We start from the raw sequence: 101,261 nt of genomic DNA, 5'->3' as shown, positions 1-101,261 counted from the left end.
TTCTTCTCCTGGGGGGGCAGCTGGTCAAAGAAGTGCGTGTGGGCGTGACGCTGGGGACCCGAGTATCTTCGCCTCCGCTGCCCCGGGGAGTCGGGGGGAACCCCAAGAGCCAGGCTCAGCTGCTCTCCCAAGTCCTAACCTGTAGACACACAGAGCGAAAGGTAGAAAGCCCGAGTACCCCGCAACGGACCCCCTTCCCACCCACCTTCCAACTCGCCCCCGCCTCTGGGTCCCTCACAAGTCTGCGTGCCACCTCCGAGGGGCAGTCCTCTGCAGATTCGTCCAGAAGAGCACAATCCCAATCCGCGCTCTCCGAGGGACGGCCAGCTTTCCCCGTCTCCCGGACCGTGCCCGTGGCCCCTAGGAAGCCTCCGGAGGAGGTTCCTCTAAAGCTTTCCTAGTCCTCTCCCTTGTCTCTGACTCCCCTGCCCTAGCCCTTCACCAGCAAGGTGCCCGCTGCTCTTACCCACTGCTAGGGGGAACTCGAGGGTGTCTCTAAGTTTTCTCCTCTATGAAGTTGCTCTTCCCCATCTTTCGAAGACCGAATCTCCCGGGCTTAGGTTCGGTTCTGTGGACGTCTCCTCCATCTGCAGCCTCTCCCTGCGTCCTTCTGCCAGCCTACCCAGCTTTGGGCTGAACTAGGAGGAAACGGGAACCCAAGGGAGGAGGCAGTGATTGCAAGAAAGAAGCATCGGGGGCTGCCCGGCCTGGAGCAGCTTCGTCCGCTAAGGGGCGCTACAGATTGGCAGATCCTCCCCGAATCCAGCTTTGACCCCAGAGTGCTAATAAACATTTATGTCTTAGGAGGATGGCAAAGGCAAGCAGGAGTGAGCATCGTAAATAACCCTGCAGCTTTCTTCGGTCCTTGATTTATTTGACTCATTTGTAAAAGGAAGCGTTTTTTGATAGAGAAGTTGTTCTTAGAGTAAATGGTGAAAATATGTTTTAATCAAAAACTCATCATCGTTGTCATCAAGGGAATTTACTCAGTAAGAGATTGTAATTTCAGTGTTGGTTTAAAAATTAAAGAGTACAGGGTGCAATGACTTTGGGAATTAATTCAATCAATGCCTTTTTTAGGGATGAATTGTCTGCTATTAGCCCCTCTGTAAAAGACTTAGCTTTCTGATCAGATATTCAGAAAATCAAAGTTCTTGCTTGATAATTTCAGCTCATATTTATTGGGGGGAGGGCTTGAAAGGCAATGGGGCTAAATGATTTGCCAAGGTCACACACAGCTAGGTCATTATTAAATGTCCGAGACATTCTCTATCCAATGTACCACCTAGTTGCCCCTCAGCTCGTATTTGTAAGGCATTTTTTTTTAGGTTTTTGCAAGGCAATGGGGTTAAGAGGCTTGCCCAAGGCCACACAACTAGGTAATTATTAAGTGTCTGAGATCAGATATGAACTCAGGTACTCCAGACTCCAGGGCTGGTGTTCTTATCCACTGTGCCACCTAGCCACCCCTATAAGGCATTTTTCAAACATTTTCTCCTCAGCACAACTTGAAAAGGTAGGATTTCTCAAGCATCATTACCCCCCATTTTACAGATGAGAAAAGTGAGGCTTAAAGAGGGTGGAGTGACTTGCCTAAAGTCACAGAACTAGCATTAATGGGATATCCCATTGAGCTTAAAGAGCATTGGGGGAGAGGTTTTAGAAAATCTTATCTTCCTTTATTAGGCAAAAGTAGTCAATTCCAACTACTTTTATGTTTGCTTTGCAAATTCTCTGTTGACAAAATTCCATATATTGTATATTGCTAAGAAAACCTTAAAAATGGCATCTGTTTCATCCTCCAACCTCCTTCCCCACCCACTTTAGGATTTTTCCCCTGTAGGTGTTAAATTGATATGAATCAAAAATAATTTTAAAAGTGGGAGAGAGGGGAATCAAACAGGAAAGGGGACTCTATAGAAAGTTTATTGAAATGACTCTAATCAATGCTTATTTTGCAGTGATATTTTGCTTTTCTCTCTTTTGATTAAGTCCAAGAGATTCTGGTTAGTCAAGGACAGTCCTCCCTGAGTCCAAAATAACAGTCTTATGCCATTACATCACTTTTTGACTGTGACTGGAGTTTGAATGGTACAGAATTTTCAATGACTAATATATTCCTTCTACAGCTTTCAATAAATAATTGCTGAATGAATGACTGGATGAATGGATGGATAGATGAATGGATGAATAAATCTTTCATGATCTCAGATACAAGATATTGTTTAAGAAGGCATGTTAAGATTAGAATACAGACTTTTAGTGTATTTTTGAACTTTTATTTCCCTTGGAGTTGTGATAGCACATTGAACATTTGACAGACAAATCAGCCTTACTTGTATGACACTTAAGTGACCTTGAGCAAGTCCCTTCACCCGCTCTGCACTAGTTTCCTCATTCAGAAAATGAGAGATTTGGAAGGACATTCAGAAATCTGGAAGCAAATACAAAGGAGTGACTAGAATCTTCAGGAAACTCAACCATGTCAAATGAGAAGCTCAGAAAGAGAGACTCTAGGATATAGTTGAACGATATTGCTGGCTTTTGAATCAGAGGGATTGGATTCAAATCTCACTTCTAGGCCTTTCTACCCATAAGGTTTCAGGTAAGTTAATTAGCTTCCTTGTCCTTCAGGAAGTGTATAATAGCAAGTGGGGATTATATGATAAAGTGATGGGGTTTTTTAAAACCATCCTTGGAAACTTCCTGTGTGGAAGATCACTCTTGGGGTCAACTCCACCTGAAGGATTAGTATTACAGCAAAGGGGGGAAATTATGACAACATTTGAGTTTATAGGTACCTGAAAGTGAATGAAAAAAAATCTGAGGGGTGATTAGGTGGCACAGTGGATAGAGCACCGGCCCTGGAGTCAGGAGTACCTGAGTTCAAATCCGACCTCAGACACTTAATAATTACCTAGCTGTGTGCCACTTAACCCCATTGCCTTGCAAAAACCTAAAAAAAAAATCTGAGTCATTCAATTTCACCATTAGGTCTAAAAGTTTCAAAAAAACTGTTTCATCAATAATAATACTAATCACCTAGCAGAACTGACCACCTTCCCTTCTCACACTTACCTTGATGACAAGGACAAGCTTAGAATCATAGGACTTGGAGGATTAAGTTGAAGTTACCTTTCTTCCTGGCTTACTGAAGATTGATTTGAGGCCTTGGGTATTCATTGCTGAAGTTAGAATCATAAGCATTTGTTTATAATCAAAATCCATATGTAAACAGCAATTTGCAGGTATTATTTCCTGCTTTCTCTCCCCTTTTACAAATGAAGAAGACCTGAGGCTCAAAGGCAAAATGATTTGCCCCAAATCATAGTAAATTAATGCTAAATAGAGCATTAAAGATTCAGATCTTCCCACCCCAAACCTAACTTCTCTTCAATATATATGCATTGTGTGTAGAAATGACCAATGATTTCACAAGTAGAGGAAATTTCCTTGGCCAATAGCAGGTTGGCATTTTCTTAGTGACTTGGAATTTTGCTAGACTTACCAGGAGGTTGACTTTCCCCAAGTCATAAAACCAAAATGTTCTAGAAGTGGTATTTGAAAATGCTAAGACAAGTTCTCCATCTACCAAGCAAGCCCACTTCTCATTATATAAATGCTACTTACACAAAGAATACCTGAGTATTTTTTCCTAACTAGATCTGTTATTTCATTGATATGGGGGAACATTAGGTGAGGAACTTTGACCAACTCAGATGAGCACCAAGAGTTTAAGTGACTTGACAAGGCCATAAAGTCAGTATGTTTCAGAAGTAAGATTTGAATTCATTTGGACCTCAATGGGTGCCTTGCTCAGTCTTTCTCTCCATCACAAATATTGCCCTCAAACTAATGGACTTCAGTATACATTTTGATGCTCCCTAAATCACCCTAATTTCCCAAATCTCAATCTTCCTGTCTCCATGGACTCAATATCTATGATTTATTCTATTCTTCATAGCTGTATGCAAAAATGCTCATATTATCCTTGATCTCTCCAGTATCCACAAATGTTCTACTTCCATGGTGAACTCTGAATTTCACTTATATGATTATAATTTTTTATCATTCTTTCTTCCCCTATACCTTATGACCTCCTATCCCTGATCTTTGTCTTCCCCTTGCCATTTGATCTTTCCACCCCTCAATCTTTCCCAAACCATCATACCTAAGTTACCTATATCCTCACCTTTAGTTTTCTTATCCCCTTGGTGAATGAATTCAACTCTACTGTATTCTATATGCTTGAGTCCTTTGTTCATTTATCCCACTGTAAAACTCCAACTTGAATTATTTCCCACTATCTTCTATTTTCCTCCCCTGTTCTCACACTACTGAATAGTCCTGGAAAAAAAAAATCCCAAATCTGCATAGATAGGGTCTACTGTATATTTATGTCACATAATTCTGCAATACCCTCATTTATAGCAAGAAAATATTTCTACATCTCTCTAATTAGTTCACTGGCCCACTAACTACAATGCCTATTTCAATTCTTTCTATCCTTTTTCAAGTCTTCTTTGGCCCCCTACCCCCTACATATTCAGCAGAGAACCTCAAACTTTACCCTCTACCTAAAAAGGAGGCACTTTTCCAAGAGCTTCTTTTTCATCAACATCATTCAGACATCGCCTCCTCCTAACTTTACTCTTACCTTCCATGGAGAAGACATCTTTCACCTTGCCAAGAGACTGAACCCCTTACAAACACCCTTGATATGAAGTCCTTCAGTCTTGTCAAACAGATTGCCACTATAATTTTTCTTCTATGTTACTTACAAATTTAGCCATAGCTCTCTAATCCTTTAAAAAAAATCACTTTATCATATAATCCCCACTTGTTATTATCCTGTTTTCTCTCTTTCATGACTAATATTCTTTTTTTTAAATTTTCTACACTGGAGCCTCCTCTTCTCTCCCATCACTTGCTTCTAAACTCCTTACTCTCTGGATTCTACCCTCATAATAAAGCTGTCACTGCTTCCTTCAAAATTTTCAGTGATCTCTTAAATGTCAAATCTAATTAATTTTTTTTAATTTTCATCTTTCTTTTTTTTAAGGATTTTTTTTGCAAGGCCAACGGGGTTAAGTGGCTTACCCAAGGCCACACAGCTAGGTAATTATTAAGTGTCTGAGACTGGATTTGAACCCAGGTACTCCTGACTCCAGGGCCAGTTCTTTATCCACTAAGCCACCTAGCAGCCCCAATTCTCATTTTTCTTGACCTCTCAGCACACTACTAATCACAGCATCTTCTTTTTTTTTTTAGATTTTTCAAGGCAATGGGGTTAAGTGACTTGCCCAAGGCCACACGGCTAGGTAATTATTAAGTGTCTAAGATCAGATTTGAACCCAGGTACTCCTGATTCCAAGGCCAGTGCTCTATTCACTGTGTCACCTAGCCACCCCACAGTATCTTCTTGTATAGTCTCTCCTCTCTAGGATTTCATGATTTTTAGGTCGTTCTCCTCCTAGATGTCTGGTCACCATTTCTCCATCTCCTTTGCTAGATTTTCATCCAAGTCAAGCCTACTAACTGTAGATGTCCCCCAAAACTTTGTCTTTGGTCAGCTTTTCTTCTTGCTCTGTACCTTCTCACTTGACAGTCTCATCAGCTCCTTTGGTTTCAATGATCATCTCTATGTAGCTCACTCACAAATCTATATATTCTATCTGAATCTCTCTCTGAGCACCAGTCCCACATCACCAGATGTCTTTTTTAACCCCACTAATCAGATCCTATAGGCATCTCAAACATAACATGTGCAAAATGGAACTTCTTAATTTTTCCCAAAAGCCTTCCCTTATCCCAACTTTCCTATTGCTTCTATGGAAACTATCATTCGTTCATTTAGGCTCTCAGATGAAGGGTCATCTTCAACTCCACACTCACATTCTCTCCACAAATACAAATTATTTTCAAATATTGCCAATTCTAACTTCACTTCTCTCTCCTTTCCACTTATAAAGACACTACCCAACTATAGCTTCATCAGCTGTTATCTGAGCTATTGCAATATCTTTTTAATTGGTTTCCCTTCTTCAAGCTTTAATTCACTCTAATATATTTTTCAATCAATAATTGTCCTAAAGTGCAGAAACAGTCATCCCCTGCTGAGTAAAGTCCAGTGGTTTTCTATACCTTTCAGGATCAAAAATTAAGTCCTCTATTTGCATTTAAAGCCCTTTCCAATCTGCCAACTTCCTATCATTCCAGTGTTCTTATACTTTACTTTCTTCTTCACACTCACTGGTCTTTTGGCTCTTCCTTGCCAACAATACGATATCTCATGGATTTTTGCATTTCCACCAGTTTTCTTCCATGTCTAGAATGCACTCCCTCCTCCACAATGCCTCTTAACTTCCCTGGCTTCCTCCAAGACTCACCAAATCCCACCTATGTTCTGTTGGAGGCCATTTCTGGTCCCTTTGACCCCCCCCAATATCTTTTACATGCACTGTATAACTCATGTGTAAACATAGTTATTGTCTCCCCCCTTAGACTATCAGTTCTCTGAAAGTAAGGACTAGAGACTAGTGTATAGCATTTAATAAATACTTGTTGAATAACTGGTTGAATGACTCCACATCAAGTCTCTACTGCTTCACTGTGCTGCCTGCTATATAGCAACATAAATTCGGGTGTTTATATATACAGGTATAAACCAATATAAATTCAAGTGTTCATTATAGAGTGTTCACGTATAACAATCTAAATTTTTCTTTGATCATGTTTTTCCAATATAAAATTATTCCTCTTTTTGAAGAGTTTAATTACAGTCAATATTCAAATATCTTAAATATTTCCTTCTCAAAACCAGATCTTGCCAGCACATCGTATCCCCTTCTCTTAACGCAGGTAGCACTAGTTTTTGGCGACACTTATCGGGCAACTAATCACATATGGCCAAGTCAAGGGACCTCTATCACTGCCCCCAAACTATTACTTGACTCTTAAATTACTATTGTTATTTATGATTGTACATGTATAATCTCTATTAGATTATTCACTGTCCTGGGGAAGGGAGTGGGAAGGGAGGGAGAGAGAAAAATGTGAAACTCAAAATCCTACAAAAAATGAATTTATCTTTATATGTAATTGGAGAAAATAAAATTTTAATTAAAAATTAATAAAAATAAATCATTCCTATTATTTCATTTTCCCCATGTTTATGTCTTGGCTTCTCTGCTTATTCCTGGTTTCTGGAATATAAAAACCATGCTTCCTCATGCCAGATATCTTTATCCACCTCTCCCCATTTTCAGTTACTTATAGCATAAAAAATATTAGCTCTTTGAGGCAAAGATTTCTATTTGCTTGTATTTCCAGTGATTAATCACTATTTGTTTGCTTCTTCAGGTAAGGCATAAGCATTATAGTATGGGCATTGATTATGTCTTGTATTTATTTGTGACCTCGAGATGCTTGCTATATGATAAATAGGCAGTAATTGTCTGTTGAGAAGTTAACTGATGAATTATAAACTATTAATAAATTCATTAATGAAATCCATTCTCTTGGAGAATTGTCCTGGGAAAAGAATGCCTAAGTGTATAATTCACACTTATTTCCCACTGGATGGGGGGAGGCAGTGAAGATAATAAAACTGGGAAACTCTTTTTTAAATAAACACATTTCCTATTGAGAACAGAAAAGTAAACAGGAAGGGGATTGAGTAATCATTTGGCTAATGTTCATTCATTTATAGACATGAGCCCATCACTGAATTTACAGGGAGGTTGGGGGGGATGAAAGAGGAAAGAATTAGACTATACTAGTGGTTAGGTTTGGGGTTTTTTTCATGGAATAACTGAGTTTAGAACTGACAGTGTGTCTTTTTTGTTGGAGAAAAGTCTTATTGAGAACTAAGTCATTCTCTTTGGGGACGACTACAATTTGGAATCCTTAGTAGCAAAGTCTGAAAGAGCAGTCTAATGAAAATACCAAGATCTAAAAGAAAGATATTGACTATCAAGAGATTTTGATTCATGTCTTTCCTCCCTGTCCCTTTCTGTAAGGCTGGGCAAGCTCTCCATACTTCACTGTTCCAACTTCCTTCTTTTTCTTTTCCTAGATCTATTTGTATCCTCAGAGTCTAGCCCAGAGCTTGTCAATTGATGTTTGATTATGCCCCCCCCTTTTTTGCAGGACCCTCCCATCCTACCATAGTCTAATTACTCATCCTTGAATACAACACTCCCATTTCCATGCTTCGCAACTAGGGAGTACAGAAGATAATATCTTAAAGAGAAGTCAGGAAGACTTGAGCTTGAACCCTGCCTCAAACACTAGCTGATCAACCTCTCTCAGATTCAGTTTGCTTATCTGCCAGGATCATAATAATGATAGAACTTCCTTCATAGGATTGTTATAAAGATCAAATGAGAAAGCTATATAAAACACTTTGAAAACATTAAGACCCTATATAAATGAGGACTAGCATTTTTCTCCTATTACTCCACATGGAATATTAGTCCTCCCAAGATTCAGCTCAACAGAAAAAGTTGTAAGTAAATTCATATGGATAAATAAAAAGTCAAGAATTTCCAGGGATTCAAAGGGGAAAAAGTACAAAAGAAAAAATTATATTATAAAGCATCAGTCATCAAAACTGTCTGGTATTGGCCAAGAAATAGAGTGGTGGTTCTGTGGAATAGACTAGGTGCAATCGCAGGAAATGATTATAGTAATCTGCTGTTTGATAAACCCAGCTAAGAGTCCAGCTATTGGTATAAAAACTCTCTCTTCGATAAAAACTGCTCAGAAATTGGAAGTTAGTATGGAAGAAATTTAGATTAGACCAACACCTCACACCCTATACCAAGATAAGATCCAAATGGATACAGGATTTAGACATAAAAAACAATTATAAGCAAACTAGAAGATCAAGGAGTATTAGTCAGAACTATGGAAAGGGAAGCAGTTTATGACCAAAGAAGAGATGGTAATAGATAACTAGATAATTTTAATTAATTAAATTAAAATTTTTTGCATGGACAAAACCACTGTAACCAATATCAAAAGAAATGTAGTAAATTGGGTAACAATTTTTACAACTTGTGTTTCTGACAAAGGACTCATCTCTAAAATATACGAGAACTGAGTCAAATTTACAAAAAAAGAAGACAAGGCATTCCCCAGTAGACAAATGGTCACAGGATATGCAAAGGCAATTTACAGATGAGGAAATCAAAGCAATCCATAATCATATGAAAAAATTTGTTCTAAATCACTAATTATTAGAGAAATGCAAATTAAAGCTTCTCTGAGGTACCACCTCACACCTCTCAGACTGGCCAATATGACCAGAAAGGACAATGATCACTGTTGGAAGGGTTGTGGGAAATCTGGGACACTAATACATTGTTGGTAGAGCTGTGAACTCATCTAACCTTTCTGGAGAACAATTTGGAATTATGCCCAAAGGGCAACAAAAATGTGCATACCCTTTGACCCAGCAATACCACTACTGGTCTATACCCTGAAGAGATGAAAAAGGGTAAAAACATCACTTGTACAGAAATATTCATAGCAGCCCTGTTTGGGGTGGCAAAGAATTGGAAATCAAGTAAATGTCCTTTAATTGGGAAATGGCTTAGCAAACTGTGATATATGTATGTCATGGAAGACTATTGTTCTATTAGAAACCAAGAGGGATGGGAATTCAGGGAAGCCTGGAGGGATTTGCATGAACTGATGCTGAGTGAGATGAGCAAAACCAGAAAAACATTGTACACCCTAACAGCAACATAGGGGTGATGATCTACCTTGATGAACTTGCTCATTCTATCAGTGCAACAATCAGGGACAATTTGGGGCTGTCTGTGATAGAGAATACCATCTGTATCCAGAGAAAGAACTGAGGAGTTTGAACAAAGACCAAGGACTATTACCTTTAATTTAGGGGGGAAAAACTGATATCTTATCATGTAATCTTGCTCTCTCTTATACTTTATGTTTCTTCCTTAAGGATATGATTTCTCTCTCATCACATTCAATTTGGATCAATGTTTACCATGGAAACAATATAAAGACTGGAAAATTGCCTCCTGTGGGAGGTGGGGGGGGGGGGAGAAGCAAGATTAGGGGAAAAATTGTAAAACTCAAAAATAAATAAAATCTTTAAAATGAAAAACAAAATTCAGCTCAAAACTCATCTTTATATTAATGTCTTCTTTTATTAGATTATGTCTCATCTACTCTTTATATGTCTTGTATGTACTTAGCTGTTTGCATGTTTTCTCCTTCAATATAATGTTCAATACTTGAAGGCAAGAAGGCAAGGATTGTTTTACCCTGACTTCATATCTTAGCATCCTATCTCATACATCGTAAGCCTTAACCAGTCCTTGTGGACCACTGAATGAATGCTGTTTAGTTCCTAGTCTCTCCAAAGAAGGAAGGAAGGGCCAACTTTGGTCACTACATTTATAAAGCACCTGATACCTATTTTTGATATTCACTGGACTTGGGGAAACTAAACTATAACACAATAGTCTTGTAGTTCCAGATGCCAAGACTTTCGCTTAAGTCCCCTTAGGCATTCCTGCCCTTTTTGCACACTTCCCAGAACCTAGAATCATAGGTATGGGAGAATCCCTGGAGGTTATCTAGTGTAACCCTTTCTGGAAACATTAGCTAATCAAGAGAGAAGTTAGGAAGACCTGAGTTCAAACTCCACCTCAAATACTAGTTATCTAACCCCTCTCAGACTCAGTTCCCTCATCTACAATAATAGAACCTCCTTCACTGGCTTTTAATAAAGATCAAATGAGATGAGATAAATACTCAAATGTCTTTTGATTAGTTGACTGATGAATTACAAGCTATTAGATAAAGTCATTTGAGTGCCCTTGACTCTTGGTGAACTGTCCTGGGAAAAGAATGCCTATGTAAGTAATATTTGCCATTGGAGAGGGGTGGTGACAGTGAAGGTAATAAAGCAGGGAAAATCATTGATATGTTCAAAGCAAATTTACTGTAATATTTTGTATATACACATATACACATATAGGCATGTATATACACTGATATACATATACATGTATATTCACTATATATTTGCATACATATGCATACATAAAAATATGTGTATAGAAATAATATATAGAAATATGGAGGTATATATATATGTATATATATATATAATATGTATATATCCCCTTATTGACAAGGGGGTGAATGAGAAGTGTAGTCTTTCCCACTCAGAAGGAATGACCTACCCACAAAGAATTTCTTTTCCTAGATCTACCTGTTGGGCATGCTGTGGGACATGAAAAAGTTATCCCCTCTCTACTCTCTCACTACCCGCAAAAATCTCCTACTCTATTTAAACTTTATTTACTATCTGAGTTTTTAATAAGGAGTTTTGTTTACAGGTAAATAGAAAGAGACGTGCCATATTCTGAGCAAGTGATTACTTGCTGGTTCATGCAAAGGAAGAAAAGTCAAAAGGGATCCTGGGACTAATTGCCTCAGACTGAACTATGACACAATACAAAAACAGAGATACAAATACAATACAAAAAAAGAGATATAACAATATAAATATTCAAGGTTTCAAAAGCTGTATTTCTCTGTTTTGCGGGTTCCGGGACAACACTCAAGCTATCCATCTGTTATTCATCACTCATAGTATGTGCAAGATCACCTTCTTTTCTTCTCATCCATGTCCTTGATTAAATGTCTTGGAGCTATTTTCCATAATGCAAATCATTACTGGCAACAAAATAATTGAACAAAAAAATATACAAAAATATGCCAAATACAAATGCCAAATCATATCTACCCTGTATATCTCATTTCTCTTTGATTGTCTTCTCACTGCCTTCAGCATGCTGCAGAGAGCCTCAGTTCTAACCCCATCTCTTGGGGCTGGGACATTTTGCATTTTGACTGAATCCAAAAATTTTCTCTGATAGGTGACCCTGAGTCCCAGTACATAGAAGAGAAATTCTATTGGCTTAAAAGTCATCAACCAATGAACATTTCCTGAGATCCTTTGAAGCTTATGCCAAGGGAGAAATATATAAAAAAAAATTCCAAAGGTCCTCAAGGATCTTTAGACCAGCTTTGTGACCTTATGGTTTATAACTTAGCTCCTCAGGGCTTCAGTTCATCATTTATATAAATTGAAGTAGTTAGTCTATATAATCACCATGATCTTTTCAAGGTCTCACATTCCAACTGATAGTCTATTTAGGGAGGCAAAATAGGCTCATGGGAAACATAGGCTCCCACAAAACAGAATAGACACTAGTGCTCATTCTGTAGTCAAAATTGAAAAAGGTTGTTGAGACAGATTCATTCCAAAAGGCATCCTCATAAGGCACAATTCACCTCATGCCAGGCCATCTCTGCATCTCAACTTTCCCATAGAAAAATGGTTCTTTCTTAGAGATACTACAAGATACATTTGGGCACCCTAAACATCAAGAAGGGCTGTGGAATTCTGCTCAAATGCTCATTAAGAGATGCTAAATTAAGAAGAGGTAAAGAATGAGGCCAGATGCTTTCTGACTGTAAGAGGGTTATAAAGTTCTACAGGGGACCTGGGAAAGCAGAATGCCAAACTCCAAAGAGCCAAAGAAACTACCTTCTTATGTAGCTTTATCTCTGTTCTATAAATATATTGGGTTGTCTCTCTTTACAATATAGTGCAGTATAGTGGAAAGGATGCAGGGAATAGAGTCAGAAGGCATTGTTCAGATTCCAAAGTTTTGTCTTTTATTTTCTGAATGAACTGAGCAAGTCATATCTTTCTCAGCCTTACCTCGCTCATAGCAAAATGAGAAGATTGAACTAGTTGAGTTCCCTTCCAGCTCTTTATCTATTCTTGTAGGGTATTCATGACCCCCAATCTAAGAAATCCTTAAGGATCATAATTTCAATCATACTGTTCTCACAAAATAGTACATGGCATTATTCCACATTTCTGTAGCCATTGTTAAGTCATTGGTTCTTCAAGTACCTATGACTTTGGGCAGATCACTTAAGACCATTCAGCTTCAGTTCCTACCTTATAAGATTGTTTTGAGGATCATGAGATTACATAAATCAGTTGCTCTGCAAACCTTAAAGTGATACATGAATGTTAGCTATTATTGTTGGGAAAATACGATATGCACACAGATGTGTTAATCCAAAATCATTTAGAAGGGGAAAGACTACTAACAGCTACAGGGATAAAAGAAGGGTGTAATTTCTGGTATAGTCAATGACATAGTCAAACTTATAATTTAGGAAAATTATTTGGCCAGTTGTGTGAAGGATGAATTTAGGAAGGAAGAGATGAGATGCAGGGTGACCAATTAGAAGGTTATGAAACTAGTCTAGCTGAAAATGAACCTGAATGAGTCTGATGTCTCTTTGATCAAATGGAAGAAGACCAATGAAAGAGATGTCCTCAAAGTAGGAAAGCCCATGACAGAGCTGAACTTTGAAATGAGTTCTTTCTGGCAGCTAGTCATGTGCTTTTTCTACAACATATAATGCTTCAATCTTAGCAATCACTTTTTTAGAACCCCTGCAGTAGTGTGTAAATGTTCCAATCGCTCTTTCTATAGAAAAAAATGAGGAATCCTAATCTCTGAAAACAAGCTGATACATAGGTCTTTCAGCCTCAATCCAAATGTCTTGGGTCTACTTTGACATCCATTGACTGTGTAGTAACTGGAGGGGAGCTCAGATAGACTGGACTAAGTCAGTACCCAATCCAAACATTCAAGCCATCTTCTTTTTCTCAGAACCCATTTCTCCCCCCCAAAAAAATCATAATGTAAGAGATTTGTTCCTAAACAAATCACAAACTAACTTAAATACAGTGTTATATGCCAAGCAAAGAAGTTAAAATGAGAACAGAAACCTCTAGAAACAGCAATGACCTTAGAAACATACAATTTTCCTGGAAAACAGATTTAATATACTTGATAAACATGTGCAGTACTCTTTCTCTGTTCTTAGTATGTGGAAAAGTTTATATTCATTAGTATTTACCAAACTCAGAATTACAATACTAAAAAAATGTATTTAAAAAAAGAAAGCAATTTCCCAAATTCTCTTGGCCAGCAAAAGTTCACCAATCCACAAGTGTCACTCAGCCTCTTCCAGTCGTAAATTGTGTATGAGATCCTCAATCAGATCATATTGTCTTTGGACACTGTCTCACTTCCTTTTTCAGGTACTCTCTTACCATAGAGTTCCATTACCACAGGGTCATTTTCTCAGGAAAGTGAAAAACAAACTTTCTGATGTTATTATCAAACAGATACAGCTTTATAGTATGGTGTAGAGGTTAGACAGCTGACCCTATACATAGGAAGATCCAGGCTTTTTTTTGTCTCTGACATGTCATTTGTGTGACTTTAGGAAAGAAGTTTCACCTTTCAGTGACCCAGACCACATTCTAAGAAAATGCATTATAGACCAGGTATCAAGCTTCATTAATAGATGAGTGTTCCAAACCAAGGGTTCCTTCATATCAGTGGCATGACATATCTGGATAAAAAAAGGACTCAACAAAACAAAATACCCAAACCCTGATCCTTCCTCAAATTTTACACACTATATATTAATAGGAGTTACATGTTACTTGTTACATATTAATAGAATTTTTGGACATTTTTAAGATGAAAGGAGGTGGCTTTTAAATGGTAGAATTCCAATACTAATGTGGAGGAAAGTGCAGATTTTGAGCCAAGGTGATCTTCCTGGATTTTTCCAAAACACCCCACTTAGGTGACTACCTACTTCATCTATTTATAATGACAAGAAGTAATCACTTGAATAATCCAGTTCAACCTCTTAAATTTTTCATCATTTAAAAAAAAATTTATATTCCTGAAGGAAAAATCAACATGTTGTAGTTGGCTGGAGAGTGAGGTAGACCTGAGTTTAATTCTTGCTATTAATATATACTGGTTATGTGACCCTGGCAAAGTCCCTTAACTCCCCACTATCCTAAGTAGCTCTCAGACTATTAATCACATACACCCCTCACTCTTATAGACAAGAGAACTAAGCTTTATAGTGATAAAGAGACGTGTTCATAGTCACACAGGTGAAAAGTATCAGAATCAAGATTTGAATCCAGGTGCTCTAATTCCAAGCTCAACAATCTTTCTACTGAGGTCATAGAGGCATTTGTTGTGAGAGGGAATAGAACTCAGTTGTCTTGCTCACAGCCCCAGTATTCTTTCTACCACTGCAATGGGTAACAATGTTTATCAATACAGTTGAACAATATAGATCAAGACACAAACTCAGAAATGGACAGTGAAGTCAAAACAGCTATAAACTAAAAGAAAAATGCAATTTGGACATCAAAATGAAATTATTAGTAGAGGAAAATTAAGAAAGAAAGCAAAGGAAGAAAATTATGAAAAGACAATTAACAACTTGGCAAAAGAACAAAAAAAGTTAAAGAAAATACATTTAAAAAAAGATAGAATTGGCCAAATAAAAAGAAGCACAAAAATTCACTGAAGAAAATAGAATTGGGTAAGTATAAGTTAATGACTACATAAGACATCAAGAAATAATAAAACAAAATCAAAGGAATGAAAAAATAGAAGAAAATGAAAAATATAGAAAAAAAGAACATCTGACCTGGAAAATATATCAAGGAGATATAATTTGAGAATTATTGGATTACCTGGAAAGATCTAAAACATCACTTTCCAGAAATAATTAGGTAAAACTTCCCTAATATACTAAAGTCAAAGGGTAAAATAATAAATGTAACAATCTACCAATGACCACCTGAAGGAAAATCCAAAATGAAAACTCCCAGTAAAATCACAGCCAAATTCCAGAGTTTCTAGATCAAAGAGAAAATACTTCAAGAAGTCTGAAAAACAATTCAAATACCTTGGAGTCACGGTCATGACCACACAAGATTCAGCAGCCACCACATTAAAGGAGTAGAGGACTTCTAATTTGCTATTCCAGAAGACAACAAAAAATTATCTGCCTAACAACACTAAATATAGTCCTTCAAAGGAATAAATGAATATTTAATGAAATAAAAGACTTTCAAGCATTCCTGTCGCAAAGCTCAGAGCTATATTGAAAATTTGACTTTCGACTATGAGACTCAAGAGAAGCAGAAAGAGTAAATAAGAAAGAGTAATCATAAGGGACTCAATCATAAGGATTCTACATAGAAGACATAGAAGTGAACCCATTATGTTAGAATGATGCAAAAATGTATAGAAGAGAAAGGGAGATGCTATGGGAGAAGGGGGAAGAGAAAGAAATAATGGAGGAAATTATCTTACATAAAAAAGTTCCCAAAGATGAGTTTTTAGAGTGTAAGGGAAAATTTTGAGTGAGTCATGAAACTCTTGAACCTAACTTACATCTAAATTGGTTCAAAGAGGGGAAATATATCTACATACTCAGTTGGGTATAGAAATCTGTCTTACCCAACAGGAAAGTAGGAGGGAACAGGGACAAACAGAAAAAGAGGGTAATAGAAGGGAGAGCAGATAAAGGAAGGCAGTGGTCAGAGCAAAACAGACTTTAGAAGAGGGAAAGAATAAATGAGGGGAGGAGAGAGAGACAGAGAAACAGAACAAAATAGAACATAGGGAAATGCTCAATTAGTAATCCTAACTGTGAAGATACTCTATGAATCCAACCCACCTCAAAATCTTAACTCCCAGGCTCCACTGATTCTCAGCAACTAGTCAGAAAGAGATTACAAGATCACTAGCACACATGAATGGGATACACACTTGTGAGCACCTCTTATGACCAGGATATAACTGTGGAGAACATGGGCATAGAGAAGCAGTTCATACATAATATCACCTTCTGGTGATGCCATTTTGCTGGCCCCACCAAGCCAACATGTTCCTAACTAGTTTCATATGGCAGGCTGTCTCTGCCACAAAATGCTCAAATGGTTTTTCAGTCACTCCTGGGTATGTTCCAATTTCAGTTCTTCATACTTTCAGAGTACTGACAGGCCATCTCAGCTCCCATTTGCCAAGATACAATAAGGAAAAAAAGTCTCCCTAATAAGGATAGAGTTAATAGTACTCAATAAAGTCAAGGCTATGAGCCACCCACCTTTCCATCATTTACCCAGCTAAAGGCCAGAATTGAGGCAGAGTATTCCTAGCCTGATGCTAACTCTGACTTTTTAATTTATTTCTTCTTGTTTGGACGATCCATTTTTTTTTTTTTTGCCTTTCATCCCTAAAATGCTGTAATTTTGATTAAATATGGTGAGTTCCAGGTGAAATCATTCAAAGTTAGGATGCACAGGTTAGGATGAGGTGAGGCTCTAAGTCTGGGGAACAAACAAAGGAACAAATGAAGATAATATCCAAGGATCTAACTAAAACTGGAATCTAGAAATCTGGCAGATTACGGAACCAAGAAGCCAGCAAGACCGGAAAGAAAAGGAGATCCAGCATTTCGGCTCAAATAAAACTGGATAACTGAAAGAGTTTGCAGCCTTAAGTCTTCCTGCTTTTAGCCTCCTCTATCCTGAATGGAACCAATCTCAGCTCAGAAAGATTTTTGTAAATTAAGGCAATTGAAAACAGCTGGCTAGATGTAGTGTTAGAGAAAGTGAATGGGGTTCTTACCCGAGGTAGTGCCCCTTTTAGACATTTTCCTCCATGTTGATTGAGCATTTAAAAATAATCATTGCCCCAACATCTGAAGGCTCTTTCTCTGTGGGTCAGCAAGTTATTTTCTATTTATCAATCATTTGTCCTTTTGAATTGCTGAGTCTTTGACCTTCATAAGCCACCTCAAAGATACTAATCCTTTTGCTTCAATATGATTTTCTTTTCATAAAATGGCTTGGAGTGTTTTCGATGAAGAGTTTAATCCTTCCCCAGACATATTGCTTTGGGACTGGGCAAAAGCCCCCATTATAATAGATCAAAAGAACTAATGGTCAGTTAAAAAAATGAAGGGATACTATGTGAACTTCTTTGTAGTCTATATTCTTATTGTCAGTATTCTTAATTTTCCCCATACTTTTAGCTTTATATGTTGAGAGAGAGCCAGTCATTGGTTTTCATATATATCTAAAACTTCTATTTCCCTTTTCCCTGCTTGTTCACTGTGCATTTCTTAGGTTGATCCAACTATAGTTTTTTCAGGCCCCTGCTATCTGGTATCAGAAGATTTGGAGCTAAAAAGAATTATAGAAACTACCTAGTCCAGTCACTTCATTTTAGAGATGAGGAGACCACCCTCTGGTTTCTCCCACCAGCAATTCCATGTGAAAAAATCAGAATCTCTTTGACCATTCTATCAATGAATATTTTTTTACCTACTCTGTACAAAGCACTTCTAAGTGTGATAAAAATATGAAGACAAAAATTAATCAGTCCCTGCCCTCAAAGTGGGAAAATTTAATTTAATTTAATCAGGGGAAATCAAGGGAAATCACATGTACACACATTCACAGATGCACATACAGAGAGACATATATATATACATATATATGCATTTACACACATATTTGTATATGAACATATGACAGAAATGCACATCATTCGTGCATGGGAAGTGGTAGGAAGTTGTACCTTAGTTTTGAAGGAAATGAGGGGTTCTAAGAACTGAAAAAGAAATACTATACCATGTACAGAGGACAGTCAGTGCAAAGTGACAATAGAGTACCCTATGGAAGAAATTGCAAAAAATGTCAGTTAAGTTGGGAGAATGTTTGAAGAGGAAAAATGCAAAATAAGGGTAATTCATAATAAAGAGAGTAAGGAACTAGGTTGGAACTAGGATGCAAAGAGTTTTAAATGTCAAACAACAAAATTTACATTTAAGTCTAGAGGTCACAGGGAATCACTGAAGTTCACTGAGCTGAGAAGTGATATGGGGGGGGCATGCTTTGCTTTTGCTTTTGTTTTTTTATTTCTTTTCATCCATTTGTACATGTATATTTCCAAGTTATAGAGTTTCCCTCCACTCTCCCTTCCCACCTCCTTCCCTCAGTTGGGAATAGTCAGGTTAGCATTTTACATACATATTTTGTTAAACATATTTACAAATTAGTAGTTTTGGGCATGAGGAATTAGGATCAAGGGAAAGAGATACATAAGAGACAATTTTTATAAAGTGTTCATCAGATTTGGTAGGGGTGTTTTTTTTTCTGTGTTTTATTTTTCTTTTTCTTCCACTGCTTGGAGATAATATAGTCTATAATCACTTGTTTAGCTATGGCCCAATTGATGGGCATCCCCTCAATTTCCAATTCTTTGCCACTACAAAAAAGGACTGCTATGAATATTTTGGAACATGTTGGACTTTTCCCATTTTTTACAATTTCTTCTGAATATAGTCCTAGAATTGGAATTGCTGGGTCAAAGGGTATGCACAGTTTTATTATTCTTTGGGCATATTTCCATATTACTCTCCTTAAAGGTTGGATCCATTCATAACTCCATCAGCAACGCATGGGACGGCCAGGTGGTGCAGTGGATACAGCACTGGCCTTGGAGTCAGGAGTACCTGGGTTCAAATCTGACCTCAGACACTTAATAATTACCTAGCTGTGTGGCCTTGGGCAAGCCACTTAACCCCATTGCCTTGAAAAATATAAAAAAAAAACCAAACATCAGCAACGCATCAATGTCCCAATACTCCCACAACCTCTCCAGCATTAATCATCTTACTTTTTCCTCATCTGTGCTAATCTAATAGATGTGAGATGATATCTCATTGTTGTTTTAATTTGCATTTCTCTAGTCAATAGTGATTTGGAGCATTTTTTCATATGATTATGTATAGCTTTAATTTCTTCAATTGAAAACTGTCTGTTCATATCCTTTGACCAATTATCATTTGAGGAATGACTTGTGACCTTATAAATTTGATGCAATTCTCTATATATTTTAGAAATGAGACCTTCATCAGAACTCCTGGTTATGAAGATTGTTTCCCAGATTTCTGCTTTTCTTCTAATTTTGGCAGCATTGATTTTATTAGTCAATGCTGCCAAAATTAGTGCAAAACCTTTTTGATTTAATATAGTCAAAGTCATTCATTTTGCAGTTTATGATGTGCTCTAATTCTTGTTTGGTCATCAATTTATCCCTTTTTCATAGATAGCTGGATAGAATATTTTTTGGTCCATTAATATATCTTTGGTATCACTCTTTATGTCTAAATCCTGTACCCATTTTGACCTAATTTTAGTATGGGGTGTGAGTTGTGGATCTATGCCTAGTTTTTGCCATACTCTTCTCCAGTTTTTCCAACAATTTTTATCAGATAGTGAGTTCTTATCCCAGAAGCTGATGTCTTTGCATTTGTCAAACAGTAGATTGCTGTAGTCACCTACTGTGTTTTCTTTTGACCCTGTCCTAATCCACTGATCCACTACTCTATTTCTTAACCAGTACCAGGCAGTTTGGATGACTGCTGCTTTGTAGTATAGTTTGAGATCTGGTAGGGCTAGGCCAACTTTTTTTGCATTTTTTTTCATCAGTTCCCTTGCTATTCTTGCCTTTTGTTACTCCAGATGGATTTTGTTACTATTTTTTCTAATTTGGTAAAGTATTTATTTGGTAGTTTGATTGGCATGGCACTAAACAAGTAATTTAATTAGGGTAGAATTGTCATTTTCATTATATGGGCTCGACCTAACCATGAGCATTTGACATTTTTCCAATTATTTAAAACTGACTTTATTTGGGTGAAGAGAGCTTTATAATTGTGCTCATACAATTTCTGGGTTTGTCTTGGGAGGTAGAAACATGGCTTTGGCAGTTGAACAGAAGCTCCTTCCACCTCTAACACCAAGGATAATTCTAATCCTTATTGTTAGAAGAATTTGGGTAAAATGTCGTTCAAATAATACCACATGAATGACTGAATTACTGTTTCTCCCACTGGCAATAATGTGCAGAGACATCATCTTTTCTGACTTCTGAGAAATTCAGAATCATGGAAAAGAAGAAATCAATTATAGTCACATAAATGTGTTTTGTTTACTTAGGAAAGCAAAGTCATAGAACCAATGCCTTTCTCTCTATGTATAAATATGTTTAGAAGAATTAATTTATTTCTTTTCTGAGTGAGAACAATAGATCATGCAAGAAGATCAAATCCTCTTGTCTCAATTAGATCTTAAAAAAGGCCTGGGTTTTTCCTAAACCTATCTCCTACCCACAAAAGTCTTTTTTGACAAAAGTATTCTTCTCAGAGATAGTTTTGTTAGCCCTATAGCTTTTAGAGGACAAGCAAACAGAAATAATAAAAAGTACTCATAGATTCATTTTAAAGTTACAGTTGGAAGAGATCCCATTCATCCTTATTAGACTGCAAAAGGCTTGAGGATAGAAACTGTCTTTTGTAACTTTTTATCCCTAGCAAATGGCACAATCTTCCTTCACACGTAGGAGGCAATAGATAAAGGTTTGTTTCATCAAATGGGATCATCTGGGCTGGAGCTGTTGATCAGCATCAATCAATAAGTTTTGATCAGCACCTATTAGGTACCAAGCACTCTGTAAGATACTATTGATATAAAATGTTTTAAGTTCCCACCCTCATGGAGATGACATTCACTCATGGGAAACAACATTTAATAGTCACATATATCTGGACTCTAGGAGTAGAGGAGCAGCTTTAATTGTAGTTCCTTTGATGCTTGGATTATTATTCCACAAGAAGTGTGTTTTTGACCCTCCTCAATTTAAAGGCACATGGCATGACACATACTTTATATGTGATCCTGGCTAAATCATTTAAATTCTCAGTTAACAGCTAAGAAAATAAGTTGTAAAAACTGGTGCAGATCTGCATTGATAGAAGGCACTTTACTCATAATAATCAAACTGTAGAACCTAATGATAGATTAAATAGATAGATAAACAGAGATAGATAGCTAGATGGATAGACAGACAGAGACAGATAGATGGATGGATAGATTCAGTCTCCTATTCTGCCTATACTTGCCCCCCCCAAAAAAATGACTGAACCTTGAGGATTTGGGAATGGTCAAGCAAGAAATATCCATTAGGAAGATATTTAGCAATAGTGTGAAGAATGAATTAGAGCTGGAAAAAAGAGTAAAGACAAGGACATCAGTTAAAATGCTATTATAAGTGAGAGTTATTGAGGGTCTTAACCAGGATTGTGACTTTGGGAAAAGAGAGAAAGGATACAAGAGATATTATGATGGCTGTTTCCTGAAAAGTGATTTGATGTGGGGAGTTAGGGAAGTTGTCAAAGCAGATTTTAAAGTTTCAAATTTGAGTGACTGGGAGGATGGTGGTAACTTAAAAAAAAGAGGAAAATTGGAAGTAGGGTAGGGTTTAGAGTTTGGAATTTGTTGAATTTAATATAAGGAACAAGTAAATCTGTCCAGCTGACAGAAAGTAATTTGTATTAGAGTTTTGAAGTAATCTTAGGATTATAGAACATAGATTTAGAACTTTAGATATCATCAAAACCAAATCCTCCATTTTACAAATGAAAAATGTGAGATGTAAGGATTGTTAAGTGAATTGCCCAGGGAATAGCGTTGGTAAACTATCCAGATGGCCTTCAATTGCAGAACCTTTGACTCCAAATCCAGTACTCCTTCCATAACATGGCAAAAGACTGGGAGTGGATGAATAATATTTGAGCATCCTCTCCAAGACAACAATTAAAGCTACATTAGTGGGTGAGATCCCCAGAGGAAAAAGTGAAGCACATCACAAATATAATGAATACCCCACAAGTTGGAGGAATTTTTTTGATTACACTATTAACAAGACAACCACAACAACTTTCTAAACAAACAGAACAACAATGCAATTACATTTCTATTTGCTATATTTTAAAACCATAAGACACATTTGCAGAAAAATTTTGACATTTACAAAGGATCTTTCTCACAACAATCCTGTGAAGCAGATCACTTTACTAGCTTTACTTCCACTTTATGGATGAAGAGAGGCACCAAAAGTTTAACTTTCTTATCCAAGATCACACAGTTAGGAAGTGTCTGAATCCATCATTCTTTGCATTGAAACAAACCAGTCATCATCTTTTTCATGACATTTGGGTTGAGTTTATGGGCAGATAGGGTGAAAAAGAACAGGGGAAAAAAATGTCAAAATGCATGGTTATCCTTGGATTTTGGAGGAGTGACTACTCAAAAGGAACAGAAAACAGATGACAAGCAGTTAAAAGTTACTGTGAACAGAAGTTTCTTCCTCTATAAAATGAGGACCTTGGACTGGCTGGTTTCCAAAGTCAAAATTCAAAAAAAAATTATGGGTAATGATTCTAAATCTAAGTTCTTCTAGTCAGAATAATGGATAAGTGATTTTATTTTATAAAAATGATAAGAATTCTTTACTATAAATGCTTAGACTTTATAGTTTTGCCCTTATTTTACAAAGGAAGAAACCAAGACCCAATCTGGAGAACTGATTTGCTCAGGGTAATCTAAGAAGCAAGGACCAAAGTGGGGATTGAAACTCATCTTTGGATTCCAAATACAATCCTCTTTTCTCTGAAGCATATCCCACTCTCTTCTTCCTCTAAAGCAAGTAAACATAAATGTAAACTTTCTTGCTAGGAAGAATCAAAAGACCTCAAGACCCAAAGAAATAAATCTTTACAAGTAGAATTCCAAACTGGGTATCAAGTGATGAGAGATACTTGGAAGAGAGGAAGTGAAAAATCTCAGTCAGAAGAGTCAAATCCAGGGAGTTTAAAGATCCAGGTTCATTCCTAGGGTTTTTTTTTTGCAATCGAAATCTTGCTGTGTTCATCAGTAACTCACTTTCTCATTCTATCTATATCCCACTCAATATGTGGGTGAAACTGCTGTAAATAAGCATGAGTAACCTAGAAAAATGAGAAATCATAAAGGGACAGCCTAAGAGATATGTGCTGAAAGGGGGAGATAGTATCCTAATCATTTTACATTATTGAAAGAGAGATTTAAGGGATTACTGTTCATTGAATCCACACAAATTTCTTGATCTTTCCCTGTTGATTGATGCCTTGAACTACTTCCTAAATCTAAAATGGAAAAATTTTGAGTACAAAGAAGACTGTAGGCAAATGAATAAAATTTAAGCATCATTTCCATGAAGAGAATAATTGAAGCTACAGGAGTGGGTGAGATGCCTGGGGAGATAATGTAATATCACAAATATAATGCATACCACTCACTAGTTGGAGGAACTTTATTGATTACACCAATAAGGCAACAACAACAGCTTTCTACAACAAACAGAATGTGTACCAGTTTGCTGAGCCCCAGAAGGAACATTACCTACTAATATTTTTCAAATCTTACTATGTGAGTATCCTTGCAAAAAAAAAAAAGAAGCAACTTTAGAACTCAGTAGACTTAGAAATAGGAAGCAAAAGATCTATTACAATTTCAGAAAAAAAGAACAGGTCTCCCATAGAAAAGTTAGGCAAAGACAAATTACCTGATCTCTCAAAAAATTAAGATATTTTGTTGGTCCCTGAACAGAGAGAGTGTGGGATCCCTGTTAACCTGGGGGGAGGGGGGAGGATTCTCTTACTATGATACATATAGGCAGCAGATGCAGGCTTAGAAAGATCCTTAAAACCCAAAGAAAGCTTCAGGAAAATAAAATTCTCTGGTCTATGAAAAAAAAAAAGACTTAATAGTCATATGGCATGAGTTCAAATTCAAACTCCTGCCCTTATCTTTGAAATCATAGAGAAATCACTTAAACAGCTTGACTCTCAGCTCCTTCATATATGAAATACCAAGAACAATACTTTTAGATGTTACTGCAAAAGGCATCATGTCACAGTGGATCAAGAATTGGGAAAACTCAAAATTGAGTTCTGCTTTTGATATATACTGACTATATAACCCTGATTTGGTAGGAGCAATAACCTAAGGCCAAATACCCATACCAATAAGGCAAGTTTTTACTTTAATGTGTATCTCAGAAGCAAAATCATTTCACAACAAAGTGAGGGGAAGTACAAGGAAGACGAATCAGCAGGAACAGCTGCTAATATTAGAATTTGCCCTGAACTCTGGTCCCATTCTCCCCATTCCAAGAAGATGAACCTATGTACCACCACTCCTCCTTGTTTTTTCCAAAGTATCTTGTTCTTTTCTCTCAAGTTTGTCAGGCATTTCTTACTCCATACTTCTGATTCTACTGAGTTCCAAAGCTTCAGGCTTCTTTTTTCATGAGGATCACTCTAAGATGGGAAACCAAAACAAATGACTCCATCTACTTGGCAGAAGAGAAATAAAGAAAGAAGAAGGATAGGCTATTAGAGTATAATTTGAAATATAATAGCAGGCAAAAATAGTTCTGAAAGCCAAGAAAGTAATACATACCCCTTATGTGGATCATCTAATGTGGTTCAGGGGTAGGAGTGCTAAAATCAATCAAAAGACTTCAGTTCAAATTTCTATTATCATTTTACTATTGGTGGATTCTATCCCTCTGTAAACTGTAAGATAACTAAGGCTTTTTTCTAGCTTCTATGGACCTAGGCTTCCATTTGCAGACTTGGACTGGTCCCTACCCTCAAGCAATTTCCTGGCTAAGACAAACATATTCCCACTTTAAAGTGTTCTCGTGACTGGTTCTGTCCTGCAGAACTAACTGACCAGTCATTTGATTCTAGATGGTTCCTGCTTAGATCTCCAAAGCCTGACCAATCACTTTTCTGATTCCTAAACAATAACCCCACCTATAATTCTAGTTTTCAACTATCCTACCACACATCCAAGCTCCCTAGCACTGGCATCTGCTCCCTAGCACAACTGGTTTCATATCTATAGACCCCAAACACCAACAGAGGAAATTTCTAATGAGGAGGATAAAATATGGTGAACTCTGAGCTAAAAGACCAAGATGTCAAAACAAATGACATCCACTTGGCAGTAGAGAGAGATAAAGGAAGACAGAAGAATAGGTTACCAGTACAATAGCCACTACTTCTTCATTGAGAAGTCAATACCCAATAACAGCAGAAGAAATAGAAGGAGTAAATTTTAACCTGTATCATTCCTGGGAAAGTCATCAGATTTAGGCAAATTCAGACTGTCTTTAATCACCTTTTAAAAGACCTGAATCACCAGACCAGAACGGTATGGGGCTAAAAGGTTTTAGAGAAGCAATAGAAATGATTAGGATCTCCATCAAGGCCTGAATCAGCCTCTAACAATGAGTCACACTTGGGAAATAAGGCAAGTGCCAGACTTACAAGTTAAGGCTGCCTTGTTGCCAGTTAAGGGACTATTGACATGAAGTCACATGGAAGACACAATGATTCAATGGTAATTGAATTCTGAGAAACAGCCTTATCTTTAAAAGACAACAAGACAAGTGTTCCAAAAAAAAGAGAAAGAAATTGAAAAAAATCATGAAAATGATCAACTCATCCAGGCAACTTCTTAGAGAAGTTTTTGAAAGGAAGGATGAGGATGCAACTCTTTTTCTTTTCCTCCCTCCTCTCCTGTACTCAATCTATGGTCCCACAAAACAAATAATTTAATTATGTGGTATAGCATATGGGCCAGCCAAGTGCAAAGACACAGATATGGGAGATATCGGCAAATGGGTCACAGAACTGAATTGCAGAGTACATAAAAAGTAAGAAAATAGGAAGTGATTAGGGTTAGGAAGATCTTGAGAAACCAAAAAAAATACTTCATATTTAATCCTCAAAGGAACAGGGAGCCACTGGAATGTATTATATAGTAGGGGCAAGTAACATGGCTATATTTTCTTATGTATTCTCTAAGTACCCACAGCTTCACCAGCATTTGTTGGTTCTTGTCCTTCATTATCAAAGAAGACCACTATGTTTGAAACAAATTACATCATGTCCAACTGTGACTTATCAGACCAATACAAACTCAGAATGCTCTATCACAGGTCAGGCACAAATAGGTAAATACCTGGGGAGCTGGCTCTAAACTTACAAATTCATATTTCCTTTGAGCTGCTTCAATTTCACCTTCCTCATAGAGCAAAGTATCCTCACTGATGAGGGCACACCATGTTGGGCAGACTTGTGTCAGGATCTCCCATGTGTACAATCAATTCTGAAGTTCATCAATGAGACCTTCAGAGTGTCTCGGTATTACTTCTTCTGACCTCCTTGTGACCTCTTGTCCTGTGTGGGTTCTCCATAAAATAGTTTTTTTGTCAAGCCTATTCTGACATTCTAGCAATGTACCCAGCCCATCATAGTTGCACTCTCTGTGGTAATATTGGAATGCTAGGCAGTTTAGCTCGAGAAAGGACCTCAGTGTCTGGGATCTTCTCCTGCCAAGTGATCTTCAGAATCTTCCTAAGACAATTTAAAATGGAAGCGATTCAGTTTCCTGACATGGCGCTAGCAGACTGTCCAAGTTTCACAGGCATATAGCAATGAGGTCAGCACAATGGCTCTGTAGACCTTTGGTAATCAGTCTAATACTCCTCTCCCACACTTCCTTTTGGAGCCTTCCAGACACTGAGCTGGCTCTGGAAATGCATGTGTCAACCTCATTGTTAATATGTACCAGCCTGGAAAGTACACTGCCAAGATAAATGAACTTGTTCACGGTATTCAAAACTTTTCCATCTGCTGAAATCAATAGTTGTACATATGGAGTGTGTGGTGCTGGCTGATGGAGCACCTATGTTTTCTTGGTGTTCATTGTTAGACCAAAATTGCCACAAATAGCAGAGAATCAATCCAGACTTTGTTGCATCTTAGCTTCAGAGGCTGCATTGAAAGCATAATCATCTGCAACAGAAGATCATGCACCAACACTCCCTCCACTTTGGTCTTGGCTCGTAGACTTTTCAAGTTGAAGAATTTGCCATCAGCAGCTGACCATGAGGCCATATTCATCCTCAGTGAAGGAGTTCAATAACATGGCTGAAAACATCATGTTAAAAAGTATGGGAGCAAGGATACATCCTTGTTTCACTCCATTGGTGACTGAAAAATTTCAAGAGCATTGTCCACTATCTAGAAGCCAGGCAAGCATGCTGTCATGAGATTGATGTACAATACTGCTAAACTTCTCCAGGCAACCAAATTTTGACATAATTTTCCATAAAGCCTCATAACTGACAGTATCAAAAGCCTTCATCAGATCTGTTGCATAGAGACCTCTGTTCTGTTCTGGGCATTTTTCCTGGAGTTGTCAGGCAGCAAACACCATTCCAATTGTTCCTCAATTCCTTCTGAAGCCACACTGACTCTCAGGGAGGTGACCGTCTTCCAGATGAAGGATAAACCTATTGAGAAGGACTCTGGCAAGAATCTTACTAACAATGACTAAAAGAGAAATAGCCCTGTGATTGTCACAGGGCAATCTATTCCCTTTACCTTTGTAGAGATGGATGATGAAGGCATTCTTGAATTCTTGGGGGATAACTTCTTCAAATCATATAACTTATAAAATTTCAGTCAGCTTTTAGATGATCAATGGACTTACCACCTTGTAGATCTCAAATGAAATAGAATGAGTACCTGGTGCTTTACCACTTGAAAGGAACTTAATGACTACCAGTTGGAACTTCAGCTAGGGAATGATTGCCATCAACTTGAGGAAATGATCAAAGGCTTCTGCATTGATTGATGATGTCTGTTAAGAACACTATGGACGTGTTCATCCCATCTCTCTAGGATCATGTTCCTATCATTAGTCAATGTGAATCCATCAGCACTGAGTGCTTGAGATGTACCATAGGTCTTTGGCTTATAAATAGCCTTCAGGGCATCATAAAAACATTTTGGTTTGTTACTGGCAGCATGAAACTGAATTTCATCTGCCTTCCTACTAAGCCAAGAGTCCTGCATCTCTTCAAGCTTGTATATATTTATGGAAGAGTGAAACTTCAGCGTAAGGAGAAACTATTTATTATTGTTATTGCTGATATTGTGCCATCTCTGTAAATTCCTTTGCTTTGAGTTAATTTGTTGACTGGCTTTTTGTTGAAGTTTAGTTCATTAAGTTCATAGTGGTTAGCATTCTCCCGACTCATCACACTCACCCCATAAGCCATTCTAAATTCTTACTTTTCATTGTACAAACTCCATTTCCTGTCTCCCATTGAACATTCCAGTCTTCTCATCCCTTTCAACTTGACCTCTCCATTGTCCCACTCCAGATCCACCCACATCTTCCAATGCCTGTTCCATAGCTAAGAAATGTTTTTATCTTAAACATTTTCTTTTCTCCCTTCTTTTATCTTCTTTTATTATCTGAGCACTATATCCCTCCTAATGACTCAACCTTCTTGGTCACACTTTAGGACACAGGTTACCTTTACAATCATTCCCCACCCTAACTGAACAATCATGGTCAGGAGTTGTTCTAGACTTCCACTTCTAGATGGTACCATTACCATTCTCACTCAGTAACCTCTCCTTCTTTGAGGTCCATTTAAATTCATATCTGTCACCCAATAAAGATGGAAGCAGTTATCTACTGACTGCATCAACCCCTTCCCCACCCCCACCCCCATTTGATACTTTCTTCAAGGAATTTGGTGCCTGGCTCAGAGTCTTCTCTTCTTCACAATTCATATCCTCATAACAGGAGACTTCAACATACATAATGATACTGCCTTGAACTTCATAATTTATGCTTTGCCAAGTCCCAATCTCTTATTCCCTATATAAGGACACTATATGCTATCCTTACTCCTATGTATATGCTCTTGACTCACCTGCTCAGGAGTCAGCACATCTCCCTCTTTTTAAACTGGTAATCAGAAATCAGTGCCCCACAACATTCTTGGGGGCAATAGGAAGACCCAGCAACCACTAGACTGACAGTGAATGTTACTTTATTGTCAGGTCAAACATAGGCCATTTCTGTGAATTTATTGAATCACTTATTTACTTCCTTCTTAGTCCTTTGATAAGCCAGAGACTAACGTCCCATCATCTCAACTTCTTGCAGACTTCCCATAGGTTGTCATTATATTCATCAATTAAACCTTGACCCAAAGCTACCATCAAAACCCTTATTCTTGCCAAAGAAAATTTCCAGGAACTTCTATTATTCTTCAATTTGCTATTCCTCATATGTACCACAGAGAAGATAAAATGACCTTTGTATATGTCTATATATTCTTTTTATTTCTACATTTCATACTGCTTTATCAAAAAGTATATAATAAATTCTGCCACTTACTTTATTATAATGCTATTTTGTTTTATTTTTTCCAATGGCATATAAAGATAGTTTTTCAGCATTCATCTTTTTGTAAGTTTTTGAGTTCCACACTCTTCCACCACCCTCTCTTCTTTTCCCTCTCCTCCTGACAGTGGGTATTCCAATATAAGTTATACAAATACAATCACGTTTAACATATTTCCATTAGTCATGATGTGAAAGAATAATCAGAACAAAAGGAAAAAATCATGAGAAAGAAATAAAAAACATATAACAAGTGTTAAAAAATGGAAATTGTATGTTTTGGTTTGCATTCAGACTCAATAGTTTTTTGTTCAGATAGGGTATTATTTTCATTATATATCTTTTATATTTGTCTTCGATCACTGAACTAAGAGTTACTCCATTATGGTTTATCATTACACAATGTTGCTATTAATGTGTACAATGTTCTTCTGGTTCTGCTCTGACTTCATTCAGTATCAGTCTGTGCAAGACTTTCTAAGCTTTCCTGGAGTCCCCTTTCATATAATTTCTTACAGAATAATAGTATCCCATCATATTCACGTATCATAATTTGTCCAATCATTCCCCAATTGATGGGCATCCCCTCAATTTCCAGTTCTTTGATTCTGCAAAAAAAGAAAAGAACTACTATAAATATTTTTGTACTTATGAGTCTTTTTTCCCTTTTTTATGATCTCTTTGGAATACTGTATGTCTATAAATTCTCAAAACTCTTTCAACAAGTTTTATTTCAGTCTTAAACCCTTCTTGGCATTAAGGAAATTATTTTGTTATGTTTCAACATAGACCTAATGTTCCTAATATGTGCAGCTTCCTGAATGTGCCTATGAGAACTTCATATTCTATGAATTTCCATTAATTGTCCCTCATGCCTGTAATGCTCTCTCTCGCCTCACATTTGCAACCTGGATTCACTGGTTTCCTACAAGTTTCCCTCAAAGTCTCACCTTTTACAAGAAGACAATGATGATGTTACAACAGCTACAGACAAAGTCCCAAAAGGGAAGATGGTGATGGTCTCTTAAGGGCATTATGGAAATGTTCAGCCCATCTCTCTAGAATCATGTCCCTATCATTAATCAATGCGAATCTAACAAGTCCAACAAGGACCTGCATGTACTCCTGTAAAAGCTAAAATAATTTTTCAAATAAAATAAGAATGGTGAAAGAAAATTGGATAAATAAATTAGAGCAAGAGAAGAAAATTATGAAAAGGAAAAATAGCAGTTTGGTAAAAGAGACATAAAAAATATGAAGAAAATAACATCTAAAAAAACCCAGAATTGACCAAATGGTAAAAGTGGTACCAAAGGTCACTGAAGAAAATAATTCCTCATAAATTAAAATTGGGCAAGTGGAAGCTAATGACTCCATGAGACATTAAGATATAATAAAGCAAAGTCAAAAGAATGAAAAAATAGAAAAAATGGGAAATCTGTAATTAGATAACTGACCTAGAAAATAGATCAAGAAGAGATAATTTAATAGTTACTGGATCACTTGGAAGCCATGATCAAACAAAGAACCTAGACATCATTTTTCAAGAAAATGTCAAGGAAAACTACCTCAAAATCTTAGAACCTGAGGTTAAATTAAAAATTGAAAGAATTCACCAACCACCACTTGAAAGAACTTCCAAAATGAAAACTCCCAGGAATACTTTGGTCAAATTCCAGGGCTACACAGAGAGAGTACTTTAAGCAACAAGAAAGAAACCAATAAAATAATATGGAACCATAGTTGGGATCACACAAGATTTAATGTGTGCATCGAAGCAAATAGCTTGGAATACGATCTGAAAGGCAAAAAAGCTGAGATTATAACCAATTATAACTTACTCAGCAAAACTGGGTAAAATAATCCATCAAGGGGAAAATGGGCATTTAATAGAGGACCTTCAAGTCTTCCTGATGAAATAATTAGTGCTGAATAGAAATTTTGACTTTCACAAACAAGACTCAAGAGGAGAATAAAAATGTAAACATAAAAGAGCAGAATACTTAAACTGTTTACATTTCCATATGGAAAAATTATACATATAACATCTAAGAATTTTATCATTATCAGAGCGGTTTGGAAGGATTCTACATAGACAGAGGGCATGAGAATGCATTATGTTGTGATGAGCTAAAAAGATGGATAGAGAAGAAAAGAATGCCCTAGGAAAAGGAACAAAGGAGAAGAAAGAATGAGGAAATTATCTCACTTAAAAGAGGTACACAAGGAAAAGATTTTACAGTGCAGGGGAAATAGTGAGGGTGGCAGACTATGTTTGAACCTCACTCTCAATTAAATTGTTCAAGGAGGAGAAATTTTTACATATTTATATATATATGTATATATATACACACACATGCATACATATATATGTATATTTGTATGTATATTTATGTGTATAGACACACATTCAATTGAATATAAAAATCTATCATCCAACAGAGAAGTAGAGGTAGAAGGGGATAAGAGAAAAGGTGAAACTGGTGATAAAATGAAGGACAGATAAAGGAAGAACAAAATGGACTTTCAAGAAGGGATGGTGTAAAAAGAGAGAGAAGGATAATAAGAAGAAAATAAGATAAAATGAAATTCACAGTTAGCAATCATACTGTGAGCGAGGATAGAATAAATTCATCCATAAAACAGAAGTGGAAAGCAGAATGGATTAGAAACCGGAGTCCAACAATATATTGTTTATAAGAAATATACTTGAAACAAAGACAGAGTTTAAATGGACAGAAGCTATTGTGCTTCAGCTGAAGCTTTAAAAAAGGGTAGCAATCATGATCTCAGTCAAAGCAAGCAAAAACAAAAACACATCTACTTAAAAAAAGAGATAAGCAGATCTCATATTTTATTTCTTCCTTTAGGATATGATTTCTCTCTCAACACAATTTTGATCATTGTATAGCATGGAAACAATGTAAAAGACTATCAGACTGCCTTCAGTGGGGGGGGGTGGTGGAAAAGAAGCGAGGTTGGGGGAAAAATTGTAAAATTCAAAAACAATTTAAAAAGAGAGATAAGCAGGAGAAATACATCTTGCTAAATGGCACTTTAGACCATGAAGTAATATCAATACTAAACAGGTATGCAAATACTTTGACATCCAAATTCTTTTTTTTTTTTTTTTTTAGGATTTTGCAAGGCAAATAGGGTTAAGTGGCTTGCCCAAGGCCACATAGCTGGGTAATTTTTAAGTGTCTGAGGCCAAATTTGAACTCAGGTATTCTTGACTCCAGGGCAGGTGCTCTATCTACTGTGCCACCTAGCTGCTCCCCAAAAAATTTTTTTCAAAAAAAGAAGTATAGGGGATAAATAGAATTTTAGAAAAGTTAGATATTTTAGACATAGAGAAAATGAAATGTGAATAGAAAGGAATGTACCTTTTCACAGTTGTATATATGTCACCTTCAGAAAAACCATGAATTAAGGCATAAAAACTTTATAATCAAGTGCAAAAAAAGCAGAAATATGAAATGCAACCTTTCAGATCATAATGCAAGAAAAATTACATTCAATAAAAAGACATGGAAAAAAGATTTAAAATTGATTGAAAACTAATTAATATAATCTTTCAGAATAAATGGGTCAAAGAATAAATTATAGAAACAATTATTAATTTCATTATAAAGAATGACAACAATAATAAATTGTCAAAGCAATATTTGCAAAATATGTGTTACATGACTTCACATGTATAATTGATATCATATTGTTGACCTTTTCTAGGAAGAGAGGCAGGAGATAGGGAGAGAATTTGGAATTAAAATTAAAGAAAAGAATGTTAAAAAAAACTTAATGTAATTGGAAAATATTTACCAAACTAATAAAACATATTAATAATTTTAAAATGCCTTCTTTCCTTAAAATATCAGCCCTACTAAGAACTCTTGCTACAAAATGTCTAACTCTTACTATAAACATGTGTGATTTGAACAAAATAAATTTGGAACAGGCCATGTTCAAAAAAATTGTATTTCAATGTGCATTCTAAGTCCTTCACATCTGTATCAGGAGGTAAATTAGAGAAATGTTCCATCTTTTTTGGAGGATGCCTTTTTTTTTCAAGATACAGTCAACACCTGCTCCTCCTCAGACTTTTTTTTTATTTTTGCAAGGCAATGGGGTTAAATGACTTGTCTAAGATCACACAGCTAGGTAATTTTTAAGCATCTGAGGCTGGATTTGAAACTCAAGTCCTCCTGACTCCAGGACTGGTACTCTATCCACTATGCCACCTAACTAGGTAGTGCAGTGGATAGCGTACTGGCTTTGCATTTAGCAGGGTGAGAAGTTGCATCTGGTCTTAGACACTTGCCATTTACTAGCTGTGTGACTTTGGGCAAGTCATTTAACCCTGATTACCCCACATCCAGGGCTATCTCCACTCGTCCTGATCCATATCTGGCCACTGGACCCAGATGATTCTGGAGGGGAAAGTGAGGCTGGTGACTTAGCACAGCCCTCCCTCACTCAAATCCAATTCATGTGCTTGTCATGACATCACCTCCCTGATGTCATGGTCTTATTCAAAAATGAAGGACAAACATTAGGAGATAAATAGCATGTTTCATCATTAGTCCTCTGAAATCATGATTGATTACTATATTGTTCAGAATTCCTAAATTTTCAAATCTGTTGACCATTACAATATTGTTACTATATGTTTTTCTCCTGCTTCTTCTTCCTTTACTCAGATTAATTGAGGAATGGCCAAACAAAATATAGCATATAAATGTGATGAAATACTTTTATATTGTACGACATGGTGAAGAGAATGGTTTCTGAAAAATCTGAGATGACTTGTTGATGAGTTTTTCTTTCTTTGCTGCCATAAAAAGAACTGCTATAAATTTATTTATACCTCCTTAGAGTTTGTTTTGCTTAAGACTAATCCTTCCCCAAATTCACCCTTCTCATCTCAGCTACTTTCTCACCTTCCCTCCTTGCCTGCTAAGTGAAATGCATTGGTGTACTAAACCTCATATATATGTATTCTTCCCTTCTTTGACCAGATTGGATGAAAAATAGGTTCAAAGGTCATTTACTCTTGCCACCCCTTCTTTCTTGTCTGCATAGACTTCCATTTGAGCTCTTCAATTAAATGTGAGATAATTTTCCTTCACCTTCTTCTTTCCTTTTCTTTCCATTCTTTTAAGATAATCAAAACAAAACCACTTCATGATGACGTTAGGATTCAGGTTTATATGTATCATGTACATTATATGTGCCTAATATTAGAATCTAAAATTGTTTATCTTTGTTCAGTGTCTTATGATTATTCATTCAGGTATATGTTTTATCTTTCTCTTGATTCCTCTGTTAGCATTTTAAAATCTCTATGCAGCTCTACTCTTTTTATCAGGAATGTTTCGAAGTCCTCTATTTAATTAAAGATTATTTCCCCTGTAAGATAATACTCAGTTTTGTTGGATGTTATTCTTTGATTGGGTATTTATCCTTTGTCTTCTGGAAATTGTACTCCAAGTTTTCCATTCGTTTTAAATGGTAGCCATTAAATCCTGACTATGACTTCCTGGGGATTAAATTCTTTTCTTTATGACAGTTTGTAGTATTTTTTTGTTTGACTTGGAAAATCTGGATTTTGCTTATAACATTCCTGGAAGTTTTCATTTTGAGGAAGGGGATAAAGGGTCAAGAAAGATCCTGATGTAGGAAGGAGTTGGATCTTGATCTGAATGTTGTAGGGACATAAGGATTCCAAAAGGCAAGGATAAAGACAGAGAATATTCCAAACACAAGAGACAAAGATTATGGAGGCATGAAATGAAATACCATATACAGTAAAGGTGTATAGCAAATAGCACAGCTTTTGAAGATAGTGGAGAAAAATTAGGAAGTTCCCATAGCTTTAGCTTTTAAACAGATCCAAAAGCAACAGAACCCAACCCCTCCCCCCCCCCCCCAGAAAAAGAGTGAACAACCTTGTCAGCTCAAAATATCTTGGAGGAATTTCAGGAAAGGTCTTTCTTAGGTGGCTAAAAGCCCAGCATAGGCGGGGGAGCTGGAAAGCCAGAAGGAGGTTCTTAGCCACAGTGCAGCTAAATAACTAGAAGACCTGGATCCTGGCCTAGCAGACCTTCAGTCTAGCAGGCCAGTAGGGAGGTCTCCATCTCAGAAGGCAAATTTTGAGCCCCAGAACCCTGGCGCAAAAGGACTATCCTAAAATAGGGAGGGAGCTGCTGAAATGCTAGTCCAGAAAGCCAGGGACCAGCCTTGAACCCTCAACAAGCTTGGGATTGTACTCCCTAGGTCCCAGGAGCAAAGCTCAACTTTCAGAATAAGTTAGGGAAAAAAACCAAAAAGAGTACTAAACATGGAATGCTATTATGTTGACAGGGAAGCCTGTCATCTCAGAAGATGAAAGCAGTGACAAAATACCTTCAAAGGGGATTATGAATTGGTTTCAAATATAAAAAGTCTTTAAACTTGGAAAAACTCAAAAAGGATTTTAAAAGCCAATGAAGAGGGGCGGCTAGGTGGTGTAGATAAAGCACTGGCCCTGGAGTCAGGAGTACCTGGGTTCAAATCCGGTCTCAGACACTTAATAATTACCTAGCTGTGTGGTCTTGGACAAGCCACTTAACCCTGTTTGCCTTGCAAAAACCTAAAAAAGAAAAAAGAAAAAAAAAGCCAATGAAGAGAGGAAAAAGGGGAAAGGAGATTAGAAATGAGAATCATGCAAGAAAACTATGAAAGTCATCAAAAAGAAGCAATTTTAATGCCAGGGACCTAAAGTCAGGATTACATATAATTTATCAGTTTCAACATTAAGGGATTTAGAGGGCCTGGAATATGACATTCTAGAGGGTCAAGGAGTTTAGATTACAATCAAAACTGGCTAGCAACTAGCCTGCAAAATTCAACATATTCTTTCAGGGAAAAAGATGGATTTTCAATGAAATAGAGAACTTTCATATTTACCTGATCTTTTTATTGACCAGAACTGAACAGAATATTTGGCTTTCAAATACAAGACTCAAGATATTTATTAAAAAGATAAACAGAAAGAAAAGAAATCTTAGTCAATTAAGACTAAACTGTTTATATCCCTACATGGGAAGAAAATACTTGTAACTCTTGAGAATTGTATTTTTATTAGGACGGTTGAAAGGAACATACTTAAACAGAGGATGTGAGTATAAATTAACTATGATTCCACTTTTAGCTCTTAAGAATTATATTCCTATTAGGATAGTTGAAAAGAGCATACTTAGAAGGTGTGGTTAAAAGAAAAGTGTAAAACAATTAAGAAAAGGATTACAAAGAGAAGAAGACAGAAGCAGAAGAGGGTGAATAACACCACATGAAGAGGTACAAATAATCTATTATAGTAGTGGGAAAGAGGGAAGGGTGAGATCACTGAGTAAATCTTATTCTTCAATGGATTTGACTCAAAGAGATAATAATATACATTCCCTTTTGGGTTGAGAAATGTATCCTATCCTACTGGGAAGTAGGAGGGGAAAGAAAGGGGAAGGGGGACTGAGAGAAGGGAGGGAAGAAGAGAGGGGGGAAAAGTAAAAGGAGATAGGGAAAAGAAAAGGGAGGACTGAGGCAATCAGCAGTCAAATGCAAAACACAGGTGAGGAAGGATAAGATGAAAGGAGATAATACAAATAGGGTGGGGGAAGTTAGGATGGAGGGAAATAGAGAGTTAGTAATCATAACTGTGAATGTGAAGGGGATAAACTCTCCCATAAAGTGGGAGCAGATAGCAGAATGAATTAAAAAATGGAATCCTACAAAATGCTGTTTACAAGAAATACATTTGAAGCAGAGAAATACACAAAGGCTAAAGAGAAAAGTAAGGGACAGGATATATGATGCTTCAACTGAAGAAAAAAAAAGAGCAGGGGTAGCAATCCTGATCTAAGACAAAAGCAAAAAATATCTCATTAAAAGGTGCCATAGGCAATGAAGTAATATCAATATTATACATATATGCATGAAGTATTATAGCATGCAAAACCTTACAGGAGAAACTGAATGATTTACAGGAAGACATAGAAAAAACTAGGGGAACTTCAATCTCCATTTCTTGGAATTAAATAAATCTAGCCACAAAAATTAACAAGAAGTAAAGTTAAGAAGGTGAATAAAATTTTAGTAAAGTTAGATATAATAGACCTCTGGAGAAAATTGAATGGGGATAGAAAGGAATATATCTTCTTCTCTGTGGTACAAGGCACCCACACAAAAATTGACCATGTATTCGGGCATAAAAGAGAAAGAGTAAATCAATGAATAAGGAGTCCAGTTAAAAGAGATAGAAAAGAAGCACAAATTAAAAATCCCTAATTAAATACCAAAATAGAAATTCTGAAAATCAAAATAGAAATCAATAAAATTGAAAAAAATATATTGAACCAAAAAATAAAACTAAAAGTTGGTTTTATGAAAAAACCAACAAAATGGATAAAACTTTGGCTAATTTGATTTAAAAAAAAAGAAAACCAAACTACCAGTTTTAAAAATGAAAAGGGTAGACTCACCACCAATGAGAAGGAAATTAAAGTAATAGTTCTGATCTATTTTGTCAAACTGTTTACTTATATTAGTGGAATGGATGAATATTCACAAAAATATAAATTGACTAGATTGACAGAGGAGGAAATAAAATACTTAAATAACTCAATTTCTGGGAGAAAAAAAATGAACAAGTCATCACTGAACTCCCAAAAGAGTTAGATCTAAACAATTGGAAAAAATTTCAGTTGCTCAAGCATAGGCTGAGCTAATATAATAAAAATGACAAATTAATCATAGGATGAGTCAGATTCTCTCTTCCTTTCCTCTCTCCCTCTTTTCCCTGCCTTGAGCTAATAAAAATATTTTCTAAAATAAAAAATAAAGATCTGGAAAAGCAAAAATACAATACTGTAATTTTTGAACAGTCACCACCCCTAGAACTCCTCAGAGCATGAAAACATTTCTAAGAACTGTCTGAGATAGAACTTTTCCTGTACAAAACAGAAATTAAATTTCTTATTCAGTGCCATACCAATCAAACTACCAAAAATAATCTTACAGAGCTAGAAAAAATAGAAATAAATTTTATCTAGAGGAACAAAACACCAAGAATATCAAATGAGTTAATGAAAAAACTGTAAAGAAAGGTGGCTTAGCCACACCAGATTTAAAACTGGACAGCAGTCATCAAAATTATCTCACACTGGTTGCAGAAATATAGAAGTGGATACATGGAATCGATTAGGAACAAAAGATGCAGTAGTCAGGGCGGTTAGGTGGTATAGTGGATAAAGCACCAGCCCTGGAGTCAGGAGTAACTGGGTTCAAATCCAGTCTCAGACACTTAATAAGTACCTAGCTGTGTGGCCTTGGGCAAGCCACTTAACCTCGTTTGCCTAGCAAAAACCTAAAAAAAAAAAAAAAAAAAAAAAAAAAAAAAAAAAAAAAAGATGCAGTAGTAAATGACTATAGTAATCTACTATTTGGTAAAGTCAAAGACACCAAGTATTTGACAAAAGCTGCTGGGGAAAAACTGGAAAATAGCATGGCAGAAATTAATAGGCAAAGATCCACCTCTCACACATAAACCAAGATAAAGTCAAAATAGGTACAGGATTTAGACATAAGAGTGATGCCATAAACCAATTAGGAAAACAAGAAATAATTTATCTGTCAGAGCTGTGGAAGAGTTTATGACTAAACAAGAGACAGAGAACATTATAAATTGAAAAAATATATAATTTTGACCACCATTAAATTTAAAAATTTTGTACAAATAAAACTAATGCAAGCAAGATTAAAAGGAAAGCAGAAAGATGGGAAACAATTTTCACAAACAGTGTTTTTGATAAAGGACTAATTTCTATACTATATAGAGAAGTGAGTCAAATTTATAAGAAAACAAGTCATTCTCCAATTGATAAATGATCGAATGATGTGAACAGTTTTCAAATGAAGAAATTCAAGAAATCTATAGTCATATAAAATGTTCAATATCAGTATTTATTAGAGAAATACAAATTAAAAACAACTCTGAGATACCACTTCACATCTATCAGATTAATTAAGATGGCAAAAGAGGAAATGCTCAATATTGGAGAGGATATGGGAAAATTACATCACTAAAGCACTGTTGGTGGAGTTATTAACTGATTCAACCTTTCTAGAGAACAATTTGGAATTATGCTCAAAATTGCATACAATTTGATCCAGCAATATTACTACTAATCTAGAGCCCAAAGAAATCATAGAAAGGGACAAAAAACCCACATGTATAAAAGTAGTTATAGCAGCTCTGGACAAAGAACTGGAAATTGAGGGGATTCCCATAAATTGAGGAATGGCTGAACAAAGTAGGGTATAAGAATGTGATGGAGGGGGCGGCTAGGTGGCGCAGTGGATAGAGCACCGGCCCTGGAGTCAGGAGTACCTGAGTTCAAATCCGGCCTCAGACACTTAATAATTATCTAGTTGTGTGGCCTTGGGCAAGCCACTTAACCGCATTGCCTTGCAAAAAAAAAAAAACTAAAAAAAAAAGAATGTGATGGAGTACTATTGTTCTGTAAGAAATGGGCAGGTGGACTTCAGAAAAGCGTGGAAAAACTTGTGCAAACAGATTCTGAATGCAGTGAGCAGAATCAGGAGAACATTGTACATATTAACAGCAATACTGCGATGATAAACCATGATGAATGCAACATCTCTCAGTTCATTGATCAAGTACAATCCTAAAAGAACTGTTATGGAAAATGCCATCTACATTCAGAGGAAAAATTATGGAATCTGATTGCAGAGTAAAGTATATTATGTTCACTTTTAAAAACTTCGTTTTCATTTTTTTCTTTCTTTCCCATCGTTCCCCTCCCTTAATTCTAATTCTTTTTCACAACATGACTAGTATGGAAATATGGGGGGGGGGGGGGGGTTGTCTCCTAGAATCTTTATTCCAATGAGTATTTGTACTGGGACAGAAATCACAGTTCGATTCAACACCAAAAAGCTATTTCCTTTGGAAATGCACCGAGTCACGGCTCCCTCCTCAGGATCCTCCCCAGAGAGGAGCGCCCACCTCTCTCTGCCTTCCCCAAGGCCGAAGCCAGTACTTTTGGGAAGAATGGACTAGAAAGGGAACTTGGCCCACCAGCCCCACTCCTGGTCTGTCTCAGAAGGAAGGAATATGGGGCGATTTTTGGCCTCCTGGCCTCCAGGCTGCCCAAAGTCCAAAGATAGGCAGCCAACCCTCCCCCCAGACACCTAGCTCTGGGCTGCTCTGGAAGCAACATCCAGGCTGCATCATGTGGCCTTCAGCTTTGTCCGGTTTTCACTAAGACCTCCTCAAGGGTGTGGGCATATGGGAGAGAGGGCCAGGGTGGGGGCAGAGCCCCCCACAGACATCTTCCCGGCTCACTGCCCCAGCTCCCTCCTCCTCGGCCCTGGGCCCCCTCCCCAAGTGGTCAGTATATCTTCTGACAACTGGGTAAGATGGCCTCTTTGATGAAGGAGAAGACAACCAAGATTCCAGACCGTTTGCCTCGTTTGCCTTTGGTGAAGTAGTTGGAGACCACATCATGTCCAGGCTGTTCAGTAGAGGGTAGAACATTCTCCCCAGCTGACAGTGACACAAAGAATGCAAATGGGATTAACCAGAGGCAGAATGTGAAATAGGCCAGCACCTCTGAGAAGGGGTAGTACTCCTCCGCAAAATACTGGAAGGCTAAGTAGTGATTGACCACCACGAGGACACAAGAGAGGATGAAACTGGGAGAGGTCAGCATGATGAAAGGGAAAATCTGAAGAAGGCCGAAGTAGACGAGGTTGGTGAAGAGCTGGGGGAAGCGCTCAAAGACGTAGAGGCCGACCAGCACGGCTGTGGAAAACCAGATCATGTACTTGATGGTGCGGCTGGTGGCCACCGTGTACTCTTCTATCAGTTCGGCCAGGTAGTAGAGTCCGGCCACGATGGCCAGCCTAACCCCCGCCCGCCGCCCCTCGGCCGCTGTCCCCTATGGAAATATGTTAAACACAATTGTACATATACAACTTATATCAGATTGCTCATTGCTATGTGGGAGTGGAGTGGGGGCTTGGGAGGAGAGGAAAGAAGGATGGTAGAAAAATATAGAACTCAAAAGCTTGCAAAAGGATGAATGTTGAAAATTAATCTTTAAATGTAATTGCAAAAAATAAAATTAAAAAATGTAAAACATGCAATTGTGTCATCTGACTGATTAGTTAATATGAAATAAAGTGGTTGGTTCAGGAATTTTAAGAGTAGGAATGCAACCCCACAAGATGGTTATCCCTAAAAAGATAAAAGTTGTAGCATCCATCCCTCTGAGGAACCCCAATATGTCATTCAGGGGAGGGACTGGGGTAAGGCAAGGAGTAGCTTTTGCTACTCAACTATCTAACTTCTGACTATCTAGATTCAACTGTTTATTCTTTTCTAAAATGATTTGTTTGCATTAATATTGCCTGGAATAATGAACATGTCTACTGCATTTCCAGGAAGCTAAGGGAGAATGATCTTATTGGGGCGCAGCCAAGATGGCAACAAGAGAGCAATGTCTCTTAGAAGCTCTCTCATAAAACTCATAACCTAAGGATTCTAACTAAACTTTCAAGAGACAGAACCCACAGAGGGACCCAGTGAGGCAGTTCAAGGTAACCTGGAAAAGAGCAGAAAGGCTCTGCTCCCCGGGGTCAGAGGGGTGGCTCCGCCAGAGGGGTGGCCTGCCAGAGCGTAGCGGGGGAGTCGCCTGACCTACACCCCGGGGAGCATTGGGCACAAATTGGGGGAACAGCAGGGGACTTCTGCCAGAGCGAGCACGTGGAGCCCAATCCTCAGGGCACACAGCGAGAATGATCTTATTTAAGATACTTAATTCATCTATGTCTCAGTTCAACCTCTTCATTTTTTACTTAAGAAATTGAAATCCAGGGAAATAAATTATTTGCCCAAGATCATACAATCTAGCAAATGTGGATGGGAACCAGTTCTTCTAATTCCAGGTCCTTTGTTCTTTTCATTATTCTTATTTCTTTCTTAATAAAATTAATATATTGAGGATGATCGGTAAGGTCTCTTCTAGGTCAGAAATCTGATAATGCCTTAATCAATAAACGCAGAAATAGTGAGACTAAAGCAACATCTAGTCATATGTGTCAGCATTTGTCTTCTAGGAAGAGAGGCAACCAATTCAACCTCTTACCCAGAAAAGACAAGATTCAATAAGATCCTGAATTTTAATGTGCCAGAAGACAAATATCCCTGATACTCCAAAAGATTATTGAAATGTACTGATTTCATGAACATTGATCTTACCTTGAGTTTATAGGCAAGAAAAAATGAGAGAAAAATAATTTCATACATAAACCTCAATAGATGAAATAAAAGATCACTAAATTCTGCTGGGAGAGAAGCAGAAGGTAAGAGGATCATTTCCTGGAGTCACTCTGGCAAAGGAGTTATGTTACCCAGCAAGTCTTAAGGCCAACAGAACCAGCTCTGCTGTGCCCTGATCTAGAGGAAACACTAGACAGGAACAGAAAGAGCATGGGATTTGACATCAGAGGTCCTGGGTCCAAATCTTGGCACTACTACTACTTAATATCTGTGACCTTGGCTAAATGACAACCTCTCTGGGTCAGTTTCTCCATCTATAAAATGAGGGGCTTGAACTAAATTCTCTTTTGAAATTCCCTTCCAACTCAAGACTCAAAGATCCTTTTGCAATACTAGCATTTAGCTACATTTTAATTCACTCCCTCAGTGCAAACGAGAGGATCTGGGCTTCAACTTTGACTGAAGGAACTGGGAAATTTTAGCCAAGTCACATTAGGGAGAGCATGATTGCCACTATCAAGTATTGGAAGGGTAGACAGAAAAACTGTAGATTAGACTTCCTTTACTTGATGATGGAGGGCAGAAGCTGTGACTCAAAGTTGCCAAGAGACACATTTGGTAAAAATGTAAAGAAAAATTTCCCCCAAATTAGAATGTCCAAAACTGGAAAAGTTGCCTCAAGATGGACTGTGCTCCCCTGCTCCCTGGAGAATCTTAACTGAAAGCAGAAGACTCAGTTGTTGGGGATGCTAGCAAGATTATTCTTGGTCAGCCACGATTAGACCACATGGCCTCTGATGTTTTTTCCCATTATGAAATTCTGCAATGGATGGACCCTTTGTCAACAGCTTGATGATTATGGGCACAGCAATGGATTATTGCTTTAATTTTTTTTATTACACCATCTATAGGAGAGCTTTCTACATCCTACCTGCTGTTTATACCTGTCTCTCCCTTTCCACATATGTAATAGATAAATAGATGGATTAAAGATAAATGAGAAAGGGGAGAGAGAGAGAGAGAGAGAGTCAGTCAGTCAGTCACAGATTCACATAATTGTCACCTATTAGATTGTGAGTTCCTTGATGGTAAGGACTGATTTTGACTATCATATCTCCAATGTTTAGAACAGACCTGGCCCAAAAAAGGTGCTTAATTGCTTAATAAATGTTTCTCTCTCTCTCTCTCTCTCTCTCTCTCTCTCTCTCTCTCTCTCTCTCTCTCTCTCTCTCTCTCTCTCTCAACCCCCGATCTCAATATCCAAATAAAAGGGTTCTCCTTCCTCAAATTTTCCTATATAATTTTGTGTAGATTTCTCCAACCAACCATGCCTCGTGGTACCTCTGTGTATGTCCCTATTGTATACTTCTAGTATACTGTGAGGAGCATCTCCTTTTTCTAATCTTTGCATCTCCACCTAGGTCTAAGCCTTACCCATAGCAAGGCCTTAATAAACATTATACTTCTTGATTGCATAATAAATCTTTTTGGAATTGAACACTATGTAGAATATCCCACCTTTTCAAAGTTTGTTTTCATACTCATATTTTTTGTTTCTTCCTAACAACTTAACAGTTTAAAGAAATGCATATCAAACCCCATTTGAGGAAACAGAAGCAGCATTGGGATTAAGTGATTTGCCAACAGTTATGAAGAGATTGTCAAGAAGAAAACCAGGCTCCCAAATCCTATACCAGACTTCATGTGATCCTATGTCAGTCTCACTGGCCTAAGTCCCCTCAAACTTTTTTCTTCTTCAATGCTATCCTGATACCAGTGACTTCAGCAAATCATTTAATAGAGCAACTTAACTTCTAGACAGGTCACTGAAGGACAGACCTTTTCAATGATTATTACTAAAACAGTCCAGTTCTCTCACCCATAGATCAAAAGAGACATAAGGTGTGAAAGAAAGAACTTACTAGATTTGTAAGATGGTGGTAGAATTCCTTCTTTAGGAGAAGCAGGGGGAGAATTTTCTCCTCTTTCTTTTATAGCTTCCATTCTTATCACCTTAAAGAGCCAAATAACTGTGTTATTCATATCTGTCATATCCTTTGCCCTCTGATTGGAGGGTAGGCTTTAAATTCCTCAGTCATCTCTTTTCTGACCCAGTTGCCCTAATTCTGAAAGAAGAAGGAAGAAAGAGGAGGACGAGGAAGAAGAAGAGAAGAAAGGAAGGAAGGAAGGAAGGAAGGAAGGAAGGAAGGAAGGAAGGAAGAAAAGAAAGAAAGAAAGAAAGAGAAAGGAAGGAAGGAAGGAAGGAAGGAAGGAAGGAAGGAAGGAAGGAAGGAAGGAAGGAAGGAAGAAAAGAAAGAAAGAAAGAAAGAAAGAAAGAAAGAAAGAAAGAAAGAAAGAAAGAAAGGAGAAAGAAAAAAGAAAGAAAGAAAGAAAGAAAGAAAGAAAGAAAGAAAGAAGAAAGAAAAAAGAAAGAAAGAAAGAAAGAAAAGGGAAAATGAAGAAGAATAAATAGGAGGAGGAAAAAGAAGAAGAAAGCATTTAGATGATAGTGCCTTAAGCTATTAAAAAGACTTCTTTTTTCTCTACTTCAACCCCCTCATTTTATTGGAGTCAAAAGAAATCCCTCACTCCATGACATTTCCTATTTGTTACTAGAAGTCCCTGATGCTAGTTCACAGATGTTCTTGGTGAGTGTGACTGATAAACCACTGGTGCTACTTGGGGATCACCAATGAAAATGATCAGTGACACTGATTGGTGGCCCCAAAATGGGAAATTCCTGTTACTGATGAGGAATCCCCGATGAGAACAATTATATTGATTTGGAGGAGAGACTGCCACAGCTCAAAGGGGTAGAAGAGTGAAAGAAGGGTAACAATCCTTCCAAACCCACAGCCTTCCCCTTAGCATATGGGAAACATAAGCATCAAAACCAGTCCTCTTCCCTCTCCCTATCCAACAGCAACATCAGAGACTGACTGGTAAAGTCAGGTTCAAGGTTAGATCCTTTCCTCCATATGTTATATTGTTTGATCATCAGAACACCCTTCTGAAATAAGTAATATTATCATCCCCATTTTACAGATGAGGAAACATACTTATTGTGGCTCATAAAGCTAGGGAAAATTGAGGCAAGATTTAAATTTGACCTTTCCTGCCAAGTCCAACATTCTAGTCATTCCACTACCTACTAACTAAAAAAAAAGACTTAAAAAATTGCACGCACACACACACACACACACAAACACACCACCACCACCACCACCACCAATATACACATTTACATACATATATATACAAAAACGTGTACACAGACACCACATGCATTCACTTCCACTCCTCGAGGAAAAGCACACATTTTCCATGGAGCTCAGACCTACTTTTAAGAAAGGCTGAAAATCTCAAGAAATTGTGACCCTTGGCATGGCAGGGATATGTTTTCTTGTTTACAGTTTTAGTTTAGTTTAGTCACTTCTGCAATAAAATCTCTCATAATCTGATTATTTTCTCAAAGAAAGACCCTTTGAGTTCCGGGGAGCTGCTCAGTCCCCCCAGGGGAGCTGTGAAAGCAATGGTATTATCATCTGTCCCTTATGACCCTCTTTGCTCCTAAAGAGATCCAATAGAATGGCATCATTAATACATGTAAGGAGGGGGATGTTTGTATAAGCAATGAGAGGACTGTCAAATAGCAGGATCTAGTGAACAATGCCTAATCTGAAAAATGAACTCTTCTTGCCTCCTATTTGCAAGAAACATTGATTTATGTCTGTGTTTTCTGACTCAGAAGCATCTCCCAATTGGCTCCATTACATCAAGTAAATTATGGCATGGCTCTCAGACTCCAGTTACAGCCTTCCCACGGCTGCTCAACCCCTTACAAAGAAAACATAAATGTCTCAACCTGAGATATATATAGCTTAGTGACAGACCACTGAATGGTGGTGTGAAAGAGGACCTCTAAGAGCCTCTATACTAGTCTTTTAAGTTTTTTGACATAGTGGACCCCATGAACCCTTCTCAGAATGCACTTAAATGTATTAAAAATACATGGAGTTTCAAAGGAAATCAATTACATTCAATAAAGTTTTTAAAACTAAAAAAAAAAAAAACTCATGGAGCCCTTTTTAGCTGGTACCTGACTTCTCAAAGTAGCTGAGTCCAAAGAGGTCCTTGGGTAATAGATTTAATCATATGGGACCTAGCATCATCCAATTCAACCTTCTCCTTTTACAGATAAGGAAACTGAGAACCAGAGAGGTCTTGATAGCTTCAGGGCCACCCTGACTGTTCATGTTAGTGCTAAATGAGCAATTCCAAGTTAGGCTTTCAATGCCTCCTGAGAACAGCCCCTATATAAAGGTTCTTGTAATATAAGACTAAGTTATATAACATCTTCATCATCATCACCACTAGTAGTATTTATATAAAGCTTTAAGGTTTACAAAGCACTTTACATAAGTTAATATACTATGATTATGACCCCCATTTTATAGATGAAGAAAGTGAGGTCCAAAGAGATTAAGTGACTTGTCCAAGGTCACACACCTAGTAAGGATCTGAGGGAGGATTCAAACTCAAGACTTCCTGACTCCAACCCTAGTATTCTATGTACTAGGCCACCTAACTACCTATACTACAGTCTTTAAATTTACATATGGGGCATCTAGGTGGCACAGTGGATAAAGCACTGGCCCTGGAGTCAGGAGTACCTGGGTTCAAATCCGGTCTCAGACACTTAATAATTACCTAGCTGTGTGGCCTTGGGCAAGCCACTTAACCCCATTTGCCTTGCAAAAACACAAATAAACAAACAAACAAATAAATGAATGAATGAATGAATAAGTAAGTAAATAAATGAACAGACAAACAAACAAATAAATAAATGAATAAATGAATGAATGAATGAATGAATTTACATAGCTGTTTATTTTCAGCTTCATATCCCACCAGCATCTAACTTTTCTATGAAATTTCTCACATTTCCCTGGCTGTCATGTCTCCCTGATAAATCCATTCTTATTAGATTTGGAGTCAAAGGATCAGGATTAAAAATCCCAGATCTCCTGCTTACAAATGGCATAATCTTAATCGAATCATTTCTATAGGCAGTAGTTTTTCATCTGTAAAATTAGGGCACTAAACTAAATGGTATTTCGCGTCTTTTTCTACTCTAAATCTATGGTCCTCTTATCATTTTACATGGAGTTATTAGAGGCTGAAAGGTTTCTCTTCTCAGAAAACTTATGCATTTTAAAAAGAGACTCCCAATGAGAAGACAACATTTTAGGGGAAGGGAACAAGTACTTGCTAAAACACTTGCTATTGTGCCAGGGGTGTTACAAAAACTGTCTCACTTGTTCCTCATCACTTCCCTGGGAGGTAGGTGCTAATATTAGTATAATTTTGTAGTTGCAGAAACTAAAGCAGACAGAGATTAACTGATTTTCCTTGGTCAAACTGGCACTTAGAATTGGAGTTAGATTTGAATTCAGGTCTTCCTCACTCTAGGGCCAGTGCTCTAGTACCCCCTTAGCTGCCTTTGTTTCTTCAAATAACACAAAGGAATGAATTTCTAATGGTAGAAGTTCAAAATCTATTAGAAGAGAAATTTGGAAATAAAGGATGCTTCTCAACATCCCAGCCACATAAGCAGCTGCCTCTACAGGGAAGAATATCTATCTGCCTTCCCTTTCAAGCTGCATGTACAAGAATCATCAGGATCAATACTAATGCACTTTAGAAAAGAGACATGATAGTGAAATTATTAAATAAATTGAAACTCTTCCTGCCCTCCCCCATCTGCTTGTGGTTTAGGATCCTGTGAAAATAGAAGGGAGCATAGAACTATCACATCCACCACCCCCTCATTTTATAGATGATGAACCAAAGCCAACAACAAAAAGGGACTTGTCCAAGGTTGCATGGTTCATAAGAGATAGATCCAGGATTTGAACTCAGTTCTGACTCCAGCTTGTTTTCTTTCCATTGTATCAGAAAAAGCAAGTGGTAAGGAAAAGACTAGGAAGCTAAGGGTTGGGACATTGACTAATAGAAGAGAAATTTGCTTCTCCTTTCACCAGTAAGCATAAAAGCAGAAGGATTTGATGGCTGAGATCTCTCACTATCCTAGAAGCAGCAGCCCACCACCTGAGTAAGCCATAGGACATCATTATCTAACCATCTAAGGCACCCCTCTTCCCTTTACCCTGTTGCCATTGTTCAGGGCATATCTGTTATAGAATAAAAAAGATGGTTGTACATAGAACTGTAAGTCTCTATTTCATATGATTTTCTTTCCCTTTTGAGTATAAAATAATTTCAACTTGACTTTTTAAATCCACATAAGGTCAAATTCACAAGGGTGTTGTAAGTCATAAATAAGATGCAAAGCACTCTGCAAGCTAAGATGCCAAATTCTGAAGGTTGCTGTTGTTGATGCTGTTTTATGGAGATCTCTTCTTATTCTAACAGTCTCCAGTGCTAATGGACAGAGGGATAGAGGGGTTGGGGAAAGGACAAGCAGGGATCATTCTAGTCAAAGCCATCTCCTTCATTCTGCAAATACTACCTCAAGGCTTCTAGGAAGTGTGAATGGCTTTCTATCTGCCAATTGAATGTAACTGATTTTTATGTGAGTTATTTGTGTGACCCAGAAAATATCTCAATAATGGTTTATTAACAGTCATTTCCTGGTAGTACCTCTGTACCCATGTGTCCCTTGATGGGTCCCAAGCAGGTTGCAGCATATCTCAGAAGCCTTCTGGAGAATCATAAATAGAACTTCTATGAAGGAGATGTTGCCTGTGTAGAATTCACCAGTCCGCTCTGGGATTTCAGGAAATAGAAATGTCTACTCTCCAACCCCACCTTCAGTTGATCTGATCATTGAGTTCATTGGCATTCAGGCAAACCTGATGGACAAAAAACATTGAGGACATGTGTGACCCACCTGTCTCCTGTTACTTTAGATCCATGTGGTTCATTCTAGTTCTGGGAAGGAAAGCAGTATGTGTATCGGAGGGAGATAAGTCAAACCACAATTACCAGCCTAGAATGGCCAGGGGAAAGGGTACTTTGTGCTTGAGAGGACAAAGGAAGCTGAAGCTTTTTACAACTGTACCAATATTTCCAAATCATATGACTGACAAGATGGAGGACTATTTATTTTCCATATTCTCCTCTAACTTTCTCTCTCTCTCTCTCTCTCTCTCTCTCTCTCTCTCTCTCTCTCTCTCTCTCTCTCTCTCTCTCTCTCTCTCAAAAAAAAAAAGAGGAATTATATATCCCAGATAGAGCAATTACAGGTATTGTTACATGATAAAACACAAGAAGTCCAACAATTAACAATGGGGAAAGTTAATCTTTAATGTACTTGTACTCCTTCCCCAATAGCTTCCACACTCCAGCAACTTACAAAAACCAGGCTATAAAATTGTGTTTTGGTCCCCATTTAGAGAATTCCTTCCTACTACAGTCTCTACTGGTGCATTTAATCCTGCCATCCCTCTTACAACCTGTTGCAACATACAGTAGAGCTCATCACCTTCATGCAAGAAAAGGAGAAGTCATGGGTGAGGGGAGGAAGGAGGAGTGGAAGAAATCCTAATTCCCTCCTACGTGAGATCAATTCTAGGTTAAGGAACCTCAAGTCCATAGAGACCCTTACCAGAACACCCAATCACCCACCCAATCCTTCTCCAATTCTACAAAACACAGCAGACACTTAACTCTACTCAGAGAACTAAAAAATTGAGGAGATTGGGACAGGGGTCCAGTGTGCCAGTTTGACCTGAAGAAAAATGGAATTGAACCCATTTGGGGCCAATTCTCTATCTTCCCAAAACTACCTGGGGAAGGGACCAAGATTAATGAAAAATAAATTATCCAGTAGGAGACCAAAAGAGTGTTTAGATCTGGCCCCTAGGGTAAACTCACTATCTAAGGGAGAGGAGTCAGAAAGTGACAGGAATATATAGGTAAAAAGAGACCAAAACATCTCAGAAGGAAGAAAATTCAGGTAAAGGTCTAAAGCACAAGCAGATAAATCAATAGATAAGATAAAATTAGAAAATGAGTACCAAGATATCTAAAAAAAATACAACCCCTTTTAAACAAATATTGCAAAACAAAGGAAATTTAACCAATTAAACCTTTATGATGACATAAAGAACTCTGTAGATTCCTGAGAGGGCACTATGGCAACAGCAGGAGTTTCTAGTGATTCAAAAGAGAAATTAGTGTCTTGAGAGAAGTTATAAGAGAACCAAGGTCAAAAGCCATGACCTATAGAAAAAATAATTCGCAGAATAGAAAAATTTGAATTCATAGTGGCAAGTCTCTCCAAAGAAACAAAAGAGAGAAAAACAGATTTGGATACAAATATATAAACTAAAAGACAATCTGGGAGAAGTAAAAAGTAATAAAATTAAATTATTTCTACTCAGGCAAAATACATTGATCTCTAAGACAGGATGCATAAAGATAAATTAGATTTCCCAGAAGAACATGAAAAGTCAAAAAACTTGAACACTATAGTGCAAGAAAACTGCACAGAAATTCTGAATAAAGAAAACAAAACATCAAGTGAGAGAATTTATTGATCATCTCAAAAAGAATAAAAAGTTGTTATGAATGGGTCAATCTAGGGGAGTAGATAGTCACTTTTGAATACACCCGTCAAGAGAAGGTTACATAAAGATAAATAAGGAGGTTTGTAGAATTCCTTTGTTGTCAAGGGATTCATTGATTTTTGTAGCTATTTCTATCTAGAATAAGACACATAGGGGTACTTTGGGCTTATACTCAATGTATGCCTATGATCATAGTATCATAGATTTATAGTTCAAAAACACTTAGAGATCTTTGGTCCTTCAACAGAAGTGGTATTTTGGGAATCCTTTCTCAGCTTCCATCTCAAAGCATCCTATGATGCAGCCTACCCTTAGCCTTAAAGGGAGAAAGAGGGACACAAAAAGCATTGGGGAGTAGTATAGAGGACCCTGGATATTGATTCAAAGGAAACTACTTCCAGCTTTTCTTATGATCTATGATTCTATTACCTAGGTTCAAATTGCTCTCTTACTACCTATGGAATCATAACTTCTTGGGGTCTCGAAAAGCCGACAGGTGGCAGAGTACATAGAGTACTAGGCCTAGAATTAGGAAGACCTGGATCTAAATCTGAACTCAAACATTTTCTAGCTTTATGACACTAGGCCAGTCATTCAACCCTGTCTGTCTCAGTTTCTTCATCTAAAAAACTAGAGAAGGAAATAGTAAAAACTCCTCTAGTATCTTTGCCCAAAAAACCCCAAAGAGGGACCATGAAGAGTCAGACATGACCAAAAATGACTGAACAAAACAAAAAAGAGAAGGTAAGAGTAAATAACCTCTAAGGTCCCTTCTAGCTCCAAAATTTTAATTCCTATGGTTTCCCAAAAGGATACTAAATTAGTACCAAATTCTTCCATTTGTCTATGTCCATATGTCTATTCTCAGAGCACTAAGCACATAATACCTCACATTTATTCAAAACTTTCTAATTTACAAAGCATTTTCCTGAGAAAACATCAATCTTGAGAAATAATTAGTATTATTTTGAAGATAAAGAATGGAAAGCTCTGAGGCATTCAATAATTTGACCAAGGTCACCTGTTTAAAAATTGAAAATTAGGAAAGCTAGAATTCAAGACTAAAGGCCATAAAATCTTCATAAAACCAATAGAATCTTAGAATTAGAAGGTATTTCAGAGGCCATCCACTTTAATGGTACAGACAAGAGCTCATCTATCCTTCACTTATGACCTCTAGTGAAAGGAGATCTCTTCCTTCAAAGCAGACCATTTCCCTTTTGAATATTTTATGTTGTTAGGCAGTTTCTCCTTACTTTGAGCCCAGATACACCTCTCCACAATTTCCACCCATGGCTCCTAGTTTTTTCCCTCTGAGGCCAAATAGAACAAATTTAATCCTTTCAAATACTTGAAGACAGCCGTCATATTCCCCCTAATTCTTCTTCATTAAGGAAAGCAAACTTAATAAGTATTGTCTGAGAACTTGCCTCATTCTTCATCTCTAGTCCATTGCTTCCCTACCAAGAGATAAAAGGCATGCTTCATTATCTTCTACAGTTGTAATTCAGCACTTTGATTCTAGAGATGAAGAAAACTGAGACTCGGGGACATTACATGATTTACCCCCAAGATTAACTGGTAGGAAGTTTCTTCTCAAATCCAAGAAGTTGGATTTGAACCCAAACCTTCTGACTCCAAAATTATTGTTCTTTCCCTATACCACTGTTCATTGTGTTCAAATCTCCACCTTTGATATATGTGTGTGTGTATGTCTAACATACTTATCATATATTTAACATAACATCATAAACTTAACACCCATCATAAACACAGTGTTTCTAGATCTCAGATGAATTAAATGGAATGTGATCTCCTGCTGCATAATCTTCAGAACTTTAATCATCTTAAGAGTGGATAGAAAAAGGGTCATACCATCAGATAGGAATCAATCAGGATGACTGGAGATGACCCTGGATGGAAGACAATCAGGGTTATGTGACTTGCCCAAAGTCACACAGCTAGGAAGAGTCAAGTATCTGAGGTTGGATTCTAACTCCTGTCCTCCTGACTCCAAAGTCAGTGCTCTATCCACTGTTCCACCTAGCATTAATCACCCAAAAGTACGCACAATGCTTCAACTATGGTCTGATTAGCAAAGAGTACAGTGGAATTGTTATGCCTCACCTTGCTTCCATCTTTCATGCATTTTTTTAATTTACAGTTGCTAATATTTCTCTGAATATTCACAATGACTTCATTAGGCCAAATTCTTTTTCCTTTTTCCTCTGAGTTGTTTCTCTTTATGCCTTCAAATTTTTGTTCCTGAGAGTTTCACATTAGCCCCAGGTTGATGTGGCCCTATGGAATTTTCATCCATGGGATCACACTTGTCCTTTCTCTCAATCTTTTGAAATCTTTTCTCTAAAAAAATCTAGGTACGTGACAGATTACTTTTGATTTCCTTCCCTAATACAAATCCTAAAATTATATGTTCACTTATCCTGTTACATTCCACTTTCATTTGCCAAAATCTCTTTGCTGATCAGGGATAGATTCAAGATAACAGACTCACTTGTTTCTTTCTTGTTTTTTGAACAATAAAATTATCTTTAAGCCAAGCCAAGAAATTTACTAACTGCTCCACTTTGGGGGAGGGGAGCTTCCAGAGATCGGAACTATTTCAAGTCTTCATGACAGGATTATGACCAGTTTTATAAAATTCTGTAGCTCTTCCATTCAAGTGGAGCACATCATATTCTTATAGCAATGCCAATTTCATTTGTCCTTGGCAATTCTCCTCAAATGCCCCCCCCAATATATGTTTCCCATTCTGGGTCCTAGATTTCTTTACATTCGCTACTCCATCCTACCTTTCATCCTGTATTTCTTCTGTGCATCTTAAATAAGTTTCATCTTTGTAGGGTCATATCCCAGTCGTAAATTCCATACCTTGAAGTTCCGGTGATACCTATGAAGTCAAGTTTCTCCTCTTCTGTTACAGTTTCTAAGTGCATATGGATTTATTAGTCCATGGGTTTAATTGATTATCTCTGTTGTATTTCTCCTTATTGGACCGTTCTACTACTCTCCCCCTCCCCCCTCCATTTTGAAGCTATTCTCCATGGCATCTAGATCAGTAGATATTCATTGACAGTTTTCTCTCATATGTGGTGAGCAGCAGTAGTAACTGCTGCCCACGTAGCCAAAGTATGTAAATAATTACTCGGTAGCCTTCTCAACTCTGGGTATTTTTGCCAAATTATAGCTCCCTGGCTTCCTAAATTTTTCCAACCTTCTTTCATTTAGGATGCATAACTTTGGTCATAGGAATTGCCTGTGAAAGTTGCGACTCTGATCCAGTTCTAATATGGAGATGCTTATTTTCCTCCATGGCTATCATCCTCTAAAATAACTGATTTTTCATGCTCAGTTTTTCTTCATCCTATAGACTAACCCCTAGCTATACTCCCTTCTTCTCCCTGAAATTTTCTTTCTACATCATTCCTTATCTATAACCTCATTTCATATATATATATATATATATATATATATATATATATATACACATATATATGTGTATATATGTATATATATGGAATATTCAATTTTATAGGCTAAAAACTTAGAGTTTTCTATTTGATTAATGTTGGCATATCTGTGACATGGGGAGAGAGGTGTGTGAAACTAGTTCATCCTTCCCTATAAAATACCTAAAGAACACAAACCCTGGAGCTATCTAAGATGTCCCAAACATTAAACTAGGAGCCAGAGAGATCTTGGCGTATCCAAGTTCTGGTGGTAGCTTTCTCCTACAACATTGTGAACTCCCTTTTACTGTCAAGCCATAGACATACCTGACCACATCTCTGGTTGTGTCTTACATCATTCAAAAGCTGATTTGAACAAGTTGGTCACTACTGATAATTTTCTGTCCAAAACTGCTCAAATCACATCTTCAAGTTGCTTTCCCATATGCACATATATATTTTGGCAATTTTTATTAAACCTAAATTATTTTACTACTTGCTTTTAAGGATTAAAATATTCATCTCTAACAAAGACAAAATCTTACATCTATTAACAATAGATTTCTATAGTTTCCTTAACTTAAAAGGTCTTTTTTTGTGCTCTCTTCAGCACTAAACTCTCTATGAAAAGACCTTAAGGAGTAAATATATTACACCAATCCCACATTGGAGGTGTCAGCTCCATCTCCAGTGTGAAACAATCAGGGGCTGCTGCCCTCAGTTCCTTTGAATATTTTGAGTTAAGCCACATGCCTTTTCTTTTGGACTTTCTACATTCACCAAGTAAAAGTCCTGCTTTTTTTTCAGAATGAATTTGCTCATCCAATTATTCTGTGAACCCCATTTAGTTCTAGGAACAAACTCTGACACATATCCTTCATATTCGGAGTGCCTCAGATTTAGGGCTCATCCTTGACTCTTTAGCACAATCATCTTGTTTGTATCATTAGGGAAATAGAATTCCTTTCTGAACCTTTGTCTGTGTCATCATATTGACTTTATTAGGACCAACTAGTCCAAGTGAAACTAGAGACTCCCCACCTGCTTAATTTATGAAGATTCTACATTCCTATACAGCTTGAGAGGAGTAAGGAGTAAGTGAATGATCATCATAGGTGCATATATTGTCATCCTACCATAGCCAGCAATCTCAATTTACCTCATAACAGTCATTCATAGATAACCTAATACCATGTTCAGCCATTTGCCTAATTGAGACACGAAAAACTTGAGGATTGTTAAAGAAAAGACAAATTGATAAGGAGGACTTTTGAAAAAGAATGGTTTGAAAGGAATTATTTCTTCCAGAAAAAGGAAGGCTATTTATCTTGGAAGGGATATGAAAGGATACCATCCAAGAATATTCCCTGAGGGGTAGCTAGGTGGCCAAGTAGATAGCATACCAGCCCTGGAGTCAGGAGGACCTGAGTTTAAATCTGGTTTCAGACACTTAATAATTACCTAGCTGTGTGGCCTTGGGAAAGCCACTTAACCCCATTGCCTTGCAAAGAAAAAACAAACAAACAAACAAAAAAACCAAGAATATTCCCTAACTGTTTGTCATTTCCACCTACATCATCATCAAAATAACTTGACTTCCTTAGCAATTGGAAGCCCTCAGATTAAATTAGTTAAAGAACACCAGGCAGGTTTCTGAGAAATGAAAAAAAAATCATTTTCCATGGAGATTTTTAGATGTAAGTACCACAGGGTTACCATGAAATTCAATTGAGATGATGGATTTAAAGTGCTTTGCGAACTTTAAACCATTATATAAATGCCAGTTATTATCATTATTATTAGTGTAGAGGAAAGTAGAATTGGAGACTGCAAGTTCAAGCACCATCACCTACATTTACTACAACTTCTCTCGCAAAGAAAACCATGACATCAGGGAGGTGATGCCATGACAAGCACAAGAATTGGATTTGAATGAAGGGGTGCTGTGCTAAGTCACTAGCCTCACTTTGTCCTCCGGAACTATTTGCTTCCAACGGTCGACACGAATCAGTAGCAGTAGCAACAGTGGTAGAAGTAATAGTGACAGTAATAGACAGCAGCAATAGTCATAGTTAATAGTAATAGTAGTAGTAGTAGTAGTAGTAGTAGTGGTAGTAGTAGTAGTTGTCATAGTAGCATCAATAGTAACAGCAGCAGCTAATAATAGCAACAGTAGCAGTAATAGCAGCAGCAACAACAAAAGCAAAAATAGTAGCAGCCATTGTTGCAGCATTATTAGCAATAGCAAAAATATCCAAAAAGTTAATACCGTATTTCCCCAAAAATAAGCCTAAGAATTATATTCAGTGTATAAGTCCTTCCCCCAAAATAAGTACCAGTTAAGACGGTCAGCCAATTGGACCCATTTAGTACATTCATTACAACACACAATAGAATATTGAATTATAAAAAATACAATTAATATATAGTTAAATATAAATAAATGTTATTGACATTAATACTCAAAATAAATGACATGAATAAATGTAGATTTATGTATATGAAAAAATCTCCTAAAAAATAAACCTTAATGTAACTTTTGGAGAAAAAATTCATAGAAGATCCAGTCGTATTTTCAGGAAAATATAGCATAACAGAACAACCTGAAGACAGGGACAAAGATTTATTGGCCTCTGAAAGTTCTTTCAAGGCCTCCCCTTGTCATCTTCCATCTAGCCACCACCAATCAAAAGCAGATTAATAACTTGCTTTGAATGTTCAAAGAAGTCCAAGACATTCATAAAGTTAGTGGGTTAATTGGTCTCATCTAATCATGGTTACTTCTATATAAATATGCGCTGGGCATTCTTGGCCTATACTCATACCAGGAAAAATAAAAAGATTTGAGTCTCAGGAGTTTGTTTCCATAAAATAAACATATATCTGATTAAAGGATAAGAAACAGGAACTAAGAAAGCAAGTCACCAGGCCAGGGAGTGGGTGGTATTTTTTTAAACTAAATGGTCTAAGGGAAGAAGCCAGCAAATCCAACCCAGTCACTCCAGAGACGTTTGTTTTCATTTAAAGCATTTGACCACTCCTAGAACAAATAGACAGGGAGATTTGAATTCCTGCCCACCCCAAGTCCCCACTTGGGTACAGACTGGGCTCAGCAGAGCCTGTCACAAAATCATCTAATTTCAGCATTGAAAGACATCTCAGACGCTATTTACTGACCTATCTGAAAAAGAATCCCCACTACAATAGAGCCAACAAACATATCCAACTTTTGTTAAAAAACAAAGAAATAGTTGGTCTGTCTATTCCACTTTCGGATAGCTCTAATCATTACAATATTAGATGGAGAGGTTTCAGCAAACCTAAACCTATCTTTCTGTGCTTTCCATCACTGTTCCTGGTTTTGCTTTTGGGGAGCAAACAGAAGTATAATTTCTCTTCCACATAACAACCATTCCAAATACTAGTAGCCAGTCATCATCCTTTCCTCTCTTCCCTTACGTCTTCAAGAAGAGAAGAATGTATCAACTTGGTACCATCAGCTGACAAGACCTAGGAAGTCAGAGCATGACTAAAAAGCCTCTTTCGCTTGATAATCTTGTGGAAATTGGACCCCAAAAGTGGGGGGGGGGTGAATAACATCTTAAAAATTTACCAGATCAAGCTTAGATTCACCAAGATGTACAGGAACTACTCATTTAAGCTTCTACAATTTTAAGGCTCAAGAAACCATTGGTATGTGTTATGGAAAATATATAGATTTCAACACTATGAATAAAGAAGAGAGAGCAGAGAAAGCCTTTGGCTCTATTATTTTCTTCAGATAAAAATCTAGAAATATTTAATCAGAGGAGAAAAGATTTTTTAAAACACTTTTTGGAAAACTGCCCTTAAAGGCTACTATTTTTGTTTGAATGAATGACCAGAATTTAAGTGTATTAAAAAAATTGATTTATTTCAATTCAATTCAATTTCAATTGAATCAAATATTAAGTAACATAAAATATGTTGCTAGGTGCTCTCGGGGAAAGATTTCTATCTAGACATGGGGTGAACTGGATGTTCCCTAAGGTCTCTTTCAATTCTGATATTCTCCTATTCTATAAAGGCTGTTGATTAAACCTAATGATATAGATTAAAGGCTGTTGATTAAATCCATGATATAGATATGAAAAGTCCCCCACTCGTTGGGGTCTCTTCATATCTATATCATGGGAGGACAGTCTTCCAAAATAAAACCCTGATGAGAGGCAGCTAGGTGGGCACAATGAATAGAGCACCAACCCTGGAATCAAGAAGACCTGAGTTCAAATCCAACTTTAGACACTTCTAGCTGTGTGACCTTGGACAAGTCCCTCAAATCCCATTGCCTTAAATAAATAAAAATAAAATAAAATAAAACTCTGATCAAAATTAATTCAGTTCAACTCAGCTTTTTTTTTTTTTTTTTTTTTTTTTTTTTTTTTTTTTTTTGGCCAGGCATGGGTAGATACTGAGACTAAAGTCTGCCCTTAAGAAACATATATTCTAGGGGTGGCTAGGTGGCGCAGTGAATAGAGCACTGGCCTTGGAGTCAGGAGTACCTAGGTTCAAATACAACCTCAGATGCTTAATAATTACCTAGCCATGTGGCCTTGGGCAAGCCACTTAAACCCATTCCCTTGAAAAAAAAATCTTTAAAAAAAAAAAGAAACATATATTCTACTGGAAGATGCAATGGCATACACAAGTAAATGCAAAGTCATTTTAAGAAGGATAGAGTACCAACAACTAAAGGAATCAAGAAAGGTCTCCTGTAAGAGTTGGAATTGGAATTGTGTCTTGATAGAAGTAGGGGTTCTACAAATTGTGGTGTATGAATGTGACGGAGTGCTTTTATTCTGTAAGAAATCATGAACTGCCAGACTTCAGAAAGCCTTTCAGACTTACATGAACTAATGCTGAGTGAAGTGAGCAGATCCAGTAAAACAATGTCCATACTTACAGCAACTTTGTGTGATCATCAACTATGATGGACTTAGCTCTTCGCAGACATACGGTGATTAAAGACAATTTTAATAATAGAAAATACCATCCACAACCAGAGAAAGAATTATGGAGTCTGAATGCAGACCAAAACATACTATTTTCAATTTTTAAAATTTGCTAATGCTTTATGGTTTTTTCCTTCTCATTGGTTTTCCCCCACTTTTGTTCTGCCTTTTCCACAACGTGACTAATATGGAAATGTGTTTACATGGTTTCACATGTATAAGCTATATCATATTATTTGTTGTTAAGGGGAGAGATGAGCAGAGAGAGAGAGAGAGAGGGAGAAAAATGTGGAACTCAAATTATTCCAAAAAATGAATGCTGAAAGCTATCTTTATATGGAGTTAGGAAAATCAATATATAGCTTTATAGAAAAAAAGAAATTACCTATAATTTTTTAAATTTTTTCAAAAATTTAAGTTTAAATAAAAAAAAAAAGGCAGGGTTTGAAAAGATGGAAAAAAGAGAGCATTTTAGGCCTAAGTAATGATTTGTGGAAAAGCATAGCTAGAGGAGATGAAAGACATACAATGAATAACAAGTTGGTCTTTTTGGCTGGAATAGAGTGTTTCAAAGGGAATAAGGTATTAAAAACCTGAAGAGATGGATGGAAACCCAGATTATGAAGGATAATGGATTTTCATTTTATTCTAGAGACAATGGGGATCCACTAATGCTTATTGAGAAAGGCAGCATCATGATCAGAATTGTGCTTTCTGAATATCAATTTGATAGCTGCATAGAGGATAAATTGAAAAGAGAGATTGGATGCAGTATATTACAGTAGTCTAATTGAGAGATTATTAGATCCTGAAAAATACTGTTGTTTTACTAGGGATATGGTAGGCAAATCAGCAAGAATTGGCAGTAGATGAGGACTAGATGTTAAGGAAGAGAGAAGAGTTAAGATATGTTAAGATAAAGTGGCTAGAAGATGATAACCTAGGTTGTATTTGAACCATACATTCACCCAACACACTACATTCATCTGCTTCATATCAGTCCCCCTAAGCTAAAGTAGATTACTAAGCATAGTCATCATACAAAAACTATGTGAAGGAAGGAGAGAAGGACATCCCACAGTTGCCTCAATTGTTCCAAACTCTCTAGCACACAGAAGACACACACACACACACATAAATGGAAAATTTCTGATATCCAGACACAGATTTTGATGTACCCTTACCCAAGAGATTTCCTTAGGCTTGTTCCTTTCTGTTGATTATCCAAGTTCTCCACGAGGAGAGCGGTATGGTCACCACCCTCCTCTCTTCTTAAACATCCCCGATGAATACCCCCACCCTATGTCATGCAGCTTAGTTTTGTGCTACACAGCTTACTTGCCCGGAGCATCTGTTCTGAGTGCCAGCTAGCTACAAACCTCCTAGGATGTTTGTTTGGGGGTTTTTGGTTCTATCATCAAATTGGTGGGGAGCTTTTAAAACAAACTGATGTTAGATGTTTCTCAGAACCATTGCCCACTGACATCTAGGTTTGACCAAAAAAAAATTTACCAAAAATTTCCACAAAGAATATTTATACCTAATGCCAATAAAAATGAATGAGGATGAAGGGCCCTATTTGTTTGGGTGTCAACCAAGTCTTTTAAGAGGGTTCCCTGGATCAAAAGATTTACAACTGGAAGGGACCTTAAATATTATCAAATCAAAGATCTACAGCTACAGAAGACCTTAGAGGCCAAGGTTAACTCTTCACATTGGCCAGCCCTTCACATTTTACAGATAGGAAGATGAAGACCCAGAGTGATTACGAGACATGTTTAAAGCTGCAAATACATCAAAAACATCAGAGGTGGGATTGAAACCAGGACCTCTCACTTCCAGTCCATTGTTCTTTCCCCCACTAGCGGGTCTCAACAATTTTGAACAGGAAACCCTTTTCTAGCATAAAAATATTTCATTATATCACAATTATATCACAAATAACAATATGAAACAATATGAAAATGACAACGTCCGCTGTGTACATGGATTTATGGACTCTTGACCATAACTTCAAACCCTACTGCCATCTCCAAGCATGCATGACCCACAGGTTGGTAATAATATCAGCATACACCCATATTGACTATCCAAAATCATTCAGACAAATAAGAATCTGGTGGGGAAAGGTAGCAAGAATTTTTCCACTTGGCTGTCTATACTGACTGAGATGATTCAATCTAACTTCACTTGGTACTATATAGATCCAAGAGATGACAAAAATCTGGAATGTACAGAGGGTTAGATATGGGTAGATACAGGGTTCCTTGACATTTCTACTTCTGGCAGAGTGAGGTCAGCTGAAAGCGATGATTTAATTTGTTTCAAGATTTTCCACTATTCATTTCTTTGCACATATTAAATTGCATATAATAATCCCTACTTCCTGCCTCCATTTAGAAATACTATATGCCTTTTAAAAAATATTTTGTTCTTAATAACTTTTGCTTTTAATTCACATTTCCTACTGTATCTATCCCAGAGATTCATATCTTATGATGTCTGTCCTTCGTTCTTGAAGGCCATAACATCAGGGAGATGAGGCTATGACAAGCACATGAAGCCTCACCTTCTCTTCTGTGGATCTAGTGGTCAGATATGAATCAGGAGGACTAGAAATGCCCTTGGAGGAGAGGTAATCTGGGTTATTGACTTGTCCAAGGTCACACAGCTGGTAATTAATTATCAAGACTGGATTTGAATTCATGTCCTTTTGACTCCAGGGCCAGGGCTCTATTCATTGCACCCACCTAGCTGCCTCAGAGAGGGCATACCACACCTAAGTAACACCACTACCCCAGGCCTCATTTTTCCCTTGGCAAAATGGAATAATTACTCCTACCTCACCATTATTAATAGGATTCTAAAATATATTATAAAGGACAATATAATAATTATCACTGGCACTTACATAGTGCTTCCAAGTTTACAAATGTAACAAATAGGGCTTCCAAGCTTCAAGTTCACTTTAGGTTCACATATAAGCAGAAACCCCATCTCATAAGCCCCACAATGTTTTGACTTCATAGACAGTCAAATGACAAGACCGACTAGTTCATAGGAAAATCATTTAATGAAATAGCATAGTAAGAAAAGTAGCAAGAGAACATTTCTTAGATAAACTTAAGATATAATCTCACACAAAGAGTCAACTATGACCCTCTGAGGGAATGCCATGAAGGGGGTATCCAGACATGGAATCTGTGTGATCAGAGAACAGGCATGGAGGGTCAATTTATCCCTCCAATCCAGCAGGACTACTCAGATCTTCTAGGGCTATTGCCATGCTGCTCCTTACAGTCTAATGGGGGAGACAAACATACAAATAATTACAAACAAACTATATACAAGACTGGTTGGGAATAATAGAAGAATGGAACTGGAATTTTAAAGAAATAGTCATCCAGCTTTTGTTCTGAGTCCTTCAGTGAAGGGGAAGTCACCCCTCTACCATGACCCATTCTATTTTTGGAATGTGCCAAAGGCCAGGGTAGTGTGTGTTACTTAGGTGTGTAATGCCCTCTTTGAGGCAGCTAAGTGGTATAGTGATCCTGGAGTCACAAGGACATAAGTTCAAATCCAGCCTCAGACACTTGATACATACCAGTTGTGTGACCTTGGGCAAGTCAAAAGTACTAAAACCAATGTTCATCCAGTTTTTGCAGGGAGTTGTCCAGTGAAGAGGAACTCATCATGTTCAGATATAGCCCATTCCACTTTGGGATAGTGCCAAAACCAATGGTCATGAGCTTTTGCTTGGAGACATCCAGTAAAGGGGGACGCACCACCTCTAGATGTGGTCCATGTCACTTTTAGATAATATCAACCATTATGAAGTTGGGTCATTTTCCCTCCAAATCAAGCCTATCATTCTTCTACCTCCCTTGAGTCTTCTCGTCTCTAGGATAAATATTTTTAGTTCCTTCAGCCAGCTCTCCTATAGCAAAACCTTGAAGCCTTTCATGATTCTGCTTGCTCATATCCAGAATGGAATACAATCCTTTCATCTCACCAGGAGAGAAAATAGTGGAACTCTCATCCCCCTAGTCCTGGGCACTGCCTATCCTGATGTAACCTAAAATAACCTTAGCTTTTATTGGTAGTCACAGCACACTCTTGACTAGTATTGATTCTTCAGGTTCTTTATGGCACTGCACATCTGAACAGCAAGCTTTCCAACCCCCTTTAGCTTTCAAAAGGGAAAAAGTGCCAGCAGAGAGAGCTCATGGTGGTGCATGATAGGTCCATAATCTTTTAAATGCTCAGTTGTTAGAAACTTCTAATGTGCATAGGGTGCACTAAATGACCTTCTGAGCTCTTGGCTTGTCTATAGCACTGACACCCACACACACAGATGGAGAGTTAATATGTGGAGAACCTCAGGATCAGTTGGTTCAAAGCTGGAAATTCAATTCAGTAATGAATATGTATTCATTGCTCACTGTGGGTTAGGCACCAAGGACAAATGAACACAAAATAGTCCTTGCCTCATAGTTTACTGAGGGGAAGCAATCATTTGAAGAAGATTATAGTCTGATAGGGTAGAATAACTCTAGGGACAATACCCTGACCTATGATTTCATTGAGATCTCCAAAGTGAGGAAAATGCCCCCTTCCAGAGAAGACTGGCATCCTTTTTGCAATTTATAATCTTGGAGACCTACTCCATCCTAAAGCATGGAGAAGTGAAGTGACTCACTCAGGGGCATTCAAGCAGTTTATGTCTGGGGCTGGATTTGATCCCCAATCTCCTTGGTCTTCAGGCCAATATGTCACACTGCCTCTCAATAGATACACCAGCTACTATAGTTAGTATATCTATATTTTCTTAAAGTCTTCAAAGTATTATACATACATTTTCTCATTTGGTTCTCTTCAAGTCTCAGTATCTAAGAGGTAGGTATTATTTATCCCTATTTGCAGATGAGAAAACTGAGGTTCTACAAAGGTAAATGACTCTCCCAGGTTTAGGCAACAAGGAAGTATCAGAGGTTGGATTTGAAACCAAATCCCTCCTGACTCCAATTGACTCATCTTGCCATTCCACTAAATTGCTTCTCATAGTCTAAAATACAAAGTAGAGCACTATGAGAGACAAAGAAAGAAAATGCTTTGGGAATTTCAAGAAGGGATTCATCCTTCCCAGCTGAGGGAGAATAAAGGGAAGGCTTCAGGGAAGAGGCTGAATTTAAGCTTGGCCCCGAAAAAATTGGCAAAATTTCTATAGGGGAAGATGGGAAAGGGATTGGCCTTCAAGGCAGACTGAGCTGCAACTATTCCTTAGTGAGCCTTTTGATTAAAAGTCATCTAAAAGGCAGCTGGGGATTTTCCCAGATGGGATCTTATTTTAAAAGGATAGAAAAAAGATCTGAGATCTTGGACAAAAATGGTCATTTGCAAATTGTTATATATATATATAAATCTGCATACACAGGAATGGCTAGACTATGATAAAATTATAAACTTAGCAAAATTTTAATGCATTTGGCAAAAAAAATCTGTAATGGAGGAATTGAGGGTAATTAGACTCAAATTCAAATATTCTGGAAGAGTAAAAGCCAAAAACAAATCTGTAACTCAGGATTTTCTTGGAGTCTGTGAACCTGGCTTTTTTTTAATATTTTGATAACTGTATTATATTATTATTTTCTTTGTAACCACGAGTATTTTATTTTTATTCATTTAAAATATTATTCTAAGAAGGTGTCACCAGACTACCAAAAGAAGAAAAGGGTAAGAACTGTTCATCTATGTAATTAGCATCTTGAGTGAGGAGAGGCAGGAAATAGAGACAACTTCCCAGGTGTTTTAACCATGGTATAACATGGAATATAAGATCATACCCTTTGACCTAGCAATTCCAATTCTAGGTCTATATCCAGAAGAAATTATAAAAAATGGGAAAAGTCCTACATGTTCTAAAATATTCATAGCAACTCTTTTTGTAGTGGCAAAGAATTGGAAACTGAGGGGATGCCTGCCAATTGGGGAATGGTTAAATGGTACATGAATACTATGTGTCTATAAGAAACAATAAATGGTCAGACTCTAGAGAAGCATGGAATGATTTACAGGATCTGATGCTGAGTGAAGGGAGTAACCAAGAGAACATCAACAACATTGTGAGATGAACAACCTTGATGGAAGCAGCTCCTCTCAGCAGTCCAGAGAGATAAACAACTGATTTGACTGGTTATGGACTATATTATCCCCAACTGGAGGAATAAAAACAAAACAAAACATACAGAAAAGAAAAAAACAACCCTTCCAAATCTGATGAATACTTTATAAAAATTATCTCTTATGTATCTCTGTCCCTTAATCCTAATTCCTCATGCCAAGAATTACTAACTTGTAAATATGTTTAACAAAATATGTATATAAAATGCTAACCTGACTGTTTTGTGCTGAAGGGAGGGGGGTGGGTGGGAAGGGAGGGTAACTTGGAGGGTAACTTTGTAACTTGGAAATATGCATGTACAAATGTATGAAAAATAAATAAATAACTTTTAAAATAAAAAAAGACGTCATATAAGAGAGAGAGATGGGATAAAAAGACAATCCTATTTCTATTTGCAATCCCTTACTGCCTACCCTAGGTAGTCCCTTCTCAGCAGGGCTACATGCTCCTTCTTATCAGTAGACTTCAGTTTGGCCATACCCTGTATAAGAAGTGTAAAACAGTTCCTTGACCAAGGCAAAAATGTTTTCAAGTTTCAAGTCTTTTTTTATGGCTACTTTGTCCCCGTTCTTCTGATGACTGATTTGGCTCTTGATAATTTTCCCCCATTGAACTTTCTATGCTTCCCAATTGATTGTTTAGTTTTAACTAAAACTTGACATTTAGATTTGGGGTTAGACAAGATGGATTCGGAGTTTGGTTCTACAGTTTTCTAACTATGCAATAATGTACGAATCACTTTAATTTCTAGAACTTTGTAAAATGATAGTGTTGGAGTAAATTGTTTTTAAGGTCCAGCTCCTAAGGACATTCTAAGCCTGTCAACAAATACATCAACACATCAAGGATCTATGATTGCCCCGGTGCGAGAACTCCCTTCACTAATGCCTATAACACATGAGATGTCTTTGAAAGGTTAAGTGATTTGCCCATGGTTAAACAGCTAGGCAAAATTTGAACCCAGCTCTTTTAAATTCCAAGTTCAGCAGTTCATCTATTTTACCAGGTTGCCTTTCCGCATAAATATGCATCATTCAATTGCATAGAACAAATTCAATTTATAATATACATATATGCTTATACATAAACATGTATATATTAGCACATATATAAACTTCGATAAACACACACTAATGAAGAGATGTAGATTCACCCAATCACGTGGTAATTATCCTTCTTCCTCAAAACCATGGTTACCATTTTCTCCAGTTGGCAGAAGCTTATAAAGAAACAAAAGAAATCATGATATAAGGGAAGTATTATCTATATAGGTATTCAATGCCCTCCTGGCCCACAACATCTCAAGATTAACTACCTTTAACCTTTTGTTCTGAGTTTGCTCTTTTTCTCAACTCTCAATTCTTACTTCCCACATTGTCTTTGTAATTTGTTGACAGTAAGAATGACTCTAGTATAACATAACAGAGATCGTCTGGACCTTTTTAAAAATAAGATATTTTAGGAGCGGCTAGGTAGCGTAGTAGATAAAGCACCGGCCTTGGAGTCAAGAGTACCTGGGTTCAAATCTGGTCTCAGACACTTAATAATTTCCTAGCTGTGTGGCCTTGGGCAAGCCACTTAACCCCATTTGCCTTGCAAAAAAAACCTTAAAAAATGATATTTTATTTTCCCTCAATTACAAGTAAAACCAATTTTAATATTTGTGGGGTTTTTGGTTTTGAGTTTCAAATTCTATCACTTTCTCCATCTCTACTCCCCTCCTTAGATGATAAGCAATCTGACATAGATTATACACGTTCAATCATGTAAAACATAGTTCCATATTAGTCATTTTATGGAAGAGGAGGGAGAGATAGTATGCTTCAGTCTGTATTCAGAAGCCATCAATTCTTTCTCTGAAATCAGCATTTTTCATCATCAACCCTTTGGGATTGTCTTAGAACTTCATATTGCTGTGAATAAATAAGACATTCACAGCTAATCATTGAACAATGTTGCTGTGTACAATGATTCTACTTGCTTCATTTTGCATCAATTCATGTAAGTCTTTCCACACCTAGACCTTTCAAACTGGAGGAAGAAAGGGATTAGACTAGATGTCAAGGCATCTTCCAAGGATCTTGGCATCTCACTGTAGACTTAGGTAAAAGGGGACAAATAAAGATTTTCATATAATGCCATGCCTAGCCTTTGTCAAATTTGAGAGGGCAAGGATGAAACTCCCTGAACTCTGGTCCTGAGCAAAACTTTGAAATAGGTAAAGATTCTCTTCAGTGTGCTCTCTACCCCCACTTAGATCCCCCCCGCACCATGCTGTTCAGAGTCCTGTTTCATATCCTTCCCCGCTGGGCTACCACTCCTTCCTTCTGGACTGCTCTGATCTTCCATTAAAGTCCACCCATCTGCAGAGGCTTAACCTGCACAGAACAAGTAGGGCTTGGCCTCAATCCACCAGCATCTAAGAAAGTGGAAGGGGGATAGGATCTACATTGCCTAATTAGAGCAGCACACTACACATAAGGAAGGCATACTCCCTGTGTTAATCATCTATTTTAGTTCTCACCTAATAATCTTCAAATAGCATGTTGCACAGTTGTCTTAACTCCCAAGGTCTGATCCCTTTGGTACTCTTCTCTCGGAACCCGCCCCATCCTCAAGGCAGACTCAGAAACTATACAAAAACAACTATAAAATACTTTTTACACAAATAAAATCATATCTAATCAAATGTCAATTGCTCACAAATAGGTCGAGGTAATATAATAAAAATGAAAATCCTACATAAATTAAATTACTTATTCAGTACTATACCAAACTTCCAAAAAATTACTTTACTGAATGTGAAAAAAATAGTAATTAAATTCATATGGAGGAACTAAGGTCAAGACTATTAAGGGAATTAATGGGAAAAATGCAAAGGAAGAATGCCTAGTCATATCAGATCTATAATTATATTTTAAGCATCAGTCATCAAAACTGTTTGGTTTGGCTAAGAAATAGAGTGATGGATCAGTGGAATAGATTAGGTACAAAAGAATCAGTAGTCAATGCCTATTGTAATCTGCTTTTTGATAAACCCAAAGATTCCAGTTTGTGAAATAAAAAATCACTGTTAAAAACTGCTGGGAAGGGGTGGCTAGGTGGCGTAGTGGATAAAGCACTGGCCTTGGAGTCAGGAGTACCTGGGTTCAAATCCAGTCTCAGACACTTAATAATTACCTAGTTGTGTGGCCTTGGACAAGCCACTTAACCTGTTTGCCTTGCAAAAAAAAAACTGCTGGGAAAACTGGAAGATAGTATGGCAGAAACTAGGCCTAGACTAACATCATATATCCTATACCAAGATAAGGTCAAAATGGGTGCGGGATTTAGATATAAAAGATAATGTTATAAAGGGAACAAAGTATAGTTTACCTGTCAGTTCTGTGGAAAGGGGTGCAATTTATAACCAAAGAAGAGATAGAGAACAATATAAAATGCAAAATGGATAATTTTGAATGCATTAAATTGCAAAGTTTTTGCACAAATAAAACCAAGGATACCAAGATTAAAAGGAAGGCAGTAAGCAAATTTTGCAACTACTGTTTCTGACAAAGAACTCATTTTTCTAAAATATATATAGAACTGAGTCAAATTTATAAGAATACAAGTCATTCCCCAACTGAGAAATGGTCAAAGGATTTGAAAGGGTAATTCTCAGAAGAAGAAATTAAAGATTAAGAAAATAAAGTCACATGAAAAAAATTCTCTAAATAATTATTGAGTAAATAAATGCAAATTAAAACATCTTTGAGGTACCACCTCACACCTATCAGAATGGCCAATGTGACTAAAAAAATAAAATGATCAATATTGGAGAGGAGGATATGGGAAAACTGGGAAACTAATGCATTGTTGGTGGAGTTGTGAACTGATCCAAACCTTCTGGAGAGAAAGTTGGAATTATGCCCAAAGGGCAATAAAACTGTGCATACCCTTTGACCCAGCAATACTACTAGTAGGACTGTATTCCAAAGAGACAATAAAAAGGGGGGGGGGAATTCACATGTACAAAAATATTTATAGCAGTTCTTTTTGTGTATGGCAAAAAAAGTTAGAAATTGAAAGGATGCCCAGCAACCAGGGAATGGTTGAACAAACTGTGGTATATGAATGTGATGAAACACTATTATTCTATAGGAAACCATGAGGGATGGGATTTCAGAATAGCCTGGAAAGACTTGCATGCAGAGTGAAGCAAGTAAAACTGTAAGAACATTATTCACACTAGCAGCAACACTGGGTGATGATTAGCTATGATGAACTTGTACACTTTAGCAGTATAATAATCAAAGACAATTCTAAAATACTTGTGATGGAAAATATCATCCACACCTAGAGAAGGAACTACGGAGTTTAAATGCTGACAAAAGCTTACTATATTCAATTTTTTTAAAAAAAAATTTTATGTATTATATCTTTTTTCCTCTCTAATGCTTTTTTCTCCATTTAGATTTGATTTTTCTTTCATAATATGATTAATATGGACCTATTTTTAGCATGGTTATATATGTATACCTTATATTAGCTTGTTTTCTGTCAAGGGAGAAGGAAGGGATGAAGAGAGAAAAATGAAAAACTTAAAAGTCTTGCAAAAATGATTGTTGAAAAATAACATTGCATGTAATTGGAAAAATACATAAATAAAATTTTAAAAATTAAAAAATTAAAATCAAAAAAGAACCCACACCATCCTCCTGGTGTAATTATACCCATATCAAGATGGCAGAACTATTCTTTGGTTGACCCTAACATTTTTCCAAATAAATTGTCCCAGTTACAGTTGGATTTAGGGAGGACTCTGCATATTCCCATGTTCTATTTCTTCAGGACCCAGATAACAGATAAAACTAATCTATTCATCAAAACTGACCAATTATTCATAAAATGTAATAGCTTACTTCTCCTATATAATACATTTGGATTGTAAGGAGCTGTTCTGGGAATAATCTTTAATCCAAAGAAGTAAATTTAGAGATAGGCATTTAGTAGCACAATCTGTAGAAAAGATATTTAGGGTTAAAGAGACCTTTCAGTTCCTTTCATGTTTCAACATACAGGCAGTCACCAGCCCTACTGCCTTTGGTTATGAATAGCCTGCTGTAACTGGATGGTTTTAGGGGGCTGAACTGCAAAAAAATAGCATCAGTAATATTATTCTCAACCCTACAAAGAGGAAATACTATCATCCTTCAACATCTGCCAACTGCTGTGCAATTATGCCATAAATGACAATAACTATTTGAGCCAGTGCTTCTGATTCCAGATGCCTTGGGACATTGGTTCTGAAATTCAGAGATTTAAGAAAATACTCATATGGTTGATTCTACATGAAAAGTCCAGCCTGGTAGAAATAGGAATTGTTCTTGAAGACATTCTATTATCCCTGGGTCTTATTCCCCATCATTGAATCCAGACTCTCCAGAAAGGATGACAAAAATGTAGGGTGCTATTATGGGCAAACCAACCATATGATGACTCATGGAAAAGTAAGAGATGGTGGAAAAAGTAGATTGCCCAAGAGTTGGTATAAATGTTGGGGGAGAGCATCATGGGGACAACAGATGGATGAAGCACCATTCAAATGTCTTTGGCAGCCTGAAACACCAACAAGAACATACAGGTCAAAGCAATGCAATGTTTAACCATTGCCTATCAGAATCAGAATCACAGAATCAATTTGGAAGGAGACTTCCAGAACTAGGCTCCTAACATAATAATCAAGGTAGGCTTGGATCTATTGTTAACTAATCAGTGAAAGTCAGAGTGATTTAGATTTAAAACATGATTCTTTAAAAAAAAAAATCTTACCTTAAACCCCAAAATATCCGAGTTTCCATGATCAAAATTTATATCCTTTTGGACAGAGCACCAACAGGCATGGGTTTGATTCCCTATGTGGAGAGAGAGAGAGAGAGAGAGAGAGAGAGAGAGAGAGAAGAAGAAGAAGGAGGAGGAGGAGGAGGAGGAGGAGAGAGGAGCAAGGTGAAAGAAGAGAAAGGCAAAGAAGAAGGAAGAAAGGCAGAAAGGAAGCTATGTTAGCCAGTTGGAACTGGCCAGCTGGGTCCCCAGGTGGGCACTACTACTACTCACAGGTTGTTGTTTGTCCTTCACTCTCAAAGAGAAATAATGAAATCAGGAAGGTGATGTCATGACTTGCAAGTGAATTGGACTTAAATGAGGCAAGACAGTGCAAAGTCATAAGTCTCACTTTCTCCCCTGGAATCATCTGTGGCCAGATGTAGATCAAGATGATTAGAAATGGCACTGGATGTTGTGGGAACATTCTGTAATTAAGACTTGGTCATGATTTGGATTCTGATGGCTCAGAATCAATGTAAGTTGAAACTGTTTCTGTTTAGTAACTCTGAGGGTCTTTCCCTCACAAATTGATTTTTTTTTGACTAAGTAAAACAGGTCAATCTTTGCTTCATTTGTCACCTAACCTTAATCACTGAATGGGCAATGCCTCAGACAACCTAAGACCTGAGAAAGACCTAAGCTTAAAAAGGTTAAGGTCTCCCACTGCATCTGGGACCATCTGCAGTGGTTGTGATCTATACCTGAACACTGGTACCCAAATGGCTCCAGGGGAGAAAGTGAGGCTGGCACACTTTGCACAGCTCTGCCTCCCTTAAATCCAAGTCACTTGTATGTCACGGCATCATCTCTTGATGTTATGATCCTCTTTGAAAATGAAGGACAAAGTACAACACTCTCTAATATTCCCTTTCTCATATTCTCCATTCCAGCCAAACTCATGTGCTAGCTCTTCTCCATACACAGTATTCTACCATGTATCTTTGTTACCTTTGTACAAGTGACAGGAAATGTGGCAGCAATCCAAAAAGCACTGAATATTGAACCAGAGGCTGGAGTTCACATGCTGTTTCTTCTACCTGTTACTTGTTTCACCTCAGGTATATCACTTAAACTTATTTCTATCATCTGAAGGAATCAATGATATATCCTTTCTGAATGTGTTTTTTTAGGGCTTTTTTTTTGCAAGGCAAATGGGGTTAAGTGGCTTGCCCAAGGCCACACAGCTAGGTAATTATTAAGTGTCTGAGGTCATATTTGAACTCAGGTCCTCCTGACTCCTGGGCCGGTGTTCTATCCACTGCGCCAACTAGCTGCCCCTGAATGCATTTTAAATAGTAAAGTGGTACAGTCAGTAGAATGTCAGATCTGAAATCAGACCTGAGTCCAAATATGGCCCCAGATGGCTTCCTAACTGTATGACTCTGGGCAGGTAATTTCTCTTTGCTTCAGTTTTCTATAAATTGGGAATAATAATAGCACCTCCCTGCAAGAGTTGTTGTGAGGATCAAATGTGATAATATTAATAAATCTCTCAACACAGGGTCTGGTACATAACATGCTTGGTATATACTTACTTCTTCCTTATTAGCAAATGTTAGATGGTCCATGAGTGTAAAATGATGTTCCAATCATAGTCCAAATCACATAACTACCTTGAGTGAGGTCAAGGCATTTTCCTCTAGTTATTAGTCCTCTGTCCCTCTTGAAATAATTTGGTATTCAAAATAATGTCAAAAGTGGTAGGAATTAGACATAAAGGGTGATTCCATAGACTAGTTAAGAGATAATGACATATTCTATTTCTCAGGTCTTTGGAAAGGGGAGAAGTCTATGACCAAACAAGAAATGAAGAACATTATAAATTATAAAATTTAAAAGTTTTTATACAAATAAAACCAATGCTACCAAGATTAGAAGGAAAGAAAGCTGGGGAACAACTTTCAAAGCTCTTTAAAAAGTCTCTTTTCTAAACTATAGAAAGCTGAATCTAATTTATAAGAATACAAGTTGATAGGTCGTCAAAGGATATGAACAGGCAGCTCTCAAATGAAGAAATTAAAGTTATATATAGTCATATAAATGCTCCAAATCAATATTGAATAGAAACATGCAAATTAAAACAACTTTGAGGTACCACCTCACACCTATCAGATTGACTTAGATGACAAAACAGGAGCATGATAAATGTTGGAGAGGATGTGGGAAAATTGGGACATTGAAGCTCTGTTGGTGAAGTTGTGAACTGACCCAATCATTCTGGAAATCAATTTGGATCTATGCCCAAAAAGCAATAAAACTGATCATACCCTTTGATTCATCAATACTATACTAGTAATATATCCAAAAGAAATCTTAAAATGGGAAAAGTTTCACATGTACAAAAATATTTATAGCAGCTCTTTTAAAGTGGCAAAGAATTAGAAATTGATAGGATGTCCCTCAATTGGGGAATGGTATATGAACTAGTTATGATATATGCATGTGATAGAATACTACTGTTCTATAAGAAATCATGAGTAGTCAGGCTTGAGAGAAGCATTGAAAGAATTACAAGAACTGATGCTAAGCAAAGGAAACAGAATCAAGAGAATATTGTACACATCAATAACAACATTGTGAGTTGATCAGCTCCTCCCAGCAGTTCAGAGATCAAGGACAACCCTGTAAAACTTGTTCTGGGCAATGCCATCCACATCCAGAGGGCAAAAAATATAGAATCTAAATGTATAATATGTTCATTTAAAAAAAAGCTTCTATGTTTTCCTTCCTATCTCATGGTTTTATTTCTTTTCCCTTAGTCCTAATTCTTCTTATATCAAATGATTAATTTGTAAATATGTTAAGCACACAAGTACTTGAACATCTTTTACTAGACTGTTTGCCACCAAGGTGAAGGGGGGAGGGAAGGGAGGGTGGTAGAAATATATATAAAATACATTTTCAATTGAATGAATGTTGAAAAACTGCCAAAGCATGTAATTAGAAAAATGAAATCTCTCTTTAAAAAATAAGTTCACTGAAGGCTAAAAATTAATAATAATAGGGGCGGCTAGGTGGCACAGTGGATAAAGCACCGGCCCTGGAGTCAGGAGTGCCTGGATTCAAATTCGGTCTCAGACACTTAATAATTACCTAGCTGTGTGGCCTTGGGCAAGCCACTTAACCCCATTTGCCTTGCAAAAAGCCTAAAAAAAATTAATAATAACTTGATATTACTTTGTATTCATTGAAGGAGTTTAGCGTAATATCTAGAGAGCTAGCCTCAGAACCTGTAAGACCTAGGTCCAAGCCCTGCCTCTAACACATACTGGTTATGTGTTGGGTAAATCATTTAACTCCTTACTCCTCTAGGAAACTCTCTAAGATCCCTCTAAGTTGCAGAGAAGGTGATGACCTGCATTGTTCAAAGGAGCTTCCCCATCTGGGAGTCCTCTATACTAGTGACATCACTGCACCAATTTCTCTAATCCTGACATTTTGTATTTACTCACCTGTAATTTTGACATCATTTCCTAGTCGCCCAGGTCTAAAAGGCAATTCAGGGCACATGTTTCCATGTTTATATCCTCCCTAGTAGAATATGAGTTCTATGATGATGGAGCTGTTTTATCTTTATCTTGAACATGACTTGTCCATGTAACTTGAACATAATAGGACCTTGATAGATGCTCATCAAATCTCTTGTAATAGTGCAACCTAAATGAGAAATGGGGGAAAGAGTGCTATGGAATAAACTTAGAATTATCTTGAGAGTCTTGGGAGCCGTCTGGCCTCAGGGTGTGGTCAGATGACCCAGACAATGTAGAAACCAAATTCATTTAAGCTCTACTACTGCTCAGAAATCCCCAATTCAAGGAATCCACCAATCTCCTAATTATTAGATATTTTATAAATATATACTTATAATTTTATTCTTATACTTTATTGTTAATAAGACAAATTCTTGTATGTGTAATGTACATGTTTATTGTTAAGACAAATTCTTGTACATGTAAACGAGACAAATTCTTATACATATAAAGTACATGTTAAATCAACTGGTAGACTTCATTTTTCTATCATTTACATTCCCCATCCTGTCCTTCTTCTCTCCTCCCAGAAAACTGCCTCTAATGATAAAAAATAAAAAGAGAGGTGAAGGGTAGAGGACAATTCAGTAAAACTTAACACGTGGGAAAAGTCTGGCTTTATAAGTTCCACATCCACAGGTCCCTATCTCTGCTAAGAAGAGTCAGGGGAGGCAAGTACAGTTCTTTATTGCCTTTAAGTATTCATGGAAACCTGTATTTGTGCATAAAATGTTGGCTGCTGGGAAAATCAAGAGTTTTCACAGTTGATAATAGCAGCTCAAGCAGTAGATAAAACCAGGGCAAAAGAGGTTTGTTGGGGGTTTTTTTAATGAGGTCCATAAAACTCCTTTGCTTCACTATATGAGTAGTTTCTGAAGAGTGTGCAGTGGAATTCTGTTTAATATATCTTTGTTTTTACCCAGATTTGGCAATGTCACAGTTCAAAAATTATATCTTCCCAAATGTAATAACCCCGTGCTTTGTGAGTCTAGGGTTTGGGGAAAAAGGATTTTGGGTAACTCATCTGGTACTGAATAGAATGGTGAAGTAAAATTAGATACCTAGATTACATTTATAGAAACACTTCAGAGTTGAAAAATATTTTATATATCTCTCATTTCATAGAAAAATATCTTTGATGTGCTTTCTTACACCCACATCAAGATGGTCTTGTGCTACTGCCCACCAATGCCCACTGACCGTTTCTCTAGTGTCCTTCAGGTAATCAGCAGTTGTTTTTCAGACGTCATGGTCTTCCATGATTCACAATCACATAGCATTACCAGAAGAATACTGGGATTTAAAAAAATAGGGAGTGTATTTAAAAAATTAATTTGGAAACATGCATTGAGAGTATCTGAAATATTCCTTATGTTTTGACTCAGAGATTCCAAAGTTATGCATATATCTAAAAAGTGGGAAAAATCAAATTGATTCTAGTTTATTGCTGATTTCATTCTGTCACTGCAGACATTTTTATAATTGCCTAAGGTATGTTTCATTTTTCTCAGATTTAAGTTTGGAAATGTAGCTTTCCTGTAAATCATTCATTGTCTCTAGGTTAAGCTTAGAAATTCAGTTCTCCAGCTAATTCCTATTCTCTCCTTGCCTCAAGGAAATCTATTATCCCTGAAGGATGCAAGTAGATGCCAGTCTGTTTATTAAGCTAGTACGGTCCTGAACATTTGCAAATCTTAAAGCCCTATTTAAATGCCAGTTACTTTTATGATAACATTTTTAAATAGTAGCATAGAACTGGAAACAAACAATAGCAATATTGGGTGATGATCAACACTGGATGGATTTGTCCAGCAGCATAATAATCAAAGATAATTCTAAGGGACTTGTGATGAAAAAATACTATCCATATTCAGAGAAGGAACTCTGGAGTTTAAATGCAAACCAAAGCTTATTACCTTCAGATTTTAAAAGTTATCTTATGCATAATGCTTTTTTTTCTCTCTGCTTGTTTTTTTCCCAACTTGATTTGATTCTTCTTTACATGTATAGCCTATACTAGATTGCTTTTAATCAGGGGAAGGAGGGAAAGGAGGGAGGGAGAAAAAGATAAAATTCAAAAACTCTTGCCAAAAAAATGATCACTGAAAACTATTTTTGCATGTAGTTGGGAAAATAAACAAAATATTAACAAAAAAGATTTGGAAAGAAAATAGCTCATTATCTATAGGGAAAAGGTTAAACAACATGTAGTAGAAAATTGTTGGACTGAAAGAATGAAGTGAAGAATGCATCAGAGAAGCATAGGAAGATTTATATGAATTGATATAGAATAAAGTAAGCAGAGTTAGAAAAACAATAGGCATAATAAATAAAGTGATGCAAATGGAAAAAAGAATTTAAAATGAATTTCATAAAATTATATTGAAGAAATTTCATCACAAAGAATATCTCCAAGAACATGCCACTTCCTTTTTTGCAAAGTTTAAGCACCATGGATATGGAACACTTTTAATAATATCAGACTTTATGTTTTAATTTTGTTGCAACTTTCCCCCCCTGTTTTGTATTGTTTGCTAGGGAATCACTCTCTGAGCAGGGAGGGGGATATGTTGGAAAATATATGTGATAGGAAAATAAAGTATACTAATAAAATGTTTTTTTATTGAGTAGGTAATTATATTAATCTTTCTTTTAGTAGTAACTATTATCATTATTATTCATTTCATACATGATGAAACAGAGCAGCAGAGTGGTTATATAATTTGCTCAAGGTCACAGTAAATAATGGATCTGGAATTCAGCCTCAGATCTCCTGACTCCTGGTTCACTAGTCTTTGGTACCTTCCCACTTTCTCATTTCTGTTGATAAAATAAAAATCCCTGTAAACCGTTAAAACAACAGAAATTCCAGGTCTAAAAGAGGAACCTGGAATAAGACAGAGTCCAATTACAATTTACAAAGATTATAAAAATATTTACCAGCTGAGAAGAAATTTACAAGTTAGAGAGACAAAGTTCTCAGTTGCTCAAAGGGCAATTGAAAAAGGGTGAAGTATTTAATTGAAATTTCATTTTATTTTTCCAATGACAAGCAATGTAGTTTTTCAACATTCATCCATTTGCAAATTTTTGAGTTCCACTTTTTCCATCACTCTCCCTTCCCTCCCCCTCCCTATGGTGGCAAATAATATGGTAAAAGTTGCACATATCAATCATGTTTAATATTTCATATTTCATGTTCAATATTTCAATATGTGTAATATTTACATAGTAGTCATGTTGTAAAAATGTAATTAGAACAAAAAGAAAAGAAAAAAGCCATGAGATAGAAAGGAAAAACATAAAAGAAGTTTTTTAAAGTGAACATAGTATGCCTTTCTCTGCATTTAGACTGTTAGTTTGGTTTTTCCACTGGATGTGGCTGGCATTGTCTGTAACAAATCTCTCAGAGGCATTGTCATAACAGATCTCTAAACTGCTGAAAGGAGCTGTATCCATCATAGTTGAACATCTCACAATGTTGTTGTTAATATACACAATGCTCTCTTGGTTCTGCTCACTTTATTCATGCAAGTCTTTCCATGCTTCTCTAAAGTCCTATTGTTCATGATTTCTAATAGAACAATAGTACTCCATAACATTCACCTATCATAACTCATTCAGATATTCAACCAATTGATTCAATTTCCAATTCTTTGCCGCTACAAAAAGAACTGCTATACATCTTTTTTTTGAACATGTGAGGCTTTTACCATTTTTAATTATTTCTTTTGTATATATGCTTAGTATAGAATTGCTAGATCAAAGGGTATGATCAGTTTTATTTCTCTTTGAGTATTGTTCAGATTGTCTCTCCAGAAGGGCACAACTCCACCAACAGTGCATTACTGTCCCAATTTAGACTCAGATATTTATACATATTTGGGCTATATATGCTAAGTAGGGAGTTAAGAAACACAGTTGATTGGGAAATCAGGAAAGTGGGAGTCTGGGGAAAAGATATCAGAAATCAGGATGTTTGCTACTCTTTCTGAGCTGTTCGAGACAAGTATCAGCAGTTACTGGCATCTGAATTCAACTAAAATTTACTTGTAAAGGATCACTGTTTTGTCATGAGCCCTGGGCCTCAGAAGTCCTCCTGAATGACTAGTTTTCTGGTTCCACTGTCTGGTTTTCCTGTGAAAAAGGGAAGCTACAGAATATTCCATCAGTTAATACAGGCATTACAAAGTCCATGTTCACATTGGATACCCTCCCTTCTAGAGGACAAAAATTCATGTGGACATAAAGAGATTATTGAATAAGAGTTCATCGCTAGTTCATCACTAGTTCATCACTAGAAATGTTTATTGATTTATTGGTTGCTGTAAGTGAGAATTGTCTAATTTTAGGCAAAAGAATGAGAAGAGGTTTTGGTAGCATAGTCACAGGTATCTGCTCATCATCTTGCTATTTGTGGAGGTCTGGCCTAAATAAAAGCTTTGTTATTATGTGTATGATGGGGGTGGGTGGGGGAGAAGTCAGGGTCTATGACCAGTCAATACACTGAGCCTAATTTTGTTGGAAGGAGTGAGGTTAATAGGGAGGTTCTCGTTTCCATTTTATTCCACTTGGATTCTAAGAATTTTCAGTCTTTTCAGTCTCAATCAAAACTCCAAATGTGGGTGGCTAGGTGGCACAGTGGATAGAGCACTGGCACAGGAGTCAGGAGGACCTGAGTTCAAATCTGACCTCAGACACTTAATAATTACCTAGCTGTGTGGTCTTGGGCAAGCCACTTAACCCCCATTTGCCTTGCAAAAACACTTTAAAAAAAAACCACTCCAAATGCTCTTGAGAGAGGAGACATGTATGCCCTTATCAGGTAAATTACCTAATAACCATTGCCCTAACTGAAACTTCAGCAGGGATTAGCTATCAATCAGCAGATAGCAGATATAGGCTCTGAAGGATTAATGATACAAAATGCTATCCATCCCAGAGAAAGAACTGCTGGTGTCTGAGTACACATTGAAGCATACGGATTTTTTTTACTTTATTTTTCTTGAGGTTTTTTGTTTACATTTTCTTTTACAGCATGACTATTATGAAAATGTTTTGCAAGATTACACACGTTTAACCTATATCAAATTGCTTGCCTTCTCAATAATTGGGGAGTGGGAAGGAGGGAGGAAGGGAGAAATTTGGAACTCAAAGTTTTAAAAGTGAATGTTTTTATTTGTAACTGGGGAAAACTAAATAAATCAAAGTTTAAAATCATAAGAAAGTCAGGTGCTGGGAATACAAAATAGGATAGGAATCTGGGGGGGGGGGGGCTGGTAAAAGAACACATAGACAGAGTAGGGAAGGAATAGAGGAGAAGATATTCATGCCTGCCAAGAAGAGGATGTCTGCTGCAAACTCTTGGCATGACTGTTCATGAGGTCAAATTATTCCCATAATACTGTCCTATGGTTTTATTTAGGCAAGTGACTGTGTAGTCATAGAGGAGAAGCCCCATTTCTCACCTCCTTTTCACTCACTTTTGTTTCTCATCTTTTAATCAGGAGACATCCTGATTGGTTAGGAGTGGACCTGGCATTGGAAGTAACAAATCAAAGACCTTGCTCCTGAGACCTCCAAATATAAAAGCCCCCAAATCACACCAGAGGAATTCTGAGAGGAAAGATTCTGTCTGGAGACATAAGATTAGCCACAGAGATTGGAGAAGGTAGGGGATTCTTAGCCTATAGAGGTTCATGTTAGACCTGTGAAATTTTATTAAGGATTAGGAAAAAAGAACAGATTTAGGTCTAGACAGATTTCTAATTTTTCTAATTTACCTTCCAGTGAAACTAAATTTCTATGTTTGTACTCATAAATAAATCCATTCTTAGGGTCTGGAGTTCATGCTATTGCTTTTCATTCTTTCTCAAAGAAGAGCATGAGCCCAGGAAGGTGATGCTATGACAAGCAAGTGAATTGGATTTGAATGGAGGGTACTGTGTAAAATCACCAGTCTCACTTTCTCTTTCTGAGTTATCTGGGTCCAGTGGCCAGATATGGAAGAGAATGACTGGAGATGGCCCTGGATGTGAGACAATCGGGGTTAAGTAACTTGACCAAATCAAGATGTCAAATGTCTGAGGTCAGATACGAACATAAGTCCTTCTGATTCCAAAGCCAATGTGTGATGGATAAAGTACCAGAATTCATAGAAATGGGTAAATGGCAAATAAATGAGAAGATACTAAGACTGAGTAGCAGGAAAAAGTGGTAGGAGCAGAAGAAACAGGTAGGGTAGATTATGGAGCAGCTGCAACGCCCCTTACAACCCAAGGAGTCAAGCTTGCTCAGAAATAGGAAGCAAAGGAGACCCCTACCTTGGGATATGAGAATTTATGATTGTGCAGATTTCAAAAGAAAGAGAGATGGTAGTCTTAGAGGTGAAGACAAGCTCTCCCGAACTTGAGAAGCTTGGGAAGGTCAGGATACTTTAAAGTGTAGAAAGAGTAGAGAAACTATGCTTTCCTTATATTTTCACCAAATATGAATCCTAGAGGTCTTCAAATCAAGAGTGCTGCAAAGTCAGTCTCCTTCAAAGTTTCCCTGGACAGTCCCTACAATGGTACTGAACGTTATCCTGATCCATTGTTCTCAGTTCAGCTTGTAAATCAGCACTGGGGGAGTCTCTGATGGAGGAGGCATCTCTCAGTCTGCAGTTTTTGTATTACCTGCATGAAGAGTGAAGGGTTAAGTTGAGGTCTTCCCTATCAGCTGTCATGGTCCAAGGAGAAGGAACTTTCTAAGCACACTGAACTGAATGAAGCATGTTGATCAAAGCATGTTCCAGGGCAGGGAGTGCTGGGGAACATTCCTAATAAACATATTTTGGGGTCCACCTGAGGACTTGGCCCATCCCTAAGTATTTAGCCACAAGCCACCCTGAGAAAGTGATTGTACTCAGGATCTGAGGGTGTTTTGTCTGAAACTCCCAGAACACTGAGTTCAGTCTTGTAAACCCTTGGACCTGCGCTACTTTTGTGCGAGCACTATAAAGGTCTTACTTGCGAAAGTGAGCTTTGGAAGACCATCCCTTCAGAGAGGACATTCTACCAAAGGGACTTTCCCAATAGAAACCCTGAAGGCTAAGTTGTGACATCAATGGACTTCCCTAGACAGATTTTTAGGTCATTGGAGCCTCCTCAGTTGGGTAATTCTTCTCTTCTTTATTTCTTCTCTTACCTTTTCTTTATCCATTTAGATGTTTTCCTTCCTATTTTTGCATATAAGTAATCATTGTATCCCTTGGGTTATAAGTATATTATCATTAAATTCTCATTTTAAAGACAAGACAGAGTGAGTACGTCATTGTGGGGACAGATCTGAACGGATCAAATACAAAGTCTATGCAGCTCATAATCTTTTCTGTAACACTGCTACTTAGTACATACTCCTACCTGTGAAACTTGTACCCCCAACCTCACAAATATCATATTGAGGAAATTGGGGGGAAATGAGATACAATGATCTATGACCTTTTATTGATGTGAACCTATTCAAATTTTCTTATTCTCATTACAAAAGTTATCAATAAAATCTGGTTCCCTCTTGAATCACTTGCTGATCTCCCCTGGTCTTGTTAATTTGACAGAGGGTTTAATAACTCCTTTTAATTCTCTTTGTGCTGAGTTTTCCTTCATTAATCAGGAAGAAAGCCTGAACAAAAAAATTTTCCCTTTAACAGTGGGAAATGTGGATAAATAATAAATAAATAATAAAAATGGGAATAATAATAGCACATAATTTCCAGGGCTGTCGTGAGGATTAGATAAGACAATAAACAGCACAGTTTCACACCTGTGTAAGTGTAAGTTATTGCTACTATAATTATATACCGGAAGTTTCTTTGCCAAGGCATAGATAGCAGGCTACTAGATCACTGACAGGTATTTACCAGTCCACCTGAAAAACAGTGATTCGCTTGGCTGGCCAAGTGATTTTCTATATACACTCAAGTTCCCAGCAAGGTTACTGTGGTGGAAGGAAGTACATACTGCAACAGAGAAGGCAGAGGGCAAAAAAATGTCCCCAGACAACTTCATAAATACTTCAGTGGGGTTTCCTTCTTGACTGCCAAAGCTCCTTATTAAATATGAATAAATGGCAGTAGAAAGCTGTGTATATTAAATGAAATTAATAATGTAACATTCTAACAGCCCAAGCCATTCATAATTGTAATTACTTTTTAGGAACATCTTTCTGCAAAAGCAATTTCAGGTTTGCCAAAAACTATTAATGATGGTTCTTCCATCTAACAAATACATGAATTCTACTCCCTGGCATTTATCACTGGCATCCATGCCCTTATCTCCATTCACCGGTCATTACCTTAGTTCAAGCCTCATCACCTCTCCCACTGGCTATTACAATAACCTCTTTAATTAGTCCCTCTGCTTCCAGGATGTCCCAACTCCAAGATAACTGGGTGGTGCAATGGTGAATTACTGCAGATATGTATAGCTCTAGATCTAGAATCAAGACTCTTAATAACTTTTTCACCTTGGGCAAGTCACTTAATCTCAGTTTGCCTTGTTTCTTCAACTGTGAAATAGCACTTACCTCACAAAATTATTGTGAGGATCAAATGCAATAATACATAAATATATTTATATACTTTGTAAAAAAATATCTAGTGTGCTATATAAATGCCAACTATTATTACAAATTCATCTTCCACACATCTCACAAAATAATCTTCCTAAGATACTATCTGACCATGTCCCTTCCTGATTAAAGATCTTCTGTGACGCCACATGGTCTCTAGGATAAATACAGGAAAAGCCTTTCACCATCCAGCTCCAATCTACCATTCAGGTTCCCATGACTCCTCTGCACATTTTATAAATTCCAGGCACACAGTTCTACTTCTTGGGCCATGAGTTCAAGAACCTATCTCTGAGAAACCTACACTGGAAAGAGCTCTGGATTTAGAATGAGGGATTGAGTCCCAGCTCTGCATGACCCTGGGCAAGTCATTTAACATCAGTGGGCCTCAGTTCTTCATCTACAAATGAAGGGACTGAACTAGATGGCTTCTAAAGTCACTTCTTAGTCAAGATCTATGAGCCTTTGATCTCTACATCTTTATTATCTATGTTTTCTCTCTCTGTGATGTACTTGTTTATTCTTCTCTGCTTCATAGAATTTTTATCTTCTTTTACAAATTCATTCAGATGCCACCTCCTCTGGGATGCATTCCTTGATCCCTACCCATAAGGTATTATTGCTTTCTCCTTCAAATTACCTTTTAATTACTTTCGATCCTGATCTAAACCCAAATAGGGCTTAGTAGACAAAGCTTAGAGAGTCACCTGAGGCTCAAAAAACAAGAAATAATTTGTCTGAGGACATAGAACAATGAAGTATGAGAGACAGAATCTGAATCAAATTCTCTCTAATTTAAATCCAACACTTCTATTCATTTTATCAAGCTATCTCACTTTTATTCTCTATGTACAAATAATAACACTTTCATTCACCCACTCACCATTAGATTGCAAGCTTACTATACATTATACACATATGTGTGTGTGTGTATATATATATATAAATAAATGTATATGCATATATGTATCTTATCTTCTTCTCCTATTTCCCGATGTGTAAGTTCCAATTCCATAGCAACTCTGTGTGTGTGTGTGTGTGTGTGTGTGTTTTATTGTCTCTTTGAATCAATTCTGATAAGTAAGGTTCAACCATTTCTTGCCATCCCGTATTTTTCCCTCCATTGTAAAGACTCTTTTAAATGACAAACTATTTACCATTCTACCTCTCCCTTTCCCTTTTGTCAGTCCATTCCTCTTTCTCCCTATTCATTTTATTTTGGACACCATTCAAACATAATTGATTCACCAATGCCCTCTGTCTATATAAACTCCATTTAACTGCTCTAATATTGAGAAAATTCTTAGGAGTTACCTATTTCATCTTCTTATCTAGGAATGTAGGAGTCTGGTATGATTATTCTTTCATTTACGTTTTTAAGCTTCTCTTAAGTCTTCTGTTTGAATCAAATTTTCTATTGAACTCTGGTCTTTTCATCAGGAAGGTCCTCTATTTATTAAATATTCATTTTTTTCTCTGAAGAATTACACTTGGGGGCGGCTAGGTGGTACAGTGGATAGAGCACCAGCCCTGGAATCAGGAGTAGTTGGGTTCAAATCCAGCCTCAGACACTTAATAATTACCTAGCTGTGTGGCCTTGGGCAAGCCACTTAACCCCATTACCTTAGTTCATTACCTAGGCCCTCCCATCCTTTAATATAGAAACTGCAAAATCTTCTACATGACTGTAGTTCCACAGTATTTGAATTGCTTCTTTCTGATGGCTTTGATTTGGAATTTAGCTACAATGTACATCCTAGGAGTTTCCATTTTTTTTTTAATTTTTTGTTCTCCATTGATTTATGTAGTGAGTAATATTAACTAAAGCAAAAAATGCTGTGACATCAAGGTGCAATGAAATGTTTTTACATATTTCTTAAAAATGTATGGCTCCTTTTTTCTTCCAAATAGTTAAATTGTTATATAACATTTTGGAAGAAGAAAAAGCAACTTAAGAAACTTTATTTTCTAAGTTAACAACTATATACATATATATTTTCAAAATTATAGACTCCACACTATTTTTTTATTAAACACAAATAATAATGATGGTGATCCTTATTACCCTGGAAAGCAGATATAATTCTTATCCTCAGTTAACTGTTGAGGAAACTGAAATAAATTAAATTACTTGCCCTTCTGGGCACATAGTTAGGAAGAATCTGAGGTTGAATTTGAACTCTTCCTAACTCTAGCCATAGTATATCCTCTGCCCCACAAAGATTCCCAAATTTGGAAAAGTATTGTATAACAACAAATGGCTGGCATATAAAACAAAAATGTTATACTAGCAAGGAATCTAGGAAAAGTAGAGTAAATGCTTAGCTACAGGATAAATAAAGAATAACATTTTCATTTTAGAGCTTAAGAGAATGACTTTTTAAAATATAGTTATCTAACGGTGATGCATAATATTAAAGTATCAATCAACAAGGATTTCCTTTTTTAATTATATAAATAATTTATTTGTTTTCCAATTATATACACTAGTAGTTTCTACTAATCATTTATTGGCAGGGCTTTAAATTTTTTATTTTCCCCCACCCTCCCTTCCCTCCCTCCCCCCCCCAACAAAAAGCAATCTGATATAATCTTTACATTTGTTTCCATGATATGCACAGATCAAAATTGAATGTGTTAAGAGGAAAAAACACATCATTAAGAAAGAAAACATTAGAGATGTATTATACATGTATTATATATGTATTATACAATACATATTATACAATACATATTATACAATACAATACATATATGTATTATACAATACATAAGACAACTTTTTAAAAAATTGAAGATGATAATCTTTGGTCTATTTTTTAAATTCCATAATTCCTTCTCTGGATACAGATGGTATTTTCTAAAATGGATCCCCTAAAATTGACTCTGATAGTTGCACTGATGGAGTGAGCACATCCAATAAGGTTGCTCATCACCCCATGTTGTTGTTAAAGTATACAATGTTCTTCTGGTTCTGCTCATCTCACTCAGCATCATTCATATAAGTTTTTCTATGTTTCTCTGAAATCCCATCCCTCCTGATTTCTAATTGAACAATAGTTCAATAGTCCCATCACATACATATACGATTTGTTCGGCTATTGCCCAATTGATAGACAGTTCATCGATTTCCAATTCATTACCACTACAGAGTTGATATGAATATTTTTGTACATGTGGGGTTTTTACCCTTTTCCATGATCTCTTCAGGGTATAGACCCCATAGTGGAATTGTTGGATCAAAGGGTATGCACATTTTTGTTACCCTTTGGGCATAGTTCCAGACTGCTCTCCAGAAAGGTTGGATGAGTTCACAGCTCCACCAACAATGTATTAATGTCCCAGATTTCCCACAACCCTTCCAATATTGATCATTGTCCTTTCTACTCACATTGGCCAGTCTGAGAGGTGTGAGGTGGTACCTCAGAGATGCTTTAATTTGCAATTCTCTAATCAATAATGATTTAAAGTAATTTTTCATATGACTATAGCTAGCTTTGATTTCCCAACCTGAAAATTGCCTTTTCATATCATTTGATCATTTGTCAATTGGAGATTTTTTAAATAAATTTGACTGAGTTCTCTATATATTTTAGAAATGAGTCTTTTGTCAGAAACACTAGTTGTAAAAATTGTTTCCCAATTTATTACATTTCTTTTGATCTTGGTTAGAGTGGTTTTATTTGTGCAAAATTTAATGCAATCAAAATTATCCACTTGGTTTTTTATAATGTTCTCCATCTCCTCCTTGGTCATAAGCTGCTCCTCTTTCCATAGATTTTACAGGTAAACTATTCCTTGTTCTCCTGATTTGCTTATTATATTGACTTTTATGTCTAGATCCTGCACCCATTTTGATGTTGGTCTAATCCTAGTTTCTGCCATACTATCTTGTAGTTTTCCCAGCAGTTTTTATCAAAGAGTTCTTATCCCAGAAGCTGGACTCTTTGGACTTAGCAAACAGCAGATTACTAGAATCATTTCCTGCTGTCTCCTTTGCACTTAATCTATTCCACTGATCTACCATTCTATTTCCTAGCCAGTACCAGAGAGTTTTGAAGACTGATGTTTTATAATTTAATTTTAGATCCAGTAAGTATAAGGCTAATTGTTAAATCCCTTGATATTCTTCACTTTTTGTTTCTCCATGTAAATTTAATTAAAATATTGTCTAGCTCACTAAAGTAACTTTTTTTGTAAGTTTGATTGGTATATTGCTAAATATGTTGTTTAATTTAGGTAGAATTGTCCTTTTTATTTTATTAGCTCAGCCTATTCAAGAGCAGTTGATATTTGCCTAGTTATTTATAGCGATTTTATTTGTGTGAAAAGTGTTTTGTAGCTGTTTTCATAGTTTCTGAGTCTGTCTTGGTAGGTAGACTCCCAAGTATTTTATGATGTCTGAAGTTACTTTAAATGGGATTTCTCTTTCTAACTCTTGCTGCCGCTATTTTTATTAGTAATATATAGAAATGCTGAGGATTTATGTGGGTTTATTTTATATCCTGTGACTTTGCTAAAGTTGCTAACTTTCCAGTAGTTTTTAGATTATTTTGGGGGGATTCTCTAGGTATACCATCATGCCATCTCCAAAGAGTGAGAGTTTTGTTTCTTCTTTCCCAATTCTAATTCCTTCAATTTCTTTCTCTTCTCTTAGTGCTGAAGCTAACATTTCTAATACAATATTGATTAGTAGGGGTAATAGGCATCCTTGCTTGAGTCCTGATCTTATTGGGAATGCTTCTGGCTTATCCTCATTGAATATAATGCTTGTTGATGATTTCAGATAGCTACGGCTTATCATTTTAAGGAACAATCCATTTATTCCTACACTCTCTAGTGTTTTTAGTAGAAATTGGTGCTGTATTTTGTCAAAGGCTTTTTCAGCAACTATTGAAATAATTTTATGATTTCTGTTAAGTTTTTATTGATATAGGTCATTATGCTGACAGTTTTCCTAGTTTTGAGCCAACCCTGCATTCTTGGAATAAATCCTTCTTGGTCATAGTGTATTATCTTAGTGATGATTTGCTATAATCACTTTGCTATAATTTTATTTAATATTTTTGCATCCACATTCATTAGGGAAATTGGTCTATAATTTTCTTTCTCTGTTTTGACTCTTCCTGGTTTAGATATCAGCATCATATTGGTGTCATAGAAAGAATTAGGCAGAGTTCCATCTTCACCTATTTTTCCAAATAGTTTATATAGAATTGGAACCAAATGTTCCTTGAGTGTTTGATTGAATTAACTTGTGAATCCAGCTAGCCCTGGAGTTTTTTTTTAGGGAGTTCACTGATGGCCTGTTGAATTTCTTTTACTGAGATAGTGTTATTTAGGTATTTAATTTCATTTTCATTTAACCTGGGCAATTTATATTTTTGTATTCATCCATTTCACTTAGATTATAAAAATTATTGGCATACACTTAGGAAAATAGTTCCAAATTATTACTTTAATTTCCACCTCATTGGTTGTGAGTTCACCTTTTTTTATTATTGATATTAGCAATTTGGTTTTCTTCTTTATTTTTTTAATCAAGTTAACCAAAGGTTTAACTATTTTATTGGCTTTTCATAAAACCAGCTTAGTTTTATTTCTTAGTTCAACAATTTTCTCCTTTCTGATTTTATTAATATCTCCTTTAATTTTTAGAATTTCTAATTTTGGTATTTAATTGGGGGGTTTTAATTTATTCTTTCTCTAACTTTTTTAGTTTCATGCTCAGTTCATTGATTTCCTCTTTCTCTATTTTATTCATTCACCAGCATTTAGAGATATAATATATCCCATAATAACTACTTTGGCTCTATCCTGTAAGTTTTGATATGCTGTCTGGTTATTGTCATTGTCTTGGACAAAGTCATTAATTCTTTCCATGATTTGTTGTTTGATCCACTCATTCTCCTACCAATCAAAATTCCAAAAAATTTCTAACTCATTAGAGTTAGAGAAAATTGTAAGTAAATTCATATGGAGAAATAAAAAGATGAGAATCTCCAGGGATTTAATGAAAAAGAGTGCAAAAGAAGGTGGCTTAGATCTAAAATTTACATTATAAAGCATCAGTCATCAAAAATGTCTGGTATTGGCTAAGAAATAGAGTGGTGGATCAGAGAAACAGACTAGGTGCAATAGTGCAAATGATTATAGTAATCTGTTTTTCAATAGACCACAAGAGTCTAGCTATTGGAATAAAACTCTCTTCGATTAAAAACCGTTGGGAAAATTGGAAGTTAGTATGAAAGAAACTTGGATTAGACCAACACCTCACACCCTAAGATCAAAATGGATTCAGGAGGGGGGCTAGGTGGTACAGTGGATAGAGCACTGGCCTTGGAGTCAGGAGTACCTGAGTTCAAATCTGGCCTCAGACACTTAATAATTACCTAGCCATGTGGCCTTGGGCAAGCCACTTAACCCCGTTGCCTTGCAAAAACTAAAAAAAAAAATATGGATACAGGATCTAGACATAAAAAAAAAATTATAAGCAAACTAGAAGATCAAGGACTAGTTTACCTGTCAGATCTATTGAAAGGGAAGCAGTTTATGACCAAGGAAGAGATGGAGAAATCATTAAAAATAAACTAGATAATTTTGATTACATTAAATTAAAAAGCTTTTACACAGACAAAACCCCTGTAGCCAAGATCAAAAGAAATGTAGTAAATTGTGAAACAATTTTTACAACTAGTGTTTCTGACAAAGGACTCATTTCTAAAATATACAGAAAACTGAGTCAAATTTTTAAAAAAATGACAAGCCATTCCCCAATTGACAAATGGTCAAAGGATATGCAAAGGCAAATTACAGATGAGGAAATCAAGGCAACCCATAATCATATGAAAAATTTGCTATAAATCACTAATTAGTAGAGAAATGCAAATTAAAACATCTCTGAGGTACCACCTCACACCTCTCAGACTGGCCAATATGAGCAGAAAGGACAATGATCAATGTTGGATGGGATGTGGGAAATCTGGGACACTAATACATTGTTGGTGGAGCTATGAACTCATCCAACCTTTCTGGAGAGCAATTGGAATTATGCCCAAAAGGCAACAAAAATGTGCATACTCTTTGATTTAGCAATACCACTACTGGGTCTATACCCTGGAGAGAGTATGAAAAAGGGTAAAAACATCATCTATACAAAAATGTTCATAGCAGCTCTGTTAGTGGTGGCAAAGAAATGGAAACTGAGGGAATATCCAGCAATTGGGGAGTGGTTTAACAAACTGTTGTATGTGTATGTGATGGAATACTATTTTTCTATTAGAAACCAGGAGAGATGGGAATTCAGGGAAGCCTGGAAGGATTTACATGAACTGATGCTGAGTGAGATTTGCAGAACCAGAAGAACATTGTACACCCTAACAGCAACATAGGGGTGATGATCAACCTTAATGGATTCGTTCATACCAACAGGGCAACAATAAGGCACAATTTGGGGGGTATCTGTGATGGAGAATGCCATCTGTAACCTGAGAAAGGATTGTGGAGTTTGGAAAAAAGACCAAGGACTATTACCTTTAATTTTTAAAAAATGTTATTATGTAATTCTGCTATATCTCATATGATATGTTTCTTCCTTGAGGATATAATTTCTCTCTCATCACATTCAACTTAGTTCAATACATTCTATGGGAATGATGTAAAGACTAGCAAACTGCCTTCTGTGGTGGGGGGAGCAAGATTAGGGGGAAAATTGTAAAACTCAAAATAAATTTTAAAAATATACTTTAAAATGAGGTTATTTAGTTTCCAATTAGTTTTAAGTCCATTTCTACATGACCCCTTATTAGATGTGATTTTTATTGCATTATGGTCTGAAAAAGGATGTATTCACTATTTCTGTCTTTCCGCATTTGTTATGAGGTTTTTTTTATGCCCTAGGACATGATCAATTTTTGTGTAAGTTCCACATACTTCAGAAAAAAAGACATATTCCTTTCTATCCCCATTCAATTTTCTCCAAAGGCCTATCATGTCTAAGTTTTCTAGCATTATATTTATCTCCTTAACTTCCTTCTTGTTTATTTTATGATTAGATTTATCTAATTCTGAGGGAGGAAAGTTGAGGTCTCCTACCAGTAGAGTTTTGCTGTCTGCATTTACCTGTAACTCATTTAGCTTCTCCTCTAAGAATTTGGATGCTATACCACTTGGGGGCATACATATTTAGTATTGATATTACTTCATTGTCTATGGTACCTTTTAGGAGGATATAATTTCTTTTCTTATCTCTTTTAATGAGATCTATTTTTACAGCTGTTTTATCTGGCATAAGGATTACTACCCCTGCCTTTTTCACTTCAGTTGAAGCATAATATATTTTGCTCATCTTTTACCTTTACTCTGTATGTATCTCTCTGCTTCAAATGTAAGCAGCATATTGTAGGATTCTGGTTTTTAATCCACTCTGCTATTCACCTCCATTTTATGGTAGAGTTTATCCACATTCAAAGTTATAATTACTATCAATGCTATCTTCCCTCCATTTGTATTTTTCCCTTTTTTTCACTTTATCCCTATTCCTCAGCATTTTGTTTCTGAATACCATCACCTTCAGTGTGTTTGTCCCCTTCTTTCCAACACCCTCCTCTTTCTTTCCCTTTTCTCTTTGTCCCTTCTTCTTTCTCTTTCTTCTGTCAGTTCCTCTTTTCCTCTCCTCTTCCACCTTTCCTCTCTGAGGAAAGTAAACTTTTCTAACTTCCATTTAGCCATCTCTGCTTTTTAAGGAGTTCTTTTCTTCAGTGAATCTTTGTTCACCTTTCCATTTAGCCTACTATACTTTTTAAAGAGTTTTTTTTTCAGTAAATTTTTTGTGTCTCTTTTATCACTAGACCAATTCTGGCTTTTAAGGTGTTATTGTGTGCCTCTTTATCAAACTTTAATTCTCTTTTCATAAGTTTCTTATATAACTCTCATTTCTTTTCCCAATTTTTCCTCTACCACTCTTATCTTTTTCTTTAATTCTTCCAAGAATTCTTGTTGGGCTTGGGTCCAATTAGCATTTTTCTTTGAGATTCCTTTGTAGCTGTTTTACCGTAATAGTCAGGCTCTTTTTCTTCTTGTTTGCTCATTTTCTCGGTCTATTTCTTGACTTTGTATATTAATTTGGGTTCTGTTTCCATCAAATACTACTTCTGATGTTTTCTACCTATAATATTGAATGAGTCCCTTAATCTCTCTGATCAGAATTTTTTATGTGTAAAATTAAGAGTTCAGACTAGATTGCCTTTGATGTCCTTTTCAGTTCTAGATAGACAAATTTCTAAAATAGGTTTGTATATTATATTCAGTGAGTAGAATACCACTTGCCTGAAGAACAGACATTGTAGAATAATGTATAGATAATGACCTCAAAAACAGGAAGACCTGAGTTCAAATTCCCCACCCATCACACATCTTGACTGAGTGGCTCTGAACAAATCATTTCATCTTTCATTGTTCTAGGCAACTCAGTAAGATTTTAAGTTGAAGAAAAGGTACCTACCAGCCTTGGGAGAATCTTCAGTCGATTCTAGTAGCAATACCATCTAGTACCCATCCACCTAATAGGATATGTGTTTCTTTCAGGCAACTCAATTCTTTTTTTGTCTTTGTATATCCTCAGCACCTAGGATATCTTATACATAATAGGTATTTAAATAAAGGTTTTTTGAATCAGTTTCCAGGTAAAGTGGTATTTTAAAGGCAAATAATAAATACAGGACAATAGAGTTGTAACAAATGAAAAGATAGGGTCAAATGACTAAGACCTGTCTTAGTAATACCTTCTATGGAATTAATAAATGGAATCATTGCCCTGAAAATTCCATGGGTTAATTTGTATGTGGAATTCATGGCTATGCAAAAATAAGGATTGATTCCAAGGTTCAAAGTGACTGGACCAAAGAGGTTAGGAGAAAGGGAGATGAATGAAGAACAGAAAGTGAATGAAAGGCTTTCTCTCTTGTGTTTCTGAATATAGAAAGAAGACAGACCCCCATGAGGAAAAAAAAAAAACCTTCTGGAATAGACAGAAAAAGGTGCTTTGACTTTTGTATTACAAATCCTGCATCTCAGGATGTGACTCACAGAATATAAAATCTGGAAAGTACCTTAAATTACATCTTCCCTTCTCATGTCACAGAGATGAAGATTGAGACCTAGAGAGGCAGATTCTTTTTCACATAGTTAATGGCAAAGCTGGGACTAGAAACCAATTCTTCTGACTCTAAAACTAGGGAGGATATATCATCTCTTGCTGACTCCTTGCTCATATTCTTTCTTCTCTGGGTCCAAGCAATGAGTAGTGACAATAGCTAAGAAATAAGCATGTGGGAGCCTCATGTGACTAGCTTCTTACATTTCTTCTTCAGTTTTATACACATACACACACACACACACACACACACACACACACACACATATTTGGGTCATTGGACTTCATTCCCACTGATGTCTGACTTTGGTAGAGATGGGAAATGGAATTGTGGCTGAGAATCAAATGTGGCTGAGAATCAAATCAAGATCTTCAGGGCACAAATTGCTTTATCCATCTAGAATGTTGATTTATCTAGATAAGACCTTGGAACAACTCCCCTCTTTCAAAGCAGAGTGTTTATAATCTATAAACTGTCTGCCTTCTGGAGAAAGGCCCCAAGGAACAGATCCCATACAGATAAATATATCCTTATTGTGCCAATGCCTCTCACTGGGGGAAAGTTGGGGGGCAGGGAGGTGTTGGGGGCCAGGAACTCAAAGGCATCTCTCCAGATTTCTGTTAATAAGGTGGAGGCAAGGGGGGAAAGTATTGGACAAGATCTGACCTGCCCTTAGCCTCAGGAGCTCTGAGGAAATGAAAGTGTGATATTTTTTGGCCATGTGTTTCTCAGAAAGATGGAAATCTGTGCTGAGTTGGGCGAGTATCCTCTTCCTGGTTATGGAACCGAAAAAATTGATCATTCAAGGGATCTTTGAATAGATGAGTGACTCCATCTCTGTTTACTCTTCCGTTGACTCCCCTCTGGTGGCAAGTGTGATCTCCTTCAGAGGGATTTTCTTCAGTAGATCCTATTGGACAAGGACAGTCCTGAGAGACCCACTGCCTGAGGAACATGATTCCAAATTGATGAAGAGAATGACTATACTGGACCATGAGACCACATAGAAGTGGGGGGGGGGGGGTGGAATTGGTGCAAAAAAATTTGGAAAGGAGGAAAGCTCTTCATTCCTTCTTCAATAAAACTGAACTTGCAGGGGCGGCTAGGTGGCACAGTAGATAGAGCACCAGCCTTGGAGTCAGGAGTACCTGGGTTCAAATTCGACCTCAGACACTTAATAATTACCTAGCCATGTGGCCTTGGGCAAGCCACTTAGACCCATTGCCTTGAAAATAAAAATCTAAAAAAAAAAACTGAACTTGCTTACAAACTCTCTTCAGAGAGAGACTCATGGTTCACTCTTGACAATATCCTCCCAAGTGTACTACAGGGCAGCTAGGTGGCACAGTGGATAGAGCCCTGGGTTAGAGTCAGGAGAACCTGGATTCAGGTCCAACTTAATAAATGCCTAGCTCTGTGCTTTGGGCAAGTCACTTAACCCCATTGCCTTGCAAAAAAAAAAAAACAACAGGGTTCATCCAAAATGCTGAAGCCTTCCTGTCTTTCTTCTGATATCTTGGACAGCTAGGTGGTATGAGAGATAGAGCTCTGGCTTGGAATCAGAAGGACAGGAGTTCAAATTCAGCCTCAGCCACTTGGCTCTTACTGTGTGTCCTTGGGCATGTCACTTAACCTTGATTGCCTCACATCCAGGATCATCTCTAGTCATCCTGATTCCTATCTGGCCTCTTGACAGATGGCTTTGGAGGAGAAAATGAGACTGATGGTTTAACACAGTCCCCTCTCCCTCACTCAAATCCATTTCACTTGCTTGTCGTGGCATCACCTCCCTGATGTCATGGTCTTCTTCAAGAATGAAAGACAACATAAATTCTTGGATGAAAGTAGAACCCTACTATTGTTCAGCTGTCTTCTTGAACTATTTTCAAAAGTTCAGTCTATTTTCTTGTAATACTATAATTCCCTGATAACCTCCTTTGCTCCAATTCTTATTGGAAATCCCTCCTCTGTTAATCATTGCAGTCTGCTCACAAGTGATATGTGTCTCTCCATAATACCACGTGAAATGCTCATTTTCTACTCTTTGATAGCTCCCTTCATCTCCAGAATCACCTTATATGAAGCCTTTTCTGATTTCCCCACTTGTTTAGTGCTTCCCTTCAGACACACTCAACCAATTATGTATTTATTTTGCATAGTTTCTTTTTGTTTTTAGGGGGTTTTTTGGCAAGGCAATGGGGTTAAGTGGCTTGCCCAAGGCCACACAGCTAGGTAATTATTAAGCTTCTGAGGTGGGATTTAAACTCAGGTACTCCTGACTCCAGGGCTGTTGTTCTATCCACTGCACCACCTAGTCGCCCCCGTGTTGCATTTTCTTATCTGTGTGCATGTTGTTGGCTTCTCCCCCCAACAGACTGTAAGTTACTTAAGGGCAGATATTGTTTCATTTTTATTAATTTTATTAATTTTATTAATTTTATTAATTTTATTAATTCACTATTTAATGAGCACATGTCACACATTGTCTCAGCACCTGGAACAGTGTGTGACATGTGCTCATTAAATAGTGAATTAATTTGAATACGCATTTGATAGGAGGTAGTATGACAAGGCAGATGGAAAGCCAATCTCAGAAGGCAGGAAGACTTTCTTCTGACACATAGAGGCAATGACATCCTAGGCAAGTCAATTCAACCTCTCCATACTTTAGACTTCTCTCCAAGATGATAAATCATAGAAAAAGGTGAGGAATTTCCTTTATCCATTCCATATCCCCTATTATTTAACATAGCTTGAATTATTAGCACATGGGAATATCCTTATATGAGCTACAAATGTATGCTGCCCCCAGAGATAGATAGAGTTTGAAGGGATGGGTTCAAGGGTTTGGACTCTAATAACAATCTTGGGCAGGACCTTAAGCAAGAACCCTGGGTCTCTTTGATCATCTCTGAAGTGAGGAAGCTGGACTAACTGCTCCCCAAGGTTTTTTTTTTTCATAAGAACCACAGAGCAGCTAATTTATTATTATTTCTTTTTTCTTAACATAAGCACAGTCTATTTCTTGTGCCCTCTCTGCCTCTGTCTCTCTTCCTCTCCCACTCTTCTCCTCTCCTCCCCTCCCCCCATACACTCACCTACACACTCATTTTTTCTCTGTCTTTCCCTTCCATTTCCTTCAGGCGATGGCAATCAGTGGGAGGATAATAGCAGAGAAAAGTTGCTGTTCTCTCACTCATGAAATGTCTCTTCCCCGCAAGAAATTCACTTCCTATGAGCTCACCTTGTCTTGGTTAAGGCACCAGGAAATGAACCCGGACACTCGTTCATTCACTGAATGAATGTCCAGGCTGAGAAAGCTGAAGAAAGGATGTATCCCCCTTACCTGTCAGTCGACAAACGATTATATACCTATTATGTTCAGCTTCCGTTTAAATACCGTAGAGTCAATAAGATATTAAAGAAAGGAGTCCAGTGGGGTGAACTTTTTCATCTCAGGAATTTTTCAATGGGTCAGACTCTAAGTCTCCCCTGCCACCCATCCCCACCATGCCATTCTCTGCACTACCTACTCTTGTAGCCCTGAGTCACACCTGCCAGCTGCTACTAATTATGACCAAACAGTTCCAGCTTTCTCTGTTATTAACTTCTCTGCTATGACTCATCCTAAACAAGGAAACAAAAATAAAGTTTGCCAGTCTAAATGGTGGCACATCTGGAAGGCAAGAAAGAGAAGGGAAGCCACGACTTCCCTTAGGAGTTTGGGAGAGATCTGCTGACATGAGGAGTTCACCCAGTTTAAGAAACAGTCCTGAGTCAAAATATCCCTAATACCTCTCTTAGGGAAACCAAGGACCATATAAGTGGGCTTTGAAGGTCTATTCACTTCAATCAAGTATTTTTGAGCCCTAGCAAAGTGAATAGAATGCCCAATCTGAGCTTTGGCATTCATTAATAGTGTGACTGTTACTTAATCTCCTTTTCCTCATCTACAAAATGAAGAGATTTGACTCTATTGCCCTAAGTCTCTCACCAGTTCTATATTTAAGATCTATATATCTGCTTTCGTATTTTGAGAACTATATCTCTACTTCCTCTAGAGATGGGACACTTGTTCTTTATGGTCTTGCTGGGGTCCTAAGAAATTTCCCCTGTATAATGAATCCTTTCTAAGTACAAAGGTGACCTGAATTTCTTTTTTTTCTTTTTTGTTTTAATTTCTCATTTTATTTTTTAATTGCATGTAAAACATTTTTAACATTTTTTTTAAATTTTGAGTTCCAAATTCTCTCTCTCTCTCTCTCTCTCTCTCTCTCTCTCTCTCTCTCTCTCCCCTCTCCACTCCTTGAGAAAACAATTTAATATAGATTATACCTGTGAAGTCATGCAAAATGTATTTCCATATAACCATATTGCGAAAGAAAACACAGACAAAAAAAAATCCAAGAAAAATAAAGTTTAAAAAGTATGTCTTGGGGCAGCTAGGTGGCGCAGTGGCTTGGGCAAGTCACTTAACCCCATTTGCTTTGCAAAAAAAAAAAAAAAACCCTAAAAAAAATACTCTTGGATTGTTGTATTGCTCAGAATTGCTAGGTCCTTTACAGCTGATTATTGTACAATATTACCATTATTGTGTACAATGTTATCCTAGTTCTACTCCCTTCACTCTGTATCAGTTCATGTATGCTTTTCCAGATATTTCTTTCTTTTTTTTTTTTTAAGATTTTTCAAGGCAATGGGGTTAAGTGGCTTGCCCAAGGCCACACGGCTAAGTAATTATTAAGTGTCTGAGGCTGGATTTGAACCCAGGTACTCCTGACTCCAGGGCCGGTGCTCTATCAATTGAGGAATGGTTGAATATGTTGTGGTATATGATTGTGATGGAATGCTATTATACTATAAGAAATGATGAGCAGGATGCTTTAAGAAATATCTGGAAGGGGCAACTAGGTGGCGTAGTGAATAGAGCACCGGCCCTGGAGTCAGGAGTACCTTGCCTTGAAAAATCTTAAAAAAAAAAAAAAGAAAGAAATATCTGGAAAAGCATACATGAACTGATACAGAGTGAAGGGAGTAGAACTAGGATAACATTGTACACAATAATGGTAATATTGTACAATAATCAGCTGTAAAGGACCTAGCAATTCTGAGCAATACAACAATCCAAGAGTATTTTTTTTAGGGTTTTTTTTTTTTTGCAAAGCAAATGGGGTTAAGTGACTTGCCCAAGCCACACGGCTAAGTAATTATTAAGTGTCTGAGGCTGGATTTGAACTCAGGTACTCCTGACTCCAGGGCCGGTGCTCTATTCACTACGCCACCTAGTTGCCCCTTCCAGATATTTCTTAAAGCATCCTGCTCATCGTTTCTTATAGTATAATAGCATTCCATCACAATCATATACCACAACATATTCAACCATTCCTCAATTGATAGTATCCCCTCAATTTCCAAGTTCCAATTTGCCACCACAAAAGAGCCACTATAAATATTTTTGTACATATAAATCCTTTTTTTTCCTTTTCCTTTGACTTCCTTGGTATACAGACCTAGTGGTGGTATCAAAAGGTCAAAAGTTATGCAGAGTTTTATAGCTCTTTGGGCATATCTCCATATTGTTCTCCAGAATGTTTGAATCGATTTATAAGTTCACCAATGGTGTATTAGTATCCTAATTTTTCCTCATCCCCTCCAACATTTGTCATTTTCCTTTTCTGTCATATTAGGCAATCTGTTAGATGGTAGGTGGTATCTCAGCTTTCTTTTCTCTAATAGTTATTTAGAGCTTTTTTTTTCATTTAACGATAGATTTCTTCTTCTGAAAACTGTCTGTGCATATTCTTTTACCATTTATGAATTGGGAATAATTCATATTCTTTTAAATTTGATTCAGTTCTCTATATATTTGAGGAATGAGACCTTAAAGAAATTTTCTGTAATTTTTCCCCCTAGTTTCTTGCTTTCCTTGTAATCTTGACTATATTGGTTATATTTATGCAAAAATTTTGTACAATGTAATTAAAGTATAAAGAAATCAAAATCAATCATTTTACATCCTATATTTTCTTTCATTTGTTTTGGTCACAAATACTTTTCTTATCCATGAATCTGACAGGTAAAGTGTTCCATGATCCTTTAATTTGTTTAAGATTTATCCTTTATATCTAAATCATTTACCCAGTTTGAACAGTCTGAATTTCTTATTTAACTCAATACTTCTGAGGTCAATCTCTTCAAACTCTTAAAGCAGGGGTTCCCAACCCCCTTTTTATAAGTCATGCACCATTTTATAGGTCTGGTAAAGCCTATCGTCCCTCTTCTCAGAATGTTTATAAATACAAAAAACAAAATATTCTATTACTAAGTATTAAAGTGAGGTAATATTTGTAGGAGTACTTTGCAAACTTTAAAACATTATATAATT

At 36.9% G+C, this 101,261-nt stretch overlaps 1 long non-coding RNA gene and 1 pseudogene across 1 annotated transcript; both read right to left on the bottom strand.

The window, feature by feature from the left end:
- Nucleotides 1–41,471: 41,471 nt before the first annotated feature.
- On the bottom strand, nt 41,472–45,026 carry LOC141496554 (protein TEX261 pseudogene; annotated as a pseudogene).
- A 5,119-nt stretch (nt 45,027–50,145) lies between these two features.
- Nucleotides 50,146–98,389, bottom strand: LOC141494989 (uncharacterized). The gene is made up of 4 exons (XR_012470613.1): nt 98,223–98,389; nt 76,038–76,242; nt 72,535–72,617; nt 50,146–50,362 (listed from the first exon to the last, which is right to left on the bottom strand). It is a non-coding gene; the product is annotated as an uncharacterized LOC141494989 (long non-coding RNA).
- Between the last annotated feature and the right edge of the window lie 2,872 nt (nt 98,390–101,261).

The sequence above is a fragment of the Macrotis lagotis genome, chromosome 8 (genome assembly GCF_037893015.1).
Source record: "Macrotis lagotis isolate mMagLag1 chromosome 8, bilby.v1.9.chrom.fasta, whole genome shotgun sequence".
Lineage (NCBI taxonomy): Eukaryota > Metazoa > Chordata > Mammalia > Peramelemorphia > Peramelidae > Macrotis > Macrotis lagotis.
The sequence above is the reverse complement of the archived record's forward strand: the minus strand, read 5'-3'. Positions and strand labels throughout refer to the sequence as shown.